Source organism: Molothrus aeneus, chromosome 8 (genome assembly GCF_037042795.1).
Source record: "Molothrus aeneus isolate 106 chromosome 8, BPBGC_Maene_1.0, whole genome shotgun sequence".
NCBI classification, from domain to species: Eukaryota; Metazoa; Chordata; class Aves; order Passeriformes; family Icteridae; genus Molothrus; species Molothrus aeneus.
This window is the reverse complement of record NC_089653.1, coordinates 7,046,469-7,190,647: the sequence shown is the minus strand read 5'-3', so window position 1 is coordinate 7,190,647 and position 144,179 is coordinate 7,046,469. Positions and strand designations below refer to the sequence as shown.

The 144,179-nt window shown below is 41.1% G+C and overlaps 2 protein-coding genes across 2 annotated transcripts; one reads left to right on the top strand and one right to left on the bottom strand.

The window, feature by feature from the left end:
* Positions 1-33,258: 33,258 nt before the first annotated feature.
* On the top strand, positions 33,259-42,677 carry CDK1 (cyclin dependent kinase 1). Its single transcript, XM_066554701.1, has 8 exons — positions 33,259-33,302; positions 34,382-34,432; positions 35,810-35,966; positions 37,022-37,145; positions 37,534-37,704; positions 38,263-38,426; positions 38,554-38,695; positions 41,801-42,677. Exons 2-8 carry the CDS (start codon positions 34,396-34,398, stop codon positions 41,912-41,914), a joined length of 909 nt encoding a protein of 302 aa, XP_066410798.1. The 5' UTR covers positions 33,259-33,302; positions 34,382-34,395; the 3' UTR covers positions 41,915-42,677.
* A 19,426-nt stretch (positions 42,678-62,103) lies between these two features.
* Positions 62,104-110,306, bottom strand: RHOBTB1 (Rho related BTB domain containing 1). Its single transcript, XM_066554564.1, has 11 exons — positions 110,203-110,306; positions 105,744-105,839; positions 81,705-81,906; positions 81,256-81,359; positions 72,996-73,181; positions 70,305-71,269; positions 69,762-69,880; positions 67,732-67,882; positions 66,091-66,179; positions 64,893-64,998; positions 62,104-64,395 (listed from the first exon to the last, which is right to left on the bottom strand). Exons 3-11 carry the CDS (start codon positions 81,894-81,896, stop codon positions 64,226-64,228), a joined length of 2,082 nt encoding a protein of 693 aa, XP_066410661.1. The 5' UTR covers positions 81,897-81,906; positions 105,744-105,839; positions 110,203-110,306; the 3' UTR covers positions 62,104-64,225.
* Between the last annotated feature and the right edge of the window lie 33,873 nt (positions 110,307-144,179).

Here is a 144,179-nt window from a genome sequence, read left to right as displayed (position 1 = left end):
CTTTTAGTGTGTTACAAGACAGCCTTGCTTGAAAACAAACTCAGCAATTTGATTATCAATTCACATTTAATTTCATGGTGTTCTCTAAGCAAGGGTACAAAAAAAAGTCTTTTTCAGCACAGACATTTGAAAAGCGAAACAGCTTACAGAAAAGACTCCAAGAAACATCTGAAATTCTAAATTCAGTTAGGAAAGAGGCCAAAGGATCTGTACAAACCCACTCTACCAATTTAAAGAAAAAAAGGAATATGACTTGATGAAGTAATTTTGAGTGTTTAAATCTTCAAAGAATTTGATTCAACTTAAGATCTTTAAGTCACCATTTTTATCTGCTAAACACAACAGATAAACCATCAGAACCATGACAGAATTAACTCTTTCTAGGGCTGCAGGAGCCTTGTGCTCTGCGGCAATAGAGAATGAAATCCTCCCAGATGTGTCACATCACCACTTTTCAGGACACTGCATTATCAGTTTTTCATAATTGATTTTTCAAATTGGACAGGTTTCTACATCCCATCCAACTATGTATTTTTCTATGACTGAAAGCAGAAACTGGATGGACATCTCCTTAACTGTCCCATCTAAAGAGGCTCCACAGGTATATTGCCCTTCCAAATGTATAGCACTCCTCATCTTTCACAGCATTTAAAAGCCCCACAGATTCTTCACCAGTTCCTTGACTGTGTACATTACATAAACCAAGAAATGTACTAATGGAGAACAAAATTTGAGACAAGTAAACAGCCTGTCATTAGCAAGGAACTGACAGATGTTAATTTGTCTGTCACTTCTCTAAACAAATTCCAACATCAGAACAGATTCTCCATCAGTGGCTAGAAAACTTCCCTGATCCAAAGCTAACCACCTGCAGTGTTGTTCCACACCAGCAGTCCCACCTTGGTCCCTAAAAAAACCACAGCAAGCTGTGTGCCAGAGGGTAATTTGCTTTCTCTTCCCAATAAGAAAAACAAAACCTGTGTTCAAAGAGCCCAATTCTCAGATGCACTGGGATGTATGTACACAGGAATGTGGTTACTGCTCAAGGTCGTTCCAGGAAGGAGCTGCAAGCTCAAACCCAGACACATGCAGGAACATGTGAAAATGTAAACATTTTGATTTTGTTTTAACCTCTTTAGAGGTCAACTTATCTCTCGGTGCTGCTTTTTGAAAACAATCCTGCTGCAGCCTGACACTGTGCTGTGCTATACAGACCCAACAGTCATAACCTAAAACAGCAAACACATCTGCAATGAGAATCACCTTGGGACAGCATGGCAGTGTTATCTAAAACATTAATGCTACCCTGAGATATCTCAGATTTACCCAAACAGATTTGCTAGCAGATCTGCTCAAGGTACCTAATGGTGGAGGTTGCCATGGGAACACAGTACAACTACACACTTTGCCATGGCAACCAGGCCTCCCTGGAATACTAATGAGTGCCCATGGCAACGGGAAGCTAAAGACAAGATGTCTGGAGACCAAATATTTCATGTATCATTTATATCAAAAGCTATAAATATATTTGTACGCTTCCTATGTGAGACTGGATGGGTTTTGCTACCCTGCAAAACACCACATATGGGGCAGTATCTCAAAGCGTAAAAATTATGTGGCTGCAGCATAAATGGAAAATCCTATTTCAAGGCAAGGCTGCAGCTGAAGTTCAATCCCACAAACAACAACAGAAATATCTGTATCAACACACCCCACGTGTGCATCACCCTGCACATAAACACTACTGCCAGCCCATAGAGGAAGAGTTACCTGCACACAATGCTTTGTCTGGGCTGGGTGCACCAAAAAGATGCTTCCTACCCAGTGCAGAAGCCTGTACTGAGCATGGATCTGCTCTCCAGATGGCAGCTACTGCAGCTCGTGTTGTGCAGGCAGCAGAAAGCATTGCCTTGGTATTTCAGAAAAGGCTCATGACAAGAGATGCTTGTTTCTTTATAGGAATGTTCCAGCAACTCAATCCATGAGCAATGTTTTTACATTTATTTGTTTACAGAAAAACAATGCACTATAGCAAGTTAAACATCAGAACAAAATGTTGGTATTAAAAGTGAAAAAATCATCAGTTAAGTGACATCTGGTGCCTTTTTTTTAAGTGCTCTCTCTACAGATGAATTTCAGAACACTTTCTAGATATTTTACACAGATTATCAAAGTCTAAGATATTTTCAGGCAGCCTGCCATAAACCTCCAATCATTTAAAAAAGAGGCAGCACCAGCTGGAAAGCCAGTGCTGCTTGTCCCAAAAACGCTCTGCGTGATAAGTCACACCCAGAGACAGCAAAATTTTAGGTCCCAGGGATCACAAGTGCCAGGATTCTGCTCACACCAGCAGTGCAGGAACCAAAGGTAATAAATCCTAAGATTTTTTTTCCTCATGTCTTATTATTTGGTTTTATTAGGCTATAAAAGTTTATTAGGCTGTAAGTCTCCTTGCATGAGCTCCTCCTCAAAAATACAAAAAAATCAGGAAAGCATTAATAAGCATAAAATTTATTTTCTTCTCTCCCTCAACATCCATGATCTATGTAATAAATACATATTTATTAGCCATCTTCCAGGTGTAAGCTGCTGCATTTCCTCCATGACAGAGCACAGAGGTCAGCACTAAGGGATAAAGAACTGTTTGGGGACACAGACTTGATGATCTTAAGAATCTTTTCCAGCTTAAATTTTTCTATGATTCTGTGACTACATCTGAGGCCAAAGTGTTACAGAACAAATATCTCAGCGGCAGTGCAACCTAGCACATGAGACTAACCTGGACCAATCACTGGCAAATCCCTCTTCTGCTTCCAAATGCTGCTGGGCATTTGTGTCCCGATCACACACATGCAAACACAATATTAAAACAACACCATCACATTCAGAGTTATCAGATCAGCAAGCACTGGCCAAGATCACATTTAGAGTTTTCAGTGAATTGCAATTCAGTGTTAATGGGCATGCTTGGAGAGACCTGAGGAAAAGGTGTGGGATAAAACAGCAACACAAAATGTAGGCTATGGCCTTGGCATGGAATTTAAGATCTAGTCTCTTTAAAGAGTATCCAAGGACAAAAAAAAAAATTCTTATCAGGATAAATTATCACTTTTGTTTCATAAACTTCAATTGATACAGATTAAGTCCTGAGCAATAAGAGAAAAAAAAGGCAAGCTGCTTTTTTAAGTGTTCTAACACATTCAACAAACAAACTCAGCCCATAGTGGACCTTCAAACAACAAAGTTTCTCAAAGAGGAGCAGAACCTGCTTTACCTTTGTGACAAAACACATCATTTATTGTTAACAATATTTGTCATCTTGAATTTAATATTTTTGCACAGGACTGATTGCAATTATTAATTTTCAACTATTTAAATTCCTTTAAATACCACAGAGCCCAACACACAGCCCAGCATTTCTTCTGCCAGCAGAGAAATCCAGTTTTAACAGGAGCTGACTACAAAGACAGGACAAGCACATTTGCATTAAATTTCAAGATTACACAACAGCCTATCTAAGCATGCATGGCAAAGACTACTTTTTTATTCTAACCCTATTTTTCCATTAGTATTTTGGGTTGTCATTTGTTAGTTTGAGGTTTTTTTCCCCAAGCTGGTATTTTTCACTCTCTCTCTTGCACTCCTCTTTCTTTGGGACTGTTTTATATTATGTCAGGGGACATGACAGGTGGTTCAACACTATCTCCTACCCAGAAAAATATAGAATTTAATTGATCTGTGGCCAGCAGGGGCAATTACTACTTAAAAAAAAAAATGCTGGGATAGGCACTGAGTGATGAACACTGGATAAGCTGTCCCAAGACAGAACCATTTCAGCATGACTGGGGCTGGAAGGCTGCTTGCATATCTGCATTTTATTTCCTCCCAATAGCAAATGCAGCAATATGCACACAAAAAAAACAGTGTTTCATATGTGCAATGCACTTGCACTGTGACAGTGATGGGATGACATCTCTGCAGCACTGTGAAAAATACAAGGACCTATCTTGTCCAGGAAGGACTGGCAGCACTGCCAATGATGGCAGCAAGGCAAGTTAAGAACAGCCACAAGATGCCATCTGCCAAATAAACTCCTCCCTACATAACTGACATTTAAAAAGGTTTCATCTCCTGGAAAATATGGGAAGTCCCATAAGTCCTATCTAAGAAATACACATTAAGATCCACCCCAGTCAGTTTGGGTTATTAGAGCCTTAAATCCTCTTAATCCTTCCCATGCTATTACTTTGTGTTTCCTTGTGAAAAAAAAAATCAACACCTTTCTGCATGGCTTTTTTCCAAATCCCTTTTCTCAGTTAATATACTTAGCTTGCAATAACCTCTCACTGTCCCCCCTCAGCCCCCCACACTACAGATATTGAATAGCTGTGTTGCTTCAGAGAACAGTCATAAACGTGAATGATGGCACTTGAACCTGCTAAACTGATTAAATGCTGAAAGGAAGGATCAATTACCAGAGAAAGGCAAGCTGGGGAGCCATACATAACACTGCAGACAGAACAAAGAGCTCCTACTGCCCTGACTTTGCACAATCTGTAGAGCAAAATGAAAGGAAAAGCATTTAGAAGTGCAGCTTAGGGTATCCACCTTCCACCAAGGCAGTCAGGCAAGAGCAAGACTCACAAATTGAAACTTCTCAGAGGAAAGAGGGAGAGAAAGGAGCTACATGTTTGGGCAGATGTGCTTTGCTGTCTCCAGTGTTTCACTCAGCATCTATCTATCTATACACCAGGACACAAAAAGTCTATTAGTTCTGCAATTCAGATAAAAAGCATTCATTTCCAGGAGTCCTTATTTAAATGCATGCAAAGGAAAGCACAGGAGATAACACAAAGGTACAACCACTCTGAGCACAGAGTTATCCCGTTCAGCAAAGCACTTCCAGATTACGCATGGGAATAGCCCTCAGGAGACAGGCTTTAAACCACAACAGCAATCTCATCACTTTTTCGAGATGATGTTCTGTAAAACAACAGCTAATATAAAAAGCATAACCTTTTTTTTTTTTTTGAGCAGGGAAAAAAAAAAACCAACAAAAAATCACACATCCACAGGGGGAAAAAGAAAGAAGGGGAAAAAAAAGAAAAAAATTAAAACGAAAAAAAAAAAGAAAAATTCAAAGGAAAAAAATTCAAAAGAAAAAAAATTCAAAAGAAAAAAAATTCAAAAGAAAAAAAATTCAAAAGAAAAAAAATTCAAAAGAAAAAAAATTCAAAAGAAAAAAAATTCAAAAGAAAAAAAATTCAAAAGAAAAAAAGAAAAGGAACAAAACCGTGCCCTCCCTGAACTCCTTGGTATAACACTTCAAACAGGCTCGTTCACCCAAGGTGCGCGTCTCAAACACGGAGTGTCCGGAATGGAAGCACTCACGGGGAGCCCGCGCTCCCGCGCCCCGAGCGCCCCGGCAGGTTCGGCACGCTCAGGTGGCCACAAGCGTGGGGGCTCGGTGCCACCTGGCGGCCACAAGCGGGGGGCTCGGTGCCACCTGGCGGCCACAAGCGGGGGGCTCGGTGCCACCTGGCGGCCACAAGCGGGGGGCTCGGTGCCACCTGGCGGTGGCCGCTCCGGCGGCACGGCTGCTGCCGGCCCTGCCGCTGTCCCAGCCCTGGGCTGCTCCCAAAGAGCTGAGAAGGCACCGGGCAGGGGCAAACACTGCCTGCTCGCACCAACGGGGACCTCCTTGCTCTGCCCAAGTGCGTGACAAATCTTACTGCTCGCTTCAGTGCCTACTGTTTGCACTTTTTCACTGAATGAATTCTTCTTTCCCCTACGCTTCTCATTCACTTCCCAGCTGTACCAGCCTCAGAGCCATTATGTAGCTAATGTTAAGAGGTGTTATCTTTTATTAAACTGACTGATTAAGGTGGGAGAAGAGAAAAGGAGAAAGTCATTTCACACAATAAAAACCTCGTGCAGTTTCCTCTCTTCCTGACAGTTTATAAAAGCCAAAGGTTATGCAAGTTTATATGAGACCTTTTCTTTTTATATCTTGAAATTACTACTGCTAAAACACTTCCACCAGAATTACTAACACCACCCACCTACAACAGCTCCAGGACTCTGGTTTCTTTTGCTTCCTCTTAGCATATGTCACCCAGCTCCAGGATGTTTGAGGTGAGCATCTAGCATTGCCATCGTACAGAGAGAAAAGTCTGCTGTGCAGCATCCCATAATATGAGTGGTATTTAACAAAGTATTACAACTGTCCCCTGAGACTCTGAGAGCAATGCCATGTCATTTGTAACACTTGGGCACGGAATCCAGGGAGTGGGTGTGGGAAGCAAGCACTGGCAACTACAATTCAGAGCCTTGCAGGGAGGCACAGAGGTGGATCTTCTTTAGCATGACTAAGAATGGAAGGAGTTTGTGGCACATGCTGCATATGCTTGATGAATAAGTTGTAAAATAGTCACAGGCAGAGGGAGAAGGATAAATTTGAATTTGGTCACTCCTGTTTCTAGTTTTTTCTTCAGATCCACCAAATACTGACAAAGATGATGAGTCATGCATGGTTTTTTGATCTCTCAGTAAACTATTCACAGAAAGATGGAGGTCTTGCAGGGAAAAAAAAAAAAGCTAAAATGCTTGAAATAAAGCAATAAGTGTAACTGATAACCGGGACACAGTGCCCAGACTGTATCCCAGTATTTGTCTGGAAACAGATATACATCTCTGTAGCCACGCTGCATGACCTGAATCAGTGAAACGTGGCACAATTATACCATGCAGTGATTGCTGGGAAGAGTGATAGAATGGGTGATTGCTTCTAGCAAATATGCAGGAAATTAAAAGTACCTTCCTTCCTCCACTCCCAAAAATGGTCAGAGTACATGGAGCAAGATTTAGAGGAAGCACTTAAGCAGCAACAATGGACACTCTGATACCCACAGCAGGTATAGAGAGAAACAGAGGGGAAAGTGTTGTGAAGGAATAAAACAAGGAACAAGCTTGATTTCTGGCAAGTAAGGGGGAGAGTTACCAATGTAATTCAAAAAAGAAAATTCAGAGCTCTACGGGAAAAAACAAAACAAAACACAACAACAACAACAAAAAAAACACCTTTATCCAAGTGTTATTATAAAATAATTAAGGGGTAAAAAAATCTGGACGACAATTGTGGTAAGCACATCTTGCTGTCCCACATGGCTGTGGCAACACAGGGCAGCACAAAGCTGTAAGAGTAGCCCAGCTAGACATGTTCTCCCTCACTGGTCTGTGCTCTGAGAAGCCTTGTGCTCTGCAGAAAGCATCAGGCCTACAGCATAAACTGAAAGCTTCCCAAATTGCGCTGAAATCTGTAGCTTTGGTTTGCACCAAGCCTTACTGCACACTGACAGAAAGGTGAAAGAACATAAGCACTCCAAATTTACTGCTGCCTAGAAGCACAGATTTAACACACAAAACATCTGTAACTACAAATATTCATGCTTCTTTATAGAAAGTAGTGCTCCACGCATTCTCCTGCCAGAGGGGAAAGCCACACACATGGCACAAGAGCCATCACATCCAGCAGCATTCCCCTGTTCTGTTCCCTGGTTTTGACATGGGTTCTGAGCCTGCTAGGCCATTTAAAGCTCTTGGTCATCATCAGAAGCTTTACAAGCCTTTCCACAGACCTTCCCATGGTTTTGAGAAAACATCTTTCAACTAAAAAATGGCACAGAAGACTAGAGTAAACATGCCTTAACTACACCATTAAAAGGCTACAAATGCAACACCCTCTCTCTGATTACCTCTGCTGTTTCCACTCCCAATAAAGGCAATGGCAAATCACCATTGGCAAATTGATTTAACAAGTAAATTCACTAACTTAGGTCACCTAGGGAGGATTGACTGACTTCTTTCCATGAAGGTTAAAAATACAGCACCCAGGGTCATTATGCAGTAAGCTTTGTTGCTGTGAGCAGGCAGCACATTCCAGACAGAGGGCTGAATGCCTAAAAGCACAAGGACAGGTGATGAATATTAATACCTTAGGAGCAATTCCACATCCCTGCCTCTGTAAAAGTGTTCTTGCTGGTTGCCATTCTCCAAGACCCTTCCCATTTCTAAGTCCCACGGTATAAGACTATGTGCTCTGCCGCATAATTATTCTCTCAAATCTGTTTTTAAACCACAAACCCCATTTAGTGTAGACCACTACAGGCTGGTGTGATGACCCTTGAAGTACTAATTTTGAAGTATTATGAAGTCTACACCCAAAATGTTCTGCCTTGATGTCTCATGGTTTCCTAAATAAACATCATGTTACTGCACTGCACACAGAGAACAATGTACTTGCTATTGGTGTTGTGCAATCACAGTTGGAAGCCTGAAAATACAAGCTTAGCAGGACAGCCACCTTTTCCTACTGCTGACATTAGTATTGACCCTATAACAAGTATTAGAGATCCCAAGTTTTTCATTAAATAATTGAGTTGTATATTTTCTTCATATTTTATCAGTGGGCAGGATCCTGGAAGACCTAATGAGAAATTTCCAGCTCTGGAAAAAGCCTCTAGTGAAGTTTCCATGCATTTAGTAATGTCCTTCTCTCTAAGAGAAAAAAGTGTCAATCACCACATGAACAAATTTCCTGCAGAGAACTGATATAATCTGTGGTGATGTTGTACAAGCAAATGCTTATGAGAATTTGGAAAATAATTTAAAAATGTACAAGTTAAATACTACTTCTAGCAAAATGAAGTTCTCTGAATAACAATATCATTGATAAAATTAATGGCCCTTACAAGAGAGGAATATGGGTTTGGGTATATGAATTGACATATATTGCACATACCAGGACTAAGCTCACTCATGACCATTATGAAAAGTGAAATGTTTTAAAATTCTAAGAGCTTTCTAATACTAAAACAACAAACTTTTGTTTTGCAATAGCATTGCAAAACAACAACAGGTAACCTCCAGGCTAATAATCAAGACACTGAAGGATCATTGACATTTGGAGTTTTGGGAAGCTGGAAGACCTTCAGCAGTTCCACAAAGAACTGCTGTCAGAATTGAGAGCACCATAGAAGCCACCACCACCACCAGATATTCATGCAGTCAACTCTCTGGACAAATCCCTTAGCATGTTTGAACAGCAAAAACCAATCACATAAAATAGTTATATTTGGGGACTAGACCAAGATCTAAATATACCCCTAAATCTTTAGGTCAGGTTTCACATACAAGTTATGAGTTAAGTACAAAGAGTAATTTATTTATTAATTTTCTGTTTATAAAAAGTAACACGCAAAGCAGAAAATGCAGGCTGCAAATCTATCAGTTCAGATCCTACCAAAAAGTGGCAACAAAAAATCATCATTCCTTACTTTCATATCATACACATTAACAACTGGAATACTTTTAAACTGTACATAACATGATACATGAACACACACATTATGAAATATGGCATATGATTAGCCTGAGTGTGTGCAACCACCATCCTTACATACTGTCTATGCAGAGACACTGTTCTGCACACCACAGTGTTCTGATCCAATACTACAGTTTTAATACATCACTTACTTAGAGCTTACTGTAAAAGGAAAGTGTTTTTCTTCCTCATTCTTTTCTGAATGCTTCACATGCCTTTTAAATATTCAAAACCATGTTTATTTTAAAGACAAATAATGCAAAACTACCCTTCTTCCCTATGCACTTGCCCAGGGAGCTCAGGTTCAGACTCAATGAAAGCAGACTCTCTGCCACACCCACTGCTTCAGCACTAGGCTATTATTCAATTTATTTTTTTTTAAGGACTGAACTCAGAAATTGTAAATAAAAGTTAAAATCTGAAGTACCCACCCTGTGTTTTTCCACTATATAGCTTTTTCCAAGTGGTTGGAAACATGACAAAGGAAATTGCAATGAAGATGGTGCCTAGAGAGTCTGTAAGGCTACAGAGGACTGAAACACAGGCTATGGGCAAAGTTAATGAACTTTTAAGATATTAGATAATTAGATGAGAATTTGAAGAATTGTTAAAATGAGTACAGAAGTGTCCATTCAACAGAAAGGCTATCAATACAATTTAAAATAATTTCTTAACCAAGTAACTAAATTTTGGCATCATCTTGATCTACCAGGTAGATCTAGCATGGACGGGCCTTATGCAAATTGGTCATTTCAGTTTGTAAAAAGTAAACAGCTGGGAGACTGAATAAGGGAATGGAACTGAAATTGCCAGAGGCAGAAACTCTTACCATAAGTTGTTTGTAAGTTACAACAAGAATGTACACCTAAAAGGCAAGAAGAAACTCTTGTCCTTTCTAAAACTGTAAGCAGAAAACAACAAATGCCTTTTTATAAAAATCTTTGGTTACAGAACATTATTCTGGTTAATTTATCCTTCTCCTTGACAAACACATATCATAATCAAAATATCACAAAGAAAAAGAGAGAGCAGGCAGAAATTGGCAGGGAAATGCAACCATCAGAAAGCCCCAAGATGCCATGATTTTGTTTGTTAAACTTTTTAGGACTGCCTGCCTATGTCATAACCCTATTTTTGTAAGGATGAGAAATGCATACCCATTGGGCACACAGTCTTACTAAGTATATGACATAAAGGGAACAGAAAACCCTCTTTGGTTTTTTAAACACATTCCACATCTTTGAACAGTCTCCAAGCTGGATCTCAGTTTCATTTTTGGTAAACTTTAACAAAGGTTGGTGGCAAAGCTGTTTAATGGGCATGTGACACAATTAAGCAAGTCATTTTGTAAGCACTGGAACTTACCCTGCCTGCTCCTCACCCCAGCTTCGATTCTTTGCTGTGTGGTAACACAGCTAAGCCCACACTACAGTGCATGAACTGGGAATGTCAATTTGTCTGTGCACCTATTTTCAAGAAGCTTGTTGAAAACTAGCTTTGAACTATTTCTGCTCTGTCAAATTTAATCAACAGCAGCCAAGAAGTTCAAAATGTCTTGAGAGTCAGTAGAGAGATACTGACAGAAAGGATTACCAGTGCAGGAAAACCCAGATGAAAAGTACATTCTCTCACCAAAAACATTCTGTCAGCTCATTGCAGAGTTATGTATTTAATAGATCATACAGTAACACACTTGGCAGATGAAAGTATATAAATTATTTGCCTGGGATCTTTGTCTTCTCAACCAGATGCCCTCAGATGATTACATTCTGTTAGCAGAGCCACCATGGGCAGTTTCAGGACTCAGACTTCTTCCCATACTTGGCTCTGCTCACAACTTCTGCCTTACTTCTTGCAGCTGTCAGCTCCTGCTGGAGCTCTTACGAGCCAGCAGAGGCTGTGAAAAGGAGAAATAGGACAGCAGGTCACAGTAACTCAGCACTGTGTGCCCTCCTCTCTCCTCCTGCTCTCAGCAGAGGCGCCTCTATCTGTGCCTGCTGCCTTCCCAACCCAGCTGATGACAGCAGCCAGATGAACTGGAGGGGGCTGTGGAAACAGCAATCAGCTGGACACAGGCAACAGGAATGGAAGCAGACGCCAGGGAGGTTCACAGTTTTCCCTTCGTGGACCTCTCTGCACAGGAACTATGTTGCCACCAAAGCTCTTCAGACCTGTACAGCTTCAGCCTCTGTGAAAGTGAAAGAGCTTTGCATATCAGATCCCATGCACTGATGCTAAACCCAGGCACAGACTGATCTAATCTTGGAGCTAAATCAATTAAATGCAAGTGAAAATGAAATAATAGCTCCCCTTTGACTAAATGCAGAAGTTTAAATAGCTACAAATCACACCCTTCCTCCAATACCTTCCCTGCTTTCCCAAAACATTCCAACAGCATAAACTGTTTATACTTCAGAGGCAAGTGCATACAATAGGCATAGAGCTTGTTTCCAACACAGTAGAGAAATAATTACACTGAACTTTTTACCTCCCACCTGCAATTCCTCCCCAAAAGAAACAATTGCAAGGCTAAACAATGATTTAGCTGAATGTTGACACTGTGGTTCAACAACCTCCATAGCACTCACATGAAACAATTTTTATGCATCCCCAATAACCAACAAAACCCACAGCAGCAAAAACAATAAAAGGAATATGTAATTTCCTAATCCTGAAGCTGTTAAACCTTTGAAAGTATGTATGCTTTGGGGGAAATAGAGGCAAGTTCTTTTCATTCATCCTCCAATGGAGAGATTCTCATAATAAAAAAGGAATTTTTCACACCTAAAATACTCAGCTGAGCCAAGCTTCCTTACAGTAACTGATTTACAGACCTATTTTTTACCAAGTGAACCCAACACAACATTTGTGTTTTAGTTTCAGCTTTAAGGCTTCAATTCAGTTTTCTCCATCTTGCACTGAGTCTTCCAGGAAAACTCTGACTCATTCACAACAGTGCTACTGATTTCTGCCTCTCGTGCAGGACCACACGCCTGTTCTGACCAATAATTCATCAGGTGCTACAGTCCAATAGAAAGCATAAATACACCCAGGAATTGTCCTGAAATACAGTCAAAAGCAAGAAAAACATTATTAGTATATATTGGGTAGAAATTCTTTTACTCTCCCTTTTTTTGTCAGGGATTAAGCAAAAATGTTGTACTGAAGGGCACTGCAGTGGAAGGGTAGAAAGTCATCCAGACTTCATTAATTTCAGTGTAAAATTAAACATCCAGTCCTGACTCTGAATAGCCATTCAGGAAACACAGTAGTAAACTTGGATCACAAAATCAGGTTAAAAAAAGCACCAGCTCCAAGGGGGTAGTTATCCTGTAATTTTTTGTGGTTTTCCCTAAAGACTGAGTCCTGCAAAATGCTTGTGGCTCTGCAGTTGATACTCCATAATTGATTTCTTATAGGCAAGAAATCACGATCATTGAATTTATATATGAAAATATAGCCCAACTCTCCAGAAGAAATTAGCCTGCAAATAAAACTGAAAATAAAAATACAGCTTACAGAATTTTCTTAGCTCAGAAGGTCTTCAGTGCCCAGGACTGTTCACACAGGTCCTGAAATAACTAATTCCATCCCCCACCCTCAGGGACCTCACAGTTCTGCAAGACACAATTTCAGTCCACAGTTTATTAACATTATGAACTGACCAGCACAGAATATGCTTTTCAAATCTGTCTGCTTGCTCACGTTCTCAAAAAAAAAAAAAAAAGAATCCCAAAATCTTCTGACTAAAAGGCATCAGATTATCCCAAATAAAATAATGGGGAGGTGGGAACTGTTGGCAAGTATAGAAATGCACATATTTTATCTTTTTCTTCCATAAAAGCTGATTCTTGGAAGTCTGACTTGACAAAGGCACACACAGTATTTATTCACTTGTATCACTTGTGATTTCTAAAATGCCCTTTTGTGCAGCTGTTGGAGGGAACTCTAAACACTATTTGTAAGTAGATTAGATGCAATGAAAAACAAACTAGATCTAATTTGGGAAGATCCACAGTCAAACATCTTAAGGCCAAACTATTAAATTTAAGATAAAGCAGCTGTTACCATCTTTGCAGTTTTTATGCCAAAACACTCCCCCATTTCTCAATTAAGGAACTTTGTCTCACTTATTTGTAAGTATTCCACTTTTCAGATTCTGTGGCCTCTGGAGCAAGCCAACTTCCAGTTTTTTTATTCTTGGAGTGGCAAAACCCCCTTTTATAGAAAAATAAACTAAAACACTACAACAGCTCTAAAGAAAAAAGGCCGCATTTATCCTCAGTTACAGAAATCAGCAGAATGCAGAAACCCATAGACTGTCCCTCAGAGCCCTTGAGAAGTGTTGCTGCCTCTATGACAGTGCAGAATAGCCATTGTTGAGTCAATTTGAAATGGATCTCTTCCTAAAAGCCATTTTTAAGACAACCCCTGAGGACAGGAATTTTCATAAACCACCTGAGCTCACTCAGCTCTCAGACCAGGCAGCATCAGAGCTCAGCACTGAGAGCAAGGCCTGCACTAACCAGAGTCATCATCAAAATCCTTCTGAGGAATAGAACAAAAATACACAACCTAAACATAAAAACCAAGCAGCCCAGTCTGCCCTGCCATCATGCCAGAGTGAACCTCAGAGGATGAACCTGAGCTGTTTGTGACCATGAACGCCATTTTCTGCTGGCTGGGGTAATTTGTGCCCTTAAACATCCTGAAGTCATTTGTTTAAAACATAACTGATGCTCATGTCCTAAGAGCAGTGGAAAATCTGTCAAAATTAGCACAGTCCTGGACAGTTTATAATTTCTACCAAAACTAGGTAGGAATTTATAATTTCTACCAAAACTAGAGATCCTGAAAGGACTGGGAAAACATGCTAAAAGCATTTGTTCACATTGATACTTGCCAGTAAGTATTGGGGTGGAAAGAGATAAACAATGAGAAGGGAAAGAATACCTAAGATATTTGAAGCTTATATAGCTAAAGGATTTCCAGACAAGAACCTGAGCAAAAGTCCCCAAACATTACGTATGTTCTGAATGTAAAGACTTATTTTCACTTGTTCACTTAAGCACAGGAGAAAAACCATCTGTATACAAATGCAAATTAAAGAACTTTCTGCCAGTCCTAACACACCATGAAATATGTTTCTTCCATTTCAAACCATTTGACAACAATTTAGGGAAGATTATTATTACAATGTTACCCTCTTTAATTTCTTTTTTTTTACTGAGTATGCAGTTTTCTACTTGGCTAATCACCTAGACATTATTATGAAACAAAAATATACACTTCACTGAGTCTGAGCAGGGAGCTCATTTATTAGAAGTTAGCCATGTCAAAGAAATGAAAGCAGATAAATGGAGTTTTACTGCTGACTAGCATCAAAACAACATCAGTTTTCACACAGGGTTTTTTTTGCCCCCCAAGCTGTGGCAGGGGATAGGGAAATGAGAAAAATTATTGCAGCACTGTATTTATTTAACAATTGTTATTTAGATTAATGGTTGTTTATGACAATCATTATTTAAAGATAAACTACAATATTTCATAATGAATGAGTTTGAATACAGATTAAAATATCCTTATACCACATTAAGATATACATTGAAAAAGATTAGGCAATTGCTACCTAATTTCTTTGCTCTTAATTGATTTAACTGGTAATAAAATGAAACAAATCTCTGGATCCATTTTCAAATTAAACTAATTTTTTACAATAAGCAGTTGCAAAAGTGCCCTTTCCATCTTTAACAAAAGCATTTGCTCATGATTAGATATTCCAGTGAGTTCTGCACACTTGGCCCCATCCACTTACTGGACCCAGAGATGTGCTGTGCATTTCTTCATCTTAAATTCTACATCCTCACATCAGGTTGGGCTGCCTGACTGGTTACACAGGGCACAGTGCTAAAAACCCAAAAATACAGTGACAGACATTTGTGCTGTCAAGTGCCAAGAGAGAAATAATCACAGTCAAAAACAGACAAGAAGAAATAAATTACAGATGAGTGATTGGCAGCATTAGTGCAAATCCCCAAGAGCAGAAAATGTTTTTTCACCACAGATTTTTAGGAAAAAATTTAGGCTTTAGGAGAAATCCAATATCAAGGCTGAGGATGATTTGCCCTGGTTTAGCAGTCAGAACAAGACTTCAGAGCACCCAGCAGTCCCAGAAAGCAGAGAGCTCACTCACAGTAGGATCCAAGAGCTCCCTGTAGCACTAATGGGGAAAATGATTGTGATCTCAGAAGAAAAATGAAACATTGATTTCCACTGGTGTTTGGGGTTTTGTCTGGGTTTTTGAGTTTGGTTTTTTTTTCCCTTGGAAGACAATTCAATGGGCTTGGAATGCAGTTTGTTCCACTAGAATAAAAGTATTATGTTTCACTAGAAACTGGAGGATTCTAAGTAAAACAAACTCTTGGATAGTCCTTCTGTAGTATTAATTATAGCCATTTATGAACAGATATTTGAACACCACAAAATCAGTTTTCAAATATGCTTTCACTCAAACAGCGAACAACAAGCACTCCAAGTTTTACTATCATCTACCTAATCACTATGAAAAAGAACAATCAATTGATGCTGAAGTAGAGAAGGTTAACTGTAATGTCAGTTGCAAAGAGAGCCACTCCTGCACCCATAATCAGCTCCAGGGTTTCCATCCACGTCAGCAGGATTTTGAGCCCCAGCTTTGCCTGGCATGGTTCATTAAATCAGAGGCTGTTTTGCAATGTCCAGTTTTCTGTTCCAGATGCATTGCCACCACACACAAACACATTCACACATACAGGGAGAACACCTGCATCACACACAGCAAGAGTGATCAATAAATCTTCCATGCAGCATTTGTAGGGGATGGACCTTGACAAAAGCAGCAACTGAGCACCTGGCCCTGACAGAAGTGCTAGCAGAGGGTGTACTCAAAACTGCTGAATATGATGACATAGTAGCACATTTTCTGTTCATCCTTTATGACAGTCATGGGAATGTCAATTACCAATTCTTAACTGTCCCACTATTGTTATTTTAATATATTTGCTACAAGAAAATGAATATAATGCATGGATATATTTCTACTTGTTTCTACATAATACTTTAAAATACACAGCTTCTATCAGTGCTTTCCAAGGTGCTTAAAGAGTTGTGCTGAACAGTTCTGTATATAATTTTAACTGATCAAAATCCTAGCAAGGGCACTTCAGCAACTACTGCAGCTGGATGTGCTACACTGACATCAGCAACAACTGATATAAACAAGAACAAAGAGGTTTTACATAATAAAACACAATGTTTGAGTGTTTATTTACACTTCTATTGAAGTGGTTTTCAGATACTAGTGTCCTTCGTGCAGAAGGCTTACCATGATTATCATGCTGAACTGCCAAAATCACCTGCAGCATTTAGAATTGGCACCAAAATAAGCAGATGACAAAATTACAGGTGTCCAAGGCCATTACTTCTCTTAATTGATTTAACTGGTAGTAAAATGAAACAAATATTCAGATCCACTTTCAAATTAATTTTTTACAACTAGCAGTTGCAAAAGTGGCCTTTCCACCTTTAAGAAAAGCATTTTCTCCTGATTAGATATTCCAGTGAGTTTTGTTCATCTGGGCCCATCCATTTACTGCACCCAGAGATGGAGAAATCTGAATGACACTGATTTTGCTGTCCAGTTACACATACCATGTGCCTGACTAAACAAAATTATCATATTTTGGCCTCTTTCAGTCCACTACACTGTGTTTAACTGTAGGGAAAACAGGGCATAAAAGAAACATTAAACATTAAATGCAGAACTTGCTCTTACTTAGGAGTATCTTTTTACACATACTCATCCTCAGTAAAGATTATCTATTGTGGTGACATAAAACTGTTTCTGTTTCTAAACTTCTTTCTCCCTAGCATTAAACTTTTGTAATAACCATATTTGGAATATCCCCTCCCAGCAGGGAATAGATCTGAGCTCAGTGTGAGGTTAATGATCTTTGTGCATTTCCTTTTCAAGCTATAGATCACTACTGAGTATTTTCCTTTGCTCCAGAGTCTGATCAAGGGAACATTGTTTGACAATGCCACATTCTTTGACAAGTTCCTTAGGAGGATGGAAACATTAAAGACAAGAGAAAGAGACTGGAAGAAAGAGACATGCACTTCATTAGAGTTATGATGGTTGGAACAAATGCAACACAAAATGAAAAGCCTTTAATGGCTTCAGAGCCATGTTGTTACCTACTTGTATCACTGTAATGAGTCATTCTAAACTCCTTATAATAACCCAGTGGAATTCATTTCCAGAACAAAGTACACATCCCTTGGAAAGCAGTTTAAATTCAGCCAAAAAATACAGTTGTTACTACCCTGTAAAACCAAAATTCACTATACCAGTATCACAGCAAATACAGCACCATTAGTAAAGTGGAGAGACAGAGCCACATACACAATAGCATTCAAAGTGCCAACAGGGACAAGACAGCTCTTAGAGGGCAGTAACAGAGAACATTACCTAGAATTATGATTTCTTGGACAAAAGCTGTTTTTTCAGCTTTTTTCTATCATAGACATTCTGATGGGCACATGAATGCAAATAAAATAAGAAAATACTAGTATGCCAGCAGTGCAATTACTAAATCAATCACAACTCATAATAATCCAAAACTGGGAGCTGGGTTATTGCCCTGATAAGAGACAGACAAATATGTGGAAGAGCACTTAGGAGCAGCACAGAATTCCCCTGTCCTCTCCCACATGAGCCCAAGGGACTGACATCCACTGAGAGCTGCTGATGGTGATGGAGAGGGGCAGGAGGAATGTTAACAATCTTCCCCTTTTGACCCACATCAGGCTGAGATCACAAAGCAGCTTTGCAGGGATGGAGCCCATGAAAAGAAACACAGGCCACCCACAGGAAGGTATGCTGAGCTGACACAGTCTGATGCATCTGCATTCTTCTCTTTTTTTTTCCTAGACCTGTTTGATTTATGATTCAATTAGAACAGCAGACTGTATATCTTATCTTTATATTGAAATATTGCTGTTACCCATGAGACTTGATAAAAATAGCCTCATTTGGGACTTACCGACCTCCTTATTGCTAGTCCCAGGCTTTTCCAACCACTTAACCAGGTGCAGGTGAACGTGTCACAATTTATCATTCCCCTCCAGAAAGATGTTGCTTCCAATGAGTTTCCCTAGAATGCAGGATGAGCTCCTACAGGAGGACTGCTGGAAAAACTGTATCACTCTTTAGACTTGTCCCATTGTTTCTCAATGTGTTTGGCTTGCTGCCTCTGACACCTGGGTTTCCAACACCACAGTGCTTATTTATGAAACATTACATCACAGCAATCAGAGGCAAGGCTCAGCCTATTTACATAACACCTTCTGCAGCAGTGAAACCAGGTGGAAAAGCACCTGCCCTGCTCCCTTACCACAACAATCCTACAGCCCCTCTATCACCAACTACAGCAACAAAACACTTCCCAGGAACGTGCTGTGAGCTCCAACATCAAAATGACTAAAGGCTGCAAAGTTCAGCCTGTATCAATTGAAGGATAAAGCAGAAACCCCAAGAGCAAAAGCACCTTACTGAATTAAAATCTTCATCAAGTGATAACAGATGGATGGAAAATTAATGGGTTTTTTTGCAGAGGATTGCTAGGATCAACAGAGTTCAGCAGGAGGTTTCATGCACCAAGGGAGGGAGGAGGAAAAACTAAAAAAAAAAAAAACAAACAAACCAACAAACTAAACATGGAAGAGAGAGTTCTCTGCTGTGTAAAGAGTATTCAGAACTAAGGCACCTGAATGGGATGTTGAAGGCACAGGTTGAGTTCCCAGCTGAGGACATAAGCACCAAGTCTAAGACCAAGCAAGCCCCAAGATCAGCCTTGTGAGCTACATATGGTCCCAACTGTAAAAGCTGAGCCCCTGCCCTGATTGCTGCTGTTTGACATGGCAAATGTTTATGAGGTGGATGCCATTTAGGAGGCTCTGCCCTTTTCCCTCTTCACTGTTACTAGCTCCCACCAAAGGCTCCTATCACAGAGCAAGGCTGTCTCATGCATTTGCAAAGTCATGACCTGTGAAATTATTTGCCTTCTCAGACAAATGCATATGTGCTCTCTCTGCAATATTCTTTGAATAGGAGCAAGCAGAATCCAGATATAGAGAGGAATATGAAAGGAAATTGGTTCTGCTATTGGAGATTTAAAGCACTGAATCACACTTATAGATCCTTCCCCTACACAATGGGGTCGTGTCTGTGGCACAACAAGTCATTACTTGCACTAATTTAAAGCCCAGTTAAATTTGAACACAATCTCTTTGTAGCTATAATGCCTAAAATCTCCAACAGCTTCAAAAGAGCAAGCAAGGTATATGTAATGTTCTCAGTTTAGTGTTCTAAGAGGCTGTTAAGAACATATTCCATCTTTGTCTTCCTTTATCTTACCACACTTTAAAGACAATTTGCTCCACAGTTCTGGGTGATACATGTACCAGTTTATGTAGCTGGGATATTGCACCATGCAGCCATATGAGTAAAGATTGGGATAACAGCACAATTACTATGCCTGAACTGTTATCTCTGCTGATCTTGACTTACAGAAGTGGCCTAGGATATCTACAAAAACCAAACCCACCAAAATACAACACAATGCAATTTATCTGTTTGAATAAAATACAAAAATACTCATACAGAGTCCCCCTCTTTTTATTTTTAGGATGGTCAATAAGCAGTTTTGCCTTTGCAGAACAGCACTGTGGTCACTGGAGGAGAAGTAATGAGTCATTTTTAAGTTTTGAGAAAGTTACCACATTTTTTCATTCCTCTAGTATTTCCTTGAAAGATTATGATAAAGTCAGTACCACTCCTTGTTTGGCCAAGTTAGTTAACCTCTCCCTTAATACCCATCACATGATAACTAGTATATGTTACTTTTTAATACAATAGCATACTTACACTATAATTAGATGTCTCTTTGCTCTCCCTGAATGCAGTATTGATTGTCAGAACAGAAGACCAGCTGACTCACCCCTTCTGCTCAGTTTCCAGTGTTCTATTCCTCCACAAAGATACAATTTAAAGAGCACCCTGGTGTCACCCAACCTTGCACACTCCCCCCTCACCACGCACACAAATCATCCTTTACCTCCTCACCCAACATCACACATCCATCCCTAAAACACCTCCATGAAAGGGTCAGTCCTGCAGAGCAGAAGGAATCAGTTTCTTAGGATTCCTCCACAACAGAAAGCCACCAAAGAGGAGGAGATTTGTAAACAAACAAGGAAGATTCTAATGACTCAAATTAATTCTCCTCAATAAGCAACACCTGCACCACCCAGGTGCACCTGACTTTTGTGCTTTTAAAAATCACCTGTGGGTTCCCATATAGATCAGATTATCTCAGTGAGAAAAGACTAACAAGTAATGATCATTTGTCAGCATTTCCCTTTGACCAGGAGTTCTTTGCTCAGCTAAGTTCAGCAGCCTCAAGATCTGTTTTCTTTGACCTAAAGCTGAACAGATGTTCTGAGGAAACTGAATCTGCACAGAAACCACTATGTTGGGCAAGGCAGCACTAAACTATTAAATGGACAGAAACAAGTCTGAAATTACAGGATGGAAGGGAGAGCTTAAATAAAATCATCCCCATGCACACCCATACCCTCCCCCTGCTCCCCCCTCCAAAAAAAAAAAAAATAGGGCAAGAAACAGAAAAGCAGATAATCTTCTAAGAGTAAGACACATGCAACAAAAATCTACAGATTAGTAAACTGGGTCAAAACCAAGTTAGAGCTGTTTGCATAACATTTCTTTGAAAATGGAGGTTTCCCACCATAGATGACTTCAGTTTTCTAAATTTTAAGTTCAGAAGAAAAACAGAGACAGCTGCTTGAACATCTTTCTAGTGCTACAGAATTGCTCACAAACCACATCATCAGCACCCTGCATACAGGAACAAGCAGGAATTCCAAACCCACAGAAATAAAAGCAGAGGAACTGCTGCTGGTTATGAGGCCAGGGTGCGGTCATTCACAATCTTCTTAATTTCTGCTTTTTAATAGAGCAAACTAATTGTCATGGAACCTAGAAACTCCATATTCTTTTCTTTAAAAAGGCACACATGCTTAAATTATGGTACTAGTAACAACAGCATGCAAAGATCATAAAACTAGCTCACACCTGTTCTGTGCATGTCATCTGAAAATTACCTTTATTAAAATTCCTTTAAAACTATTTTCCAAAACAGATGGAAAATATCATTGAGGTTTTAAAACCTAAAAAACCCAGTCTCCATGAAGTCTCTGGTAAGAAACCAGCTCTCCTACAACACTGACATGCCATCAGCTCCTCTGTCATTGCAGAATGTTACTTCAGATTCTCCTATTAAAAGGAGCTGTCATCACAGCCTGCTTTCAGTAATAACAGCAGGTCAGCGCAGAAGCTCAGCCAGGCCTTGCTTCAGCAGTGGAACATAGGACAAAAGGAAATACTCCTGCTTTTGCCATGCAAGACTCCTTTCATGAGGTCACAGCTTTTTCCAAGTCATGATCAGATAGGATCAATAAGGCCTCCTGATAAAGTCACGATGCATACTCCAGATATTATATGGAAAGTTTGAAATATTTCTCCTCTGAAGGGCACCAACCTCAGAATGCCCTCGAAGGAGAACAACTTCCTGGAATTTTAAAAAGAGATTGAAGTATGGTGCCCTTTCCTCTCCAAAGAGTCAGTGGGAACTGAAGCTTAAAATGCATTTAAGCGAAGGAATTACAATATAACCAAGTAGCTAATAGTAGATTCATTTTTGTGGGATATCCCACGGGAGTAGAGAAGAAAGAACAGCCGCTGCTCCAAGACTAACAGGGTGGGTTCTGCTCAAGAGGAGGATACTAAAGCTGGGCAAGACTCTAGGAGTGCACAACCTTCACATGAACAATGAGGCAATGACTGACACAAGCAGCACCAGGCTTCTCAGAATGTCACAACCACAGTAATAAATACTTTATTGAAGCAATTTTCTTTGCAGCCCTCTTCATCCTCCGCAGGGTTACAGAGCCTGTAAAGCATCCCCATGGCAAGGGCAACAGACACACACACAGTGCAAGCAACTATTATTTTCTATGTGTTTTATGCACACTCTGATGTAATTCAACAGCTGAGAGGGCAAAAGTGACCAGAACCAACCAGCAGGCAGCACATGCAACTCATCAAAAGAGCAGGAAAGTTCTGACACTTAGTAACTACAGAATATGAGAGCAACAGTTCCTACTACTTTTCCCCCTCCTCCCTAGACTGAAAAAAAAAAAAGAACATTTGCTTTCCCATTTTGACCAATTCCAAAAATGTTTCAGGGAAGAAAATAATGGAATCTAAACTAGTTTTATCAAATTAAAGAAAAAAATATGCTTAAAACTATTTTGAAGGATTTGTTTCAAAAAATTCAAGCTTCAAAACTCTCCTTCTTAGGCATGTCAGCATCATAAATAGCTATTTAACACTACATATGAGAAGTCAAGCACAAAACCCACATAAATAGAAAATATTACCCTCATGCCTCTAATTCCTCATCACACCATGCCTCTAGAAAAAGCTAACAAGTGCCACCAGCTGTTTAAAAAAAAAAAAAAATCTTCCTTAGGCCAAGAGCAAAACTCCCTCAAAGAGCTAATGAAACTTTGCCTGATTAAAGATTGCAGAACCATGCTTTTCTCAGAATTAATGCAACATGCCAGGTCTTATTTTGTCATACCAAGAGCCATGCCAGCAGGAGCACAACCATTGTCAACAGCTTATCACAAACCCTAATGTATATGGGAAATATTCCCACTCCAAACAACAGAGAATGGCAAAAATAACTTTTAATAAGTAATCATCGACTGGATTAGTATGTCAATAGTTTTTACATGATGTCAAGAGCACTGAATTTTGAGAAACAGAGTATGTAAGAACAGAACTCTGAGAGTTTGGAGTGGAGGAAAAAAAAAAAAGCTGATAAAATGTAGGATAAAACCAGAGTAAACTGCAAGGGCAGGAATTTGCCTGTATTGAACAACTGTCTGGAACTGAGGCTCATGTGGTCTGATCTGCATGCTACACAGGGAGGGGTTTGGGAGGATTGTTTAGTTGTTGGTTTGGTTTTTTAACTGCTAAACTGCCACTTCCCCCAGAGCTTTCAATGACTGAATAGCATTTGCATGTATTATTGCTTTTCAGAGCAGCTATGATTGGACTTGCAGTCTCATAGATCACACTTAAAACTTACTCTGTGAAATAAACTTTCCACTTTAGCAGTAAATGATTTCTTTTTATTGCTATTGTTTATGTGATAACAACATGGCTGTCATATTTGAACTGCATTTGGGTTTTTTCCTCCCCCTGCCCAGCAACTTGACCACCGTCTCCCCTCTTCCCACAACCACCCCACTTTTAAGGTAAGTGGCAAAAAGCATAAAAGTTTTTCATTGCTGAAGTTCAAAGATCTCTTTCAAGCTGTAGACAATTCCCAAATTTTCAGCACCTAAATATATCAAATAGAAGCACTTGAGAGCAAAGCACAGCACTCTAGGTGACCTACAAGCATAATTAACTTCTAGGCATTGACTTTAAGAGTGCCCACGGTGCTGAGGCCAAGAGCTCTCAAAACAAAAGAACTAAAACAAGAAACTAACAAAACTAACTCAAACAAAGTACATTCTACTCTTCCTGTCACGTTTTAGAAACACAAGCTTCTGAACAAGACATTTTAGAAAACACTGAAGTGAAATAAACACCAAAGAGCCATCCAAATAATCAACAGTAAAGTACTGCAGGACTATAGACAGCCTTGAATAACAATTTTTTTTTTTTATGCCATTAACAATTTTAGCTCTGCAAAGCCTGGAAATTATCTTAGAAAAAACTGTAACTAGCTTTTTATTTTAAAAAGGAAAATATTTAGCCACACACAATTATTGACATAATTTTCTAAACCTATAACAGACAGATCTCATTATCTCCAACAAGAACACAAGCATTAAATTAGGATCTAGAAAAGATGGAAGAGGTGACAGTTTTTCAATAATGGAAATCCCCAACCTCATCCTCTGGCAGGCATCAACAGAGCAACAGCACATGATAGTACAGTATCATTTGGAACAAAAAATCATGCAATGAGCATTAGTCAATTCCCACAGAAATGAGAGACAGATTAATGGTGGCAGAAATATTTTTGAAAGGAACTCACTAACAAGCACTGACTGTGTCAAAGCACGTCCCCATCTCTAACATGGACCACTAACAGTGTCTCAAGATCTGCGCATCTCATATACCCACCACACAAACAGACACCCTCAAAGTTTAGAGCCTGACCTAAGAGTCTTCTCAAACCAATGGGAAATTTTCTGTCCCTGATGGACTCAAGGGTCAGAGGACAAAGCTGAGTCTCTGCTGATCCTGAGGTCACTCCAAGCCCAAAATTGTAACACACACAATTTGGAGACTGAAAACAGTCATCACCTTCTTAAAGAACTCAACACTTCCAGCCCAGCCTAGGTTACAAACCTTTCAGAGAATAAGGTTTTAAGCTATCCACTTTGTGAACACACAAGGTCATATTTTCTCTCTTTATCCTTCAGACAATTGATGAAAGAGAGGCAAAAATGCCTGGAGCTCTGACAGCACAGTAACAAGCACTGTCTTCTTGTTCAGGGAACTCTCCTTCAAAACACAGGGCTCACAAAAAGAAGAGAGAGGTTCTGGGCAGGGGGAACAGCACCTTGCCCAACCAGAATTTAGAGAGCCTCACTGCCAGAGCAGTAACTTATTTCTAGCTGATCAGTCCTCCTGGGGTGTTAATTTACATTCCATTTCAAAGCATGAACACCACACAGATTTGAGGGAGAAACATGAGAAACCATAACAGTAAAACAGATAATATTCCATCTTCTGTGTCCAGTTAAGTGTTTCAAGTAGTAGCAAAAGTGGTGTTAAAAGCAGGAAAGTTTAATGATTCAAAAGATACCAACTTCAGGGAAGAAAAAAAAAAACAAACCACAAAGAATAAAGCTTATTCAGACTTGATTAATTATACCTTCAATCTTGAAATTTTTCAGTTTTAGTTTCAGGAGTTCTGGGCATGAAGCCCAAAAAAAAAAAAAAAAAAAAGGGGGGGGAGGGGGGTGGGTGAGAGATAATTCAGTTATCATACCTTCCCAATCCCTTTTTCCTAAACTTACTTCTAGTGGAAGAAGTGCCGTTTTGGCAGTAATAAGCAAAAATATACTCTTTCTTTGCCCTGAGAACACAAACCTGCACAGCTAAAATGGATTATACCATTTGTGTTCAGTAGAAAGAACGTGGGACCAGTGCACTCACTCACAACAGAAGGCAGCATTAGTGAGAGCAATAAACAGAGAGGGATCACATCGAATACCTGGGGCAGACCCACCACAGCAGCAAAGCTCCTTCACCTGACCCTGCAGCCTCGCTCTCACCACTGCGGAGGAGGGAAGGCCAGGGAGAAAAACAATTCCTGTGGCCGCTGGGGCCACGGTGAAGTGAAGCCTTCACCAGCATCTTCTCTTCACCTGCCCTGCAGCAAGATGGCTTGCGGTGGGTGTCCCTGCGCAGCCCCCGGGCGCTGCGGTGTGAGCCGGCCCTCACACCGGCACGGCAGCCGGGTGCGGGGCCAGGTAAGGATGTGGGAGCCTCCACTCTTTACCTGGGTGGGTTTTCAGCCCCCGTCCCGCAAGTACATCGCTGCCTCACAACAGAAGTGTGAAACACAAGCAAGGCAGACACGCAAAGCACACCCAACACACCTGCGCCCCAAAACGCCACATTCCCAACAGAGTGGGGCATTACCGCGGGGGGTCGCGTGTTGTTTTGGGAGGGGTTTGGCCACCGCTGGCCCCGGCAGAGGCAGAGCCGTGCGGCCCTCCCGGCGGGGCCGGGGAAGGCGCTCCCGGCTGCAGCCTCGCACCTGGGCGGGCGGGCGGGCGGGCGGCGGCACAGCCGCTCCCCTCCCGCCGGACCCGCCGCTCACCCCGCGCTGACCCGGAGCGCCCACAAGAGAAGGGAGGAGGACGAGAAGGAGAGAGAAAAGAAGGAAAAGCAGAAAGAGCCGCCGGTCCCGCGCCCGCCTCTCCCCGCCCGAGGGCTGCGCGCTCACCTGGTCCCTGCCGCCCCGTGCCGCGGAACGCGAGGGGAAGGAGGAGGAGGAGGAGGAGGCCATGTTGCAGCGCTCCTCACCTCGCCCAGCCGTCCCGGGCTCACCCCAGCGCCGGGCCGTCCTGCCCGCGCCGCCGCCCCCGCAGGTGGGGCCAGGCCCGCCGCGCTCTCCTCCCGCGGCGGGTAAGGCACGGGGGGCGGGCGCGCTGGCTCCGGGACCGGGACCGGCACCGCCGCCGCCCCGTCCCGTCCCGCCCCGTGCCTGGGCCGGCCGCGCCGGAGGTGCCACAAGGCGGGGGCAGCGCCCCGAAGTCCGCCCCGCTGGAAAACCGGGAGAGCGGCCGCTGCCGGGGGCACCGGAGGGCCGGGGAGCTCCCTCAGCCGCCCGCGGCTCACCTGGACACGACGCGCTCTGCTCTGCCCGCGGAGCGCCCACAGCGTGAGGGGTGGAGGGGAAAGCTCAGCTGAAGTTTGTTAAACAAAACTGCAGAGCCAACCAGATCCTCGCGCTGGGCGCTGATGAGCCCCGTCCCATCGGGAGTGCCACAGGTGCGATGTGTTCGCTGCAATGCAAATGCGAAACTGCCCGCACATGAGCGGCGGCGGGAGAATGGCCATGGGGAGCTGCACCTGCCGATAGTGATTAGCTGATACTCACTCCCTCACAACGCGCTGCAGCCTCGGGGAGTCAGTTCCGGTGTTCCTCCCTCGCCCAGGCCGAGATGAGGGCTGTGCAAACCTCACAGGTGAGATCCCCCGGTGATCAAACCAGCAGTTAGTTGTGCTTGTGCTTCTTCTCAGTTTAAAAAATGTTTCAATCAATCTCATTAAAACGTGTTTTATCACAGCCCAAAATTTTGAGAGTATTGTAAAAGCAATTAAGATTACTTTAGTTTTGACTTAAATTTCTTTATCTTATCGTTACTTCTCACAAGGCTGTCCTGGTGCATCAACCCCTTTTCCTGTTTTAATTAGAAACCATTTATGATGGTGAAACACAACAAGTGCTATTAAGCACAAATTTACCTAGAAATATTGGTGATAACAGCATAATCCAGTTAGTTGTCTTACCGAGGGCCTTAGTGCTGTAGGTGCAATTTACGAAACACGTACCCAGCTGCATAAACTGACTAAAGGTGTTTATACATCTTTGGATACTGTGTAACTGATTGCTTGTCACTCCCTCTCTCCTGTAAACTTTTTGCTTTGTATACAGAGCCAAATAAAAATATTTAACCAAAGACTTTGGCTGTGTCTCACATGGAGATGGTAATTCCCCAGAATGTTTTTATCCCTCTTGTTTTGGATGTGACTCATTTCCTCAGCCCACTTGGAGAACTGGGAGCCAGAGGAGATGGGGGAAAAAGGATCACAAGCTCCCTGTTAGCTAAAAGCAAGCATGAAGCAAGGCTGGTCACGTCCACTGATGGGCAGGGGCAATAAGCAGTTCTGTGCCTGGGTCACACACTGTTTTTGTGCAGCTCATGGACAAAAACACTGTTTTTGTGTAGCTCATGGACCACATCACTGCACACCATCTTCCATGGCTCCTTGGGAAGGACAGGTAGAGAGACTTAAGAGGGATTTGCAGATTGAAAAAGAAAATAACACCCTAAGGGGAAAAAAGAAAAGGTTTACTTGAAATGAAAAGTGGTTTTTAAGTTACTCTTACAATTGCTAGGAGGAGGAATATTTAAACAAAGCCAAGTGTGATGTGTACATGTAAATCCATATTGCATTTCCACAGGCTTATAAACCTCACTTGTCTCACCTACACTCCCACCTGGAAGAGTATAGCTTTCTTTTTTGGCAGCAGGAATGATACCTGGAGGGAAAGAAAAGTTGACTTCCCTTACTTCAGGAGAGGTTTCAGGTCAGGCTTCCCTGACAGAGGTTTGGAATTTAAATGTGCTGTTGCAGTGCATTTGATCTGATCAAGCACAGTAGTGGGTGGTTGTTGTAAGATGAAAAAGGATAACAGCTAAATCCCGAGGTAAGTTGGATAAAAAGAGTATTACATGTTGAAATGAAACAGCCATTACAGGAAAGAGATATTTAATGTAACCCTCTCCAAATGAGCAATGTTGCTGATTGAATTACACTGCTGCCAAAGACAGGGCCTAAGGGTTGGGCACAACCTGGGGGAATGGGGTTTGTGCCTTGTTCCCTGCAGGGATGTGCTGGTGTCCAGGGCTGGGTTTGTGCCTTGTTCCCTGCAGGGATGTGCTGCTATCCAGGGCTGGGTTTGTGCCTTGTTCCCTGCAGGGATGTGCTGCTACCCAGCCCTCCACACCCACCTCAAAACCAGCCCCCTCCAGCCAGCAGGCACTGCTTGCCTGCACATCCAGGCTGAGGGAGCTCCAAGCGTGACCTCGACTGCACCTCCCCTGCTCTCAGGCACCCAAACAGAAGTTTAAAAGCAGTTTATTGGGTTATACCATTTAAATTCTTGAATTGTAAGCTAATTGAAATGCAAAAAGTAAAATCAGGAACCAGCCACCTGACCTGGGGTCAAAAGTGAAGTTAATGGGAGTGTTACTAAAGACTTTGGTGGAGCCTGGCTTTTTGCCCAGATGCTCCAAAGAAACATAAACACTGTTTGTTTGGGGTTTTTTTCCCAGGTTTGATACATGTATGCTGATCACCTTTCTCATTTAATTACGATTATTAAAATAAAATCCAGGTTGGGCATCTGTAGGTATTTCTCTAAAGGTTTTTTATGAAACCAGCTGCGTGTCCCATGATGAAGGAAGATCCACAGTGACAGTGGACCATTCCCTGTTGTGGGAAAGGAGTTTGGCAAAGCAGAGCTGGGGGAAGATTTCAGCCCAGCAGTCACAGGTTTGCAGTCCCTGGAACCCACTCCCAATAGGCTCAGCAGGGACTCTGTGCACACCTCTGCCCCCTCCCACAAGGCCATCACACTCTCCCCTCACTCCTCTTTGTGTGCTGCAATGTTCATTGCAAAACTTTCCCTGATTTTCAGCTGAGTTTTCCTTTAAGACAGTACCAACCCATGAATAACCAGTGACCATGAATAACCAGTTCTTCTATTTACAATATCTTTTTATTTGAAACAAACAGATGGTTTATGATATTTTCATTATCGCAATCATATCAATATTTGGGATTTTCAGGTAAAGTGATTTAGTGCCTGTTACAAAAAAAACCCACCCTTTAAAATAATTTTAACCTAAATTCAAGTACTTTAAGTGCATTTAAAATATTTATATTAATGCTGTAAGGAGACACTGACAATTTAATTATTTTTTTCTAAGCAGCTTCCATCCTTTTGTTTTATTTTTAAACAGATCTCAGGAGCTTTTTGTTTTCTGGCATCCTATCAAAATGCTAATGCAGAAGGAGAGCAGCAGAGAAGTTGTCCATGTTTCATGATAGTGGAAACTGTCCTGCATAACGAGAGATTTAACAGGTTAAATGTATCATCTGAGATATGCATTAGAGATACTATCCCTCTAATATTACCTTGCATTCCTAAGTGGTAGTACGTCTCTCCTACTGTACTTTTGCATTTTTCATCTTAACAAAATAATCTTTGAGTTTAAATAAATGTTAAAAGGAGCCAATCAATGTTTGTACTTATCTGCTTTTGAGCACAGTGAACACAACCTATTTTTGACACTCTCATTAGTATTCACCAACCAGTTGACCTTTTCAGTCCCATCATTATGTAAAAGACAGAATACACTTTTTCTCTTCCTTACAGTGAAGTTATTGCTGAGGAGAATATGATTAATATATGAAAGACAAGACGATATTGACTTTTGCAGCTGCCCTGTACTCAGCAGAAAAGGAGTTGTTCAGAGCATTACACTGGGTTCTCAGCCATGAATACAGCTGTAATGCCATAATCCCAGCTCGGCATTGTCGTCTGATCCCGTGTGCCTTGCACAAACAGCACTGCAGGTCAAGCAAAGGCAAGTCTGGGATGCCAAAGAGGTTTTAATATATGTGCCCCTTGGTCATTTATATAAATAAAATGTAATTAACATTGTGTTGTTGAGATTCCTTTGCTGTTTGCCTTGGAGTTTTCCCTCAGTTCTGCATTTCACCGTGTTTTGCTGTAAAGGGGAGCAGCAGTCCTGGGGATTCCCACATGCACCCATCTGTGACTCAATTTTCAGCGGGCTCACTGCTGCTGCTCCCTCAAGCAGAACAGTAAATCCCTTCAAACTCAGAAGTCACTGCAAATGCACTTGTATCACTTGTCTCAAGAGGCATCATTAGCTCCTGCCATGTCCAAAGCAACGATCAACCAAGATAAGCACCATCCAGTCAGAAAGGAGAGGGATAATCTCTCTATATTTTAATATAACTTACAATAATTTATAGTTCTGAATGATTACAATACCACCACCAATGCCTGTAAATTACCTAGGGTTACCATATGTCTGGGACTTGCAAGAAATGTTTTCTTTTCCTCTAAAGAGAAAGTTGGACTTTGGCAACCTACCTAAGGTCCCTAGGCAGGGACTGGTCCAGCAGCAGTAGCTCCAGCCCTGGCAATAGAAAACAACATTGCTGGTAATAGAAAACAACTCCCCAGAGCTGCAGAGCCAGGCCTGAGGGATGTGTCCCACACTCTATCTGAGCTGATCCATGGGCATTGCTGTGCCCACACTGTCCTGGCTGCTTTGGACTTGTTACATACACAGGGTAGAAATTCTCTGTCACTGTGCAGGGCAGAGCACATCTGGCTCTTTTCCTATGAATTGCACAAGTCACATTCCCGTATGGAATTTCCCAGATATACAAAAGCCTTGTTCTAGGCAGGTAAATTCCCAGCAAGTGGTGATAATAGAGGATTCAAAGTAAACAGAAACCCACAAGCATGCGCACCATATGCTGCAAAAATTCCCCAGGAGGGAGGGGAAAGTGGAGGGGCTTTACCCCTGAAACACACTCAGGGGGAGGAGTTGGACGGGCTGCCTCTCGCCTTTGCCATGGAGCAGCGATGAGAAGGAAGTGTACCATAAATAGCCCTACCTCCTGGAATCACCATCCCAAAGAAATGCTTTAAGGGAGAAGCTACATATTTTTGTTTGCAGCACCCTGCCCTGCTTACATTTCAGACAAACAGCAAAGCCATCCTTCAAGAATGTTGTAAACCAGTGCAGTGAAGTAATCAAAGAAGGCAGTAACATCAGCAGTGTGAAGTGGTGCCTGTGTCTCACCCCTGCAGGGACTGTAGGTTTCCACAAGAGCTGTTGGTCCAGGACTGCCAGTGCTGATGATCAATTGGTGCAAGAGTGGGTCAGCAGCAGCACCACAGTGGAGCTGTCCTGCAAGGGAAAGACTTGGAAAACTAGAAACACATGACTTTGCTAATCTATTTAGCATTTCAGTTTCTCAGTGACAAAATTTGTTTTCAGTCATATTTTCCCAGTATTTTTTCGTTAACTCGTGCTGTAGCACCACTTTGCTGGGTACCAGTGGAGGAAGGCTGCAGCTGGCAGAGTGCTTGTTGAGCAGGGCCCACAGGTGCCTCTCTATTTACATCCCTGACCCTTCTTTCAGAAGCTGGGATAGCACAGCAACTAATCTTTCTTAATCTGGGAGGAGGCATGCAGAACTTTAATTTGCCTACAGACACACATCCCAGCTTCTGGGGAATTAAGTTACCCGATGACCTTTCATTAAGGCATATGCCTTAAAAGCAGCTCCCAAGGCAGCAGCAGCTCTGCCCAGATCAGCGCTCATGCAGCCAGAAATAATGAATTTATGCTCTGGCTGGCCATGGCATCCAAATCTAACAGACTTGGTTAAAAGGAGAAGCTGCAGCATCCAAATCTTACAGATTTGATTAAAAGGAGACACTGCAGCCAACGCCCAGCCGGGTCCAAACACGATTATACTCCCCAAATCATGCCAACAGCCCAAAGGGTTATTCCAGTGGTACCCAGGGTCGTATGAAGAGATATAAAGTTGATCAAGCACTGGAGCATCTCTCTGAGGAGGAAAGGCTGAAGGAGCTGGGACTGTTCAGCCTGGAGCAGAGACAGCTGAGAGGGAACATCATCCCTGTGGGTCCCTCAGAGGAACACCGTCCCTGACTGCAGGGAGGGCTCAGAGCAGGGACCAGGCGCTGCTTCTTGGGACCAGCAGTGGCATCACAGGAATGGGCAGGAACTAATGCCTAGGAGTTCCGCGAGGCAGAACTTTACTGTGCAGTGAGCGAGCTCTAGGACAGATTGCCCACAGAGGATGTGGATTCTTACTCGCTGGAGATATTCCAGAACCGTCTGGACGCAATCCTGTGCCATGTATTCTGGGACGGCCCTACATGAGCAGAGAGGTGGGAGTATGTGACCCACGGGCATCCCTTGCAGCCTAACCCGTTCTGGGATCATGACCAGTCCGCCCAGCGGCGCCGTCCCAGCGCCCCCCATGTCACCGGCTGAGGGCGACGCAGAACGACCCACCCGCCCCGCCAGACTACCTCCACTCGCGGTAACCGCGAACCAAGGGGACGCCCAGTACACCCTCAGCTTGCCGCGCCCGGCCGCGCAGCATTTCTCTATTTCCCACCCCCGGCGGAGCCTAAAGCCGCCCTTTGGGCCTCGCTTTGGCGCGGAGCGCGCTGATTGGCCGCTTTGAACGGGCCCGGCGCGGCGCCATTGGTGAAGCGCGGCAAGCGGCCGGTTCGAATGCGTGGCGGCCCCGCCCCTGCTCCGCGCGGTGCTGCGGACGTGCCTGTGCGGCGGCTCGTGCGGCGCGCGCGCAGCGGCGGCTCCGCAGGTGAGGGGCGCGCGGTGGGGCCATTGGCGCGTGGGGCCCGGGGGGCGGCCGGGGCGGATAGATGCGCGCTCCCGAGCCCGTGCGGGGTCCCGCTCCCCAGCCCGGGGACACAGCGCGGCCGCCCGGCCCGGCCCGGCCCAGCCCGGTGCGCGGCGGGGAACGCCCCGGAGAGACGGCCAGGGAGCGGGGGAGAGCCTCGGGCCGGCGGGAGCACGACGGGGGCTGGGCTGCACCGAGCGGCGACTGCCCGGAGCCAGCACCCGCCCGGAGCCGGAGGTGACTCGGCTCTGCCCGGTGTCCGTGACCTCCCCCGGCCCGGAGCTGGAGGTGACTCGGCTCTGCCCGGTGTCCGTGACCTCCCCCGGCCCGGAGCCGGAGTGACTGGGCTCTGCCCGGTGTCCGTGACCTCCCCCGGCCCGGAGCCGGAGTGACTCGGCTCTGCCCGGTGTCCGTGACCTCCCCCGGCCCGGAGCCGGAGTGACTGGGCTCTGCCCGGTGTCCGTGACCTCCCCCGGCCCGGAGCCGGAGGTGACTGGGCTCTGCCCGGTGTCCGTGACCCCCCGGAGCTGGAGCCGGTCCGGAGTAGCGGGGGAGGTGCGGAGTGCCCGTCCCGGCTGTTGCCTCTCGCTGTCCGGCCACTCCCGCTGTGCGGTGACACCCTGGGCCCGTGTCCCCTGGCGTGGCTCGCACCCGGTTCCCGAGTTTCACACAGGGTCATTCCTCTCCGTTTCTAGCTCATTCCTCTTGAACAAGCAGTTAGGTAAAAATGATGAGTAGGGTGCACCTTTTTCAGTTCCCTCGACGACTTTTCTTCAAAGATTTTTAATTTTTTTTTTTTTTTTTCTGCTTGGAGTCATTGCCCTCTCGTACCTTGGGGTGTGGTTATTCTAGCTGGAATTTGGAAAAAATATGTTCCGTGTTCCTGTTGATGAGAACAGTTAAGTGTTTCACATTACATCTTAATTATGTGAGGCACTACTCGCTTCTATAGACTTGGCACAGGTTCAGTGACTTGTCTGTGTTTAGGACAGCAACTGTTCACCCTCATTTTCTGTTTCTTTTTTTCCCGTCCATTTCAGGGATAACCACAGCAATGGACGATTACACGAAAATAGAGAAGATTGGGGAAGGTAAGTATGGGGAACAGTGAGCTTTTAAATGCTCCACAGTTTGAGCTATGAAGTGTTGCAGAAGATCTGTGCACGCAGCCTGTTACAGGAAACACTGAGGTTGAACCAAGTCGCTAAATAAGCCTTTAGCTTAATTGCTGTGGTAGTTATGTATATCTGTAAGAACTTTCAGCCTGCCCCTTTTTTTTGAAAGTGACATGGTCTTTTTAAAAATTACTGACCAGTGTTGAAAAGTGTCTGTCTTCATTTTGATGGCTAATGCTGTTACATTCCTCCAAAAGGGAGAAAAAATATGTTCTGAGGCCTGAAACCAGCTTACAGCTTAGGAAGCTCCCCCATTTCTCTGAATATAAACTTCCCAGTTGCCCCTGAAGCTGTGCAATGTGTTGTTTTGCTTGGAGCTGCTGGTAGGGAGTAGTGTTTTCTGGATTGTTCTGCTCTGATTATATACAGGCAGTGAGGGTGTCAAGGGAAAGTAAGATACCAAAGCTCTGTGGAGAAGTGAATTTTTAACAATTATTTCACATTGAGGCACTAAGAAGATGGCTTCAATGCAGGTCTTGGTCACAGCCCCCCTGTTTTTTGAAATCCAGCCTGTGATCACTGTAGAAGTCTGTGTTTTATAAATTGAGAGTTTGAAGTACATTTTTCTGAGATTGCCCGCTCTGAGGGTGTGCTTGGATCTTGCACCAAAGCTTTGTAACCAAAGCCTTGTGCCTGAATCTTTCTGAAATAAAACTAGTTTGGGCTTCATGTGAGACATTAATGCTTGAAGAAGGGTTAAAAGAGAAGGCTCACAATATCTTGGTTTGAGGGTTCTACTTCTGTGAGCACTGATAACTAAGATGGATTGATTTGAGATTTACTCTTGGTTCCAATTTCAGCTTCTGCTGAGACCCACAGCACTAGCCTCTCTCTTGCACTGAGCATTGTGCCAGAAGTATTTCTACAGCTCACACTCATGGATGGCTGGATCTCAGACTGCAGAAGCACTACTTTCATTTGCAGCTAAACCTTTAGCATTTTAATATGATGTATCAATGGCAAAATCATAATCCTTTGTAATGATCTTGTGTGAAAGTTAAACAACTTGAAACTGGAATAGTACCTGATTTTATAACTACATCTTCCAAATATTCACCTTTCACACTTAGGCTTCTAAGTACCTGTCCTAACAAATGCTACACTTCATGGGTGGCATTCTTTAAACAAACAGAAATATTGCTCAGTGTAACTCTACAGCTAAGTAATAGTTTGTAATCTAAACAAATACTCCATTTGTAAGGACTTTTCCTACGTTAGCAGTTCCTGTTTGCAATAACTTATTTGTACCTGAAGCTGGTACTTCTATATTTGTTTCACTGTCTTTTTGTTCAGGTACCTATGGTGTTGTGTATAAAGGTCGTCACAAAACCACAGGCCAGGTGGTTGCAATGAAGAAAATACGCCTAGAAAGTGAGGAGGAAGGTGTTCCAAGTACTGCTATCCGAGAAATTTCTTTATTAAAAGAGCTGAATCATCCCAATATAGTCTGGTATGCATATACTGGTATTTAGCTAAACTGTTGGAGGGGCACTAGCTCCCATCAGATCATAAATTATTTTCCCACTCATCTAGTGAGGTGAGAACCTCTCTGCTTAATACAGTATCTGCTTTGCAGCAAATATTTTAAACTCCATATTTATGCCAGTTTTCTATTTAAGCCTTCCTCATGCTGCCTTTTCATTTTAGGAATCTTACAAATTTTTGTTAATTTAGAAATTTCTGTAAAATCTTTTCAGAGGTTATTGTGAGAATGGTGGCAGCATACATCATGAAAACTGGCTGTAGCTGTTACTTCAGGCAGACTCAGAAGTTTATTTACCACTTTGGAATACTGTTTGACTTAAGTGTTCTGATGTTCTCCCTGCTGTTCTGTAGCAGGAATTTAGATGTGTTTTGATGCTGTCATAGCTGGCACACCTGAGCTACGAGTGAAACTTCCATCAGTGACTGCTTGACATGTAAAAATTATTGCAGCCATTGCCTTCCCACAACACATTTGCTTGCTCTTTGATGCAGCAAAATACTTAAACTTTAATGTGCCTTAAAACGGGTCAGGTTCCAGCCAGGTAGTGTCTCAATGTGTGCATGTGTGGGTTTAGGAACCCTTACACTCCAATAAGGATGAAGAAGATACTTATAATTGTGTGCAAATCCTGCTGTGTCTGTTGGATTCCTATTAAATATTCCCTTAAGTTCCCAGTAATTCAGGCTCTGCTGTGACAAGCCAGCTTCAAAGAGAAGCTAGGCACCAACACCCACAGGTGGGGTTTTTTTTAGTGGCAAAAGTATTTTTTCTTCAGACTCCTGTGTCTGATTTGAGAGAACATAAGTTTAAGAGGAAGCTTATAGGCTTTTATCTTAGTTTGACACTATTTCAGATACATTTGATTTTCCAGGTGACAGTATAACTCACTAAGTCTGTTGTTTGAAGACTTTAAAGACTTCCACAATAGCAACCTGGAAATATCAGCTTGTATCCCTGTTGAGGAAGGAAATGGGAGTTCATGTATTTTGCAGTGGAAGTAATTGTATACTCATTTTTAGTCTTCAGGATGTTCTCATGCAGGATTCAAGACTGTACCTTGTCTTTGAATTCCTTTCCATGGATCTCAAGAAATATTTGGATAGTATTCCATCTGGCCAGTATCTGGAGCGTTCACGTGTCAAGGTAATGAGGACAATTTCTTAACCTAAGAGGGAATTTAATGATGACCTACTAAACCATAAGCAGCTCTTATTTTCAGTATAATTAACTCCTTGAGCAGAAATGAAAGGTTAAATAAGCAGTGGTAGATAAAAAGATGAATGTGAGTTTTGCTTTCAAATGCCACTTGAAAATCTTGTAATTACTGAGATCAAACTGCCTTAAACTAATCTTCAGAATTAATTTGTGTAGCTTTTTGATTGATTATTAACTCAGTATCTGCAGTGCTTTGGATCTCCATTTCCTGCTGCTGTGGGGAGAGCTAATGAAGGGAACACCTTTGTGTTGCAGGACACTGACATGTACTAAAGATAACTCCTTTCTTTCTTTCCTGCCACCTCATCCTTTCTAGAGTTATCTGTACCAAATTTTGCAAGGCATTGTCTTCTGCCACTCAAGAAGAGTTCTGCACAGAGACTTGAAACCTCAGAATCTCCTGATAGATGACAAGGGAGTGATTAAACTGGCAGACTTTGGATTGGCCCGGGCCTTTGGAATCCCAGTGCGGGTCTACACACATGAAGTGAGTTGGGACATACCTCTGGTGCTTTGGATAGTGTGCACTTGCTTCCTGCTAAGAACTCATTCTGAAACAGTTAAAAAGAATCAGTGTTTTCAGGTTTCTTCAAGTCATAAGCTAACAAAACTATGAAAAAGTTATGTTTTGTTTTCCAAAACAATTTTCCAGTTCTTTGTGGTTTCACACTAAGGTTCCAAAACATTTTATGAATCCCACTCAGAGTGAGTCAGATGGACTCAAACTTGTTGCTCACTGTCTCATAAAGGCATTTTTGCTTTGCACAGCACTTGGGTTTGAGGGGTTTTGTGGCTGTGTGCCAAAGGATTCCTGCTCTTAGGGAAATTGTGCAGGCAGCTGCTTTTCTTGAAGTAGAAGCTACTGCAATGGAGTTGGTTTGTCTACAAATGAAGTTTGAAACTAGTATTACACTTCCACTAAAACTTATAGTACTGCTATTTCTAGCAAAAAACTGTGAATGCTGCTTAATAACAAACGAGCCATTTATCTTGCAGTCAATTAAAAGACCTGATTCCACAAACTTAACCTTTCCTTGTTCCACAGGTAGTGACACTGTGGTACAGGTCTCCAGAAGTGCTGCTGGGGTCTGCTCGTTACTCTACTCCTGTAGATATCTGGAGCATAGGAACCATATTTGCTGAGCTGGCAACTAAAAAGCCACTTTTCCATGGGGATTCAGAGATTGACCAGATCTTCAGAATCTTCAGGTATGTAAGGCTGAACCTTTCCTTGCTACCTCTGTGGCACCACACAGCAGTTGTGTGTAATTAAAGGTGTAATAGCACATAACAGATTTCAGACTAAATTGCTTAACATTTGCTTATGCTTGCACAGAGCTTTAGGGACCCCCAACAATGAGGTATGGCCCGACGTGGAATCCCTGCAAGACTATAAAAACACATTCCCAAAATGGAAACCTGTCAGCCTTGAAACACATGTCAAAAACTTGGATAAAGATGGACTTGATCTGCTGGCTGTAAGTAGTCTGTCCTAAGCTGCTGATTAAAATCTGAGTGGGCTGTTTGAAATACTCCAGAATACACAAAGCTGTACTCATCAGTCATAGCTAGAAGGAAAATATGGAGATCTTCAAGCTGTCAGCAGTGGTATGAGCCTTCATTCTTGTACAACTCACACCTTGTATGACATTAATTCCTTTCACAAGTAATACCAGACTATTTTTCACATGAAGCAATTATGCCTCAGCTTTTTTATAATAATAATAAGCCAGGTACAACTTGAAAGTGAGGATGAGTGTTTACAAAGAGGTTTAAGTGAAGGCTTCTGCCCATGAAGTAGCTGTCACCTTTCTGCTGCCAGCACCAGTTGTGATGTGGCTGTGTGACTGCTGAGCCAGTTGGAAATGTTTATTTTGTGGTAGCATGTGGATTAATCTTGGTGGGCTCATCTTGGTTAAATTTTCATTATGGTCTTAACTGAATAAACAAGGATAGAAACAGCTGAATGTATTGATTAGCTGAGACTAGAAACTTAAGCTCAAGTCTGTCTGTAGTGTGTCTCAATTGCCCTTAAATTTGGAGCCAAATATTTTTGGCTGTGGTGTATTAACTTTTAATTGGTATCTCTTGTGTTTAGTGTGCGTTTCCTTTAGTTCTGTGGCCAGGCTGTTAAACTACCACACCAGGCTGTTAATTGGCAAGCTCTTCATCATCAGTCTTTCCATTTCAGTGCCCTTCCAGCTCATGTGCTGCCACTGAGGGCTAATTTAGGTCACATCCTAAGTGTGCTCTTAGATGTCCTGAGGTATAATAACATACCTTAGGTGTCCTTTGGCTGTTCTAAAGCTGCATTTGTACAGTGCAGACCCACAGATGGGGCTGTGGGTTGGGTGCTCTGTGTGTCTCAAGACAAGCTGACCCTTCAGAACGCCCTTGTAGAGCAGTACCTGTGCGCCTGGCTCATGGCTGTGAGCAGTCACAGAGCAGTTCATTACCCATATTGGTAATATGCAGAATGCTCTGAACAAAGAAGTGGTACCCAAAAAACTCAAATGATCACAATTTCTCAGTTTTTCTTGGGGGACAGAGCCCCAGTTCACACTGACAGCCTGAGCATTTGTTGAACATGTAGTTGTCCTGGATAGCTCTGAACCTTGTAGCACAGCTGTCTGTAGTACAGAGATACAACCCCTGACAGCATCTTTATTAAATCAGTTTGAAATAGAATTATTGCTGACTGTATTTACAAACTAAAATGAAAGGAACAGGCAGGAGAATCTTGTTGAAACAGCTGCATGAAAAGGATCTGCCAAGGGCTCATCTGAGCTTAGGTGGGGCTTCACTGTGTGAAGCCAATAGTTGGGGCTGCTGCTAATAAAGGCAAAAAAGTACAAATTCTTTATGGTATTAATATAATTCTAGTCTCAAAGCATATTAAATTCTCTGAAGACTTGTATGGTTCTGCCTTAATCAATGTTAACATTTTAGTTTCCTATTAGTGCCTGGTGACAGTGGAATCTGTGTAGTAGACAAAGGAATTCCTAACTGGAATCCCTTTAAGTTTCCTATGGCACTTTTAAGCCTTTTAAACCCATAATATAACTTTAAAAGCAACAAAACTAAATAGTTTGTTCTAGAGCACAAGCTCAGATATGTCAGTAAAAATGTTTCAATGTTTAATTTTTTTTCTATAGACTATTGCAGATGTATGTAAAGGAGCTGTCTTTGACAATGTCTTAACACAAAAATGTGTAATTCAAATTGCATGAGTGAGGTTGTGAGTTCAAGACCTTCATAAGCTAAATGACTTCTATGGCCAGCATTTCCAAGCACTTGATGGCTGTTCTCAAAAGCTTTGAATTATCAGGACAGTAGGTACCAGGGAAAACTGGTGTTCCAGACTGCTCAGAGAGGTTTCCTTCACTTGCTCCCTCAGTTGTGGTGCTGAAATCTCAGTGTCAGTGTCCCTTTCTCAGAGAAATTCCCCTCTTTGAGTCAATTTTGAGAGAACCTTTGATACCAGAATTAACTATAGGACACTGTTCTAGGTATAGGTAATGGGAACCTGCTACAAGGTAAAATTGGACATGCAAGGTTAAATCTAGAGGCAGCATTGCATTTGGCAGAAGTTCAGAGAACATAAATGCAAATTCAGTGGTTTAAATCAACCTGGAAGACTCCCTGTAGAATGAAGTGTAAAGATAATTAAATGTCAAGATTGAATACTGGGCAGAGTAAGACTGGTTAAGTTTTGTTCTGGAAGACAGATTTGTTGTGCAAGCAGGGGAGAGGCAGCTGGTGGAATCCTGATTACTTGAATTTGAAATGGTCTGTCCTTTAGTAAGGAGAAATAAAAAGACTTTGCTTGTTTTGGGCCTAGTACAGAACTACTGAATGCTTCATTCCTGTTTTGACCCCTTGAATAAGCTACACTTTTTTTTAATGGCTAGGAAAACAAATTTCCTCATCTTTTAGAAACTTCTGAGGGTTATTTTAATGGCTGTGACACCCCTCTTTTTGCTCTCATCACCCTTGAGGTATCCAAAGTATTGAATACCTATTGAATACTATTGAACTATTTTACTGCCAAGAGACTCAAGTGTTAACTGTTATCTTGAGTTCTACCTGCTTGTCATCTACTTTCCAATTTGGATTTTGAAACTGAGTGAGCATTCTCTTATTTTAATTGTAAAGTCACCAACCTGAGCAGAAGCCATTTGACATCACTTTGCTCCATGTCAGCAACAAAAGTGTCAAACCACTTGGCCTTGTAAAAATTTAGGGCTTTACCAGCCTAAAGCTTATCAATTTCCCTCAGTAAGAAGCTGAGACAATTATTGCTGCTTGGCTGCCTGGTTCTGGATTTAGTTCAGTGGATGTGGTACCCAGACACAGGCAAGGGCTTGGTTATTGAACAGGGGATTCTTCATCTTCTGAGATACCATGCACGGCTACTGACTTGTAGGGGAAATAACCTCTCCAACAAGGAGAGCACAGAACAAAGGGGGAAAATGTCTTTGTAGTTACTTTATTAATATTAGGGTGAAATATCTATGTATTTAACATGATTTTAGCTCACATTTTATGAGGAAGTAAATGTGGTTTTGTTTTTTTTCTTCCAGAAAATGTTAATTTATGATCCTGCAAAAAGGATTTCTGGCAAAATGGCCTTGAACCATCCATATTTTGATGATTTGGACAAATCCACTCTTCCTGCTAATCTGATTAAGAAATAGGCCTTCATACTAAATCATCCAGAGTGAAATAACTGTGATTACTTTTATTCTTAAGTCTGTCATTTGTATGTCTGTCTTTCTGCTCTTAAGATTGGCTGTATTCTGTTTGTTTTGGTTTAAGTGTTATCTAAATGTAAATATTAACCTGTTAGTGCTGAGTTCAAATACAATACAAATATTGCTGCAATTAATGCAGCCAACTTTCTATAAATAAAGCTTTAACCCCAGTGAAGGACTGAACTTATTTCCAGGCCACAGCTGCTCTACAGAAGGACACTTGTTTTCTTTGGAATGCACTGGAAAGGTACCACTTGGCTAAAAAAGGTGCTAACCTAAACTTCTAAATGGTTGTTCCTGATATGATAGGAAATTCTTGAGTTTGAGTTGTTTCAGTGTCATGTCAGTTACAATTTTACTTGAGCATGGCAACTGATGTGCCAAAGGACACTGTGTGATACACTGAAGAACAGCAACTTAGAAAAGTGTGGATGGCCAAACTGATTTTGAGTTTTTGAAGGCAGCTGCAAATCATTATTTGAGATAAGTCCCTTGCTCCATGTTTTTGTTATTGTCTTGGAAGCCCAAGAATTTACCAAGATATTGGCTGTTGTGAACTCCTAGGAATTGTATCATAAACTGAGATGTCACGTGGCTCCAGACCTTTTGATAATTAAAGCAGAAGCTTTTTAACGCTCCCTGGCATTTAACTGAACAGGTGAGAATATTGTTAAAAGTTCAAATAAAGTTCAAAGGTGTGTACTAATACTGGATTGTGTGTTAGTTTCTAATTCCTACCTTCATTGTTGGTCCACAGACACATCACTAGGGATGGGGTTTATGTCTTAGGCACTGTTGAGCTCCTTTCCTTGCTGGCTGGGGCCAAGGCTTGCAGCTCAGTGGGCAATAGTATTGAAAGTATTTAGATTGCTAAATCAGGTGTCTGAAAGCTCTGATATGAACTCTATAAGCAGTGAGGTTTGTAGGAACCCTGTCCTACAGCTGCTGACTCTGGACACTAAAAGCATTGGAGGTGATGACATCCATCCAGTTCATCACATGTTTGCTGTGTCCATGAGTAGCTGAAAGTGTTAACCTAACTTTTGTTAACAAGCAGCATGGTGAGAGATAAATACCACTTGGGCTGTAACCACTCTTCTCCGCAAAGTGCTTCTTAATCTCCAGAAATATTGGAAACTTGGCTTAATGGAATCATTTGATAGCAGAGCACTGAGGAGGAGAGGATTTTTCAAGTCATACAGGTAAGTTACTTAATTGAAGGCAGTGGGGGAGAAGATTGTGATGGCTGACTCCTTTCTTTTAACACCAGTGAAAGGATGCAATTTCAAGACAAAGTGGGACCTAATTTGTCTCCATTTGCATGCAGTAACTTGATACAGGCTTTACAGGCCAAGAGGTTTGTAATTGATGCTGTAATTGGTTACCTTGGTGTAGAAAAAGGGGAACCTGCCAGTAACTGCATGAAAAATCAGGAGCTAGGGCATAGACCGGGTTCTGTGTGTGGAAAAGATTTCAGCTGGGCAAACTAAATATTTTGTTGCAGTGCTGGTAAAGCCTTACAAAAACAAAAGTAAGTAACTGGTGTCTGTCTCAGGCTAAAGCCTTCCCTGTATCACATTAAGCTATCTTAACTAACAACTTAAGTACTAAAATTTCCAAAGAGAGCTTTTCAAACAATAACTTACTCTAAGTCTGCAATCTTTCTTGTTTGGCCAGGCACTGTAACAGCTGCTGTGGCATCACTGCAGCTCTGAAGGAGCTATTATAGTGCTCCTAGAAAGGGGAGGGGCAGGGGAACACAACACTGTCTATCTGTGCCTCAGTGAGATCAGGTGCTGAGTATCACTGACACACCTGACTCACTGGCACAGCTCCACTGTCATCAATGAGGAAAACTTATCAGTGAGGCAAATCACTTCCCTTATTGAAAGTAACATCATCTGCCCTGCTGCCTGCACCCAGCATGTGGAAAGTTTGTGATCATCAAGCTTTGGCCACCTAAAACTCAGTTTTATTCCACTGAAAACTGGGCACGCTCTGCACTTTGGGGATTTAACCCCTTGTGGGTGATAATCAGCAGACCTATTTATTGATATCTATTGCAGCAGCTTTCTTCTGAATGTTGTAAGAACTGGGGATGAAATTACTTTATTTAAAAGCAATGTGCTCCTGTCTAAAATGAAGTTCTGTAATGTAATGTTGCGCCAATATTGCCTCTGGTACTATGGCTGCTCGGTATCTTGTTTTCTACTAGAGCACAAGTTAACCCTAGCTGAAAGTGATAAACTTAACTTGGTGTTTGACTTCACTTGCTTTGTTGACTTCACCTTCATTAAAAAGTAATGTAGGTGAAAAACTTGTGTATACAAGAATAGGATTTTACACAGGATCAGATTGGGGTTTTGGCAGTAGGTTGGGGTTTCTTTAAGTTGCTGAGTGCTAGTGGGCTGCTGAAGTGTGGGTAGGTTTAAGTTTTACATTGGTCCAGAGGGCATGGGCAATACACCTGCTGAGTCAGAAAAAAGACACCTTCTCAACCCAATTGCATTTACTACACTTAAAATTACCTTAAAGCAGCAATTGACTGGGAACTTAGCAGTGTACCCATGTTGGTATCTGGGGTTACTTCTGAACAGCCAGTTTTGACAGCACCGTTTCCTTCGTGGTGCCCACAGACCTGCACAAAGGCACAGCACTACCACTGCCTCTGTTTGATTTTATTTTATGTTGGGTTTGTAAAGACTGAATGAGAATAAGGAAACACTGATCTACAGGCCCTACTTTCATTAAGCCTGACTATTTCTTTTCCACCAAGCTCCTTGCCTTATTTCTGACAAGCTGCATCAATTTATGGAGCAATCTCAGAATTTCCCATTGCTTTGACCACCGGCTGCTCTGGTTTACATCTGCTGCATCAATGGCTCATTCCAGGTAATGGCTTTTGATTTTGTTCCCACTGTATTCCTCTATAAAGCATTGTCTCCTCATGTGTAAATGTCAGCAGGGTACTGGGTGTACTCCTCTGTTGTTGGGCATATTTTACTTCTGCCTGGCTATTTCAATAAATTCTTGTTGTGTTTGAATCAATAGCAGGCTATTGATGCTGCTGCTAACAGATTAATTGAGTGATCTCAAACATGTATCTCCAGTACAGGTGGCTGGCTGCCTTTAATGGAAGAATTGGAGGTGAGAGCTGGTCTCTCCAAATTGCTGAAGTGACAGGCATTATGCCCTGGGGAATAATTAGTGGCTTTATAGCAATAGTTATATTCAGTTCTTTGAATTTTATGAAAACCTTGCTGCTGACCTCTGAAGGGTTTAGATGAGACTGTTGGGAGGGGATTTAAAGAAAAATATTTTTCCCCAACTATTTTAAGTGACAACCAATTGAATTCTTAAAAAAGCCTGCATACAATTCACAAAATACCTGGCCAAATGCAAGGCCAAATGTTTGACTGAGAGCCAAAGCCAGGGATCTGGGTAATTTCCAGCATGGACCCCTGAGCCTGAGGAACTTGTGTTTGCCATGACAGCTTAGACTTGCTGAGCAAGGCCCATGGGCCCTTCTAACCCAGTGGTGCTAAAACACCTTCCCTCCTTTTCATTTGCTCTCCATCTTCTACTTTTCTTTGCACAGGACACATTAACTATCACTTCTCCTGCCACTTGTTGGTCTTTCAGAAGCGGGTGGGGTTTTTTGTGTAAAAAAGGAGAGATTTTTTTACAGTCCTCATTGCCATTTCCAGTTACCCCTCAGTGCTATTTTTCTCCTCTCTTATCTCATGTATTACCATAAGAGGCATCACAGATGAACTTTTTTTAAGGCCATTCCCCTTGACAGTGGTTAGAGGAAGAACATCACAGCCCAGCCAAGGGCTGGCTCTGCATGCCTTGCTTCCAGTGGGGAATAAAGACAATGAGGAGGGTGATATAACACCTGAGGGGGTCCCATCTTGACTCCTTCGTACAAGAGCAGGGCTCTAAGATGCTCCCAAGGGGGGATGACAGGAGAGGTCAGTCCTTTCCCCCGCAGGCTCTCTCAGTGGATGTGCTGTGAGCAGCTCCCTGCTGGGCCTGGCACACCTCAGAGCCTTCTGGGGATCAGGAAGGATTTAACTGGTTAAAGGCAGGCAGGGAAAGGACTGTGCCTCTTGGTGTCCCTCTTGGTGGGACATCTTTGGTGGCTCCCCACAGGATCTCAGACTTTCTTGTGTGATCTCAGAACTCGCTCAGAGTGAGCCAGTCTTTGACTTTCTGTGCTTCACTTCAGCCCTTTGGCACGTAAGCTGTGGGCAGGAGTGTAAATATTTCACAGCTGTTTGCTGGACTGTGTTTGATTTGAGCAAACTCTGATATGCTCTGACTATGTAACATTTTGTATTACAAATGTGCCTGACACCTATCAATTTTTCTCCACACAATCCAGATATGTTTCTGAAATATCCATTAACTCACTGGCTGCAAGAAATGAGGAGGGGCTCTCTTCTCTTAGATTTGTCTTGATCTTTTTTTATTTTAAAACTATCATCTGAGGATGAGGAATTACAACGTCTATTAATTAACTCACCCAGCTCAGAATCTCTTCTTGAGGTGTACTGGAACTACAGAATTGCTGGAAAACTACTCAGCATCCTTTGGTGACACGCAAAAGGATAAAAAGAGGAACCAAACCAGTGTAGAACACATAAAATTGGCAGATGGATAAGAAAGGTTAAATTATTTTGTGTTTCTAAAAGGAAAAAAAGTATTTCTTAAAAGTTGTCAGAAATTATCATGAATACTGTAATAATATTTAAAAGTCTTCAGAAAAGTGTAATTTTTTTTAAAATTTAAAATCTCATGGCATGAATCTGGTACTTTTCCCTAAATCAGTAATTAAACAAATTTTATTTTCTTCCTTAGTATTCGGGGCTTAATATATACATGTATGAAAATAAAAATAAGGGAACTGTACCAAAGATTATTTCTGAAGAGCTACAACGAGACATGTAAAGTCCTGATGTGTATTTGGGGTAAAAGTTACATTTTCTTATTATTCCTGACTTTTGTGTTACCTCTCCCTTGGCCACGCGGTGTCACTCTGGCACCTCGGTACCGGCAGCCAGGCAGGGGGCAGGGAAGAGCAGGAAAACTCTCTCAGACTCTCCTGGCTCCATGAAAAATTGAAGGGTATTTATTTTCTGGTAGGCAGCCAGGCTGAAAATAATATCTGAATTGAAAGCCTTTCATGAAACATCTGGGCAGTTAAATTTTGCAAACTTCAAAGATGTCCAGTACCATACTGACATACTGATTTCTCTCTTTAGTGAAGAATCACTTAGGCTAATGCACAAAAGCCTCTGTAAAAACCATTTCATGCTGAAATTAATGATCAAAAAGACAATGCTTAATAAAGCAACTACCACAGGAGTGCCAGTCAATATAGTAATACTACAACAGGCTCATAATCAGTCTCTCAAATAGCTATCAATTGTCCATAGTGGCCAGTTTTGCAGTGATTTTTTTGAGGTCTGCATGCTTAATCTCCAGATTTTCCATTTTGGATTTGATATGTGTGTGCAAAATTGCGCCTGTGTTTTCTTCTGCAGGCTGTCATTTTTTAAGTACCTTTCATAAGCTTGACTAGATTCTCTGCTGGTAAATAATAATAATAATAAAGTCACATTTATAGCAGTTGAGAAGCTGGTCCTCAACACTGACTTCAGAGATAAGGTGTTATTTTTACTTGTTGATATGTGTTCTCCTAAATGCGAAAGCTAAAAGCAGAACTATGTCAAATACTTCCTAGATGACTTGATCTGCTCTTAGAGCCATGGGATTACACAGTCACATGCCTGGTAAAATTCACCCCAGTGCTGGTACATGAAGCATTAGGATTTTCTTCTCTCCTCTCAATGCACAGAGTGATGTACAGCTAAATAACCACCATAAGTTTATACTAATAATTCTGTTCACTGAGCTGCTGGAGGCAGAAATGCAAGTGCTAATGTGTAGGAGCTGTACTTTGATAGTTATTCTTGGGAATGAAAAAACACACTAATAATTTCCCAGTTCTCATTCAAGTGCTTATGATACGGTCTAGGTAAAATGGCATTTTTACACATAGTAAAGATCATAAATAAATGTAAATACACAGCAGGTGTCCCTCTGCTATGCCATGTGAACTTGTCAGAGTACTTGTTCTGGTAAGTAGGGAAAAATACTAAAGCAGCTGCTTTATACTGCAGCATTTTCAAAGAGAAGTAAAAATCACACATAGCATACCCATTTCCATAAGTTACATTAATTTTATAGACAGAGATTGAGCACAAAGAAAAAGAAAGTCTTTAGCAGAATCTGTCATTGACTGAATTCTGAGAGTCCCCATACATCATTGTTCCACGCCTGGAAAGCCCAGCCAGGGACTGACTCTGTGGTTTAACTCTTCCTGCACATCTCCAGCACCCCAGGCTGTAAGCCAGGCTGTGCCCCTGTGCACCAGGAATGCTGAAGCTGATGTTCAGGAGGTTCAGCATGCCTTGCAGTGCAGCACACACACTGGCAGCTGCAGCAGAGGCACCAACAAGCACTGCAGTGCTTGAATCACCCTGTGCTGGGGGAGCTTGAGACAGCACTCAACTTCTTCCTGAAAGGCTACAGGAAAGAAATCTATGGAAGATGTTCTTTTTTCCTTAAAAAATTATTAAATGTATTATTAATTTTTAATTATTAATGTATTATTAATTTTTCCTTTAAAAATTAAGTGTATCCTAACTAGAGTCATCAGATGGCTACTGCCAACTAGACCAGTCCCCTTAAAGAAAAAAATTAAAGAAATAAGGTAGAGTTTAATATGCTCTCATGTCAGTAAGAATAAAAAAAAAGAAAAGCTCTAACATTATGGTTTGCTGCAATGAAAAAATTATGCATAACATTTTATTCATCTATGTAAAATAATTTTTTAATGTAATGTTTTCTTAGTTAAGAATATCCCTGACTTAGAAAAAGACAAGTTTATGGATAACAAAAAGCAGTGCTTCTCCAGGTTTTCCCTTCAAGCTTTGAACAAGTATCAACTGTTTAAATTAGCTCTCAACACCTTTATATTGTCACATGAACTGGGAGTACTCTGCATACATGTAACAGATACTTTAAACAGGGACCATTTGCAAAGCAAATTATTGTGTTTGACAATCTCTCTGCAGCCAAGCAGCATTAAAAATTGGTTTTGCTTTGGTTCCATTGCTTGTTCGATTTGATTTCTTTAATTTCTTAGGATAGGAGTAAATGGCCTTAAAATCCATTTGGTATTTTGAAATATGGAGAGTATCTCCCAGCTGATGAAGCCAACAGGGTCAGCGAACTGCCTTTGTGTCTAGGGAGGATGGACATTGCTGGGAATTTGAACTTTGGTGTTTCCAGCACCATTTCTGCAGTGAGTTTTGTGGGAATGTGGCTGTTTAACTGGAGAAGCTGAAGCAAAGTTGTAGTTTCTGGGCCTTCCATTTGTAGATCTCACATGCCAATTTTCCTCCTGAATGTGATTATTACATTTACAACACAACACTCGGCTGAAACTTCAAGAAAACTGGAAACTAGTGTTACCTCCAGCAGAGAGCAAAATAAACACATTCCTGCAGTGTGTTTTTCCATGGCCAGACTCAAATTTCACATCAAACAAATCTAGCAAGTGACAGGTCACAACACATGCCTTTAAAATACCAGAGGAAGGAAAGCTTCTTCAGCAGCAACCAGATAAACAAAACCAAACCCCCAGAATTTTGAACAGCCTCAGAGCATGTTAAAGGCACACCCCAGGCAGTTTTCACTTCAGTAGCCAGCCCACAACCAGCACTAGTTATTCTGCAGTCATTCCTTGTGTTAGGACAGGGATTGTCCTGCTGTCTGGATCTTAAGCCCTGTACTGAAAGTATTCTGTTACTTCAGGTCTCCTGGGGGAAAACACAACCAAACAAAGCAAAACTAACATGCCACTGCATTACAATTGTGGCTTGCTAAGACTGAGGAGGAGCACACACAAGGAATAAGCTCACAGGCTTCCTTGATTTACCAAAGGCATGGCCAAAATGGAAAGGTTATTCTGGGACATGACATTACCTCAAGCAGCTGGCCTATACCAGGTGATATGTGCTGTTAGCCTATGACAAATGAGAGGTAATCCAAGTTATGTCTTACAGAAAACATACTTAAAAAAACATCCAAAAACCAGTGTGGTCTAAGTAACTGAGCATTCAGAAATTTCTCTGACCAGCAGAAAAGTTTCTCAACATCTGGCCCTACAATTTCAAAGTGACAGGCTCAAAGCATTTGCCATGATTTTGACAGTGCTTGACTTTGCCATTTTAATAAACTGGCTTCCAAAGGAAAGATTTTTCTATTCAGTGAATTCTCTTATAAGGGCCCAGAAAGACTTTCACCGATTGAGGAGTTCAAGTCAGCTATTCAGATTTTACCCTTGGGACTGTGGAACAAGAGTATGGGACTCACACAGAAGAGTTTCAGGCTAGGGAGTTATATGCAAGCTGGAGGAATTGTCAGTCATAAAGATCTGTCATTAAAGTAAGTGAAGGTTTATTATTATTACTTTATTGTTATTATTTTAATAATTTCTGGCTATAAAATGATGAGCTATGTGATCTCAATTGGCCCCATAAGACTTTCTGACCAGATAAATGAGTCAAAGTGAGACATCAATACTGGAGGTTTAATGTCCTGTGGCTATGTGGGATTATCAGTGTCTGCTCTCATTTAAAAGGCTTCTTGTTTCAGAGAAGTGGTTGCAGCACCAAGCCTGACAGAGCTCAAGAATCATTTGGATAATATTCTTGGGCACTTTGTGTGGTTCTTTGGGGATGGTGCTGTGCAGGGCCAGCAGCTGGATTTGATGACCCTTGTGCATCCCTTCCAACTCAGCATATTATGTGATTCTGTGATTTTAAAATCTCTAGGCCTCTCGGAGGGACTGCAAGATAAATAGCCCCACTGTTATAGGGACTAGCTGTACTTGATTGTGGCTTGTCAGCCTGCATCTGCTGGAAGAACACAACCACTGCCTTGTGCAAAGCACCTCAAAAAATCCCACATCCCCACACCAGCCTCCTGCAAGGGCCCAGAGGGGAGGGTGTGAGGCTTGGCTCAGCTGTCCCCACCTGTGTGCAGGGACTGGTTCCCCAGAGCTCTCTGTTTATGGGGGCAGGTCCATCCCAGGGCCCACCTGGGCCTGTCCCATGTCCAACAACCACAGTGGGCTCAGGAGGTCACTGCCCCAAGGAGCAGTAACAGGTGAAGGGAACATCTGTTCTATAAAATACCCATCACTTTCCTGGCAGGAGGCATCTCCCCTACAGCAGGTAAAATTACAGCACTAGGAGAGTTTACCTGAAGAGATTGGCAGAACATCCCCAAAAGCTTCATCATGCTGAAGAAAACACACTAATACACTGAGAAAAACATACTAATAACATCTGAGAGCTCCAGAGACTCTCTGGAGGACACATCCAGAGCATGTGAGTATCCCCAGGAATTTCTTCATACATTTAGTCACATGCACCTATTCCCTGCAAACCCACAGGCTGTCACCAAATGCAGTGTGTATGACATGGGCAGATACAGCATCAAAGAAAGGCAGCTCCAAGGAAGGGGTGAATCTCTCACTTCTGTGGGAGGTTAGGGAGCAGACACAGAGGAGTGTTTGCCTTCTCTTGCGCAAAGGACAACAACGCTGAAACACTGAAATCCTTCCTCAGGCCTTGCTGCCTGATGGAACCAAGGAAGAAAGGTTACACATGAACAATTTCAGGAAAATTTCAGCTGCAGACTGAAAGTGAAGCAACAGCACGTACAAAAGGATTAAACACCACTATCTCCTTCTGTCATGATCAGCAGAATTCTCTTACCTTTCTTCCTCAGGATCCTCTGAGGAGATGCCCTCTTTGAGATCCAAGCTCCAAATTTTAGGCAGAGCTGTGGCAGATGACTCCACAACAGAAGAACATGTCAAAGCACATGAGTAGATTTACACTATGATGCAAAAATATTTTTCATTAAAACTCTTTTCCTTCCAAAACAAAAGCAAGAAGGCATTATTGCACTTAGTAGAACATAATTTCAGCAGAGAGAGATGGATATAACAATTAAAACCTATGCTGAACTTTGTAGGTTACAGCCCAGTGAAACAAAGCCTGGGGAGGAGGAAGAGGAGGGGAGGGGCTGCAAAGGCTTCTGGGGAACAGGAGGGCTATAAAAACTGAAGGTGCTGATTCAGAGTTTGTTGCTGGAGGGCAAGAGAAGAGTGCTTAGAGCTAAAGGAAGGAGAAGGTAAATGTTTCACGCTTCTTGGGCTTAAATGGATCTTTTTCTTCTATTATATATGAAGTGTAAACTGGAAAAGGAGATTTTTATATTCCAAAACCTATAGAAACCCTTTGCATAAAACCTTCCGTCCCATGGCACTTCAGTGGTTGCCTGCTCTTAGCAGTATAGGTCTGTGTTTGTTTAACCTGTATGTTTGCTTCTAGACTGAACTAAGGGCTCCTTACAGCTTCATCTGTTTAGTTCTGGCATCCAGGACCTCAGCTGGCTATGAGCCTTCTTCTGCTGGTTTCACTGGGGTTGGCCTGTGCTAGTTCATGACACTGCTGGATGCCTCTGGTAAGAAAATAGTTGTAAATTCCCATCATCTTTGGACTTCAGTCACTGCTCCCTGCTGCTACACTACACTATTGTGCTAAAGAAAGAGGTGTTTAATTAAGGAATAAGTAGTAAAACATCTAATAACTGTAGGGATGAGCTGCCATGAGGGATATCTTGACCACAAATCCCAGCTGGTCACTAATAGCAGGGCAAATGCTTTGCTCCAAACTCTAAGAGGGAATTGTTGTTGTAGCTTTATACAATGAGTATAAAGCTACAAGTAGGTGTGGGGCTCTGTGCAGCTGATGTACTTCCAATTAACTTCCACAAGTACTTCTCCATTACTTTTTCCCTATTCAGGGAGGTAATCCACCTACTTAAAAGAGGTGTTGTGGTGATAAATTACGTAATCTTAGTAATATGCTTTTATAGCACTGCCTGCTCTACTGTGGTAAAGTTAATGATCAGCTACTGCTATTGCTTGAGTTAGGCTCCCAACAGCCCATTCAGATTTTAACTTACCTTCTTTAGATGATGTAATGCATTTTGTGATTGACATGATTTCCTCTTCTCCTGGCTATCCTCAAAACCCTTACAACAAGCAGGTTAAAGATCCCAAAACAGGAAGGGAGCCTCCTATTTCTGAGGGAATATGATGCTCTTTCACAACCCTCCACACAGCTCTGTTCTAGCTAGCAGTGCAAAGGCACACTTGATGTGAGGCAGGCTCCAGCACCTACAATTCAGCAGAAAGCAGAGCCAAGAGGAAGCCATCTGTGCAGGTGGCACTCATCCAAAGGGAAGGGTGGGAAGGTTGTCCTAAGGACTCACCTGTGGCCCTGCCTAATGAGTTGCTCCAGTGCTTCCATGCAGCTGGAGGTCAGAGGGTGGTGGACAAGGGGGAGCACCTGGAGCTGAGTGTGTGCCTGAGGCTTGCAAAGATGATTCTGCATCTACTAACAAGGCCTGGTTTCTTCTCCTGTTCCCTACCATGAAACACTTCAGCCTCCTCTAAATACTCTTTTCCCTTTTCTTCCTACCAGTCCAAAAGGCAGTAAGTGTCCCAGTACTACCAAGGGCCTAGTCTGCCCAACAGGATGCCAGTGAGGCAGGGCAAGGTCAGAAGGTGCTATCCTCCCTGAACTTTAAATCCTCTGAACCTGTCTTTAGGAAAAGCTGTGGGTTTTGTTAACCAGATTAGTTTAATAACAATAGGCTCCACATATACTCCATGGACAAATATAGGTGTTCTCCCTAAGGTTTGGGTCTCTATTAAAAAATCCTGGTTCTAAGCCTCAACATGGCTCTCAGCTGAACCTGGGCACTTCCCAAAAGGCATTTATGGCAGATCAAGTGATGTGCTGTGACTGAAATCTGTTTATCAGCATATCTGGGAGGAGTGTGTTGCCTCTTCATCCTTTCACAAAAAATAGTGAGGATGGGCAGTGTCTGATGGCTCTGACTGTGCCTTGTTCTGTCCTACCTGAGGTGCTGCACCAGCTCTCAGTCACTGATGGCACCTGCACAAAAACAAGTGTAACTTTAGCTCTGATGTGAGCACACCCACAGCTAGATTTAATCACACTTGTTGCCCACACCTTACAGTTTACAAAAGGCATGAGTTCCAAGAGTGAGGAGAATGTATGGAGAAGAAAGAACCACTTCAGTTTTAAAGGCAAGAGCAGACAGAGCCTAAACTTTTGAAACTCTATGAAGAAATACATGGAAAAACATATGTAACTTAAACTAAGGGCACAAAGCCAGAAAACCCAAGGACAGCACCCCAGAGGGACAGTTGCAGTTTGCTGTTTAAAGGGTCACCAGCTACTCTGGACAAAAGTGAGAAGCTCCCAATACAGGGAAGGTGCCAGGCTCTACTGTGTCTGCTGGAGTTGAGAATTGAACTGGTGTGAAGTGGCAGAAGTCAGCAGGTCTGGAGTCTCATTTTTAGGTGAAAAATTGCACTGTGAAAGCAGAAAGCTACAGTAAAAAAAAACCCCACAGCACTGATCCACTAGCCAGGAAAGAACTCATCAGAGACATATAAATACAACTTCACACACTTCAATGTGTAAACCACTCAACAAAATAAATTATGCTATGCTGGCAAAGTAGTAAAAGGCCTTAAGAAAATTGAAAAAGCTTATAGCAATGAAGGATTATTCCCAGTGCAATAGAAGGAATGTGTATCACACTAAGTGATGGTGCTTTGTCTGTGAAAATCAGCCAAGTGAGGGAGCAGCAAGGCTGAGGGCAGGCAGAAGTGATGCTGGACACATATTTACCTTGGCTCTCTGCAGTCAGCAACAGGCTCAGGGCCATACTCAAGGCAAGACATATCTCCCTCTTTCCCTACTATCACTGCTCACAGCAGGGATTTCTTTTGTTAATATGCTACTGTGCAGCTCTAGAAATGGAAACTGATTAATTCCCAACAAGCAGAAGGGATTCCTAGAGAGCAGGGCAGTCTAGGTGACCCCAGGGATCACAAGAGCTGAATCTACAGCATCACTTAGGGTGCTTGGTTAGGGCAAAATGATTCAAGATTATTTAAAATCCTTGGCAGACACTATTTGTGCTGTGCATTCCCATAAGATTTAGCATCATCCAGAACAAAAACCAGCATTCACTGAAGCCTGAGGGCAGATTTCGTCATTAGGAATATTGGGCAGGACTAGAATGTGTCACTCCCAGGAGCTGGTGTGGCTCCTGTGCCCAAAGGGGTGTCTGCTTTGCAGTCCTTCACCCCACAGTCACTTCATGGATCTGACCTCCTCTTTGGAACACAACAGTGCAGGAACACTACAACATTCCAGGAATACATAGAAAGGATAGAAGGATAAATCCCTTTGCTTTCCCTCCTGCCCTTTCTTGGGCTGAACCTGTACTTGCCATGAGGTGAGTGATGAGCTCCTGAACTGACACCCAGTAGAAGCCCAACCTGTACAACCACAAGGGACTCTGCTGCAGCACAGGGAGGGGAACAGCAGGTTTGGGTCTTTGTAGTGAGGCAGGGGAGTCCTTAATCACAATCTCAGGAATAGCCACAAGCAGATGACCAAATATGACTGCTCTGCCCTGGTTCCTGCTTCTGACAGTGGCCAACAGCAGATTCTCCAGGAAATATGAAAAAAGGTAAGCACAAAAATATATTTGGTAGTATGTTCCCAACTTCCAATGCCTTTGGCTTAAGTTCTGAAGTAGATGATCTGTATTTGATAGGTTTCTTTTGGGAACTGTGTAAGCTTCCAGCCTGTGCTCTCTGGCAAGAAATTTTGCAGCTCAGCTAACAGTGGTGTGAAGAAGAGCTCTTGGTTGTGAATCTGCCTTGTGCTAGTTTCATTTGATGCCATCCAACTTTCATGATAATGGAATGTTTAGTTACTCCCTGAGAGCCTTTCCACCTTCCATAGGTTTGGGGTTCTCTGGTTTCCACCTTAGGCTGCAGACAGCCTGCACTACAGATGCCTGCTTTCTTGGCTGGCGGGAAGGGCTAACTCTTCCCTGGGAGCCTCCTGGCTTCCTACAGCATGCCAGTGCACAGAGACCTCAGAACTAATACAGAGATTGTGCCAGTCTGCCCTCCCTGTGCCCAGCTAAAGCCTTGTCAAGGAGTGAGGATGGCCAGGAAATGCCAAGTGTCCGTGTCAAATGGTTTTGACTTGGTTAGTGCTTCACTCAGCTGATGCTAAATCAGAGGATGATGGTGTAGCTGACTGCTGAAGGGACAAGGGGAAAATGTGGTGGCTGGGTTTTATTCGCTAGCTATTGCAATTGAGGCAAAAAGGGAATTTAAAGAGATCTGTGTTATGCTTATGTGTCCCTGAAAGAAAACAGCTGATGAAGCAGTCACAGAGAGAGAGAGCATTTGAGCCTGTAGCGTACACCTGACAGTCCATTGAGCATTGATTATGATCAGTTGTGCACCTAAAGGCCAGGGGAAGGTCTTGATCATTTGCATGACCCTGGCAAAACCATTTCTGTTTCAAGTCTGCTGAACAATAGAGATACAAATCCTGAGAGCAGTCTGGTACAAATTTTGGATAAACCTCCAGGAGGTGCAAAGTGTGCTAGAGTGGTTATGGGTGCTTGTGGATGCTGACCAGCCTGCCAAGATGTGGCTTAGTGGATGTGCAGTAATTCCATTCAGTGCAGGAGCAGGTGGTGCAGTGAAAGCACACTGGAATGCTGTGTGTTAACCTGCTGCCATCACCTGGATTTACTATTAGCAGTTACAACAATAGCATTAGAGGATCAGGAGAACTTTCAGTAGTGGAAGGTGATCAGCCAAAGGGCATGGAAAGAACCCTGCTGGATAGGGTTCTTAGGTAGGCTCCTTGAAAAGGAGCACATGGTCAGGTGGGAAAAGCCTCCCTCCTGCATTGAATTCTACATCCCAGCACTTCTGGAGCAAAGAGATGAGCACTACTGGGTCACGCCAAGGATTTGTCTGTCCCTTACACTGAGTCTGACAGTGGCCACAACCTGATGTCCAGAGAAACAAAGAACAGCATGACCAGCTAGCAACAGCTCTTCTGCAAACCCCCAGCTATTTGTTCAGCTTTGGAAATTGCTCAGTCAGGCATGTTTTTCTATGCATTTATTAACTCCCAGTAAACTTCTCATCCATGAACCTTTCCAGGTTACCTGGGATCTCAAAGCTCTTCACACCCCCAGTGTCATGTGCCAAGTTCTGCAGCTTGACTGCTCTGCATGGGAAGTCTGACAGGGACTGAAAAACACCTAAGAAGGGCTGAAAGTACAATGGGTAAGATTTCTGGATTTCTCTTCAGTGTCTGGGTACCAGATTTAATGAAACAAGCTTTTGAAGCCCAAGGGGAGAATGTGGTTCTAGGATAACATTCTCTGGCCCAAGTCTCTGTGTTAATGGGCTGGGCAGGTGTGCAATGTCAAAACAAAGCCATGGATCCAGAAGAGAGCAGCAAGGCCATTAAATCCTACCCCTACAGCTGCAGCAAGTGCCTGCCTTTTACAGATGTGTGGCACATGTGCTCCCTGTACCCCCACTCAGTGCAGGGCACAGAACAGTTCCTGGAGACCTACAGCACCTACTGTAGTGCCTTGCCAATTAAGTAGCAGAAAAAATTGAAGGTGAATAATTTCATGGATTCTAACAAACTCCCAGGCACCAGCCTCCTTGCCCCTCTGTTCAGCTACAGAGGAGCAATCTGTTCTTTTAACAGAAAAATTCTGCCCAGCAATGCCTGCACTGACCTTCAGTCACCTCCTCACCTTCAGACATACTGGAGGCCTAAGCAGAAAGCAAGTCTTTAACCTAATTACCCAATTATCTTGAGGTAATTACCTAATAATCTTTGGATACAGTAATTTTTTTATTTCTTATTCCTCCTATCTTCTTAACAAACAGCTTCCAGAAAACAAAACAAACCAACAAACAGACCCCCACAGCAGATTAAAAACCCCATTAAGGGCAGACATCCGCCTATCTCTTGTTACCTTTCCTACCCTGGAGAGCTGAGCAGGGCAGGGCTGTGCAGCTGTGGGAGCTGCAGCACCTGCCAGAGCTGCACTGTGCTCAGCAGGCCAAAAATCACCTCTGCATGCTCAGACCTTGCTGTCCTTGGCCAGCCAAAAGGAAGGGGGAGCAAAGCTGGGGAGGACCTGCCTCAAGAGAACAGCCTGAGGGAGTCCTTGGGAGATGAGCAGCAAATGTGTGAGTGGTCACACCTGGCTGAGGCGGTATCAGAGTGCTGTGGGATGGCTTACAGACTGCAGGACTGCTGACACTTGATCACATCCCCTGCAAGCTGATGCAGCTCTTCCTGTGCAGGGAGAGCTGTCCTGTTCCTGCAAGAGCAGGAGGGATTTACAGAGATTTCCCACCCCAGAGAGTCCCCAGGGACTCCTCAGAAACCCCCTGTCTTTAGAGTCCTTGTGACAAAAGGCACCATCATCTGATTTTCAACACATGATGAGATCTGCCAATTATTTAGAAACTCACCCTACACACTCCATAACTGAAAAATGTAAATGTGATACAAAGAGCACAGGGATCCACAAAATTTTACAAGTAGCTGTAATTAAGGACCCAAGAGAAATACGTAAGGAACTTTCTTTGTAATATGTAGCGCATAACTAATATTTAAAATTCTGGGTGGTGGAGGCAATCACATCTGATCATGTAGTCAGAATGACCAGCTTATATTTAATGACTAAGATGCAAATTTAATCATATACTCATAAACTGCTAATTGTAGGGGTTTTTTTATAGCCTGTGAGGATAATTTGAATACTCAGTACTAATACCTGTAATGCCATGTAATCCTTATTATAGAGCCATAAATTAAAAAAAATATTAATCCCAGTGGGGACTAAAGAATCTTTTCTTTTTTAATGTCAAAGGCAAGAAAATTTATTATGAAAATCTTCACATGAAGTGTCATCACCTAACTGCTTATCTAAAACTTCAGCTAAGTGTGAGGGTGGAGGGTGAAGCAGCCCTCCATGGCCTCAGACCCGTTCAATACAGAGGGATGGCACCCAGCTTGCCAATTCTGTCTAATGGTGAAGGCTGCTTTTCTTAAAGCTGAAAATCAGAGCTGATATCTCCAGGGCATATTCCCCTCTCAGTTTAGTATCTTCAGATGGTACCTGAAATACTCCTGTCCATGCAGGCACACAGCTTATGTCTGTATCCAGTCACTCAGTCTCTGACTTTGAGTGGTTTTGCAAATTTGTTAATTTATATTACTTTTATCTTGAAATCCCTAAACAGGCCAATACCTGGCTGCCACAGAGCTTGGTTCCAGCATCTGCTGCCACTTGGAAGGAAACTGGCTGGAGATCCTTCCTGTGTTGGGGTAAGGTCGTTGTTGCTCTGGAATATCCTTCAAGATGGCACAAAAACATATACAGACACAACATATACAAAACAGATATATGATGTCCAGGAGGTGGTACTGGACATCTCTGGAGGCCAAAGGACAGACTGTGAGGTACCAGTGTACAGGAAAGGGCTTGAGATGAGCTAGCAATGTACTGTCATGTTTTCACTGTAACCTGGGCCCCCGTGCTGTGGGGGTGGGATGCAGGACCTGCCTCCTGGGAATGTTTGTTGCTGCAGAACATCCCAGTGAGATGTTGTAGATATGTGGCCTGCTTACAAACCAGCTGGTGAGGCTGAACAGTTATAAAGGAGCCATCGCAAGTCTGTTGTCCCATGCTAGGCTCGCCCTGAATCACAGCTTTACCTTTTCAGTTTGATCTTCTCTAGAGCTGGGATACATTAGCATAACCATTCTTGCATCTTCTAATGTTCAAATTTCCATCTTAGCCTCCTGCAGCCTTGATCCAAAAGCTTTTCATATTTATACCAGAAATCAAGGTTTTTATGTAAGCAGCAGTGAGGGATTTAGTTTGCATATATAAATATACAATAGTCTCACTACTCTGGCTGCTAGTGCAAAGTGAATCCGTGACATGGGTTGTGTTCCCTTAGCTAAAGGCAAAGGCATAAGTTAACTGACAATGAATTATCCCATTGTAGAGCCTTCAGGATGGGGATTATCACTGCTAACACACTGTCTTATCCTGCATGCAGTACACAGAGCTGACTTCTTTGGGAGATTTGGAACACAGGCAAGCGATAACGTGGAAATTCATTAGGCAGCACCTCAAAGCCCCAAGTGTGTGTGTGTAGTATCTCATCCATTTCAATGGGAATCTTGCCTGCAGGAGAAGTAAACTCATGCAAATGCTGTTAGATCATTTTGATAGACCAAAAATCTAAGGGGATTCAGGAGTGGCAAGCATTCCCCTTAAAGACATCTCACTGCATAGTACTTACTTTGGAATCCAACCCAGAGTAAGTTGATGTTGGCCTATCCAGTGACAAGAGTAGCAAGACTGTGATTTAAAAAAAAGGGACAGAATAGGGACAAAACTGTAGTTTCATCTGACAAAGCAAATCTCTTCACCAGACTTTAGGATTAAAGTCTGTAAGAATTGAAATATGTCACCATCCTGGAGTTTGCGTACCAAAATTAATCCTATTTAGTACATTAGATCTTTATCTAAACCTCTTTGTCCAGATGATGAGAGACCTGACCCTGAGAGAAGGATTTCCAAATGCCTTCAGTTGCTCTATCAGTGCTTGTTATTTGAACATGGAAGAAAGAAATCCCCCAATTTTACAAATCAAACGCTTCTAGGCATAAGCTGTTCTTGAGGGCTATCTGTAGGCAAGCTGCTGAAGAATTAGGGCAATAAATCACTGTGCTGTTTTCCTTACTCCCTCTGTTAGAACCATGCTTTCAGTGCTCAGAAGGGATTTCCAGACTACTCTCTTCCACTAGGCAACCCTTCTTAACATAACAAACCCACATTTTTAAGTGTTGTCTAGCTTACCTTTGCTCACTTTGAGGCCTGATCTGACTAAAGGACTGTGAAGATCTTCAGTGAATGAAATCAGGGAGTTGTGGCTGAAGTCTGGCCACTCCCATCTTACACAACACCTGGCTATTTTCTGGCTTTGGTGGGCTACTTGCAGGTAGGAAGCCATAGAAACTTTTCTGTTGTGGTGCAGAAAAACTTGCTGGCAGAAATTCTGTCTTAAAGAACAAATAGGAAAACATTGTTTCTAAGAGGTAAGATAAATGAGACTCTCCACAAACAAAGACTTCTTAATATTGGTCTTAATATTTCAAACAGAACACCCTGGAGAGCAATGCTTCTGATTTGCTCCTTCTTCCCATGGTACTGCTTTTATCATAAAAAAGAGAAACATTTTTACACCTGACATCACCACTCTTTCTTTTGAGCCCATTACCTTTTACTAATGCTAAGTTCAAAGAAATAAAATTTTGCTTCCAAATGTAAATTAGATATGTAACATTTTCATAAATTAGCACTTGAAAAGCAAACACTGTACTGAATGTACTTACTTTCAATGTCATTGGCATTGCTTTGTGATTTTTTTCAAAGCTCTTAACATGGCATTCTTTGCATGATATCTTGCAAAAATTGTCTAGAAAAGTACCAACTTTACACATCTATCAATTAAATAAGCTGTATTCAGGAAGCTGAGCGTTTGCTAATAGGTAATGAGGAATTCTGTAAGATGGTTGACAACTAAGGCAGTGAGAAAGTGAGGAAAACAGTGTTTATACATATTTTAGAGCATACTGAAAACCTTACAGACATCCTGCTGTTTACCTACATTTTTCCTCCCTGTGTCTGTCATGACCAATTAGTTTCATGTCCCTTGGGTAATATCATGCTAATTAAATAATAGAAACCATGGGGAAAAGTGGCAAGAGGTTTGTTTTTCTTTTGCTGTGCAGTTTAACAGTAAGTGACAAGCACCAACCTTCCAATATCATATGCAAACTGTAGGATTTCCTTGTGACATTCCCAACCATAAATCCTAATGTGCTATGCAAATATGCAAAATTTCAGTAAAATTCAATGAATGACAGCACAACTGAATGCTTACAAGCAGCATCAAAAAGTGAAGGATGCAAGGCAAAATTCAACAAGTTTCTTCAAAGAGCTAGGAGACAATTTGTAACTAAACAGTTTTATTTACTTTTTTTTTCCGAAATAAAAAACACAAAATAACCACCAAGATTAAAGGCCATAGACAGCATTAACCAAATGAACCAGCCACTTGGTTATAGTAGCTGATAACTAGAATAACTGGATATTATTGCATATACCTCAGGTTCATTTATATATCCATTACAGTTTGGCAAGATTACAATCATACAGTAGCTTTGGTTGTGTAAAACCTAGGAGCAATACTTACTTAAAATGTGATTGGTTAACATTTTATGACAACAGCTATTTTTCTGTCTTGACATACCTTCTCTCATTCCATGTTCTTGTCCACTTTGCCACTGACCCAGAATTAAGGAGACATATTTGCAACCATTGTTTATAGCCCTTCTTTATCACCACGTGGTGATGGATCTCAGAGGGGTAGGAATCTCTCCCTTGCTCTCCTCGTACAGGTTTGTAGAGCAGCCTCTCCTCCATGCTGGTGGCTCCCACCACCCAGCTGTGGCAGCCTCAGCCTGGCATGAGTCCGTGCAGAATGCAAATATGTCGAGGTGTTTATGGCTTTCAGGCCAAAGCCTTTCCTGACCTACAGTGCTGGGGGGTGACTGTACTGCTTTGCCTTTGGATACAGAGAAAAAACCACAAACAAACAGCTTTTCACATTGGTGTGCTGAGCTGCCAGCACAGAACAGTATTAACAAACCTAATACACAATACTACCTTGGTTACAGAGTTGTGCCTGAGACACTGCACAGGATTGCATGTGTATGTTCTACAGTCTATGTATTTTAGTTTTGGTCTTTTAAAAAAATGCTCTCATCCTTATGTAATCTAGTGTAACACTGCAGCTTTAGAGTAATGGTTGATAAAAATTCATAAACACACAGGCTATTTGGAAACACTGGAAGCTTTTGCTTTGTCCTGCACCACTTATGCAGAATTCCTGCCTTTCTGCCATCAGTCTGCCCCCAGCATTCTGGGAACATCTACTTCCACAGGAAATATATCACCTACTTAAAAATAACCTAAAACTCTCAGTTCTACCTGGGAAAGCTATAAAATAAATTGGATCAAACTGAAGTAATCTTGTGTGTGAAAACCCTTCTTCACTTACAAAATGCTGGAACACTAGATAACTAGATCTACTTGTTTGTGCAGCCCTTTCATTTGCTTGCACTGAAGCAAAAAGGAATTCAGCATGAGGAATGGCTGCATGGTGAAGATCCTGCAGAACAAGGTAACTGCCATGCAGTAATTCAAATGCAAGCAGTGTAACTGCTTTTTGCATTCAGATCCATACTTGTATAAGGATATAAATTAATAAGCCCTTCTAAATGATTTTAGAAATATCCTCTTTGATCTAGACATAGAAAACCTCTGAATACTTAGAATCACTAGATTTCACATGGCCCACATAGTCATAATTATTTGCACTTACATGGCAAATATTAGAAATACATTTGCCTGCAGTTGAACAGGTAATTATACTGCCTATTATTCAGCTGAGCAAAGATCAAGCACTCTATATCTTGCAGTTATTGGATCTTATTCTAACCCTTTGCTTTAGAAAGGGGAAATAACCATCTAATTACATTACCAGTGCACAGTATTTAGTTTGAAAAGGACAACCTATAGTAGACAGCTAGATTTTTTTTTCCTAAGATGACTTTTTATGAGATACTCTAAAAGCAGTCTCTTATGACTGAAGATTGTCTATTTCACTGTACTCGCATAGTAAAAATAGTTAAAATCTAATTACAAAGCTGCTACATGGTTATTTTGTGGTCTGTAAAACAAAACAGTATCCAGAATTTTATCTGAACAAAATACACCAGACAGTATAAAAATATTTCCCAACTGGAGATTGAAACATTAATGCTGGATTTGTTTTTTTTGTATAAAAAGTAATGTAATAATGGTTGACATTTATCTGCTTACCAGTCAAAAATATACATATGACATCAAGGAGCTGTTCCAGGCTCATTTTCGGTGAGCTTGTGCTTTTGACCCTAGAAGTAATAAATGCACAAGTGGAACACAGTTTCCTGAAAACCTGAACTTTATGTTATTTCTAACAATAAGAGTAACTTCTGGCTATGGATTTCCACTTATTTGCTTTGTTCAGGCAACTACAGCAGAGGAATTCCAGAAGCACCACTTCCGCTTTGAATGATGTTTGTTCAGTGCAACATCTTCCTTTTCTCTCTCCTTTTTAACTCGCTGGTAGTGATCTTCTTCCTTTAAATACCATACAGGCGGCCACCGATGCCTCTCAAAATATTCTTGATTATCTGATGGAAAAAAAACCAATGAAAGAAATCCCCAAAGATGCCAGTAAGATGCACAAATCCCAGAAAAGTCTTGCAAAAAGCTATGCAGTTAATCATTGATACATTCTCTATGCTGGCTTGCTTATCAAGGACTCACCCAGTTTCCTCAAATGTGTGAAAAGACTTTGAAAGCAGTCACACACAAGAGGCATTAGTTCACCAAAACTATAAAAAAGTAAGGCCTTTACAGAGTGTATTTTTTATTGCAGAGCCTGAAAGAGCTCTGTTCCTTTTAGCATCACTGAATTAAGTAAAGAACATGATGCTTGCCCAGCAATCAGGCTAATGATTATGACCTTTCTTTGCAGATAAGAATTTATGAATGCTGTTCAAGATAGCACAGAGGTTCAGTCTCATGGCTTAGCTACGTGAGTTCATCTTTGTCTTTATGTTTAATCAACTGGGTGGGGAGAAAGAAGGGGAGACCTGATGAAAACTGGCAGGGAAGTTGCCCATACCTGAAGATTTAGCTTTGATTTCCTTGCGGAACTTGGAGCAAACGCTGTTGTAATTGGTGCAGATGTAGTGCAAGCACCAAGCTGCCAGCTGGTTAGCATTGTGAAACTGTGAAGAAAAACAAAGAGCTTATTCCATTTCCTGGGGTTATCCTTCATTCTGCAGCCCCTATTAACAGCTAAAGCTGGAATGGTCCCAGCAGATGGTACCTGGCCATACTGTCCCAGGTGATCATTCTGACTGCCAGCTCTGATCTTGGAGTATAAACATGAGCTAGGTGCTGGCCACAGAGGATATTCTAACGTACTTAAGAGATATTGCTTCTGTCTCCAACCAGGAGAAGGAAATAAAAGAAAGATTGCTTTTCCTAAGATAAAAATGAAGTTAAATGAGCTGCTTTCTCTTGGGAGGGGTTCAGTTCTGGTTTTGCAACAGGATTACAGGTATTGCAGAGAGGGTCTCAAAAACAGCTGCAGGGAATCTTGCATGGTGGCCAGTGTTTTTTAGTGCTACTTTTGTGTAGTGTTTTAGTGCTACTTCAAGCCAAGCTGCAGCTGACTCGTTAGTGTGAAATCAAGAATAAGAAAATTTAAACAATATTTTACCTTATTCCACTGTAGCTGGGGGTCTGTTGCATTTTGGGAAACAGGTGTGCAGTTTAACTTTCAGATAGGAATTCTCTCTTTTAATTATTTATGGGACTCAAGAATATTGAAATGCACTTGAACATAAAGAAGATTTGCACATACCCTGAACTATCAGGTGATTGACTTTAAGTAGCCAGTTTAAGGATTCAAGAAATTTTGTCTTTGCAGTACAGGTCTAAATATATCTCCAAGAACTGAATTGAAAGGAATGCAAGAATCAATCACCGTTACAAAGCTGACCAGCTTCATTACATTGCTTTTCATGTTAGTTAGTGCACCATGGTCATGAGAACATGGAGCTTGGAAGTTCCACAATCAAGACAAACTAAAATAGATATTTGAAAGACAACTCCTCTGAGGTTACTTAAAGGGATATTTTACCTTTGAACTAATGAAAAAAACCTCCTTTAAAATAGACAACAGAGCTAGTTTTATTGTCAATCACTCTCAGAAGTGCAGGCTTTGAGCCACTTAGAATGCTCAGAACCAGTAGGGAGCTAAAAGCAAGTCCTGCAGCTGACCAGAATCTTTTCAGAAGGCTGTGTACACTGACCTGTGCCAGTTCCAAATAGGAGAGGACTTCTCCATCTATTGCAACGCCGCTCATGGAGGCCTTTGTCAGCTCTTGAACTGCATGCTGCTCTGTTAGGGGAGAAAACTCATCACTCACAGGGCAAGCAGCCACACTGCAAGGTCATACCATGGTCACAAAGAACGCAGGCAGCGTGTTCTCCCTCCTCCTGGTGGCCACCAGCATTGTGCAGGAGTCATGTTCACACAGGTATCCTTAGCAAGCTGAGATTTGGGGGAGGTCAAATTCTGACCTTTAGAGCTGTGGCTGAAGATGTGATTCATAACCACTTATGGAAGCACAAAGTTCAGCAGTCACTGGTCTTTCTCTGGCATGGGTGCAATATTCAATTTAAATTAGAAATATGGATCAGCTCTCTCCTTTCAGTCATACAAAGTTTTTAATCAACAGTGCACTTGCCACTGAATTATTTATTAATGAGTATTCACACAGCACTGATAGAGAAAAGGTCACTTCAGGCCCTCTTTAGGTTTTCAGATTGGCTGTTCCTGGGGATTCAGATGAAGGCTCACCAGCCCACCCCCAGCAATCACCTCAGTTCAAGATTCTCCTTAACTCTTTCCTAGAATCTGAAAAGTCTGAGTGTTTTTTGGGAAACACTGGCAGTTGGTTTGATTCTACTGGGTTCAGGTGTTGGCAGTAGCCTTTGGACTCAAAATTTATTCACCAAGAATTAAATGAAATGAAATATTCTTAATACTGAATGTATGTTTACACTGAAGTTACCTTAAAAAATACCCAAAACTACAGCTAAAATGTGCAAATAAAATCTAGCAATAAAGATTTGGTCTGTAAGAACCAGTAAAGACAACAGACACAGTCCTGATGCACAGCTGAAGGAGAGCCAAGGTTTGCTACGTTAATAAATTTTGCCTAAATGTAGTCCTGTAAGTAGGTGTAGCTTTGTTTCAGCTCTCTCTGAGTTTTGGGCTTGATCATGTCTCCAGAACAATGCCAAATTACTGACATAGAAAAAAATTAAACACTACCCAAACAATCCCAGAGGTTGGGGTAGTGTATGGATTTATTTTTAAAACTTTAGTGGTATTCTAATCTGTAATTTTTCTTTAAATATGGGATTGAAAAGGTTTTCTTCCTGAAATGAGAGTTGAATCCCCATGGACATACCAAAATATCCACATCTCATCTAGTGAAAAGGGACCTACACAGCATTTCTAAAAACATGATCATCTAGGTAAGTTTTGAATTGGCTCAGTTACTCTCTTTAAACAGAAATATTAAGTGGAACACTTCATTCATTACTTAATGGAAAACCCAGCATCCTTCCTGGTTTTAGGTAAATTAACAACAACAGAATGGATATTACAATCCACAGACATTATCCTCAATATAAAGAGAAGGTTTACTCTTTCTGTTTTTAAAGCACAGAAAACTTCAGTGTTCTGAGCTGGATTAGCACAAAACTAAAAAGGCAAGAGAGAGGCAAATACATTTCTCTGTGTGAAAATATCAATTTGCATTACAATACCCCTCTCAGAAAGAAAAAAAATTTCTCTGACACTTGAGAAAATGTTATGTGTTCCAATAACCATTAAAGCAAATTTCAGCTGTTGCGGAAGATGCTGGCCAAAAAATTGTTACCTGCTAGAGCAATCAGGTGAGGAAGGCAAAACCTATTTGCCAATGCAATTAACTCAAGGGTGTCCAGTTCCTGACTGGAGGACAGTTGCTTGGTATACAAATAATCTAAAACTGCTTGCATGGAGGTCTTGTTAATGTTGGGCAGAGCTACCTGGAAAAGATATTTAAGAAGAGAATTTATAATTATTAAGGGATTTTCATATAGCAGTTATATTTCACTTCTCTCACTTTGCTTGTTTCTCTTCAAGGCATTTCAGAAATGCAGAGAAAACATTTTTCAAAGCAGAAATTTCCCATTCAAGTTCAAGACTGCCAACAGGTAAGCATTGCTCCAGAGTCAGATCCTTTGCCAGGTTATATCCAAGCTGGAATTGGATCCACATCAAACAGTGACTCTGTTCAATGCTCCCTAGCCTGCAAATTGACAGCTACACATATCAGCCACTGAGCACTTCCCATGCCAAACTCCCTTGGTGGACTCCTTGAGGAATGCAATCTCTCTGCTCCTGGCAGGGATTTTCTGTGGATTCTGAGACTAGCAGAAAACAAAGGATAACAGAAAAACCACCCCTCTGTCTTTTGGTAAAGAACCAAATTGTCCATGTAAACAAGGTTGAGAAGGAACTGAGAACTGAAGAAATGAGGAAAAAAAATGTAAGCCCTTTCTGCCCCACACATGTAGTAAGTGTAACCAGCATGGAATGAAGCTGCCAGGACTAGGATAAACACTGTCTAATTTCTCATGCTAAAGCATAAACCTTTCATGCATATCAGCCACTCTGGGAAACAGCTCAGTTCTCCAAGTGAGAGCAGCTAGCTGTGAAACTCATTTATTATTGATATATTTTTGTTAATGCAGAGAACTGTAAATTTAATGAATGAGTTTAAAAAATTTGCCCCAAATACAGAAAAGGTAGTATGTAAAAATAGATGGATTATTATTTGTAAACCATTCAATTCATATCTACCTATATTTTAAAGCTTCCAAAAGCATTACTGAATGCTTTAAACTCTACAAAATGGAAGCTAAATATTTTAAATTGGAATGATGAGCTAAGACTGTGAAGCTAATAATTAAAAATAGGCTGGTAGAAAAGAAATGCATATTCTTCATTGCCAAATGCTGCATACTAGAATCAAATTATTTATTTTTATTGAACCACTTGTTGAGTGTGCCTCTGGGAAAGGAATTATGTTTACAGCTGTATTAGAAGAAGCCAGAAAAATCTAAGTAGAAAAATATCTGTCAGGATATTAAACACAAAATACTTTAACACTTCATATGAGCATAACTGTCTGGAAAGCAACAAGAAAAACAAACAAAAACAACTGGGTATGGCATAAGAAAAAATATTAGCAGCGTGTCTGGAATTTGAAAAACAGACCATGAAGGCCCATGAAAATACAGGGCTTCTTCTGCAAAAGTTATAGTAAGTAAGCAATAAAATCTTATTCAAAGCATTGAGATCTTTTAAACAGTATTGCATACCTGCTTTACTCCAGAGGACAAGATGATGCATTGCAGAATCTAGGCTGAGTTTCTACTAAAGTTAGGAGAACTTCTCCTAAAGTTAGCTCAGTTTCTACTGTGAAAACAGCTTCCTTTTCTTGTTTAACACTCATATGATCTTTAACCCTTTTTTATCTTTAATTTCTTTATCAATGTCCCTACCCCAAGTAGTCTTTGTAGTGATTTTGATTATATAAATATATATTCACAAAATATAAAAAAAAAATTTTAAAGAAATTCACAAATTCATACTTGATTTCCTTCCCCACATTTAATATTTTACAGGACTTTGGGTTTAAACCCACAGCCCAGTGGTGGAGGAAGTCTTGTGCATTGGAAAAAGTATGTTGTCTTCCTGGGCAGCCTTATTTAATGCCTTAAGAAGAAAAGCACCCCAGGTTTGCAAGGAAGAATAAATCCCTGATTTTAGGGATTGTTGCAACCTTTCAAATAAATGATGCTTCCATCATCCAAAATCCATCAGACACTGTAAACAAAAGAGACAAAAATAGACAAATACCTCACTGTTGGAGCTTTCAATAAATGATCCTCCAAACATAGCAGACATCCACTCACAGCTGCAGATCAGCAGTGGCTTGTGGGCCTTGATGCTTCCATCATCCAATTTAAATGTCACATCTGCCATAGGAACAAAGGCACAGCAATGCTGCAAGTCTGTGCTTAGGGTGCAACCTGTTCTCAAGAATGTGTTTTACTTGCATGTTGTTAACCAAGGACTTCCTTCATTTCCCATGACCTCCACCTCAAAAATAACTCTTGCATTTTAAATAGTTAATAAAAAGCTTTAATTGTAAAGGGGGATATCTAATGTTCAGCATTTCTGAGAATTGGATTGCTTATTTAAAAGCTGTGAGTAGATTTTGAGAAATGAAACTACAGAATCCCAGGTTGGAACAGTGGCCTGAGTAACACCACAATTTTGGGGTCATCCCTCCTCTCAGAACAATGTAAGCTGTCACATTGTTTGAAGTCTATGAAGTGACAGTAACATGGATGAGAAAAAGAAACACTTCCTTTCCTGCTTAAGCGTGCATTTACTTACCAGAAAATGTCCCTTTGCAAAGGCACTCTTTTATCCGATTAGCTTTTCTGACATGAAATGCTTTAGTAATCTCTTGATTCATGAAGGCTTCTTTATTCATAATATTCTCCACCATCATTCGCAAGTCAAAGACTTCCAAGATTTCAGCAATCTGAGCCAGTCTGGTGAGGTCTTTTTCATTTTCATCCAGTTGGCCTGTGTATAAAAACTGCAAAACAGTTTTAAAAGGTGCAGCTTGCACAGAGGAATCCATTTTTACCACAGTTACAGGACACGTCCTCTTTGAGACAGGATTCACTTGCATTTCCTTGTGCACACTAACAAACCCCTTACCCCAGCAGGACAGAGATCTTGCTGCAGAGTTTGTTTCACCAGATTCAGGTTCTAGCATGTTTAAAGACTCACTACTTTCTGGTGGGGGAATTTTAACAAGAGATTTCAAGGATGCCTCATCACTGTCACTGTTTGTCTCAAGGTGACTCGTCAGAACATCCTTATTTGTATTTTCTTTATTACACTGTGTTTCATCCAAGTATGGACTTTCCTCACATTCCATTAAGAAAAGGTCGTAAAACTTTGAAGAGGAGGTAGCTAGGTAAATCTTGTGAGCAAAAATGCAGTCCTGCTCCTGAAGAACAAACATGACATCTGCACACAGTGGGCTGTCCAATAAATATCCAGCTTCATTCATGCTCGGTGTGGGACACTCAGGAATTTTGATAACTGGAGGAGGGGCTTTTGGAGGTAGGAATGGAGCCTGAAGCAAAGGTTTTTGGACCTTCTTCAAATGAGATTTCCAGAATTGTAGGTGTCTTCTGGAGATCAGGGCAGCTCTAATTGCATTGTCAAACACATCTTTAATTCCAAACTGGTCAAATACACTGGTTTCATAGTAGGGTATCCCGAGTTCCTTGGCAACCTCTCTGCCTCTCTCTGGTGGCAAAATGTCTCCCCTTTTTATTGGCCTAGGGTAAACAAAAAATGAACCTTGTCACACAAAGTTACGCTAGAAATCATGGAATTTTACCAAATATTCAGCACTAAATCTGAGATAACTATCATTCAAATGAAACAAAATATAAAACTAAGCGCACAAAGCCCTTTGGAAATCTACAGTCATGACTCTAGAGAGTTTTAGAATAGCACATGTTTTAAATTTCATTTAAGTTTGGCGGTGTCTTTGCAATGTTACTAAATATACAAAGAAATCATTTAGGCAAAATGGAGCTGCCTCTTACTTAAAGTGAAATTTACAGTAAAAAAATTTGATAGGATATTCGAGAACTTTCATTATTTAAAAAACCTCCTACCACCCCTTACTACTCAGATATTCTGTCACAACCATCATTTAAACACAAATGGAAATTCTCATGACATAAAAATGCCAGAAATACAGCTAAATATTAAATGGAAATATTCCTTAATCTCATGCTTTTTAAAGAAGATCATAGTAGCCTACAACAAAAGAGTAACAACACACACTGCAAGAGATAGGCTTGTTTTGCCTGCAGGAGCATTATGTGGGAACTCATGAATTTCCAGAGCAGCTCTAGTACATGATACAGGGTAAACAAACCAGTAAAAAGTCTGGGCTAGGATCCATTTTGCCAGCAAAAAAAAATCATCTCCCCAGAAGGCACAACCCAAGAGTGTGTTCTGTGAGCCCACCATATTGGGCAGACACGAGCTGGCACAGATGGAACACACCCCAGACAACAGCTTGCTGAGTGCCAGCTAATAAATAACCAGTTCAGGTGGCAGGAGTCTGTGCCAGACACACAGAGCTCTGACTCAAAATTACCAATGGTGAAATCAGGGAGCAGGATTAGGGCAGAAGAGGGGTTTTGAAAAATCACAATTTCCTTTTAAAGAGTCAACCAAAAAGCCCACCCCACCCTCACAACAAAGAAATGTTTAATGAACAAACAGACCTATAAAAATCACATTGCTACATCAAGAGTTTGACTGCAATGCAATGCAAAGTTTTCTAAGGGCTCACAAAATATTAATTCAATATCTTTACGGAAATTTGTTACAATACAGTCATTAATTACACAATCATGGATATTATTTCCGTGAATCTGGTCTCATTCAAATTCCCATAAAAGGAATAAATTAGAAGCAAGCCAGTTATTGTGGGACTGTTGTTGCCAAATATGTGAATGGTTGTATTTTGTATCTGGGAGAAACAAAGCTTCTCTAGAACAACCCCCAAACTCTCTTTCAATCTCAGAACTTTTAGAAGTTTAATTTGCAACCATTTAATTTTCTACTATGATCTAGGATCACATTTAGCAAAACAACCAAACCGTGAGAATTAAGAAAATTTGAGTAGAATCTGACAGTTTAAAACAGTACCTAACAATAGTGAGAGGGTAGGACATGATACATATGTTCATGGAGAAAAATACATAAGAAAACAATAATAATTACCATCTCTATCTTACTGTAGTGTTCTGCCACCCAAACACGTTTAGATATCCAATGTGCAAAACTTTTGTGGGGAACTTAATAACTGTGCGTGTTAAAGAACTAACCAACTCAGACAACAGAATTAAAAAAAGAAGAAAGCACATATATTCTCATTGCCAAAAAAAGGAAACTAGGCTCTCCAGTTTCTCTTTTGCAAGTGTTGTACCTGACTACCAAGGTGATTTTTTTTTTAAATTCTCATTTTTGTTTAAACTTTACCTTGCCAGAGGCCGTCTGGCTCTGTTAACAGCCTCGAGGTCGGCATAGCGGAGATCCAGCTGGCAGCCCACCAGGATGACAGGTGTGCGAGGACAGAAGTGCTTGATTTCTTGATACCACATTGTTTTCACATGATTCAGGGAATTAGGATTAGCAATTGAAAAGCACAGAACAACAACATCAGACCTAGAAAGGTAACAAGAAAATACCTGATGAAAACCCCACAAATGATTTTTGCTGCAGTTTCACCTATTTCCATTACTCTGCTCTGCTCTTTGCCAAACGTGCTGACACCCAGATGTCAGAATAGATGTTGTTCGTGCAGAGGTGTGAGAGAAGCTACACATTTCATCACAAAAGCATGGGAGCACAAAGCCACATACCCAGGAAGCACTGCCCCTCCATGCTGAGATGATCCCAGCACGTGGGAGCAGAGCACTAAGAAGAGAGGTAGGGCTTTCCATTCTCTACTTTTACACAACAGTTACTCACAGGCTGCCACTGCTCCAGAAACAATTCTGCTGACTGGACACCTAAATTGCAGTTCAAAGATCATTGGTGCTTAGGAATTAGAGAGGAGCTGTGCAAAACTTCAGAACAGCCACGCAGGCAGACAGATCACTTGTGAACTTGTCATGGAGAAATACCTTTACTGCACTGTTTGAAGTACTGAGGTGGTTGCCTTTGCAATGTGCTTTGCACAGCAATTCTCCAATGTCTTTAATAAATAACCTGTTAGAAGGGCAAACTGCTGCAGAATGACCACTTCTACAATATCAGCAAAAATAAACATTACAGTGAAAATAAGGTCAGTAAACTGTAGAATAGGACAGTGGCTTAAATTAGAGTAAGCATGGCAATATTTGCAGGCTTTTAAAGGTTTCTAAGAAAACAGAAACTACTCCGCTAAATGAACTTGCTATATAAATTATAAGTATGAGGATTAAGGTTGACAGTTCATCCACTGAACCACAGCCTAACTCTTGTCAGAGCTGGCACCCAAAGGCAGAGAAATGATTGAATACTTGTCTCAGGGCATACCTAACTAGGGGCAGTTTTATTATTTATAAACAAGCAGTTCTCAAGCTCTTGGGTCTCTTACGGGAAAAAAATAGAAAAGAAAATAAGAAAAAAAAGTTGAATTTGAACTCTTGAGGGAAATTGAGGAGAAGGGACATTTTGAGGAGGCAACTTATTGCTACAGAATTGTCAGCAGGATAAACTCAGCAATACCATCTCTATCTCAGTTCTAGTATTCTTTAATTTAGCACCAATGTGTTGTATCTGCAGTTTGTGTCATGTACAGAGCATCAGCAGTAGTGAATCTTAACATTCACCTTTTAAATAATGAAATACCTCCTCAGTAGTGCTGCTTTCTACATTTCACTGAGGGCACAGATATATCCAGCTATTTCTAAAGATAGCTGCACACAATATGGAGACTGCTGTGAGCATCAATTTAATGTAAGAGAAATGCTCCTGCTCCAAATTTCTGTCTTATATAAACTGCAACACATCTGTCATATCTAGGAACAAGGCTTTTTCAAACTGGAAAGTTCTCTAGTAAATAGTGAAGGGCTAAGCAGCCAACACAATGGTCTGCTGCACAGCTGAGGCAAACATGCTTTAAACTCAAACTTGCTCTATTCAAGGTCATGTGGGAGTAAAACCTGAACCCCAGGAGACATTTGCTAGATCCCAGAAAGAGAAATCAATGTACAGCTAAGGTACAAGAAACTCTATGTTACATGTATTCTAATAGGGTCAATTGTTTAATTCAAGGCCATCACAACTGCTGGAGTGGCAAGCGTTGGCTGCCTGGCTGCTCCTAACTACAGCTAAGCATCTTACAGAGACAGCCTGTCAGCATCCTTCAGAAATTAATACCTAAGCCCAGTAATTGCAGTCACGAGGACCCAACCCTCCTGACCTTACAAGCCACAAGACACACATCACATCTCCCAGAAAACCAAAAGGAGATAACTCCAGCAGGTGTTCACAGGCAGGACACACCAGTTCCCCAGGTGCCCCGTGCTGGGCACAGTTTGTGCTCCGGAGGGAGCCAGGGGTGAGTTGTGTCTCTGGACAGGGCAGGCCCAGAGCAGCCAGCAGGCTGCCCCCAGCACAGCCCTGCATGTCTTACAGCCCTTGCCAAGGGAGAATCATGTTTTTGCCACTGTGGTCCTTGAGCAGCTCCTTGCCTCTGACCTTTGCTGGACAATCATAAAATGGAGATGAGCAAAGCTGGGTTCTTCCAAAACTCACTGCACTGCACTAACAGGACATTGTCACCTTACTGCCTTCCACATGGAAAGAATAACAGAGTAAAGAGGTAAAAAGTGATTTGCAAATTATTTATCTTGTATTTATCCTATTATTTATCCTTTCCCCATAAAACAAAGATTCCTGAGAGTTCTGCACTGGACAGAGATGATTTAATGGTTCTGTGCCAGGAACAGGACGGATGGGAAAGCGCTGGGTAGTGGCAGAGTTCACACGCTGAACCAGCACCACAGCTGGCTCTGCTAGCTCACAAAATACAGCCACTCTATCATAATAAATTAAGATTTCATTCAAGTCATAAGCACAATTTGTACTCAGTACCAACTGGAGACAGAAATGGATGAGGAAGATTAACCAGCTACATAGAAGTGTGAGCATTTCAGGAAAGGTGTCCTTTGGAAACTTTAATTAAAGTACCTACAATTCCTATTAAAGTCAAAGGCACATTTACAACTTGCTAACACTGCAGTATAAAGTTTGGTTCGACATTTGTTCATAAAGAAGCAGACCCTGTCAGGTTAAAATATGCATGAATATTTCCTAAACATTAAAAATTTACCAATGTTATTTTAATATTCTCAGGGAATGTAAAAGGGTATGATTTTTTAAAATGCCTATTCTACTGTCATTTTTGTGCAGTTACTTTTTGTGTTGGTTACCTAGAGAATGAGAAAGAAGAAAAAATAAGTAAACCTGATTTGTCCTTTCTCTCTGCAGCAACATATTCACAAATACAAGTTGCATTTATTCTAAAAACAGAATTTCATAGCCATTTCCCAGTAAAATTCAGGAGTAATTCAAGAAACATTTTTATAAACCTGAACACCAAGTGCTTTATAGAATCATTGAACAGTTTGGGTTGGACTAGACCTTAAAGACCAACACTTTCTACCCCCCTGCCACGGAAAACCAGGAAACCCAGACTGAGATCCTGAGACCTTAGGAGTGGAAAACAGCACAAGAAATCCACCTAATACCTATTCACAAAGAAATAATTCACTAAGATCAGGATTTTGACAAAAAGTAGCTTCCCACACTTATAATTTCCAAAAGATTTTGATGTTGCCTTACAGCCTTTCAGTGTAGAGCCCAAATGCCCCTTTCTACCCAGCCCCTGACTTAGGAAAGCAAGGCAAAATGTGAAATTATGTAATACCACAAATAACAACTGCCACATACTTTTTTACTCCTTAAGGAAGGATTAAAGCATTGGAAATGTCCTTCTATTATAGACAAATTACATATACATCAAGCTGAGCCTCAGGCTCACTAACAGCCCCATTCGGCACACACCTTTCTAAGAAAGGAAGGAATCCTAACAGAAATTCCACAGCAACCTCTTTCTACTCACAGTATGGAACCATGGTGGGATGCACAGGAGAGAAGTAGGTCTGCATTAATTTCAGTGGCCTAAGAATATAAAGCATTTACTTCCCCATCAGCTGAATGAAATTGCTTTCACACAGGTAACAAAAGAAGAAAAAAACCAGTGCATACACACAGCCTGTCAAAGTAAAGTTACTGGTGAAAGCTGTCTATGTGACCCTCTCTGCTTATCACAGTCTTTCTTGGGCCTAAGTCAAACTCAAAAGAGAAAAATATCATAACAAATATATGTATATGTTGTAAAATTTTTTTTTTCCAGTTCCTCATGATCATATGATGAAGAATCTGAATAGTTATAAACCACTGTAAAGTAGAAGGGGAGGCTTACAAATTTGGGTGGCTGAAGGTGATTTAAAGATACTGCCTGTCACTTTTTTTTCTGGCAGAAAATGTAACAAGAGGAAGCAGCAGAGCTGAGAGACACCTGAAATAACTGGATTCCCCATCAGGTGAGCCTCTGGTAGTGAGCAAGAGACTGTCCTGTGTCTGTTCAGTACCTCTGCTCTAGAGAGACATCTCTGAGGATCACTTCCAACCCAGGCCAGCAATGGCTTGAGAGGCACAGGGAATGCGTGAGCTTTCATTCACAAGGCACTTCTGAAACCTCAGACCTTCTCTGAATAAAGGAGGGGAGCTGCTGGCCCAGCCTCAGTTCAGGCACCAGCTGCTCCATGACAGAGGGCACTGATCTAACTAAAGGCAGACCAAGTAACTCTGTGAAGCCACAAACCTCACCCTAATCTCACTGAATTTGATGAATGAAAGTACCATTTTACCTCAAAGCTACCTTGGTTTTGTTCTTACAGAAACAGCATCATCATTTGTCCCTTGAGGAAAAAAAATCAGAAGGAAGTTGGTGGAAGTCTTCAGATGTCAGTGATAAAGCCCTGTTCTCATGGACTCCTTTCAGCAGCATTCCAAAGGTATATTTTTAGGGATTCAATTACATTGGAGTAAGTGGTAAAGGGAATTGTAATCACACAGAAAGTTGAATGCATGTGTTCCTCTGCATACATACAATACCCACAAGGCTTACAAAATCCATTCACCACAGAGGAAATAGTCTAAACCTATTTTAAGAGGCTCTGTCAGCAGTCTAACAGCAAGACTCATTCACATTTGTAAGTCATGAGGAAAAAGCTGTTTTCTGTCCGTGCTGTATGAACAGATTTTGTTTGGTCTACAGCTCATATTTAAGTTGCAAGTAAATAAGTCATCCTGGCTGAATTAGCTAACAACCCCCATTCTGGGTATTGAGAATAAATATTTGATTGAATTAACTCTTTGCAGGTTTGTGCTTATATTTACACATACTAGAGCTGCATGTTAAAAACCCCAGGATACAGAGGCTATTTATCAAATTAACCAAACATGTTCACCTGGGGGAGGAAAACAAAAAAAAAAAGAAAAGGATGCAAAAAGGGAGAAAAAGAACTACAAGCCAGCTTCTAGGATTAGCTTGAACATGATGATATGTTGACACTCTCATTCAAAACCAGATTGGACAGGAGGATGGGAGATAGTGAATCCTGACAAGTTGAAATGTAAATTAAGATGTTTTGTCTTTACACTTGCCTCCCAGAGAAACTGCTACAGAATAACAACTCGGGCTTTAAATGAAGTTCACACCTCATCTGCAGGCTTAGAGAATACAATAGCACCAAGGGTAGATTGTTATTAAACAAAGAGGTGGCTGGGAGCTGGAAATCAATACACTAAATCATAACCAAGGTATTATCATTTTACAGCATTTTGGGATGATTGTGCACCAAATGAAACCCTATGGGAAATTATTCATAAATGGCTGTTTGGCATCACATACTTCTTAAACTGAACTGAACAGGATATTTCCAAAACTAAAGCACACACTTTAGTCTAAGGGGGGGAAAAATGTCATTTTGTAAACTGCAGCAAATATTTCCACAAGTCTCTGCAGCCACATCCCCCTCACTCCTTTAGCTGTCAGGAACTGTTTCCCAAAGCTCCCAGAGGAGTGTGATAATTAAACTAAACACCACAGAGCAGAATGCAAGCTGATCTCACTCTCCATACTCCCATTAAGGGATGGCAGAGAAACATTAACTATTCCATCCCCGGTGGCATTCAAATGTTTCTCTAGTCCTGTCACACAAAAATAGTGGAAACAGATTCCTTTTCCCCTCCTTTCATGTTTCTATCTGTGAAAAATAAAGTTAAGAAGGATTTATCTGTGCTACAAGCCTGATTAACTGTTCACCCAGTCATCTATAGCATAATCTATTTATGTAACATTTTCTAGAACTGTATGGAGCAAACTTTTCCAAGGAGCAGCAGGCGAGTTAATGACTTGCTGGTTCTTGTTACACCAGGTTTAGGACAATTAGAGGTCTTGGCTGAATGTTAGCTGGAGTAAGCCTTCCCCTGCATAAGGTGCAGATGTACAGAATTTTTTTAAGAGAACCAAATGATTATATTATTATATGATCCTTCAGACAATCAAAACATGGGGCACTTGCAGGCGTAACCTTGAACAGTTTGGCATGAAATAGGCCTTTCACTGTATTGCAAGATTTGACACAGCTGACTAGACTGCAGCTCAATGTACAGAGGTGATTTAAAATAAATTCCTAGAAATGTGAACATTTAGCATTGAAAAACTAGTTTTAAAATGCCAACCCAGATGAAATACTAAACAGTCTACTTTGACTGCAACATTAACATTCTTAAAACAACCAAGTACCTAAATGCTTACAATCACAACATTTTAAAACTGAAATTCTATTTATAAAGTATTTCTGTAGAGCTTCCAGTTACTTTCTTCATTAATAGACTTGCAGAAAAACCACTAACAGGAGAGCAGGCTTCCAGAACAGCCTTTTAAAGCTAATTAGGATACAGCAAACCTCATTCTACACAAGTTCGGTTCTGCAAACCTCACAAATGAATCACTGTGTTCATATGCTTAATCCTCGAGATCTCAAGTTATGCACGTCCTCCTTGGCGTTTGCAGGATTAGAATCTAAGTATGTTGTTTCCTCCCTCTCCCATCCTGTCAGTAAATGTGGGATCAGGGTTCAGAACATGCCTGATTCTGCTCTCCTAATCTCCAGTAATCTTCTCAGTGACACAGTATCTGTTGCAGAATATCGGGAGGCCACATCAAAGTGGAACAGTGAGTGGAAACATGAAGTTACATCCAAATTTATCAATGCAGGCTCCACATGCTGCCAAAAGGTAAAACAGTATCTATGGACATCTTCCAGTAGCACTAAATATTAAGGTAAATATTACCTTAAAGTCTGTAACTTCTCTCACAAAGCTTATTTACAACTGGTACAGGTTGTGCAGCCCAGATGTGTTGCCACTTTAGCTCCCAACAGAAAATTCCAGGTAATTCATGACTCTGTGAAAACTCAACTAACAGTGCTGTACACAAAGGAGTGTAGCACAAACATAGAGAGTTCTACAGCCTGAAAATTTAATGGGTGGATTCAACCAGCAGAACCCTCTACAGCATTTCTAAGGGGTAGAGAATAGAAAAGACCATCCTCCTTCAAAGTCACTTGTGTCATCAGGCAGCACAGAGAGAAGAAAAACAGCAAGACAGTACATTTTGGCCACATGCAATAGAAAGCTGGGGCTGACACTCTACAAAGGGCATTCATTCCCAGCTGGAAAAAAAATGTGTCTGTCTGTGAAGGTCTGATCAACTGCAGTGACTGAAGCAGATATGAAAAGGTTATGAAAAAGTTCAACAAGGTGAAAAAATGTGTGAGGACTGAGACCTCTCAAATATGAGTTATGAAAAGGTATGTCCAAAACCCACCTTCAGCTCAGTATTTGCCTAATACAGCTGTTCTGCTGTCTGTACTGCCACAAGGTCAGATCTAATTAAACAAACCAGAAAGACTATCACTGGCTTCAGTCCTTGCTGAAACTATGCTGAACTTTTAGAAACATGTATATACACACACATATATAACACATGCTGGAAAAATCTAGATCACATTCATTTAAATATATATTTATTATAAATGTATTTTTAGAATTTCCAGGGTTAATTGATTCACTAACAGACATTTTATATTTATAGAAGGAAAACCTCAGCTTTAATTAAGGAAATACAGAAGAGCCTCATCTTTCATGAATCTAGCTCTGCTCTCAAGAGGTTAGCTGCCCATTCAACATCACAGGTTTTAATAAAATAAATATTTAATTGAGTGAGAGTGATATTTCCCAACATCTCTCCTTGTTTGTTGCTTGTTAGGCAATTATATCAAACACTGCTTATACAGGCAGAGAATGCTCATGTTCAATTTTCTGAAGCTGCAATCTTATTTTGGAGACTGTACTTTAAAATTCAAAATAGGACAACAGTTGTTGACAGAGCTTAGCAGGCTGTTCAAGGAAATGTAGCGTAGTAAAACTATGCTGCTTTTTAAATATTTATATCTTTTTAATCCTTCCAGCAGATAATCCTCTTTGCAGTGGGCAGGAACATGAATACCCGTGATTGCTAAGTCCTTGCTTTTCAAAATTTGGATTTGCAATTTATTTCTACCCCAAAATTTGAACGCAAATATTCCTTAAAATTTTACTTGGATCAATTTACCTTCCATAAGCAAAGCGCCTGTCTTTGTGGTGGTCCCCAAAAGTATCCCACAGCCTGAGAGAAACACTCACTTCATCCACAACATCTCTTGAGCGTTCAAGGACCTAGAAGAGAACACACAGAACATTCTCTTTCCCTCCATCAGACAATTACTTTGTAATTCACCCCATCAAAAGGTCCAAAACATACTAGGTCAAGGGTCTGCCTCATGCAGTTTTTACCAAAAGATGTATCTTATAAATCAGGCAGAATATTTATATCCCTAAAAATAGGTTTGATAAAGAAATTACTTTAGAACGAGAGGTGTTATCAGAGCATGGCTGCAGTAGAGGTCACTCATAAAATACTTGTGAGCTCATTGCTGCATCCTGGCAGGGTGAGGCTTGCCAAGAAACAATAGCAGCACCTCCCAGCATGTGCTGCACACCTTGCACACCTGCAGCCCTTACCTCCTGGCAGACACGGTACTGATCAATGGCCCAGACAGTCGGGACGTGCGTTGCCAGCAGCTGATACTGAGTCAAGGTTGTGTTGCAGGCTCTGGCACAGATCAGACGAGTCTTTCCCACTGCATTATCTCCAACCACCACACACTTGATAGTTTCAACGTTGGGTCTTTCGTAGTCCATGTCAATGTCCATTTATCAAAAACTGGAACAAGACAGTTAAAGCAGTTTTCTACTTCTGTGTGAAAACAGTGCAGTTTAGAATCAGAGCCTTTTACTTCCTCTTCTTGAGAGATGCCTGGAGACAACAAACTCTTAAGGAAAAGTGTGTAGTGAACTGTCCCAAAGTAGGCCAGCCAGTCCTTTAAATACTGCTCAGTTATGCAAATACACAATTATTTGGACCACGGTGGCTTTATGCTGCTCACATGCTATTTTCACTTTGGTTTCTGTAAACACAAGCCTGTTTGCAGAAGATAGATCTTGGTGAAACAAGGACAGCTAGCATAAACTTACCTCTCGTGAATACTTTTTATGCCAGGAGGAAAAAAAGCCTGGGCATCAGTGGGTTTAACCTGAAGGATACCAGTATAAACCTGCCTTCTGCAGTCCTGCCCATTCAGGATTTGATTTAGGGCTGTCCAGACAATATTGCTAACAGCAAGTCACACAGATGGCTTTAGCACACACTAAAACTCACTTGTAGGACAACTCCAGAGACTGTTCGCTACAAAACCACAATTCCCATTACATCCTGCAAGTATCACACACTCTTCATTGTCCAAGGAGAAGTTTGTACAGATCATGGACTAAAATGAAACCAAAGAGCCAAGCAGGAACTTGCAAATATACTTATCTATACCTAGAAATTCTTTCTGATGTGAAATGGAAAGTGAGGAGAAAAAGTTTCTTGAAGATACTGTCCTCATGGAAAGATATTATTGAAACTATTTCCTTAAATATTCTATGGCAATATATTGAACAAATGCCTAGATACAAAGGCAAGCTGGAAAAAATGGATATTTGAAAGACTAAAACCAACTCATGCATGTTTACTACAGTCTGTCATTTTCATATGTGGGATCATAGTTTGATATATCTGAATTTGATTTTCTAATGTCTAGCAGTCTGCTGAGCAATCTGGACTCTGCCAGGGAATTGTAATCAAGGAGGGAGTACAAGGAAAATGCAAGTCACAAACCTTTTCAGGAAGGCTTGCCTAATAATTATTTCAGCAAGGAACCTACAGCAATTTAATTGACAAAACACAGGTCATCATCTGGAGTGATAGTGTCCTCTTTTCTGAGAAGAATGCACTACAGATAAAGAAATCCAATTACTTGTTTTAATACCTTTTTTAATATTCACATCTCATTTACACTTAGATATAGACTATATATTAGCTGTCAGGCTGTTTAAAATAACAGATTCAGGCTATTTTGGTGTCCATTTTTCACTGTCAGAGGCACTATGTTCTTATTTAAGAAAAAATCATGTTTAGTAACTACTAGTCAAACACTGATTTTAACTGTATTCTTTATTTAAACTGATGTACACCAAGAAACAAAAGTCTTTGTTAGAACTCAAGGCTACCCATTTAGATAAAATTTTGACTATGGACTGAGTGCTAATAACTATAATGGCTAAGGCACATTTGTAATCTTTATTTATGTGTGGAGGGAGGAGTTAGGGACGACACAGACAAGGTGCAAGAGTGATTTTTGCCACTACTGTGTCACACTGATGACACAGACACTGAACGCTTCTGGAAATGCTGCAGCACAGACTCTCAAAATGAGAATACATTTTGAAGTTATCCTACCCGAGACTGAAACGTGAGCCCAGACACTTAGCACCCTGGCCCAAGTGCATGGTTGCACAAGCAGAGCTCTGCAATGTGCCAGATGTAGAGCAGAGAACACTCTTTGAACACACACAAACACACATGGAGCATTGGCCACACATGAGCCCTCAGCGCCTCCTGACTCCAGCACAGAGGTTTGGGCTGGTGAGGACACAAAGCTGTTAATTGACAGCCTTCATCCCTTCACCTGCATCCTGAAAGGTTACTGCTCTGGAGGTAGAGCACTCCAGAGGCTCCCAGCTCCCTTCTGTGATCCAGCCCCAGCTGCCTGCTGGATGGAAGCTCCCATGAGGCTGGTACCTGGGATGGCCACGGGCTCTGTCCCCTTTCTGTGATTCCAAACACAGGAAGAGAGCCAAGAGCTAACTCTGTTCCTCCTCAGCATCCTTGCTCCTCCTCAGTCACAACACAAATAAAAGTACAAAAAACCCCTTTTTTTTCTCCACACTACAGAGAAAGTGGTATGTTCATACACCATGGCCTCATAGGCAGGGCCCCAAATGAGTAGCAAAACCCCGAGAGCTTTCAGCACGTGATCTTAAAAAGTTTCAAGTCTGAGAATAAACAGCAACCCCCTTGACATATTATGTGGGGGTATTAAATTACTTCATATTTTATTCATGCATGGACTAGACATCACAGATGGAATGTGGAAATGTTTACAAGGCTAGAAAACAAAATGAAGGAGCATGGCTAGCCAGTGTGTCTGGTTGGTTTTAAACTACCAAGCAGAGATGCCAAATCAATTTTTCTTCCTACCCAATATTCCATTAAAAAGCTGTTACACAGATTAGCTGTCGTATTATATAACAATTTGATTTAAAAATTCTTCCAAAGTTCTTAAATGGTAGTTCTGCATAAAATGTGCTTCAGTCAGTCACAAAAATATGTATTAAGTACAAAGTCTGGAATCTTAAAAAAATTCCAAGAGGATAACAAATCCAGGTTAAAATTAACAGGCAAATCTAAATAAAAGTAACTAGATAAATCAATGCAACTATCTGAGAATCCTAGAAAAAAATTTAAAAATTACTAGGGTTTTAATTTTCCAATATACTTAATAACTTAATTAAAGCAAAGTTATCACAGGACTCAGACACAGCATGCCTGAGTGCCCTGCTGTAGATCAATGGAATCTAATGAAGATATTTTTAGCATGACTCAATACTGCACAGGACAGAGATTAAAATAAACTGGCAATAAAAACAAAAGTAGAGCTCTGTGGCTATGTTAAGGAAAGTTCTTAAATATCCTCCAGTATCTATAATATAACTATGTGTTAAAAATCCAGACCATTTAAATATTGTTCACTAGTTTTCAGGAAGGGATTAAAGCATAAATAGCTCCTGAAGAGACTGACAGACAGAAGCCCAGACAGATATTTAGACACCTCAAGTAAAACCAGATGCTAACAACAAATTCCAGTATAAACAATTAGCAAAACAAGTTGATTAAATGCTTACAAATGTAGCCAGATGCCTTCTGGCTACTGGAATGATTAAAGCCAGGCATACATGCAAGATCTAAAAAATACAGCCACAGTTAGTTTTTTCAAGGCAGCCTCTAGGTTAAGCTGGTGCTAAACCTATTATATAATCACACTGATTAAAAATGCAGAACATGTATTTACAAAACTAGAATTAAAAAAAAAAAAAGACAACTAGATCTGAGCTCTGAAAGTCTGGAAATATCTAGGAAGACCAACTGGAACTGAAACTGAACTGGTTAGACAAGAACAAAGCAGCATATATAAAGATTTAGATAAAGGCATAGCATTCTAAGATCAACGAAAAACTTGCTAAAACCAACCTACAACCAGAAACAGCTTAGTTTACTAGCAAAACAAAGCAGGGTAAAACTATGAGGAAAGTTACTGGAAGTGTGACCAGTCCCAGAAAGGGAACTGACAAAAAAGCCAGAGAAAGACAGAAAGGCCATCAAATGAGGGGCAGCAAAGAACCTACCAGAGAAAAGGTCTGATCAGAAATCACCGTTTCCAAAAGAAAGGAGCACAAAATTCAGCTGCTTAAACCAGTTCTAAAGAAAGATGAGCAGATGGATGGAAATGGAAAAAGATACCCGTAAGAATAACACAGGATCTCAAAAATCTCTTAGGATGTTCTATTTTTACATTGTCACCTGTGATTGTTTGCAGATGAAGAGAAATCAGAGGCAGCCAAAAAAGCAGGAGATGTGAGCAGACTCAAGATCTAACATAAAGCCATTTAATTCATTCACTTGACTAGCAGTTAAGAAATATTCCAAATAAAGCTGATTTATTTCCAAAGAAATATAAGGCTACTGTTTTGAACCACAGCTTGCAGATGGTTATGGTTGCCAATTTCTTTTTCTGTTGCCTCACCTCCAATTGCTGTGGGGTGCTTGGTTTTTCATTTACTTTTCCTCATTGCTAAATGAGTTGTTATTATAATCACCATAAAACAGTTGTGGTTGCCATAGCATGCGAGTTGGTCAGCCTCAATAATGAAACACCCCCTTTCTGGAGAAATTTACCAAAAGATCTGTAGATGAAGCACATCACCTGATTATCAAGTCCACTGGTACACAGATTAAACACAACAGACACACACAGCACCTCTAACTCTCTGTATTAGTGTAGGTGTATTAATATACAATAGATAACCAGATCATAACCATGAACTTGTTTTAAGAATGCGGCTTAATATTTAAAGCATTGATTGCATTTTTTTCTGCTAGAAACAAGGTGGATGAAGATCCAAACCCAATAGTGAGTTGCCTGTGGAGGATCAGGAGTCCACCCCTGTGGATCTCTAAATGCCCACTTTGAAATGTCCAGATGTTTGATATCCTCACTTAGCATATACAAATCAGAACCAAGATTTTTTTTTTCAAAGAACAGTAGCTTATTATCAACCCTTTTCTCTTCAGCACAAACAAATCACAAAGAGTGTATACATTAGGCAATGATTATGGGGTGATCCTGGAGCCATTCACTTCTTAGATGTGTACTTACAGGACCCCTCAAAGCAAGCATTTTACTTAGCTCTTGTGCTAAGAGCAACCTTCAGATGACAGCTCAGAATGACAGCATGTAAGAACCTTGCCTGCTCAGTGGAGTTTTTCTTCAAGCTATTCCATGGAAAAAATAAAAAATTAATAATTTCAACCTGTGTCAAGTAATCTGACCAAACATGCAAACTAGGAACTCCTTCAAACAAAGCGGGTGCCAACCACAATTAAAATGTCACAATTTTACTAAAGAAATCTAATGGAAAGAGACACAAAGTCTAACATGACTTAATATGAATGGCGGGCATGGGAATTATCTGAAAAACTAAGGCTACCAGTAAGGCAATAAGATCATCAACAATTATCCCCAAAAACCACACTTCCCGGAAACTATATGAAGTGCATTTGTAGCTCCTCCATATTTCAATCTATTCTGGAGATGTATTTTTTAGTATAGCTTTGGAGTGACTCTTTCAGAGAGCCATTAGGCAATAACATGTCAAAAAGAATATAAAAAAATTTACAAGACTGTGCAACACTTTTGCCTCCATCCCCAAGTTGCAAAATTACTGCTTGCAACCATGGAAACTGGAAGAGGAGATGCAAAATGCCAAGTCCTTCAGGCACTGAAATCACTACCTTGCAGTGCAGAATCCCCAGGCACCAGCACGCTGGCAGGGACCAACGAGCACATGAGCCAGAAGAAGTGTGTGAAATGTTCGTTCTCAATATATAACCCACCATGTGGTGTTTCAGAATCTTTGGTGGATTAACACAGATATGCCATGGGACAAAGCAGGGGGAACTCAGTGTTCACCTGTGCAAGAGTGCAGAATTCACAGACAGCTCTGATTTGGGGAAAGGTTAAGGGCCAAAAGGCTATTTTGTGGTTTGGCTCAATTTAATCAATGAATTTAGGGCCACATCAAGTGTATTTGTGAAGTTAATCACAACACGGGATCAAGCAGATCAAGCAACAGATAAACTACCAGCAGCTGAAAGAGCATCACAAAACATTTTTTACAGGGGATATATTAATATTAATATTTTATTAAATCATAGGAGGCCTGTAGGGGAGACTGGTTTCAAAAGGAAAACTATTTCTGGTCAGTATCAAAGAACTACCTGGTGACAAAGGGTAGCAAGACTCAAGGTGGGATCAGACCACTAGGCCACCAGGGGACAAGGGTGGGCATGATGCGTATCAGGCTGCATTCTTGTCCAGGATGAAGTAGCATTACCCTTTTGCCATTATTTAAAGTTCTGGCAGTTTACATGGAAAGACTGAAGAGACTACCTCAGAAGGAAGACATTCAAGATTAACTCTGGAATTTATCACCTACTTGCCCTACCTGGTCCATCAGCAGAAGAAAACAACAGACATACCAATGACTGGGGAAGGAGAAAAACCCTTATATTCTAAAGCTGACCTGATTGCAAATGTGAGATGCTGGGCTCTCCCATGGGTAGGAAGAGAAGGGCAGCTGATGGAAATGTTTCACTGCACAAGGTGATAAATGAGATAACCCTGGCTGTTGCTGCCCACTAGAGTGCAGGTCAACAGAAACACCTTTATCTTCCACATTGGCAGAACCTGGTTCTACCCTTTTTCTTCTGTCCTGGGATAGCTTAGGACCAGTATCAACAAAGAAATAAATCCCTCAGAATGATGCTAAAATTTGATACAGCTGGAGAAGTTGAACACTGAGGCTGTCATCAAGAGATGACTCCATTTGACTTGCCTGAACTAGCTTCTTTCATGTCAGCTTTTGATCAATAAGCATCAGATTCATTTCTGGATGGTACCTCTTACTGTGTAAAGACAGAAGTTGTCAGAAGCTTCCATTCAGCTGCCATAATCCCCACTGTATCCCTCAGGTTTTAAAGGGAAGGGAAAATTGACCATGGATTCACATGAAAATGAAAGGAGCAGCCCCTAATGATGATGTAAATTTTAAGACAGAACTGATGTCTCTAAGTTTGCTAGAAAACTTCTCAGTCAAATGATCACCACAACCCTCATAGAAATTGCAGAGACAGGGAATAATAATTCCTGGTTTGCTGCATCAGATGCCTGTCACTCTGCTCTTTCTCTGCCTGCATGACTCCAGATTTGTTTGTTTCTGTTAATTATTAGGATCCTTTGTCGAGTCCAACTTACCTCTGTGATGACACAAAAACTTCTGATCAGTAAGAATGAGCATTTCCTCAGATGCCCAAAAATCAGAGATACTAGTAAAACACAAATTCTTCCCACATAACAATGTGTAAAAGAGACTACCCTCTGCTGAGGGCAGACAGCTCAATAGCTAAGAATGAAAACATTCAATTTTAGGTACAATAACAGATTCTCCTGAGCCTCCTCAAAAAAATGCAGCTCACAAGAACCTGGTTTTGTGTTATACACAGTCTATTAAACCAAAAAGAGACCTAAATGAGAGTTCAGCATTAGTCTTGAGCAATGTCAAGTATGTGACAAGTTCTTCAGGAAGACCTGAAGGGCAGAAATCAACAAGCTGATTACACTGAGCAGCTTACATATTATTTTGACCTGTGACATACCTTGGGATATCCTCTGAGATGAGATCATTGCCCTAGAAATTAACCCACATGGCAGGTGAAGGACATTTAACCATTTCAGAAACCTCATGTATGGGAATCTGGAATGAGATTTTTACATGGTGGGAGAGCCTGCAGCACTGCCACTCCTCCCTTCACCAATTTTCCAGAGTCTACTACACAAGGCAGTCCCTTGTGCCTCCTTTTGCCTCTTCTTTCTTGGTGTGCACAGAGATGTGGAAAACAGTGCCCATAAGTGGACCTACCCCTGGGAAGGGGGAAACATCCCTAGAGCTGGCACAGGACTGATTTAAGGCTGGCACTTCAGCTTTGCCTATGCATCTTGTGAGGATTCCAGATATACCTGGCTACAACTGACTGTTCATTCCACTCACCAGAGATAATCACAGCAGACACAAGGGACTATGCAGTGACCAAGATCTGGCATTGCTGTGGGTCGCAATCTGTCACATCATCACAAACTGAAATTAACTGTGGCTGACATGAATAAAAGTGGCTGAGAACCAAGTACCTGAAGAATGTACAATACCCATTGATGGTGATAACCATCACCAAACAGCTGGCACTTTTTAAAGCAGCCACCCATAAAATGCACAAAGTCCTCAGATCAGTCCTCCTTCTGCAACAGAAAACTAAGCTGCAAGAGCTGGACAAGGGTGCACTGCTAACAGCATGTTAATTCAGCTCAAGAATACATTTTTGAATCAAATATTCCATGGTTTGGTTCACATCAGGTGCAGCCAGAGTGCATAAACTGAATTTTGACAGGGAAGGTGTGCCACCCACCAGTGACAAGCATTCAGTCCATGGGACCAGATTACAGGCAGTCTGAAGTACTGTCCTTTGTCCCTGAGCTGTGTGCAGTATGGACCCTGGGTCCTCAGCACCAATATTTTCATTCACAGATCCCCTGCTACTGCATCACATGATGCATCAGTGTAGCTAGAGCATCAGGTGCTCTGATTCCTTCTTTGGTATTTGGATTAACATAACTGGGGTAAAGCTGCAGCTGAATCCTTAATGACTGCCATGCCCAAAAGTACCTGGGATAACACATAAAACTCAAAGCTTAAAGGAAGATGGGTCCCTGGAAAAGTCTGACTCAACAGTACCAGGTTTCATGATAATAAACTCCATGAAATGCCTGATTTTATTCTTATGTAATTAAGATGCTTGTGCAGTATTAAACTACTGATACTTTAGCAGAGGTTGTTAGTGACTGTACACACACATGTGAAAGAGGTGTTGACACTGGATGCTGTTCCCAAGCAGTGCTCCCAACAGTGCTGAAAGAATAAAAATCACCACCAAATAAGGCATTCTCACAATTTCAGTGCATTTCTGTGGGGAAAATGTTTATCGAGCTTCACTAGAGCTACAAACATAGAATATTCCAGAGACACTGGTGACCTTCTAGCACAGAGAGTTGTTGAATTCACCTTCTGTCCTTGTTCTCTTTCCAAAAGATAGAATCAGGCTCTTGCTTCTTGAACTATATGTGACATTTCTTATGCATTCTATTCTTTGTTAATCAGTGATCTTAGAAAGACATTATATGTGCTTTTATTCATTCCCAGACACTATTACCACTAGGAAACTACCAAAGGAGAGTGAGACCTCATAATGACAGCAGGAAAAACCCACCCAAGGACCTAAACACTCACTGGAACAGCAAACACTTCAGGATGGCAGACTTCAGGTAAATGCTATTTTCAGATCATGGGTCAAGTTCAGCCCTTATGTCTCAAATGCAAATCCAGCAACATTAACAGAGTAGTGCAGGAGGCACACAGATGGAGGGTTTATTTGTAATGTCTAGTGCCACACAGAGACTCATCTGCAAAGAAAAAAATAATTTAAAAAGAAGAAAGAAATTGAATCTTGTGTTTCATGTGAGACAGAAAGGAGAGGAAAACAGAAAAGTAGAATAGTGTTGGATGGGAGGAAAAGGGAATCCATATTTTTATTTCATGACCTGTCTGTAATGCCATAGAGCCCCAGCTATGAGCACACACACTGCAGGTGCACCAATTGCATCTCATGCACCACTCACTCCTTCAGTAGAAAGTTTTGAGCTCTTTTATGGAAACCCGATCAGTGATCCAAGGATACAATCACCCAGCCTCTTAGCTGCTCTGCAAGTCTGCTGTATGCAGCAAGGACACCTGAGCATTTCCTTTTCCCCTCCCCAAGCACACAGTTTGCTCTACAATGTTTGTATACTTTTCTGGCAGGAAGGAAGGGAGCAAGGGAGGAGCACGTCAAACACCTGTTGCTCCCTTGCTTCTCCTCCTTCTGTCCTTTCATCCCCTTCAGCATAGGGTAACATCTGGATAAAGGACTTAAGTATTTTTCCAGCAAATAAAATGTATTAACAAAGAATCAAACATCAGGATTTACTGTTCAAGTGATCAGCTCTTCCTCTCAGCCTAATGCTTTACAATATTTATGAAGCTTGGAGTTTTAAAAGGACAGGAGTTTTAGAAAGCTTCCCAGAGCTAAAATTGATGTTTATTTCTTCTTGGATAAAAATACTTCTGTGTATCTGAGCCTGTCCCAGATCTTATGCTCATTAAGTATTATGTCGCTTAGATAAAGAACCCTAGTAGAAATACTGAAATCACTTTTTTTTCTTTAAGAGTGTGTAGATGCACTGTATATCTGAGACATAGAATCAGGTGTGCAAATGCAACATACACAGAAAGAAAAGCATAATCTAATGGAAGAGTACCTCAGAAAAATACTGAAAATAAATGAAGCCATTCCGTTTCCATGAGGTGTGACTTTTGATCCTGAAATACAGCCTGTACTGAAATATTACTACTTACACTGAGCAGTCATGACAACTCTTCAGCATGATCCTATCAATGGTGGGTTTCTCCCCACATGCATTATTTTTGCCTAGAAAGATCAGCAGCTAAAGGACTCCCCTTAAGCACACTGGAAAAGCTAATTTCCACCTCAGCTTCTAGTAGAGCTCAAGCTATTACAGCTCAAGCTGAACATTTGGCTTCAAGTCAGCTGTGTGTCCTGAAATAGTACACAAACTGAGGATGAACAAAGTCATTGAGACTATTCTGGCATCACTTCCTTGCTCTTGCTGTGACCATATGCAGAACCTCAAGGGCCTTCTTTTATTATTATAATTTTTCAAACAAGTATATTGTTGCTTTCAGAGTAGTGTCTTGACCAATAGACAGCAATTCCTCCACCTAGTCTGCCTCGGTATGTCCAGTGACTGATTTCTCTTTCTTCTAGATGTCAGATGCCACAATACCTACTAAAGGTCGACTACACAGATTAAAGGTCTACTCCTGTTTGTCTCTACAGCCCCTCTCTATGGCCCACAGAGAAGTCCCGACATAGACACCTGATAATCTGTGCCACGAGACCCCCCAAGAGCCTCCTGCTGTTGTCACAGCAGCTCACAGTAGACTCCACAGACAAAGCAGGGAGAAAGAAAGGGGAAGGGAAAAAAGAAGGGAAAAAGATATCCTTCGGGTTTTCACTAAGTGACACTCAGAGGTACCAAGCGCCAGGAGGTTTGTGCTTCCCGTGCACATCATACCCGTCTATTTTTGCCTTGCACCTCGTGGCCTCGCTGCAAAAGGAAGCCAGGCAGATCTGCTTCACCAAGGACTCAGCCCTCTCTGTCCTCGGAGGAGGGGAGGATGCCACCACCTCCTGCTCTCTCCCGACCAGCCGGGAGAGCACCTGCGGGCAAACGGGACGCGCGGGGCGCCGCCACCCGCCCCCTGCGGACCCGCTGGCGGCCCCTGCCCCGCACACCGGCACTCGGAGCACGATCGCGCCCGGGCGACGCGGCACCTACCCGGGAGGGCGGGACGCCCGGCGGCCGGGCTGCGTGCGGCGGGGCTGGCCCCGGCCCGCAGGGGGTGGCGGCCGCCGCCGCGCCCCCTTCCCGCTGCTCCTCACGGCGGCGGGGGAGCGCCCGGAGCCGCCGCGGCTCGGTAGGGAGGCGGCATCGCCCCCGGTGCTGCTCCGCCCGCCGGGCCCCGCGCCGGGGTCCCCGCCCGGCCCGGCCCGGCCCGGCCCGGCCCGCCCTGCAGCGCTGCCTGGGGCGGCGGCGGGGCCAGCGGCAGCCGTGACGTGCCAGTCCCCGGTCTATTTTTAGCGCGGCGATTGGATTTCATTCATGAAACCGCGGCCGCTCGTAAAGGGGCGGAGGATGGAGCCGCCCCCGCATCCCGCCCGGCGGAGCGACCCATAGCCCGCAGCGGGGATCACCGGGCGCATCCCGCCCCTGCCCCACGGCCCGCAGCGGGGATCACCGGGCGCATCCCGCCCCTGCCCCACGGCCCGCAGCGGGGATCACCGGGCGCATCCCGCCCCTGCCCCACGGCCCGCAGCGGGGATCACCGGGCGCATCCCGCCCCTGCCCCACGGCCCGCAGCGGGGATCACCGGACGCATCCCGCCCCTGCCCCACGGCCCGCAGAGGGGATGGCCGGGCGCATCCGGCCCCTGCCCCACGGCCCGCAGCAGGGATCACCGGGCGCATCCGGCCCCTGCCCCACGGCCCGTAGAGGGGATGCGGGAGCATCCCGCCCCTGCCCCACGGCCCGCAGAGGGGACGGCCGGGCGCATTCCGCCCCTGCCCGCAGCACAGGCTTTCTGCCATGGCATCGCACGGTAAAAGCTCGGACACGAAACAACTTGAAATCAAAACAATACCCCCTCACAGGCATACGTCTTTATACGTATACACTGTAAATACTGTTAATACAGTCACAGTGCAAAGGTCCTGAAAGCCTCCCTGGATGATGCCCTAAGTTGGGTATGTGATTTCTTACTTTAGGTGCTGCTGATAGATTTTGAAATCACTTGTCTCTAGTCTCACCAGTTTTTGAAGGCTTCATGTAAAATACACACATCACAATTAGACCACAACCTCCCTTTCTCTTACAACGACAATCTAGACTTGGTGTTTTCAAACCAGTGAAAGCAGCTCCAGGCCCTGTGTGTTACAACCCACACCTGGCTCCCTGCCAAAATTGCAGTCTCTGGCTCTGTGTTTACCATTTGACAGCAACAAAACTGTCTAACCAGTAAGAGGCATGGGCACAATTGCACAGTTAAGGACAGTTTTTGACATAGCAGTGACTATTTATAAAGTAGTCACTATTCAAAAAATATTCTCTTACAGCAACCTGGTCTCACACATTGCACAGTCTCGTAGCATTAACACAGTAATTTGCAGGTAAACATTATAAATATGTTTAAAACCCCACTTACAAGAAAAGTTATCTGTACCAGTAAAAGGTTAACAGTATCCAAATGCATTTGGTTATAGTCAATTACTTACATTTTTCAAATACCTAGAAGCCAAACTTACATTAACCAGGTCAGACTGCAACAATTTTCAGTTGAGTACATCTATGTCAGGACAAATTACAGTTTGCAACTTCCTATAAAAGGAGGCTATTAGGGGCAGGAGAACAACAGGAATCATGGCAAATATTATTTTCCTAGCTTTGCACAGTTTGGATGGACGAAAACAAATGCATCAGAAAGCAAAAGAACTCTCACTCAGACATCTACTTACAAGCAAAAAAATATCAAGTTGATAATGCAGGCAACAAAAAGTAAAAATAAAAGTAAACAGATTTAAAATGTGTAGTATGATTACCTTCTGGTTTTTGAGTTTCAAGTTCTATGGGAATTTTTCTTCTCCACAAATGAGAGTTAAATTTTTCATTCTGTGCAAGAACAACAACCCCATATATTCACTTGTCTCTCAGATACACAGATTTTGGGAAAACAAAAAAACTTCATGTTCATCCCACTCAATTCAGGAGGCTGGGAAAAGCCGTGTTATACAAAAGGTATTCCTTTTACTAAACTGTTTCAGTATGTCAATTTTTAATTCCTTATTGGTACCTTTTTTCTACAATCTAAATGATCACTTCCTGGAGAAAAATCAGAGCTAGAACCCATGTCTCTATTAAAAATACCTAGACTATCACTGCTGCAAACAGTGAGTGCTAATGTGAGAACAGGTAAGTTAGCATCATATCAGAGAAAACTGACACAAAGCAACCAGACTTGCCATGATATTGACTCAAGAAGTGTTGGACTGCAATTAAAAAAAAATTCCAAACCAAGCCAACAAAACCCCACAAACCTTTAGATCTGATTCCCAGCTCTTTACAGAGCTTTTCTACAGAAAAAAAAAAAAAGGGGGGAAGAGGACAGGAAGAAAGTGTTATTTTTAGTGCACAATAGTAAATTTAGCAAAATACAGCAATAACAAAGATTAGTCAGGTGGTTAAAATGGGAGAAAGAGAACAAGGGCATTGCTTTTGATGGGGGTAAAGAAAATGTCTCAAGTTTCTCTCTTTTTTCCTGTTTCATCAAAGGGTAATAAAGGCTTCTGCTGCTGTGGAAATAGGTACATGCTACTATATCATTTCCATTTTAATGACCATCTACAGCAATTTTTACCATTCAGTGCTCTCCTACCACAAATGTAAAACTTCTTACATAATTCAGATTTTCCAGTATAAAGTATGAAATAAAACCCCAGGACAATCAGAAATTCTCTGTTCTCTGATACATAATACTGTATGGAAGCGTATTTACATTTTCCCAAACTTTTAAAACAAACAGTTTTGTTTTGACCATAAACTTGAGTGACACATTGAGAAGTGGTTGGAATGCATCTCTAATAGGGTGTGGAGCAACTGACAGTTTCTAGGCTTTGGTACAAGAAAGCACAGTAATAAACCACAAATATTCCCACTGACTTTGCATAAGCATTAAAAATACATGAATGGTAAAGTTTTACTCATTTGGATGGTCAAGTATTCCAGGTAGCCAGCTTGGATTTTTCATTTTCATTTGTTTGTTTTCAGGGGGGAATAACAGCTAGAGGGAGAGGGAGAAGGGAATAAGCTCTGTCTTTGCAAGCAATCCTAAAGGACATGGCATTGGACCATGGTAGCATTTAACTACAGTCTGCTTTTGCCAAGTCAATACAGCTTTCCAAAACATGTTTATGGGCTGCCAAGCGAGCTCCGTCACTGCAGCTCAGTTATGTGCTTTAAACACTATCTCACAACTGAGAGAACAACCGGATAAAAAAAGACTAAAATAATAATTTAAAAATGCATTCACTCCCATGGAGAATTCTACTTAGAATTATCTTAGTTTTGCTAAATTATAAAATGCATTTGAAAGGACAAATGTAAATCCACATCCCCATATGCTCCAATGTATTATTTTTTACTCTGGGGCTAAACTAACCTTTTGGTTTTGAGACTGTATTTCTCAGCTGATTAAAAAACATCAGGAGAGAGCATCAGTTGTGCACAGACAGTAACTGAGTTTACAAATAACCTTTCTACTCCTGGATTTTGAGAGTCAGTTTAATTCCAGAGGCTGCTCCAACATGCAGTGTTAGCAGAACTCCTTAAAGAACTTTCTACCAGCTCAGAAATGCTGAAGCTCAGTGCCCTCAGGCCCTTCCATCCCCTGCACTTCTGAGACACCAGAGAAAGGCTCAGGAGGACACAGGTTGAAAAAACACCAGTCAAGGATAACAGGAAGTGCAGGAAGAAGGGACTACAAGCATTTGGTTTAGCTTCTTTGACAAATTCTTCTGGAAGGGGAACCTATGCTTCTCACCATCCCATCATAATCTAAGTCTGCTGCATCTACAGAGGATTGATAATCTAAGCATGGTAACTCTGGGGTTTAGATTTTACATTTCTGTTTATTAGCATTCTGAGAAAGTCTACATCCCAGAACCAAGGGCTATGTAGAAGCAAGAGGCTCTTCCCTGCATTAGATGTCTAGGTACAGTCTGCTTAAAAAAAAAATTTAAAAAGTGGTGACGTGGCTCTTTGCTCCCCCTGAGGACCCACTAAAGCTTTTAATTCTGGACAATTGAGATTACTTCCCTTCTGCTTTAGGTTGCAACACCCAAGCACAAATGCAGTTTCCTATGACAAGCTACACCAACACCACTCAGCAGGGATAGTTACAGAACTGAGCTTGTTCACTAAAAAAAGGCAGGTCTGACATTGCAGAGACTGCCTGGGACTGTCCAAACCCAAAACCAAATATTATAGGACATCCTAGAGTTTTCTCTCTCTCCCTTATCCTTGAATGCAGGGCCTTTCATATTAGAAGGCTTTAGGAGCGTGTTAGGATAAAAAAATGTTAGTGGAAATAATTTAAATGCACAAGGAATTAAGAAAAACAAAGCAAGTTAAATTGTCCTGTATGGGTTCCACATAGCATATGGCAATCCCAGAGGGACAGAAGGTGCTCTCTTCAGTCCATGAAATTTGCTTTCAACAATACAAAGAGAACATGAGTGAATGTTGTACAACCAAAATAAGGAAATGTGGTACTTCAGTTATGGACTTCACCATCCACCCATTCCATGTGGTATGTGTAGTCTCAGCCAGCTGGCAGCATGTGAATTAAAACATCAGAATTACCAGCTCCTGTCATTGTAGTCTACTTTTCCCCCACAATTAGGCTTAGAGACTTCAATGACGTGGGTAGATCAAAATAATTTCTAACTACTTTTGTAATGGTTTAGAATATATTTCATTAGATTTTATCCGTAAAAAGTTTATAAAGAGAACAAATGGCTTGAATAAAACTATGTAAGAATATACTCTATAAACATGGAAATAAAATTCAACTCATTTCCTGTCAATACAATTTTTGTATTAAAAGGTTTGCATTCAGGGCTGCAATGTACTCTTGCCAAATGCTCATGCATTCCTAATTAGCCTTCTTTTCAAAACTATTGCACATTGTACCCAGTCTGTTCTTCTCTTTGGTTAGCATTTGACGTACGGTGTCTCTATTTAGTGACATCAACATCTGCTCTCAGCCAGCTATGCAAATCGATTAGGCCAGTTGTATCCCTTTTTCTACAGTCCCACATTTGTCTTAATTCTCAGAGATGGAGACATGTAACACAATGATACCGTCACTGTGTTCCCTAGACACCAACACAAACCACTATACATTTATTTGTTAGGTTTTTTTCAGTTCTTCATTGAATGCTAAATATAGTGCAAGACCATCATCACTTAAGAAGCCCGCAGTGCACCAGATTTTGTTAGAGCATTCTGTGAATGATATACAGCACCAGTGGTTTGCCTTATGAATTATATTTCCCCATTCTTTTTCACTAGAAAAGGGATACAGAAGGTTTAATATAGGCGTGTATTTTGAACAGCCAAGTAAACAGGAAAGAAACCATCTACAGAAGGAAAATGCCAATACTTATAATTTGGAATAAAAATTAAATATCTACATTTTTTTCAGAGGGTTATATTTCCACAATGCTTTAGTTTTCAATCTAATTATGTGTAGGATATTGGCTTTTGCATTTCTCTGCTTCCATATTTAATCTTGTTAATTACAAGACCCTAGTTTTCTCCACCTCACTCCAAAACAGAATATCATTTTAGGTGGGAAGAGTCCTCCAGAGGTCATCCAGTCCAAGCTCCTCCTCAATGCAGAGCTAACTTCAAAGCTAGATCTGGTTAAGGACAATCAGTCCACAATCTCCAATCCACATGTTCCATTGCTTAGCCACTCACTATGCAAATGGCTTTTTTTACAACAGTGAGAAAATTTTTTCTTTACACCTTCCTTGCTGCTACTTGTGACTGCTGCCTTTTGTCCTTTTGTTGCATGGAGAAGATCTGGTTTCCCCATAACCCCTTGTGACTACCTGAGGTAGTAATGAGATGCCCTCTTAACCTTCTCTTCTCCAGGCTAGATAAGCAGCTCGCTCAGTGTGTCTGTGCGTATCTCATGTTTCAGTTTCCCCACAGTATCAGCAGCCCTTGGTTCAGGGCACTATTATCATTAGCAGCACTGTCTTCAGTTGGTCAATCTCTCTTTAGAACAGTGAAGCCTGAGCAGAGTTTCTCAGCAGCCACCTCACAAGTGCCCAGCAGAGGGGAATAAGCCCTGCCCTCACCCTCCTCACTGCTCTCAGCCTCAGGCAGCCCTGGACATGGCTGTCCCCACTGATGGAAGGGCACTCAGCCGAGCCAGGTATGTCCCAGCCTGTTCACCTGTACTGTCACAGTCTCTCTGATGGCCCTTAAACTCTGATAAACAGCCTTTGCTGCCATCCTTCTCTTTCTACAGACTGCGGGGTCTGGTCTTAAAAGGGAGTGGATCCACTTGAACAGTTCCAATCTGCAAAGTTAGGTGTACCAGGATACAATTAAGCAAAACAAAATTTTGGCTTAATAAGAAGAACAGCAAGAGAAACAGCTGAGCAGTTATGTAAGAGTCTCCCAAGGGAAGAAGTGGCAGAGTTATGGCTCACTGCACTCCCAACCCAGAGAGGATGAGGCTGTTTTAAGAATTGGTTCTATGGCAGAGTTTTGTATCACATGTGTAATCTCTTCTAATGGGAGCAATTTTGCAACAGCTTGTATTTGCTATATTCCACACTTCTCGCTCCTCAGGACTACAACATGGATACAAAAGATTTCATCAACTTATAAAAAACACATCCAAAAAAACACCCAAACCTAAATAGAAAAAAACTGACTAGTAGGAGGATTTCTTCTTGACTGTGTCATTTTGCTGTTTGGCAAGGGAATGAATCTGGAAGTAACAGTGCTGGCATCTGCATAACTGTTCAGAGCTTCTTAAAATGTTTCTGCCATCTAATCAGATGTTAATGGAATGGAAAGAACTCCTTTGTGGAATGAAATAAGAGTCATAGCAAACAGTCAGCTGGGGAAGATTTTCTGTCTGTCTGTCTGACCTTGTGGCTAGCTGTCAGTCTCCATCTCTTCTCTATATAGATCAGTCAAAATTCACTTGTCTCTGAGAACTGAGTTTCCAAAAGACTTGAAACGTCTTTATACTACAGCTACAGAAGGTTTTCAATGACATACACAGTCTTTGCTTCTTACTCTTGATCTAAGCCATTGAGCTTTAAAAACCGTATATAAATGGATCAGCCCTTTTTATTCCAAGCATTCTAAATGCTCTCTCTGCCTTTTGAGGATTGCATTAATCACTAATAAAAGCTAGGAGATTTAAACGCAGGAGGATACAAAATGTAGACCAAATTTTAGAAGCTAAAATATTGGTCAAAGATTTCAGAAATTCCACAGGAGCAATACGCAAATAGAGATCTCTGCAACAATGTGCCAGCCCTGCTTGGAGTTGCTTCTATTGGTGGTATAAAGAGATGATGAGGACAAGTCTTGAACACAGACCTCTAGTTACAGGAACTGGAAAACGTTGGGTAGGGTGAGGGGAAGAAAAACAAAGTGGATTTTGTTGCTTTTTTCACAGTTGCCAAAGCCTAGTGTTACTGGTCTCTGAATCATTGCTTATATACAAGAGCAGCAGCCACCAGCCATACTCTGATCTTTATAGGCTGTCAAACCAACAGAGCAGGATTAAGTAGAAGAATCAAAGGCAGCTTAATCTCATCATCACTGATGTTAGAGAAACAGCCTTATTAGCTACAACTTACTCCTCTGTACCTCTGTCCCATAGTGAGCTAGACATGAAAGTAAGACCCAGTTATGGTTTTAAGAGCCTGATATAAATCCTTCTGAGAGAGTTGAGGAAAAGCTTCCAGGGACTCCTCTGGGCTTCAGTTCGGGGAGTAATTCAAGAAGAAAAAGTCCACAGAATTAGTTGCTACATGCCTGTCTTAGAAAGATGATAACTTAAAGCAGCTGAAACAAAACAGAAATGAATGATGCACCTGTAACTTCATTATTTTTTCACTAGGTTGTTCAAAGAGTGTGCTTATTTGGATTACAATCCCCCCCAAGATTACAGTACAATTCTTCATTTATTTTGAACAGTGTGATTCTGCACAGTAGTAACACTGTGGGATTTTATGAATTCAAGACTAAAATTCAAACTTTGTTACATTCTCTGTATTTTATACCTTGGAACTGCTCACTTTTTGAAAGAGAAAGCTTTTCCAGGAAGGTAAGACCTTCCTGGTAAAGGTAAGCCTCTTACCACCACCTTACCCCAGTTTACTGACATGATTTAGTCACACTAGCAAAGACTGCCTTGCAAAGCCTGTATTTTTACAACACAACAAATTCATTGGGTGAAACTGGACTAGATCAACACAAGTTTTCTACTTTCCAAACACCACTCATGTATTTTAGTGGTTTACTTCAATATGTCTAAACAAATTTAGTTCCAATTTTTTTTTGTTTCTCCAATGAGTTAAGATCATAAACCATATGCAAAAAGAATATTACCAGAGTTGGTTCTGATGGATATCTTTCACTCCCTGAAACACTTCCTATAAATTCTAGAAAAATGGTGTAGCTGAAGGATAATGGTAATTGCAGAAATTGCAGAAGAATGCACACAAGTGATCCATACAAGAAAACACACACGAGTGATTCCAAGTCTAAGCAGCAGGCAATAAAGACAGTTTGCATGTTTCACCACAGGCTGCTTGATGAGACTTCCCTAATTATGTTTATTAGGAATAGTTTCCAAGAAGGATTTTGTTCTTTTAAATGCTACCATTCAAAAGCTATCAACCATGAAATCACATACTTCTTGCATATATTTGCAGTTTTCACAGAGGGTGTAGGACTACTTCCAGGATCTGCCTGAGAAGTATCACTGTTACACGTTTGAACTACAGATTAGGCACAAATCAAAGAACTTAAAGGAGTGTGTGTATACTGTGTAATTTGCAAAGTGCTTAGTAAAAGACATCACCTTCCAATTACACTTATAACTGCAGCATTTAAATATGTCAGGAACAGACTATACCTTTGTAAAATTAAAAACAAACTAGAACCAGCCATTGCAGTGGTTTTGAAGCTAATCAGGCATCCAGGGAGCTTTAACAAAATCAAAGATATTCTAGTGCCTTGAAATTTCTCATCCACTCATTGCCTGAATGTCATATGGTCAAAGCACCACAAATTCTACTAGAAGGGATTTTTTCTCTTTCAACAAAGTAGCAAGACATGTAGCATTCTATTTTTAAACTTTTTTAAAGTCGTTTCCGAGTCAGGCAAGAGTTCTTTTCCTGGGTAACAGTAGAAGAGAAGAACTATAAAGGTATTAATCTTATTTACCCCCATACATACATCCATCTCAAGTGTAAACTGCACCTGTTGCTCAGGACAATTACTGGGACGCCTGCCCATGCTGAGCACATCTAGGAGACCATGCAGAAGCAAATTCTACCACTGAGAAAGCAGCTGAAAACAAAAAGCAGCTAAAGATCAGGTACTGGAACCATACTATGTTTTTGTTACTGCAAATCCTCATTTTGAGGGTACTAGGCCCTTGCTTCCAGAGGTGTGAGAGACAGGTAATTCCAGCTGGCAAGAATTCTGATGTAACAGCACTGATTTTATATCCCAGCTTTGATTTCTTATGTTGGGTACCTTGATTTTTAAGCTCCCTGAATTAATGGACATTTCAGAACTGCATAATTTCTTTCTTCTTTCTCACCTAACTATAACAAATTGTTCCTGATTCTACATAGGTGTTGTGAAAAACAGTCATTCATCTTTATGTAAAGCACAGCAAATCCCATGAAAAAGTCAGAAACATGGATTTCAACAGTATGATAAATACTGCTAGAGAACATAAATTTAATTACAAAGATCAAAAGCAACAAACAGCAACACTGCCCTTCCTCTCACACCTGAACCACCCACACAAGGCAGTCCTTGTTTCTAATCTCTAGTCATAAGCAGTCATAAGTCTGAGAAGAACTAGTTCAAGCAGTTTTAAAATTTAAAATTTTCTCTGACAAATTTAATTCTGTTGAAGGTTACTTTTGCACACACACCCCTCTGCTGGCTTTGCACAGTCCAGAACTTTGTGTTTACCATTCTGAATTGTCAGATATATTCAAGTGCCAGATTGCACTGTAGAGGCAGTAGCTATTTTATTCCACTGACTGTGAAGACACTAATCTCTGAGAGAGCAGTAGCTTCTTTACCCAGACAGCTAAATTTACTACTACTTGTCTCATAATACCTCAAGTGACACAGAAGCCCAAAAGCAAATAAGCTTTGACTGGGATATTAAGGAGTAAATAACACCTCTACAAAGACACACCTTCCAGAGAGGCAGCATTTTCTGACTCAAGCACATACCCATCCACAAGTTAGCTTTTTTTCAGACCTGCAGATATATTCACTTTGAGAAGTAAGACCAAATCAGAGAAACAACAGGAAAAAGTGTGGAAACAGCAAGTTTCTGAGAATATTGTTCTGTAATTTACCTACATGAGCTATACATGTTACTCGGAAATTAATTTTAAAACAGTCTGGGAAGCAAGGCTTGACACTGGGAGCAGAGGTGAAAAGAGAAATTTGGATTCTTGGGTGCGCCATTTCTCTCAATAGGTACTTTTTGATGGTGAAATCAGTCAATGCATATTAAATAACTCATAGCATCACTGTCCTGGTTTCAGCTGGACTAGAGTTAATTTTCCTCCTGGTTGCTGGTACAGAGCTGTGTTTTGGACTCACTATGAGAACGCTGATGACGCACGGGTGTTGTAGGTGTTGCTTGGTAGTGCTCACTCCAAACTGAGACATTTCAGTGCTCTGCCAGTGAGCAGGTACACCAGAAGCTGAGGGGGAGCAGGGCAGAACAGGTGACCCAAACTGCCCAAAGGGACATTCCATACCCTAAAAGGTCATGTCCAGTGTATAAATTGGGGGAATCAACTGGGAGCTGCCAATTGCTGCTGGGTCTCAGCCAGCACATGTGCACCATCTGTTTTTCTGGGGGTTTATTTCTCTCCCTTTCTTTTCTCTCCCTTTTAATTCCAATGATTATCATATTTTATTTCAATTATTAAACAGTCCTTAGCCCACAGGTTTTACCTTTTTGTACATAAGCAAGCAACTACATGGTACTTAGCTTCTGGCTGGGGTTAAACCATGACAATCACAACTTGCATATGTGTAATAGTATATACTGGCTTTCAGGAACTGCATTGCCTATAAAATGACTTCTATTTTTATTCACAAAGTATATGTTTGTCTTTGATGATGTCCTGAAAGGGGCTCATTAAATTACTAATGTAACTATTAAAGCTATTAAATTACCAATTTTGAGGGATCAATTCAAAGCACATAGAGATAAGCATAAATCCAAAGTAAACCAAGTGTCTCTTCACTTCATTGACCCTCCTATGAGGCTCTGAATGCTAAAAATGTCTTTCTCCTGACAAGATTAACCCCTTCATTGTATAATCCTCCCTGGCCAAAACAGTGGAAGTAGCTGCTCTGAGGGCTCACAGAATGTTCTGCTTGGTAGTACACAATGATAGGGGGAGGAGGGATGCTTGGTTTGTGTTTACTTTTAGAGCCCGGGGGGGAGATTGCTCCCTAAGCTTCCTGACAAGATGTTTATTTTTATTCACATTGTCAGTATGCTTTCCCATGAACAAATATTTATACTTCAGAGGAAATGTTTCAGTGACATGTTTCAGACAGGATAAGCAATGTTCACTTCCCTTCCTTTTATTATGAGAAAGCAATTTGGCTTACAAGAGGAAGTAAATAAATCAATTCCCCAGAGATGCCTGGGAAGGGGCAATTCTTGCAGGGAACCCGTCTTGAAAATACATGCAGTATGACATTAGGTCAGTATTAGCTGACCTGCAGAGGTTTCATTTGCAATTGCAAGAAATGAACACATCAGAGAATTATTGTTTCCTTTGTTTAGAGAAATAGACCATTCCTGTGCAATCCTGTCTTAATTAAAACATTCTCCCTTCTGACAAATTTTAGTAGCGTCTTATGTCTCTATCTGCACTATTATAATGTACATTTAATACATATGGAAAGCTATAAATCCATCTTTTGTTAATACTTCTAAACATCTAACAGACTAAGGCCAGTGGATGAAAATAACCTACTTTCATTGACTATTCCAAATTGTGACCAGAGGGTTTGACTCTATGATCTCCAGAGGTTCCTTACAACCTGAATTTCCCCTGATCCTAAATTAAGGACATGTATTTGGTTTAACTAACTTACATACTTACCGCAGGAACTGTGAAGATCTGGCTGTGATGCTTGACAAAAGCAATATAAATATACACCTGTAGCTCGGGCTGGCAAAAGCCCCACTTTTCCCTAGGCTGCCTAGTGCAGGAACTGAGAAAGCTGCCTGGATGCATGGAAAAGTGCAGGTTTGTGGTGCAAACTCTTCCTTCATCCCAGGATCTCGCTCATTTCCTGCACCTGCAGTTAGTCTGTGTGAGTATTCACTCTTGAAAATCAGACTTTGCAGCTTCCGTTTCTTTGATGCTTGGAAAAAGCCTGACATTGGGTCAAAAACTACTCTGTGCAGAAGCTGCTCATTACCAACCCTGCAACACCAACATTTGTTTTTATCTGCTGGAATATCAGAACAAAGCTGACTAATCCTGTAAATGAAACTATTATTTGTAGGACTTTTCAGTTAAGACTTTTGGTACAAAGTTTGCCAAGACACAGATGTTATAACTCTAAAATACTTGACCAAAAGCTGCTGGTCAGAAGAGCAGTGACAGGCAACACTAAGTGAAACAAGCCAGGTTTTTTTTTTTTATTTCTCCCTGTCAATACTTACCTCACAGGAGAAAATGTTCACATCCATTTTTAGCAGCTTGATCAAAAGCAGAATGTCATTAAAAATACTTCATGTCTTTCTCTTAACGTGGCACTCCTAAGGAGGAAAGAAGGAAAAAAAAAATGAATAAACTTTACTATTTTCAACCTAAAATTACAACACATGCAATAGCAACAACATCTTTTATGATGCATTTTATATTGAAAAACAGGCCTGCTTGGTCAACAAAACAGTCTTTTGAAGTTTCAAACAGGTAAACTGTGAATCTTCACTAAAACTCTTTGCTCCAATGCAGTGAAGAAATCATGGGTAGCTTGATGAGCTTTTGGGCATAACTGGAGATTGACACAACTCTGTCAAATGAAGCTTTTTCATGAATAATTTCCTTATGGATTTAGATTTAAAAAAAACCCCAAACCACCTTAGGTGTCAGAAGCTAACACTGCTGTATCCCAGTTAAACAGCTCCTCTCTCTTAGGCAATAGACTCTGAGGAGGGATTTTTTGGCTACCTTCAAGGTGACAAGACTCTAAAATATGAGCTGACAGCCTGATGACACATGAACTGAGAATTCTGTGTTGCTTCCCCCCTTTGGTAACAAATTAAATTAACTATAAATGTCCTTCACTGGGTTTGGTAAATGCCTACTTTATTGTGGCTTGGTTCCCATCCAGGAGCAAGGTGAAGGTTTTCCAAGAAATGAAGGTGGGAATAACATTGATTTCACCTCAGATGCTGCCCCAAAAGCAAAGCTCAGGGGCACAAGTAGGTTTCAGAGGTTCAGGCCAGCTTGAATAGCAGCAGTGAAATGCAGAGTCTTCAAATGAACAGAGTAGTGGCCCACTGGGCACTCTCCCTTCTTATCAGGATCATTTCAGAACTGAATTTAGGACTGAAGTTAATTTCTCACAGAAGTTACAACCTTCTCTAGATACCCAGCACAACACAAGAGAGAGAGCAAACAGAAAATGAAGTAACACTTTATTCCACCTTTGTGGATTAGACAAGCCACAAGAATTGACACTAGAGCTAGAGGCATGATGTTTATGTCCTCTAAGAGTCCTGCCCTTCCCTTTGCTACTTATCAATAAGCATTTTAGTGGCAAAGACATATCAGTCTTCCTGAACTGCCATGTTTCATGCAGCTAATACTGTGGAGAATCTTCTCACCATCTTTTCTATTGTGCTCACCCTTACTTCTTCCAAGGCAGGCCCACACAGCTCCCTTCGTAAGCCCCACAATAATAGCTTTAACCCACAATTAAACAGATCTCCAAATTATTAATTAGTGACATTAGCATACTCAGGGCTCTAAAACTGTTTAAATAGATACCTTATGTGATACCGTACCATTTGTAACTGTTTACTTGTTTCGTGAGTATTGATGGCAGATCAGAAGTTACTTGCAGCTTCTTTCAGAACATTTCTTTTCATAAAAACCAAACTAAAAAAAGGGCATCTGGTTTATATGATCATAAACACAGAGCTTTCTATTTTTTTACTTTACTGAGATCTCATTTGCTTCTAACAGCCTTTCTCTGCTTCACCCTCATTAAAATCTACAGATATGACCTCCAAGGATATATCAAGATCCTTCTTACTCTCAGACATGTAAAGCCCTTCCACAATCTCATTCACAATTCTTTTTCATCAATCATTAATCATTTACGTTATTGTCCTATTAAAGGCCATATTAAGACTCTCCTGCTTGCTGGGATATTTTTTACGTTGTTTTGCTGTAAAGTGAGAACAGTTGTTTGAAGAACGTAAGCAGATAGAAATGTAGCTAAACCTGATTTTCATCATTACTAAAGCATAAGCCTAAAAGTTCCACTTCATAGATAAAAGTTTATGGCCTTCATCCCCCTGCCCCTCAGTCTTCCACTTTCTGGTTTTGAAGATAGCTGAGTTCTTAATTAGCATTGTTCTACCCTATTACAACTCCAAAATACAAACATCTCTCATACCATGGTAGTGGAGGCAGATCTCTCTCTGTGATGATGATCTGCACTCAGAGGAACACAGCAGCTAAACCTTACATGCACCTTCCTTCCCAGAGTCTGGAGGAGCTCACAGCTCAGAAGAGAGCTGCCTTGCTGTGACCCTCACCCTGTGTGCCTGCAGAGAAAGCATCAGCTCTGGCAGTGGCAGTGCACTTCCTTCTCTCTCCCATCTGCTCTGCACCCAGGCAGGCAGTACCTGAGCTAATGCTCACCCACAGCAACGAGCACACTGTGTGTGCAGGACATGCAGCAAGGTCACCGTGGGCTGAGGGAAACTAAAACCTGCTGGAACACACAGTAATTCACTGAGGGATGTACTTGCATGGTGTAATTCTCCAAACAGGGGGATTTCTTTTAAATAGGCAGGTGAGGAACAGGAACACCTGCTGCAGGTTGGCAAGTGAAACATTTGCAGTGCAAACCAGGCCCAGAAGGATCACAAGGGAGGCCAGGTGGAACACTGGGCTCCCTGGATGACTCCTTGTGTCCAACAGTCACGTCTAATCTGGTTTAGAAGCCTCTTATGTGATGGACAAGACACTCCCCATACACATAGACACTACAGAAAACTAAAGAAATCTCAGCCCAGTTTTTCCCTCAAATCCACCTCAGCTTCACCTTTGTGTTGTTCAGAAGCCTTAGCTAATCCAGTCTTTGCCCCACTCCTGTTTTGTTTGGTTTGTTGGAGATTTCTATTATTATTATTAGTAGTAGTATTATTATTACCAAACTAACAATATTGCAGAATTTTATCCTCTCAAGTTTTTTTACAAGCTTCCTTTAACTGGCCCATCACCTCTGTGCATTGGTTTCAGTTTCTGTAACACCACAAATTCACGGTACATCTGCCCCAAGTCTCTTCAACAAACCGTGAGGGATTACATGGAAGAAAAGCGCTTTTAAGCCTTATGTTTCTGACTTGCTTAATATGGTCTCACTTCAAACTTTTGCCTTTAAAAGTTCAAATACTGGGAGAAATTTAAGTAGAAAAAAGACCAGAACCTTAGTTCACTGTTGTAATCTTTACTATGACACACCTCACTTGCTCTACATTACACGGTTGAACAGACAGTAGAAATGTTACTTCCCATTGATACCTAAACCAACATTTCCTCTCAACGTACATTCAAACCTTTAATGTTGCTGGATACACAGCAAATGCGAGTGTTTTGCCCTTTCTAGTTCAGTTTTGGTATGTTTTTTCTGGGATCTCTAAGAGAAACAGGAACTTTTTCCTGTATTGATTACACAGACAACAACATGATGAAGTGTGATACAAATATTTCCATTTAACTAAGTACAAATGACAACATTGGGTGTGAAGTTGACAATCAGGTTCTAAAAGAGGATGGGATATTATGACTGCCACTAGCCCTATCTTAAGAGCACCCCCAACAACTCAGTTAAACAGCTGCTAAACGAAAGTGCAAGTAACTAAAGCTCAGCTTTCCTATGCTCCCCAAATAGGGAAAAGGTTTTCCCTTTTGTCATCCCTTTTTTCCAAGAGCTGCAGAACAGTTGGGCTAGGTATGGCCTCCTGCTTCTCCCCAGAGGTTCTCAACAACTGCAAGGAAGGGAAAGAGCTCTTGAACGTCATTCTCCTGCTAGCTCCTTTAGGGAGGCACGTCCTTCTTTATAACCAGCTCCTCCTGTATCCAGCTCTCTACATGCATTTGCACTCTGTACCAATTACAAATTTCATTCTTGTTATGCAGAGGACCATTAATAATTTAAGATTAAAAAGGAACCTAAGGGCAGGAATATTCCATTTCTGCTCACGAGATAGATGGTACGCTGCTAGTATGTCAACTCAAGTTATCTTTGTGCATGCTATGTTAATTCAGCAAATTGCTTTTCAAACAAAGTGCATGCAGAAAGTGCCTGGAGATTCTACAATAGAAGAAAGTTTCATTTCTATGGCAAATGCGCCAAACCCATACCCAGAAAGTGAAATACAAAGAGAATTTAGTTTAGCCCGTTTAGTTTTCACAAACAGGAGTTAGTCAAGCTGAATTTTGTACAGAAGTCCTCTGTAAAAGTCATGCCAGATGTAGTGATAAATACCCAGCGCCCTGCGTGCACCGTGAGAAACCAGGGAATCAGCGAACACGTCTAACGGTATGGAACGGCTCAGGAGCGATGCAGCAGGACCGCCTGACACCCGAGCGAGCCGTCAGCATTTCTGACCTTACCGCCGAAGGGAACGGGACATCAGGGCGAGGCGGGCAGGTGCGGAGTCCGTCCTGGAGCGGGAGCCGGGGGCTCCTGTCAGGAGCCGGCCTGGAACGGGGAGCGCCCCCGGCCCGCCGGTCCCAGCCCCGCGGTGCCCCAGCCGCCCGCCGCTCCTTCCTCCGCCGCAGCTCCCACAGCGCCCGGCCCCGCTGGGTCACCCACAGCGACCGGCGGCGGCGTCTGCCCGTCCCGCGCCCGCCCCGGGGCCGCAGCGTCTCACTCACCTGAGGGCGGAGCGGGACCGCCTGGGGACAGGACACAAGTGACGCTCAGCGGGGTGCGGAGGGCGGTGCGGTGTCTCGGGTGCGGTGCCGTCCCGCCCTGCGGTGCCGTGCCGTTCTCTGCCGTGCCGTTCTGTTCTGTTCTGTGCCGTGCCCAGCGCGGAGCGGGCGCGCGCGTCCCAGCCAATCAGCGCCGTCACGTGAGCGCGCCCCGGCACGCGGCGCTGCTGCCGCGGCCGTTACAGCGGCGCGCGCGCGGCGGCGGCGGGAAGGGCGCGCGCCGCTCCGCTCTGCTCTGAGGGGCCGGGGGTCGCCGCGCCCCTCACGGGGCTCTGGGGCTGCCGGCGGCGGCGGCGCGCTCGCCCTTCCTGCCCTCGGGAAAGAGCGTTTCCAGGAATTGAGGGGCTGCGGAGGCAGGAAATCCTGCGGGGCCCCGTGCGGGGAGCGGCCGCAATGGCATCACCTCCGTGCGCGAGAGGGTGGGGTCCCCAGCCGCCTCCTCCCTGCTCCGTGTGAGCATCTGCACGATGAAATGTGGATCAAGGTGTGTGCGCCTCCCTGAACTGTGAATACTCCTGTGGTTAACATTGCTCACGAGTAAATCCCACTGCACTGCTCGCCTCAGATTACCCACCCACACAGAACTTTCGTGCCGAATCGTAGATAAAAAAAACCGTTAAGCTTGTTTTCCGCTCAGGATGCTTTCCCTTACACTCCCCTCAGGGTGTCTGACCTCTCTATCAATAATACGCTAAGAGAAGTCTTTAAAAAGAACAATGGCGGGACATCGTAAATAATCCAGCTCTGACAAGCATTTAAAACGGTTGGAGAACGTATTGCTGAAGTACGTAGGTAAATTTGATGAATGGCCCAGTAGCCTGGTGTTAAAGGAATTTTCTGCTTACTCAGGGTCTTGGACTCAGTTTTCCACCCTGGGTCATCCTGTGCTGTTGAGGAGGATTTGGGGGACTGCAGGGGCCAGGCACTTGGCCCTTGTGCCAGTGCTTCACATCGGTGATGTTTAGTGGTGGTCACGGGGAGTTTCTGACACCACAGCCCTTCTGGAAGGGGAAGGGCTGAGACATAGGGCCTAAGGACAGCAGGAGCCAGCAGTAATGCAGGTAGAGAGGCTGGCTGGGCTTGCAGCCAAGCTGCTCTCCTGTCTCAATGGCAGAGATCAGGCATTCTGTACAGAACTAATGAACCTAGCCCCCATATCACAAAAACCATAAGAGAAGCAGGGTTCGTTGAATCTACTCTCTTCCTTTGATGATTTTCATTTCATGTGCTTCCCTGTGGAGTCATGAAAGCTTGAAATATACCTGCTGTATACTGTATGAATAGTGAAATATACATGCATGCTGTATCAGGATGCTGAATTTTGCAGCAGGGGGAATTAGCCTGTGTAGAGCTTTGTGATGCGAAGGAAAGACTGCCTTCAGCACACAAATCAGCTTTAGACTACTATCAAACACTAGCATACCCTGTGTTTTACATTTGTAAAAGAAGTGTGGGAGAATGATCATAGGATTTCAGGAGCTGAGCCTTTAAAATAAATGGCACTGGTATTCTGAAGCCCTCATTAAGTGGACAGAAACTGTTAGCAACTTGGTTAAATGTAAAGTGCAAATAAATGACTGAAAGATAATGACCTTTGTTGCATATGTGGTACCAAGGACAAAGAAAGATTGCTAGGCCATAGTTACTTCCCAAAATTGGAAGGATTATTTTATTTGGGAAGAATTTATACAGAGTCCCGGTAACTCATATTTAGAGCCCCAACGAGGATGCCTCCACCATGTTTCCACAGTATTTGCGTGCAAAATTGTATAGTTGTGCAATTTCAGTCTGTACAAACAAACTGTCTAAATTCCTGTAATTTGTGCTGGAAACACACTATCATTTGCAAGGCAATTGGAGCAGACAGCTGAGCTCACAAGGGTTATCATCTGCATCTGTTCAGAGGACAGCCTCCAACCTTGTATTGGCTAATATTTTTAGCTTTGCTAACTAAACTGACATGAGATAAAAGTCCACCCACACAACAGGTTATATAGTTTGCTTTAAGTCAGCTGTGTTTTGTGAACACTGAATGGCTTGATTCTGTTTCATGTATTTCCTTCAGCACTTCAAAATGGATTTAGGTTGTTTGAAAGGTTCTCAACTGACAATTTTAGAAATTGAACTCTCATGTTTAATCCCAGACTGAGTCCAACACAAGACAACTTCTCAGCTGTATCAGAGAGGAAACATTGCTAGGCTGAGGATAGTCTCACTTATTTACTTTCTCATGCCAGCAAAGGCAGGATTTCCTGTTTTATCACTGATCTATAGTTACTGGTGTAGGATATTTTCATTACATTAAAATTATGCCTTCAATGCTAAGACTGTATGATTCATTCAGGGAAAAAAAAAAGCAAGTATTTAGTAAATCACCTGCTCTTTAAGGTATGATAATTCAATTTCAGCTTTAAATTAATTAGGCAGTAGTATGGAAAGCTAATGATCTTCACAGAACACTTGCTCTCTTTTTACCAACTTTCATTTATAGTCCATATTGATTTCTGAAAAATAATTTATGCTTTTAATATTGTGCTTGTTTTTGTGCAAAATTACAGGTGTTGCATCTATAAGCAGAGATGGAGTGCCATTATCCTTCAAACTGCATGGAATAGATGAGGAGAAGCTATGTAAGTTCTAGGCTTCCAGGAATGGAAGAACAACAATTTATGAAATTTGCTGTTAAGAATAATTGTTGGCTGACAGTTGTGTAACTTTTATGACAATATCTCTTGAACCCAGATATAAGACAGACTGATACCAGTCATGATGTTAAGACTGTGATTTTTCCTCATTCACAGGAGATACTGAGGTGACAAAAATGTTTATGATTGTGAGTCTTTTCATTGCTACACCTTTATCAAGCTGCAGTTACATTAGTCTGACTAGAGTAGCTCAGGTGACTCATGGCTTTCATTATATGTCTGAGTTCTTAAAGGGTAAAAGATTTGGGAGAGGTAATTCTTTTCTGCAGAAAAATGAAACAAAATCTGTTTTGTGACAGTAAGTGCATTTGTACTCTTCAGCACTCACTACATAGGATGGAGGTAGATTGTAAGCTTTGTGGAAGTCTCCTCAGCTGTTTCCAACCAGTGCCTTGGAGCAAGAAGCCACTGGCAGTGAATGGAGCACAGACCTTTGTGCCATGGGAGAGCAGGGAGTGTTCATGTGTTCAGTTCTGCCAAGTGAACTGTGGTGACACAAGAGGTCATATGGGACATTGGGATGAGCAAGTCCTGGGCTTTCCAGACAGGCTTGGAAGCCAATGGCTCATTATGCTACAATTTATTGGGATGCTTTTAATGTTTTATCCGCTATTGTCTTAGGGTTATGACTGTAGTTACTGTATCCCTTTACTGCCACCTTGGTCTGAAACAGACTTCTGAGAGTGGCATCCTCTTGCTGAGTATTCTCTTGCTCTGCCCAGAATCCCCAGTCTGGCTTCCATTCCTATTCCCTGTCATTTGGTGTTAGGACAGGTGGAGCTCCTGTTCTCCACATCTGTGTGTAGCAAAGATTGTACTGGCTTTGGAGTCTGCTTCTTTGTCCCAAGAGAGATCAGAATCACTGTCAGGAGCCTTCCTGAGGGCTTTCAGAGCCTTTCTTAGAAGGCCCTATTACAGCTTCAATACAGCAAATCAGATGAGTGAGAGGTTTTAGTTGTTCCCTATGAGGATTTGGCAAGTCCAAACCTAAAACATTGTAAATAGTTCAGTGAGAGCTGTGAGCAGAACAAGAGTCAAAACGTCAGGAGGTACGCTAGAACCTTCTGGTGGAGGTTTATCTCATCCTTATAGAGTATTATAAAAATAATCTTATAAACACTGAAGCAATCACATGAATCACATTGTGTTCATACTAGACAAACCTACGTAAGACTGGCAGAGGTTTATCTGGGTAAAGATGCTGACTTGGAAACTGTGAAAGAAAAAAGATATCACTGCCAGACTGTTGTAATAGTGAAATATTTTATCCTGAGGAGAAATAGGCTGTGGAAATGTCAAATCTGTATTATAAAAGTAATGCAGAGGGAATCCATTCCTGATTTTGGAAAACCTGAATCTCCCATTCCTTTGTGCTCATAAATATCAGGAGTGAATTGACAGCAGAGCTCCTGAGTTCTAGTGGTTCAAACAAATAAACATTTATTAACTCTGGTTTGATGCAAAGTTCCTGTTTATCCAGCATTGCTCAAAATCATGTCTTAATACAGTTCATTCTTTTTTAATAAAAACACTTATAACCAGCTTGGACAAGGTTTTGAAGAGTACACTCCAAAGAACACTGGAAAAAAACAGCAATGCCATGGAAGGAGGATAAAGACAAGCCTTTCCACTCATTTATTTTCACAGTTTTATTGAATGTAGTGAATATGTTTAGCCACACTGAACTAGTCTTTGGTAAAGCACAAAATTCATCAAGAAAAGCTTGCATGACTTCATAACTACACAAAATTGATCCAGGAAAAAGAGATCATGAACTAATGGAGAATGCTAAACTGTCTGAAGCTTATCCATCCTTATGTTCAGATGTAAAACTGAGGCAGTACAAGAACAGAGTAAAATATTCCTACCGCATCCTCTCCTCTCCTCTCCTCTCCTCTCCTCTCCTCTCCTCTCCTCTCCTCTCCTCTCCTCTCCTCTCCATCCTTTTTCTACACGTGTGACTACCAGAGCTCATGGATGAATTTGCTGTAGAGAAGAAGTGGCTCAGTCCCTCCATTTGTGTGTGCTCCTGCAAGGTAAGGGTTTGTGGCTATATAGTTCTCCTGTCTAGCCTGGGTTGCAGAATTTAATCCCCACTTGAAACCCAGATGGATTGCAACACTGCGAAGTGTGTGTGGTTGTTTGCTCTGCCAATACAGAGGATTTGCACCAATGTAGCTGCTTTCCTAACAAATCCTCTGTACAACGAGCCAAGACCTGTGATACCATGTAGGCTTAGTTCTCAACAGCCTTTGACCATAACCTTTCACTGTGCAGCAAATGTGAAATGCTACCAAACTAGAACAGCACAGTTTTGGCCTGCTTGGAAAGCATTTGTGATCAGCTGTAACTCAAGGAGAGCAGGCCCATTGTGAATTAAACACTGTTTTGCTGAAAATGTGTATTGGATGTAATCCAATTACTTATTTGCCAGCACAAATTCTTTTGGTGACCATGAATTTCCAAGAAAAAAGATACAATTGTATCTCCCTTCCTAGATTTAGCACTATTCAAATGTCAAATTGTTTTGTGTGTTTCCACTCCTTATCTTGAAGTCTGCACCAGTGTGGAAGATAGAATGAGCACACCACCTCCAAATCCCTATCATCTAGGCCCAAACCCCTCTTGTGCAGTGTGTGTGGGAGTCTCTCACAAGCATCACAGTCAAAAAACATATCTTTTTGTGATGATTTATGCATTAGTTCAAACACTGGTTGCTGTAAAAGAATTCCTTGTTTCTATCCTCACAAATACCACTTACAGTACCAAGGAACTTTGGCCAAAACTAGCCAGTCTGTATAACTATAGAAAAAACAGTGCTTTCTGATAGCTCAGATTATGATATGCCTGCAAAAAATGGATGCACACATAGATCTGAAATGTAAACATTGGCAATTTTGATAGTTCTCAAGCTGGTCCAATATGTTACAGTAATATGCTTCATTGTTGAGACTTTGAACCTCATGTGAACATGTTTTTCTAGACCTGGTAATAGGCTGCCATCCATAAAAGGATATTTAACTGTAAGTAGTATTTTTTCATGCTGTTTAATCTACTTACTCTCTGTTTTCAATTCTTTGTGAAGGGAAACACTCTGTGTCACTTTTGTCTCCCATTTATCAGCTAAAACAAAATGTAGCTGCTTATATGAAACTTTTCAACAAAAGGTTTTGCTGCTAAAAAGGCCCAAACTCAAACTTCCGGTTTATATGCTACCCTCTGCTGTGTGCTGTAAGTGCCATGGTTCCTCAGAAGCCAAAATCAACACAGCACAAAGCCCTTTCTGAGACCACAGAGGACCTGAGTGCCAAGTAGAAATTCTCCTTTGTTCCATGTGCTCTTGGAATCCTTATTTTGCTGTTAGCTTCCGAGACCCTAAGAAAAGTTAAGAATTATCACCTTGCAGTGTATCCACTAGTGGAGACCAGAGTTGTCTCACTGTAAATAAGAGAGATCTGCTACAATGGCAGTCAGTAAGTAATCCTTGTGTCTGGATTCAGATTCTTTTAGGGGAATAGAATATAAGAAAAATAAAGATAGTATAGAAAATAATCTTACCCCTAAGGAGTTGCAGCTGAGCCAATTATTAGAGATTAGAAACAGGCTGGACTTTACCAGGCCACATCTGTAGCCAATGAGAAGAAGAGTGCTATAAAAGAGTGGATTGGTTTGTTGAGGGGGAACTGGAGTCAGTTGGCTACTGTGAGAAGAAGGAAGAGTCAGTGCTTTGGGGAGCTGCCTACGAGAAGCATCAAGGAGGTATGAAACTCTTGCAATAGGGAGACAACAGTATGGAACCTTTGTAATACAATGACAACAGATTCTGACTTCTTTGTTCTAGCAAGGTGTTGGATCTGATGGTCTGGATTTTAATTGTTTGTGGAACTGGAGAGTTAAAGAAGATCAAGAAAGAGAATTATGATTTTTTTTAATTGCCTCTACATTTAAAGGTTGTGGTATACTGCATCAGAACTTTCTCTGCATTTTCCAACAGAGATATTGAAAGTATGCCAGATGCGTTTTAATGAACCTATTAAAAAGTTTGGAAAACTAGGAAATATGAGGAAAAAATCAAGGGAATACTGATTATTGCTTTCAAATCTTCAGACTTGCATATTAATGAAAATAGTTAATTAAATGATGCAAAGCTAGTGTTTAATCTGCAGATCTTCACTTGGGCTGAAGATCTATATATCTTGATAACCACAGAAAAGTTTTCTTCTGGGTATGTAACTAGCTCCCGTAGCTCAAAAAAAGAAAAATGTGAAGACAATTTTAGTACATACAGAAAATTTTGGCAATGTCCTGTGCTTTGTTACCAATTACTTAGTCTTTTCAGACTGAGTGTATATGGCACTAAACTCAAGAAGATTTTTCATTGTCTCTAACAAGATAAATCACTGTCAGTGATCCATCACTGTTTCTAGATACTGATTGCTCTTTTGGTAGAACTTTCAGAAAACACCAGAGCATTTGAAGAATCATAGTTTAAAATATTTCAGGGAAATCCAAATGTCTTGAAACCTGAGAAAGGAGTTGACCAGTTGGTGTAGGCAATGTTGTTATTTGTTACTTGAACTACTTGCTCTTCAGCAGGTTCTTTCACCAGTTTAGACATTTTTGTAGGTATTTGATAGTTTATTTAAGCCTTTGCAGGATAATACTCCTTTGTTCATGACGTGTTTAGAACTTACGTAAATAATTCAAAGAACTTTTAAGTATTGTACTAGAATTTCTATGTAGTTCAGAGACTATGAACTATTTTTTTCCATTTAGGGAAGTCTATAAATTTAGTGACAAGTGTCTAAGTATTTTTTTGCCCATTCAATTACAGTCTATTATGAAGAATGTGAGTTTTGAGAACTTCTTGACAGCTTCCATAAAGAATTCTTCATGTTCTGAAGATGCAGAACACTGTCTGTGATGTGACTCCCTCTTTGTAGCCTGGCATTTTTCACTGCTTAGGGTTAACCCAATCCACTGGCATAAAAACCATAAATGGACATTTGTGCCTCACAATAAAAGAGTGCATCATTTTATGGAGTTGGAAGTGTACACTAACCAATCCACACAAGATACAGGGGAAAAGAAAGAATAAGATCTGGGCAGAAATGCTGAAGCAGCAAAATAATAATAGAATCATAGAATAGTTTGTGTTAGAAGTTACCTTTAAAGTTGCAACCCACCTGCAGAGACATCTTTGAATGTTCAGACCTCTGTCTAGCCTGACCATGAATGTTGCCAGGGATGATGCATCCATCACCTGTGGCAGTGTTTGACCACCTTCATTGTAAAAAATATCTACCTTATATCTAGTTCCCTCTTTCAGTTTAAAAACATCACCCCTTGTCTTATCATACAAACCCTACTAAAGTGTTTCTCCCCATTTTTCTTACAAGTCCCATTTAGGTTTTCAAAAGCTACAATTGGGTCTCCTCAAAACCATTTATTCTCCAGACCAAACAACAACTCCCTCAGCTTTTCCTCATAGGAGAGGTGTTCCATCCTTCTGGTTATTTTTGTGGCCCTCTTCTGGACCCACTCTAGCATGTCCACATCTTTCTTGTGCTGAGAAACCTCAAAGAAGCACCCTACCTACCAGTTTAGATGGCAGCACCTGGAGTTGCTATGAGAAACTGTTACAAGTTATCTGCATAGATGTCAGTTATCCTAAGGTCCCTAAATAAACTGAGTCACAGCTTTTAAGGCTGCCAGTGAATCTTCAACACACAGTCAGATTCCAAGCTGCAAGGACCAGGCATCTTTGGTGCTACAATCACCAGCAGTGTCTACAGGGCATCAAGATTCAGTTCTCTGGAAAGGGATTTGAACTTGCAGTGATGTGCACTTTCCTTATCTAGTACAGACAAGCAGCACTTCTGCAGGGTCTTATGTTGAGATGCCTCATCTCATCAGCAGGTCAGAGACCCTGGTACTGGTAGCAAATCAGTTGCAAAGTCCTAGCCTGGCAAGTAAGGCAGGAATAGGAAATCAGTGTCAGTACTTCAGACGGTAGAAATTTCCTTTCTTTCTAATCCTGAATCTGTTTTGGCTTTTAAAAGTTAACATGGTAATCTATCCTGTCATCTGTTTATCCCAGCATTTGTACTGTTACATATTGTGGCTCCCAAGAACAGAATAACAAGTGGAAAAACTTGACAAAATCTATCATTAAAAACCAGGTTATTTTTAAATTCTGGATTTATTTTGTGGAAAATAGATGACTTCATCTTTTCTTAGTCCAAAGTTGATCTGTGAGGCAAAAATCCCAAACAACTGTAGCCCTAGTGATATGACTGACTTTCTGAATTACCTGGCAAGGGCATTTGTATTTTGGTATTAGTCTGGGCCATTAGTGGAGTAAGCAGCAGTTGGTGATTGCTGACTGCAAAATTTGATTCACAGAGTCCATGCATTCATCTGAAAATATTTTAGTTCTTAGGCTATATTTCTGAGCTTTCAAGCACTCAATATTTTTTCATTGATATTTGATCCTGTCAGGTTTTATTTCCTGAAAGCAAAGACACTGCTGCCCAGATAGTGAGAATAAAAGGGATTCATATCTACTTTTTAGTGGCAGAAGAAAGCAATGAAAGTGAAAAATCCCATAGCACAAATTGGTGTAAATCTGATAAGTTCTGGTGCATGGGGATTTTTTTTCTGGAATGACTTTCCTTGATAAACTCAGTGTCTTCAGAAGTTGCTGTATCTAGCAGCTGGAGAAGAGAACTGCAATTTTTGAAACTAGAAGGCTACTAAGGGAGAAAGTCAGTGAGAACTTTGGTGGATCTGCCAGGATGCCTTGTCTAGTTTATGTCTCTTGGATTACAAGTAGATCTGTGAGTAGCAGAGCTAAGGAAGATACAATTTCATGTTTGCATCTTCTGGGGATCTAGTAGTGTCTGCACCATGGCTAAACTTTAGTGAACAGTTGGCATAGGCTGAAATGGTGAGATATTTGGGTAGGACTAGGTATGTGCATATAAAGAAATTGTCATGCCATGAGAGTGATGGTTTATTAAGGAGTTATTTTCTTACTAGCCTGGTTTTCTGTGGAATATACTGTGTCTTACTTCTCTGCTGCATGATGGATTTGGGCATCTGGGATAAAGCTTTTTTTTTCCTTCTGTCCCCTCTTAGAATGCAGCAGCCTGCCAAGTAGTTTAGGTATAAATAAGGGTACTGCCATAGGCTCCATTTGCCATTAGTTCAAATGCTGTCTTGGGCCAATGGAGTTACATTGCTTTTGGTACTGGAACAGTGTAGCCTTCCTGGAAATGTGTGGTGCTGATTTCCTGTCCTGTTCTGTGGGGAAAACTGGCCTGTTCTTAAGGCTTTTTTTTTTTTCAGCTGATGCACAAATGCAGGCATTGTCTCAGTCCTAAAAGATTTAGCAGGACAACTTTCTTAAGGAAAGATTTACCAGTATGAATAAATGAAATACATTGGGTTTGTGAGAATTTATGCCCAGAGTTTAGAAATGAAGTGTGATAAAGTCACTGTGGGTTGAAGGTAAAATAAGGTGTATCATAAACAAGGACTTGACTGTTTAGCCTATGCCTGTATATATGAAACATTTCATTTCAGTTCATTTAAAGCCCTGCATTTTGCTGCCTCAGTGTTCACTTTTTCCTGACCTGTAAATCATAGGGTGAGTGTTTGAAGGAGATCATATGTCTCAGAGCATGCAGGTGAATGGAAGGTTAAACATTGTGACTTGCATTCAGGTGACTCTTGTGCAATCAATCCCAGTGATATGATACTCAGTTAAAAGAACTGACAGTCATGAGGAGAAAAAAAGGGAGGAGCAAGATGAAGAAGAGGCTCTTGAATATGTTTTCAAACATTGCATTGAAAGAAAAAAAATAGGTGGTCTTTAATTCTTGGCTGTAGCTGGGTCTCTGGCAGGTATGAGGATGTGCTGAGTGCTTACCCAAATGCTCAGGAACACAGGGCTGCAGTCCAGGATCCCCTGTTCCCATTCTTCCTGAGGTGGGGAAGGCCAAGGGGGAGGGAGCCAAGAGCATGGCTGTATCCCATCAAACAGTGGCTGTTTCTTTGCATGGTCACAGAAGAGCCAAATGTATTTTATGCATCTTGTGCTATCTGGCAAAGCAGGGCAGTATAACAAAAAAGAAAACATGGTATGTTTTTCTGATGCATCAAAGATTTTGATCTTCATAAATACATAAGGAATCCAGTGTTTAGGTAGTCCAAGGAAAGTTCTAAAGGGGATTTATAAATTTGGTTCAGCATGGATCTCAGGGTTTAATGGGCCAGCTCTAGCAATGGTATGCAAAGAGGAATCTTCTTACAGTAGCTAAAATAAATTAGTTTAGACCTTAGCCTGAGAGACAGAAAATCCCTTTACGTTCTTTTCCAGTTACTGTTTCAGTGAAGTGCTCTCAGCATATTGGTAGCTTCCTGATGGTTAGCACAGATTTCATATTCTTGCCATTATGTTCACAAATGTATACTTGATTGGGAAAGTCTTTCTGAGGGAGAAGAGGTAGTGGAGGGTGTTAGTAGAGGAGGCATGAAACTTCATATTTCCACAGGCCTTTGGAGGGATACCAAGAGGGATTTAACATCTGAGGGAAGGTAGGAGACTGAGGCAGCTATGGATGACAATGCACTCCTAAGCACTTTCACAGTTCTGTACAAGAAGTAAGAGGTACAAAAATAAAGGCATGGACCCAAAGTGATGGATCATCAAGTATATTATCCTCTTAAAAGTGGAGTATGGCCTATGCCCTCCTTTGCTTTCTATCTTGCTGCAGCAGTGAGTGCAGCTATCTGAGTACTTCTGCTGTCACACCTGTCACAGTTACTGTGAGAACAGTCAGGCTTCAAGGTCACTGCGCACCAGACGCTGAGGAAATGTAAATACAGTTTATCTTAGGAAGATGGTAGAGTGGCTTGTACCCCTCAACCTGCCCTGCCCATCCCCACCCTCCAATAATCTACTTAGCTTTTTAGCACCATCCCAGAGGAAGTCTTTGATTGCATTTATTTTATTTAGTTGAACATGATAGGTAGGCACAGCACTGCAGAAAGGACACATTAACTAGGGAATGACAGTATTCTCCTCTGTGTAGGTCTTGTGACATCTACTATAGCTGTTGCTATATTGTGATTTTAAGGCAGCTTTATGAAAAGTTCTGTCTACTTTAATGGACACAGCAAGGGAGAGTGTCCTCTAAATACAGAAGTTTCCACCTATTAATAAAGGTATTTTATGTAAAATTTACTTTAGGATTTCATAGCTGTCAGTTTCCTTGCAGCTGCCTTTTCTCATACAACCATTAAATAATATAAGCTTTGCAAATGCTGGCAGGGTTTTCAAGTGCCTATTGCAAAATGGAAAAAAGACATTTGTCCTTAAAAATTTTTTTCTTCTTGGAATAAAGCATTTATTTTCCAAGATTTACTGGCTCATTGCTTTTGGTGGCACTCAAGCTACCCTCTTTCTGAAAACAGTGGATCTCTTGTCCTTTGAAACCCCAAGCTTTTATGGTGTGTCTAATTTGATATCCCAAAATAAGGCTACTCTATGTAATCCTGGCTGTTATCTTTACTCAGCCCAGGTGACCTCGCATTGCACCATGGGGAATTTCCTTATCATGAATTTCTAGTTAAGTCTTGAATCTCTCTCAGGTAGAGCTGCTACATTATTGTTCTATTGTATATTAAAACACAAAACCACGTTAACCAAACCTAAGGCAATGCTTATGAATCCATAATGAACGTGGCAAGTTGACTCCATAAGCTTGAAATTACATATCAAATCAAATTTTTCCAAGTGGCACTCTATAAAACAGCATGTAATTTCCTCTCTTACGCATTTGATACTTCGTGAGCTTGGACAGAAATAACATTATCTGTTACAACATAAGGAACCTCGTTCAAAATAATGAGGAAGGGAACTCTTGCAGTAGTAGGTCAGAAAGCACTTGTTGGCTGTGGGGATCTCTTACCAACACTATTTCTTTCTCAGCATTATTAATATGGATGAAGCTAATTAAATATCTTTGATGCACTGGAGATATATAGAACACATACGAAACACATTTTGTACCTGTAGCAGCCTTCTCCTCACTTACTTAATTACTGATACTCAAGTATAGTTGTTCAGACTCACAAAGGCCATTTTTATGCAAAATAGCAAATTACTTTGAGCCCAGGAGCAGAACAAGTGAAATATAGTCCTATTCCAATGAAATATGGTCTTTGGGATCCACTGGAAACAGGAATGTCAGACTGAGAACATAGCTTGTACTTCCCTTGAGATGCAGGTCTTGCATCTAATTCTGTTAGAAGTTAGGATGACCATTTTCTACCTCTGCCATAGTGAACAGAGCATTTCAAAGAAATTGAATGTGGTCATATGGTGTTCCTCCACAAAGCCTGGCTGTGTGATCCCTTGATGCTGATACAATCACTAATTCCTGGCTGTGATTCCTGGAGCTTATCTTCTATGCCTGGTTCTGCCATTTGCATATGAACACATAAGTTCTATATATGCTTGTATGGAATCTCCTGCTGTACTCATTTGAGGTTCTGCTACCTACACTGTTATGTAGAAATAGATGTACTGTAAGATCACAAGTGCATTAAGCCTTTGAGAAAAATGATATGGAAAGACATAGTTCAGTGAACAGGCAGTGAAAAATTGAGCAAAATTATCAGATCAGAATGTGGGTTTTATGAAACACAGTGTGTAGCTACAGTATGTAGCAACTTCTTCCAAAAAAACTACGTTTGAAGTGATTATGTAAAAGAAAAATAGATCCATACACAGAGAATCCAGAGCTTACTGGAAAAAACACCTGCAATGCCACCTTTTTGAGTGCCAGTTTCAGTCACAGTACTCTGGCTGTGCAGGTGTGCCACAAGTCATTCCTGACAATCCCACCTGCAACAATTAATATTGACCGAGTATGAAGGCAAACTGGCTGTTTGGCAGCTTGCACAAACGTTGCAGCAGGGCAGTGCAGAGTCTGACTGCAGCTGGCAGAAAGCTCCACTCTGTGGCTGCAGAGCTCTGCCTGTCCCAGTGTCACCAGCACACGTGGTAACAGCCATGGCCCTTGGGATCTGTGCCAGCAGGGAGTGTGCACTCTCTGCTCCTGGCTGTGCCTCTTGCTAGAAAAGAGGCCCATTGGAGGAGATGGTGAAAGAAGCTACTCTGGCAGCTCCTTGCCTTCTGAGAATTCCCTCTCTAAAACTGAGACCACTCAGTCAAATCAGCAGACTTCAGGATGTTTTGAGCATCCCAGAGAACAAATTGATCAGTAACCCAGTTCTTACATGCCATTTGATTGTGTTATTGAGCTGTGATTCTTGATGCCAAAGGGATCCCTGGGGTCTGATAAATTTGGTGTGAAAAGAGATTTTTGAATTAAGCACTTCATGGATGAAGAGGGCACAACAGATCTATTTAGAAACTGCAGTAATACTTAGATTCTGCCTGCAGGTTCTAAATGGAAGGATCACCTTTCTCTGCTGTAGTGTAATGTTTAATACATTATATACAGTAGGCGTATAATGCAGTTATGATACTGTTATATGTAATTCACCTTTGTAAGCAAAGATATAGAAAGAAAGCGCCCACTTCTGCTGCATTTGTAATTCAAAGTGTATCAAAAACCTAGCAGCAAAAAAAATTTGCAGGCCTATGAAAGTGGCTGTAGGAGTGTGTCCTCCACATGTAGGAGGGAATGTGAGGTTTTTTCAGTGCTTTTAAAGGAAGTGACTGATAAAGCTTTGCACTTTTATTGGTGGTGCCCATATTTGCTGAATTGTATGTTTACTGGCATTATTTGTGATAGCAAACATTTGTGTCTTGCAATCATATTCCTCAAGTGTGGATCATTCTCCCTCAGTTCATAAACAACCCTCCATTCAAAGGCCCTCTGACAAAACTCCTGCAATGGGGAAATTTTGTTTTTCTGTTGTCTACTGCTGTTTGTACTGCTCCCATACACTACACTTCATGAAGTTTAGACTGTTGCTGGTATGCTTAGGAAGTAGCTGCAGTATTATGAATGTCACTGCAAACTACTGGTTTCAATGAAATCTTCAATCATCCAAATACGTTAGCAATGTTACATATGTGAGTAGTCCCAGTTGAGTGAGAATAAGATGAAAGTCTAATGAGATCATTCGCACAGATAAAGTGATGGTGATCATGATTATGCAGAACACCAGCTTTGTCAGAAATTCATTGTTCTGCCATCAAAATATATTAATACTTTCATAGCAATTTTCTGCAGCAAGTACTAACAAGAAAGCAGTTTGGAAAAAAATGGTCGAAAGGCCCATTTTACAACTTGGGAATGTGAGAGATTACATCTGTCTGGAGGTTTCTGATGATTACACATAGCAGTTGAAAACTCAAAATGTAAAGGTTTATACCAAGTCCCTAACAAATCACAAATGCCCATTGTTGTTAGGCTTTCCTGTGTATTGCTTACAGCTTCTTCTAATTCTTCAGGACTTGCTCATGGATGACTTATAACTCAGGTTGGAATGAATACTGTGTACAGTAAATTATGTAAGAAGATTGCACAAGGTGCCTCTCCCATGATGTAACTAACATTAAATTGTTAATCATAAACCTAGGGCTTCTCAGCTTTCAGGGAAATGCAGCTGTTATACAGCCAGGTGAAACACTCTCTGAGGAGCCTGGTGAAGTTGTTCTGTTCTTGCTGACATTTATTGAAAGCATATGGCTGCATATAAACCAACAAGACAGCACAGCCTTGCTACAAAAAATAAAACCTTTGAGTAGGGAAAGGATGCTGAATTGTGAAAAACTGCTTTATTTTAGCAAGGACGTGTTTTTATTTGGTCTTTTCCGGACACATGGCAAAACCAAACCCCTAAGGGAAATCATTTGCTACAGCTTAGTGATGTGTTGTATTATTCTCTGACAAGATTTGTTTGTCAGTTTTAAAAGCAGTTTATAAACTGGTCATGTAGATCAAATATACAAAACTGAAACATTCTTAAACATTCATTGTGCAAGGGGTTTTTTTCCCTTAAAACAAATCCTCTTTCCTTTTTGCTAGCTTGACTAACATAAACTTTTACTCTAATGATGACTAGGAAAAAAAGGTAATCTTTTAAGCTGGAGTTGGGCATGTCAGCTGGAGTGTACCATTCCTGGAGTGTTATTAATCATAAGCCAGTCTATAAAACAAGGTTTCTCTGCATGGGGTATGCTAACTAGCTTGCAATGTCACTGGGTTTAGCCTAGCTTTATTCTCTAGTGATCGAAATCTACAAGTAATGCTATTTCACCTTGAGAGGTGTTTTTCACATCCCATCTTCCATTTTATTGCATCTTGTTTTGGTGCTCTGACATTCTTGTCCTTCTGTAGATACCTGTTATATCATGTTTATGGAAGGCAAATGCAGAAGCTGGGAAAGAACCAGCATGTTGCAAATGATCAAATAATAACACAGTACCTTACACTATAGGGAATCATGAGAAATATGTAGGAGTGGTCTGGATCAGTTGCTAACAACCTGAATGTTCTGATAAGTAACTCATTAGATAGTAACTCTATTGAGTTACTATCTAATTACTAACATTAGATAGTGTCTCTATTTACTGGTACAGTCACTGGATTAAAAAAATACTGTTCCATTAAATCTGTAGACCCAAGGTTTTAGGGCTTGCCAGAGAAAATGAAATTAAGTATAAAACAGTTACTAGTTATGGTAGCAGTTTCTTGTTATGGTACTCATAACTATGAACAAGCCATTTCCATAATTCATGCACTGAATTATAGTGAATGGAGCAAGGGTCATGTATCTTAGTGATTAGCATGACACCTTAAGAAAGGAAGAGGATAATTCCATTTTGCAGTGTAATGATTACTTCTGACTACCATGTCATCTTTGAGTTACAAATAGTAAAAGAGTGAATCCACCTCTATGGAGTTTACTTTGTGTAGGGTCCAGGTTATCCAGTCCAGATGCCTCATAATGCTTCAGTGACAGAAAATTTGTTCTTTACTCCTGTGAATTTTCTAAATTTCACTTCTATTTCCACAGCAGGTCTTCCCAAGATGTGCTGTTTAGCCCACAGGACTAGAGGAAAGAGTATGAAGTAGTGCATGAACCAAATATTTCTGGCTGTATTTCATTGAAAGAGACTGACAATAGTTGATGAAGCAGTAGATTTTTCATGTCTGCTCCTATGTTTTGCAAGGCCTGGTAGAGAGTTTGGAATTCTGCTTTCAGGATGAGGATATGAGGAGTGGGATAAATCACCTCCTCCTCTGTGCTCACATAACCTGGCAGAAAGTTGAGTGCAGTTCTCTTTCTACTCTGGCAGTACCCTAACTACCTAAATTGAGAAATGTAGGTTTTTACAGAATAAGTAAAATCTCTCATGCAATATATGTGTTTTAAGAATCCATTAGCAAAGGGAAGATTTTACACAAGTTTCTATTAACAGTAAACTATGGTTGAAATTTGCTGTTTCTCCTTTCTGTGTCCTGCTGGGTGTTGAGTTTTCTTTGGTAGCACATCCTTACCTGTCAGTCACTTGCCCAGGCAGAGCTGAGTCAGACCTCAGTTCACAAGTCCACATTTAGAGTTGCCCCCAGTGTCCCAGTCCTCTTTGTCTGGCACTGGCACATTTTGCCTGAGGCTGCTGGTGGCTGACCTCTGTACTTGATGACATGGTGGAAAGAGGCTTAAAATATTGCCGTAGGTGCAAAAGGCAATGTGTCACTGTGGCTGCCTGTAATGGCCTTACGTCAGTGCAGTGTTATGACATGCCACACTGTTTTCTTCCACTGCAGGCCATATATAGCCTGTTACACTTTGATCTGCTCAGCAAAACAGAGTGGATTCCTTTTGTCTGTAAACAGCAGCTGGGTGAAAGGAAAGGGTAATGGAGCCTGAAGATATTTGATAGATTGGCATTAACTTTGAATATATTTGCTGACCAGATAACAATCCATATGTGTATTGCCAGTGTCAGTTTGTAGTTGTTACTGCTTCTAGAGCACAGTTGTGGTGTAAGACAATCTGCTCTGATTTCACCTTGGGAGGTGTGATCCTGGAGAAAAAATGTGGCCTGGCTAAACTGGTGTGCTGTGCCTTCCTGTGACCCTATTGTCACTTGAGCTATTTCAAATAAGACTCTCCTTGTTCTTGGCAAAAAGGACATATTCTTTGGTGGGTGGCTTGCATGTCCCATTACTGCTCAATATGGATTTTCACATTTTAGATGTTCCAGTTACGCAAATGCAGTGTCTGTACTGTTCATCAGATGCAAAGTTTACTTAAAATGAGCATATGGAGGCATATGAAAGGTTTGCACTGCAGTTAAATCTGTGATACGATAAAGGAGAAATAAATTTACAACAAATACTTGCATTAAAACATCTATTCTTAATCTGGGGCAAGCTTGCCTGAATCTTTACAGATAGCATCATCTTATCCTACCTCATCTCACATTTTCTGAGCAAATGTTCATGGTTCACATCTGCTTTATTTGCTGTTAGATTTAATGCATTCTTATATATTAGAAAATGAATGTATCTTCAGATAAACATGGTTTAAAAGTGGGATTGTAATCCCAGGGGCCTCAAACACTCATGTTTCGGTGAGTAAAAACAGACTTTTCTGATACAGTTGGGGCAGAAATGCTTATTATATGGCTCATACTGTGTAAAATGATATAAAGCAGTTCTCTCTTTCAGTATTAAATCACATACTTAGTAACAAGCATGGATTTTGAGTGCAGAATTTGTTAACTTTTACAGTAAAGTGTAGAATGTGAGACATATTAAAATTCTTAGCATACCAAAGGGTGTGAACCAGATTTGGAAATAGGACAGTGGTTTTTAACACCTCTTTTAAAATGAGGCAGCTGCAGAATAATCTAATCAAGATGTGTATCCAAAGTATGAAATGAAATCTTTTCTGAACCCAACTTCCTGCAGTCATGAAGTGTACATCCATGAAACTCTCAAATAAAGCTATGTGTAACCCATTCTTCCTCCTAGAGAACAGAGAAAATGTGAACTATTTATTATTCAACAGTACTCCTTTTTGTGTAGTGTGTATACAATCCTGTGATTTTTGCAAAATCCTGCTCTACAAGTAAACCTTGAAAGCAATTGCAAGTGCAGAGGCAAATGTGCCATCTCATGTGCATTCACATCAGCTCAGCTGATTACATGTGATTATAAACAGGCTGTTGATTGTGTTGGAGGGACCAGGCCTCATGATGGCTTTGCCTGGAATTGTGGATTTGCAAATGCCAAGTGTCTGAAACTACTTGCAGTGACAGCAAGGCTGCTGCAGGACACAAACACAAATTTTGTCCTACTCCTCTGAAATGACAGGCATTCCTCTGTTTGGTTTGGCCCTGGTTAAAGCAGGTTGAAACAAGGGAAGTTCTTTCCTTAGCATCCAAAGTAGGAAGTGCTGGGGTGAAAGGTGGGTTTAAGCCTAGAAGTGGTAGAGGAAAAAAGGCCTTTTGCCATAGCAGAAAGAGAAGGAGCCACCTTCATTGCTTTCTATGCTTTTCTCTGTCTCATTTTTACACCATTTACCTGAAGATCTTTTAACATTACTAAGTTCACTAATTTTTCCTGTTGCTCAAAATTTTATTTAATTTAGCTGCTTTTAGTTAGATATCTGTAGCAGTAATCAATTGCCTAAACAGAGGCATGTATTGCCATTTGAAATGCCCTAAGGTCCTGCCATAGGACTGGCAGGTGTGACACAGGATCTAAGGCAAATTGTTGCTCTTCTGGGGCAGCAGTGGTTATATTAAGGCATCTCACATGGGACCAGACCCTTGCATTTAGTCCATAACCTACACAATTTTCTTGGCTTCTTGTGTGGCCACAGAAGAGAGAGGCTCTTTCAGCAGATGATTGTGAGTACCTGCTTTTGGCATGGAGACAAGTCAGTCATCCCTGTAAATTATTTGTCTTTTACCAGGGAGTCCAGGCAGTGAGGTAACTTTGGGATTTCTAATTCATGGAAGACAGAAAGTCAGTTATGGTGAATCTTGTCCTTTGAGAAGAAAAAAATATAGAAATTATGGGCTTTTAAAATGAAGAGCTTGATTTCATAGTATTACTAAGATGTATTGCTATAGATGAACTGTGGGAGATCCCAAGGATGAAACTAGCTAAATCTCATCTTTAATTAAAGGTGCATCTGAAATCCAGATTACTATTTTTCCTAGAATTAGTTGGTATTTAAAGAATTATGGAAAGGCTTTTATTTGTTTAACCAACCAGAGGAATTTAACTCTGCAGTGTAACTGGAAGATAAAGATATCTCTTCATATTAAGCCATTGCTCTCTGTTTTAAACTGGCTTCTCAGCTGTCACCTTTCTAAAGTAGATTTTTGCAGCTGTGATGATCTGGGGATACAAATTAAGCATAGTTTGTGAGTGGTAACATCATATTATCTTTTTATTAGACTGGTACTGTAGCAGGAAAAAACAGAGGAGCATTCAGAGCACAACCCACTCCTTTAGGGTCTACAAGCTTCTCTATTTTCTTCCATTATTTCAGTACAGCTATTAAAAGATACTACTCTCCTTACAAGATGAGCCTCATTTATTCCTGTCTTAAGGAATGCAAATCTATTAATAGTGGAAATGAGGTAAGGAGGTCAGGATTGTGAATGGAAAACAAGATATAACCTTTAGAGTTCTCCCTGTCTCATTTCAATTGGACACAAAATGATAAAAAGATTCCTTTGACATTCTAAAGCAGCACAGGAAACACAGCAGTGCAGTTTAGTGAGATATGGTTTTCAGTGCCATTTGAATGCCAACTGCAGGATTCTGAGGTCCAGCCAAGTTATTCAGCACAAAGCTCCAAGAGGTAGGAGAGGACTGTTTATGCCACTGTCATATATCATGACAGGTTCACACAGGGTGGACAGACACATCCTGTACCAGAGAAAAGTCCCTTCCATGTCTTATGGTGCAAGTGAAGGCCTGTGGAGTGCAAAGCATAATGAAGTCCAAAACTGGAACTTTCCTAGTTCTATAAATATAACTCTTAGCTTTACTTCATATCACCTTGGTTTACATCATTACTTAGACAGAACCCATCACTGTAGATTTAGGGTATTCTGGCATTTTGAAACAAAACAAGAGTGGAAGCAATGTATTTCTTGGCTTTGATTTTAAAAGCTTAGGGACCCTTTTAAAAACAAATTTTATAGTGACCAGCTTTTGAGTTAGCTCTGCCAACAAAGAATTTACAACTAAGGAGACTGAAGGCATTACCTGGTGAGGGTCATCCTGCGACACTGAGAAAAGCCTGTACAAAGCCATCTGTAGGATATTAGACATTAAAATGAGATTTAATCAGCATGTAATGGCTTAATAACTGTCTTTTGGGCTTGGGAACTGAAGTGATTTTCTGCCCCTTGGCTGTTTTGACATTGGTATTTTGATGCTGGTATTTTAAATGTGTGCAGTGATAACATTTTCTTCATACTGGAAAATCTTCTGTATAATGACCACAACCTGCTGAACTATGAATATTTATTATGTTTTTTCTTCCCTGTGCTTCTTTGCTTGCTTCCTTGCACATGTGAGAATATGTATGTATAGTTTTTTTTGTATTCTTTTCATAGACTACTTTAGGGCAGCTTCTGGTATGCCAGTGATTTCTGGCCCACAGGGTGAAGATTTTGAACAGTGAATACTGTCTCATATGTGCTGAAGTATGTGGAAGTTCTGAAAAATGTAACTTTTTTTACTTAAAGTGAATTTACAAGGTTATTTGCTGCTGAAAAAATAATTTCAACTAATAATAGTATAGCAAGTTAAAAAATACCTTCCCTAAAATGTGCCACATAATAAAACATCACTTATGTTTAGCTGACTCACATATGGCTATTTATAGTTATTTATATTTATTTATATTGCTGTTTCTTCTCTAGAAGAGAGCTTGTCACCATATCTTGATATTCTTCAAGTACAACCCTTAGATGATAATGTTTGCTGTGGAAACAATTTGAGAAAAGTGACATATCTTTTAAGTGTAACCTTTTCAGCTGAGATCAGTGCTGTGCATCTGGAACATCTTAAAGATTTATTGATAACGGTAATGTAAAAAAAAAGTTTAGGTACAATAATATGTAGCATTATGAATAATATAATGCTATAAGCATTCTGCTGTTCTTTGCCTCCTTGCTTTCTCAAGCAGGAACATCTGAACAATTTGATTTCTTAAAGAATGTTGCCTTTCTGGAGAAGTCTTTCCTTGACCATTGTAGCTGTGCGGCTTCAAGATGCCATTAGAAACTGTATCAGTGCATGAGAGTTCATATACAGCCAGTCTAAAAGGCCACTTCAGAAAAATCTCTCTCACATGGGGTCAATATAGAAGAGACTTGCTGTGGCAGGAAGAGTTCAAACCACTGAGTAGTGATTGTGCTCATACATTTTCTCTTATAAAAGTCAGGAAGTTTTGATCTAAGGATGGTAGGACTATTTGCCTTTTATGTGTGTGTATATATATATAATTTTTTTGGGGTGTATATATATATTTATGTAGGTATGTAATAATCCTGGTTAATCTGCTACTTGTATTTGAATGTGCTAAATGAGCAGTTCAAGCCAACTATAAATCAGAATAACAGGTTTGTATTGCATATCTACATGAAAACCTTCAGATTTTTTGAGCTCACTCAGATGATAAAGTGAAATCTGAAGAAATAATGATGTTGGTTGTGTATTGCTTAGGTAAAGTTAATTTACTGTCTTTTGGAGAAATTGTCTAATCAATATATCTAATTAATAGACCAATAGCCAAATGATCCTAACACAATTTGCTCAAAATTCCTGAAGAGTTAAATGGGCACTTGCCTAATGCACTTACCTTCTAATCCATGATCAGTGATAAAATTGAGCAGAAAGTTTCTGTAGGGTCAGTAAACTGATATAAATATAGTGGCTATTAGTACTTTTTGTGTCAAAAAGTAAGTAAAATCTTCCTTTATTATTGCAATTTCTTGGCAGTAAATGTATTAATTAAAACTTAGGAATCTTCAACAAAAGTCAGGTCCTGGATGATGAGAACACATTTCTCTGGTCTGCTGGCAGTAGAAGTCAGCAGTGACGTTAAAGCTATCGTTATCCCACATGTTCATCCAGATCTGATGAGAAAAGATTGAACAATCAATGACTTGGTGAGCTGGAAACCAACTTTAAAAATTAAAGTGGGCCAAATAGAGTCAAATGCTGAGTAAAGTGATGGATTCTCTATATCTGGTAAATTTAATCGAGTCTGAATGCCTTCTGGGATATATTTGGGCAAACACCAGTGTTGATAGCAACCTAGAGGTAGGGGGGAACTGTATGATTATTTCAGTTTCAGTTATGTATTAACTGATCTTTGACACCACAGTCATGAACATTATGTACGTCAGAAAAAGAAAAGCTCAGCTGCTTCTGGAAATCCATCTGTAAAATCCACAGTAGTACAGCAGATAATATCTCAGTATGGGGCACCTTGTTCTCATTCACAATTGACTGTTCCCATGTATCATCCTCAAAAATCTCATGGGCATAATAGAAATAGAAGGAGTCAGAGCTTATCATAGCATAAAACCATGGTCTTGTGGTCATGACTAATAAACTACCTGTATGAGAGCATTGAGTCATATCCTCTGCAAGGCTCTGCAAGACAAGAGGTTGTTTGCATCATGGCAACTGCCATGTAGCCAGCACAAAACAGAACAGCACACTTGTCATGTTAACTGCCACCAGGATAGCTTTTTTTGATGTGCTGAAGGTGTCAGCAGAGCTGTGTTTAGGTGAAAAGTAATAGATTGTGTCATGGAAGACAAGACTGGATGTAATTACTTTATTTAAAACTTATGAAAAAATGAAAGGTAGCATCAAAGCTGTTCATTTTTTACAAAGAGAAAACACAGTCTGCTCTCATCAAAACTTTCATAGGCTTAGTGACACCTGCTTGGCTACTGGGCTGGTTCTAGCAAAAGCTTTGTCTTTTTCTTTAATGTATGATCTGTACAGATCCAGGAGTTTTTCTAGGGAATTCATGGTGGCATGGGTGGTTTAGTGGCTCTTGACCTTTGTGGCATTGCCAATGAGATAAACACTGCTTAGGCAGACTTCAGATAGAGCTTTGTATCCCATTTTTGGCTTTTTAGTCTCCATTGTTATGCATTTTTTGTTTTTCTTGCCACTGGCTAGGGAACCTGAACTCCTCCAATGACAGCTATGTCAGCTGCAGGTTGTTGGCTACACCTGCTGAGATACTTGCATAGAGGGGCAGAAACTCTGCATTGTGTCAAAATCTCATCAGTACTTTAGGAAAAGTACCTCTATCTGAAAAATCAGATATTTACCCCGATTTTATGTGCTCCAAGAGAGTCCCTGGAGAGGGAATGAAAGTCTGCAAGATTGCAGCAGTACTTGATTTGCTTTCATTATCTACAGGAGTGCAGACTTTTTCAGAACTGCCAAATGCCAGCTACATAACTGCCAATGGTGCAGGTTCTTAGGGCATGCCCTGAATTATTACTTATCCTTTAACAGTACCCAATCTCCTTCCACAGCACTGTTCTTTTGATCAAAGGAATCGCATACTAGTAGAGAAACAGTTCCAGGAGCTTACTAGAAGTGGCACATTTTTGATGGCTTTAATAGAATGTTCATGTGTTACATATCTATGCTGTGCTTTCCTCAGAGGTTTTTTTTTCTTGATGCAGCTTGCAGAAGTAGTGATTGTTTAAAACTGTGCCAAGTATGTTTGAATTAACTACTTCTCTAAGGAAGCCACTCTGTAGTTATACAAAAGAACTGAACTTTCCCATACTACCTCAATAAGAAAAAATGCTATTTCTCTACTTATTACCCAGCTGGAAGTTGCTAAAGATGTTATTTGCAAGTTTGTGTATAACTCGTGCCTTCAGGAAAATTTTCCCTTCTTTCTTCTATTACACAGCTGAGAAGCATGGAAAAAAATGAATACATTTGGTATCCATTCACTGCTACTCAGATATTCATTTTGTAACCCACTATATTACTTCTCAAAGTTTAGCATTCATTGAACTAGCAAGAGTGGTTATAAATATGCTTTACTGAGTATTTATGATCTCATGGATGGATTTCATATGCATAGATGCATATGCAATATGCCTATGTATAAATTATTACTGAAATATAGATGCTCTGGTATTTGTTCAGATACTTAAAAATCCAGGAAGATTCATATATTCCTGTTAATATTGCTTCATCTGTTTCTATACCTTACAGTAGATTGTTCTATTGATGATGCCATTGTGAAAACAGCATATATTGCTTAGGCAGCTGCTGCAGGAATTATCTAAATGTGGATGAAACAATGACTGCCCTAAGTGCTAAATAGAAAATTATTACTCACACGCAGCCTAGCGTGTGATGTTGACCCCGGCTGGATGGCAGGAGCCCACCAAGGCTGCTCTATCCTCCCCTCAGAAAATGTAATGAAACACACATGGGTCAAGATCTGGGGAGAGATCACTCACCAGTTACTGTCACAGGCAAAACAGACTTGGCTTGGGGAAATAATTTTAATTGATTACCAATCAAACCAGAGCAGGATAATGATAAATGAACCCTGAATCCTATATCACCTTTTCCCCATCCCTCCCTTTGTCCTGAGGTCAACTTCACCTTTGAGTTCTCTAACTACTGCTGCCCCAGTGGCAGAGTGGGATAGGTAATGGGGGTTGTGGTCAACTCATTACACATTGCTTCTGCTGCTTCTTCCTTCTCAGAGGGACAAGTCCTCGCACTCTTCCCCTGCTCCAGCATGGAGTCCCTCAAATTGGAGACACTCCTTCAGGGCAGCCTGCTCCAGCATGGGTCCCCTATGGGGTCACAAGCCCTAGCAGTAAACCTACTCCAGAGTCGGCTCCTTTCTCTGTGGAGCCACAGGTCCTGCCAGGAACCTCCTCCAGCAGGGGCTTCCTATGGGGTCACAGCCCCCTTTGGGCATCCCCTTGCTCTGACCTGGGGTCCTCCAAGGGCTACTTCACCATCGACCTCCATGGACTGTAGGAGGTCAGCTGTCACCACAGGCTGCAGGAGAATCTCAGCTCTGACACCTGGAGCATCTCCTCCACCTCCTTTTCCACTGGCCTTAGTGTCAGGGTTGTTTCTCTCACCTGTTCTCACTCCCCTCTCTGCCTGCAGTTGCTGCTGCAGTTTTTCTTCTCCTTAAATCTGTTATCCCAGAGGTGCTACTACCATGGGTAATGGGCTTGGCCTTGGACAGCAGTGGGTCCATCTTGAAGCTGGCTGGCATGGCAGATAAGGGAGAAGCTCCTAGCAGCTCCTCATGGAGCCACCCCTGCAGTCTCTGTCACTGGTAGCCACTGCTACCAGAACCTTGATACGCAAACCCAAGACACTGAGTTAAGCTGTATTTTGATAGAAGACAATTATAGTGTTGGCCTCTGGTCTTTAATTTATTTATTCTTGTTTTTCCAGGACTCTACACTTCAGAGAGGTTCCCTCCATGTGCCATCTGTTTCCTTGCAATTGGGAATGGTAGAATAATTTTCTGAAGAATTGCTGGCAAGATGTGGCAGGGGAACAGTAATCCATAAGAACAAGATTTCTCATTAAAGTCACTCAGCTCATCTGTGATACAGTCAGCTCTTGATTTATACTGGTCACCTCTGAAGCAGGGAGGACAGTGACTGCTAAGTTACATTTTTTATTGCACAGGCTTATGGTGAGGTTCTTGACAGTAACTGGGATTGCTGTCAGATCAGTTTTCATGGCACAGACACACTTATCTAAGTGAGATTATTCTAGTTAGACAGTTTCTCATGATAACAGATGTCATCATAAATGCCTCTTGACCTTAGTTACTTCATGATGTCTTAATGTTGGCTGGCTGTTGTCATATCATTCCTTAGACTTCTGCTAGGAAGAGCAGGTGGACTGCATGAGATCCCTCATGAATTATAGCAGACCTCTTTTTTTGGCCTCTTAAATTTCTTTTCTGTGTGTACCTCCTGATCTTCTCTCATGAACAGAATCTTAGTGTAGATCACTGCTGCTGCTCTTGCTGAACAGCCAGTTTATGACACACTGGCACACTGGATATGTCAGCCAGATTATAATAGTTGCAGGCAGACAAAGGAAATTGCTCTAGAACAATTTTAAAATTAAATATCTGCCATAGAAGCTTGGGTGGGGTGAAGAGGGTAAGGAATAAGATAGAAATGAGAGAAGGTCACAGAGCTGGTGATCAGAAGGGGTGTTGCAGGACACTGTCTGGCTTCTTGCTTAAAGCAGCACCCATGAGGCCTCAGACCACAGGGGAGCATACATGGATAGGAAGTGTACTTGGACTTAAACAGGAAACAGAGATGTCCTCTTCTAATTGCAGAACCAGGCCTTTCCACAGTACAATGAAATCTACTTTTAAGTCATGATCAGCTCTTCCTTGCCCCTGTATTTCTATAGATTATTTCATAATAAATGCCACCTGTCTTTTCAAGAGGGTCCGCAAAGCATTTGAAAGTACAGAGAAAGTTAAGCCTCTGTATAATGTGGAAAAAGAAAAATCCTATACAATGTGAAAACAAGAAAGAATAATCCATTATTACTGTGTAAACCATCAGCTCGACTAAAGAATTTAATTTTCTGATAAATGGCAGCTCCTTTGCTATTTTTTTTATTAGTGAATAAGGAGCCTTGGGGTAAAGATCTTTTCCTATCTTACACAAATCTGAGTGAAGAAGTGTAGAAGCTCATCAGCTTTCAAGCAGAATCATGTTTAGTCTTGAGCTGCCAGTTTTGTCAGGTGAATTTCAGAATGTAGGTCTGTGTGACTCCTGGCTTAGTCACGGCTAACAAGGGAAAAATGAAAAATCTAAAGTTGGACTTCTATCCCAAGCCCTGAAGAGACTAAGAGATGAACTTAGTTTCATATAGAAATGTAGTTAAATGATCTCAGGACATTATTTCAGCTGAATTCATGTGTTTGGAGTAGCTCTTCCCTAATTATCCATGCCGAGGTTTGGTAATGGGGTGCTATACGGGTTTTAAGAGTGAATGTTTAAGGTAAGGTAGTCTGTCTTACCCGGCAGATCTGAAAAATAAATTTTTTTAATGTTTCACTCCAAATTTTGCCTTTCAAGTTGGTTATATTACCCCTTCCTTCTCTCAAATGCTTCAAGGAAAAAGAGAAAGTACATCTGGAGACTATTAAGCAAATGAAGATCACAGCACAAGGTAGAATATCTAATCAGAGTAGCTGTTAGGTAGATAAAAGGCGCACACCTTAAAGCAGTGGGAGCTCCAGCTCTGTCATGAGGTGGTGGATGTACTGACCCCTATTAGGGTGTTCTGCTTTGCATCCTGGCATGCAGATTTGCTTTGGTTTTGTTGCAAACCCTCTAGTTGGAATCCTCTGGAAACAGGAGCCTAGAGGAACAGCATGATTGGCTTCAAAGATTTTGTGATTGCTAAACCAGCTGCATTTTTCCACTAGCTCACTATGTCAGATTCACATAAGTATGCTCCAGTGCCTAAACACACTTGTAAGATGCTGAGTTCAGCCAACCATCTCTTCACTCCTTGGGGGCTGAAAGAGGAGTGTGAATGGCAGACTGTGGAGGAAGAGACTAGCAGATCACACAGAGCCAGACTGTAATTCAATAAGGCAGATAATATTTTGAACTAGGTGAATAGTAATGAAAGATTCTATAGTAGACACCTCATTAGCCTTTTTTCACAAGTATAAACATTAGAGCAAACTGTGGTTTTGTAACTCCCAATGAAGCAACTTGAGAGAATGCTCCCAGAGAAAGTTCTATGGTCCACCTATGCAGAACAATCTTGCTGCTGGCTATTAACTACTTGCTGGCTCTTCCTCTAAGCAATGTACCCGTATTTGTGACCTCAGTCTGAATCTATGCTCTGTTTTCCAGTATACAGTACAATTCCTTGAATTGAGATCCATAACTCTCTCAAAATATAATAATACAAAAATCTGAGTCAGCCCAATAACTTCACTTGGATAACACCATGTAAACAGAAAAATCCTTTTTTGTTGGCTGAAATATTGCCTAGAATCATTAGAGTCAGTGCACAGACATTTGAATATGTTGTTAACATGTGGCTTTGAAAGACTAGTAATTTTTTGAACAAAAAATATGCAAAACATTTAAGATATTGTATATGAAGATGAAAGATGTGTGGTTTAACTTGAAAGCTATGGGAGTAACACTGGAATGAAGGTACTGCGTCTAAAGAATGAATTAATCAAATGATTTTTGCCAACTGTTGACTTTTTTTCAGAAATAAAAAGCAAAACTATCTACTTGCAAATAGACAATTCTAACTGATCCATAAACGCTGTCTGTGTAAATTACATATGGGTTGTTCAAAACCAAATTCTTCTTGCGTCTTTGTGCACTTGCTTTTGCAATCCTTAGTATTTCCAATGAGTCTGCTAAGGAAGCCTCCAGTCTGAAAGAATGAGTTTTAACTCATAATTGTGAAATAATAATAAATTAAAAACTATCTTCATATTTTTTTTCATCATGAATGTAATGTAAAAATTTGCTATTTCTTATTTGATCCACAGCTATGTGCATATTTGCAAGTTACATGAGGTCTCGGCAGCCTTGAAATCATCATACATGTGAAATTTTAAGAACAAAACAGTGGTCATTGACAATATATTTATCACCATGGATCTTTTTGCTATTTCTTACTTGTCTTGCGTGGGCAATGACAAGGCTGAGAAGAGCAGTTGGTGATTTCTCTTCATCCCTGTACCTGGGCCTTTCATCATGGCAGGATCCTTTTCTACACAGAAAAAGGGAAAGCTACTGCTGTTAGAAATGTGCTCATTAAATCAGTATTATGCTTTCATTCAAACAATATTTTCATTTATTTGGATGTTTTTCTTGACGTATTTTTTCTGTCTGTGTTGGTGGATGCATACACTTCAATTCATGCAAAGCTTAAATGCACTGAGTGGAAGCCCTCAAAATGCAGATCTTACACTTTTTGAAGCTAGATGTTAGTCTTATATTTGACAGTGAACATTCAGATGCATACCCAAAAGGAGCACATTCATATTGCCTTTTGTCTTACTAAACATGGTCATTCTTATCCTATGATTTGTGATGATTATAAAATCATAAGACAAATGTCTGCATTCTGAGAACATGCTGAATAGCTGATGCAACAAAAAGCAGTTTTGAAGAGATTTGCAACTGAAAGGTCACCTGGCAGTATGGCAACATGTTTAATGAACCAAGAGTGAGCTAGTTTAACATGCTTTTCAAGGGTTCAGAAAAAAGGCCTAGAGTTCCTCTGTGCCTGGTAGGTATCATGGCACTCTGTTTGGAGGCCTTATAAACAGACAAAGCCCAAGCATTATTAAAGTAAAACTGCCCCATCCTGATGTTCTTCACAAGGATTACAGCACAAATGGACATGGACTAGAACAAGCATTTAAGGTTTATGTAGAAAGCTTTACCGCATACCCAGCATGTACAATGACAAATGCATTATGGCAGCAGCAGCATATTAGCATATCTAGGAGTTTGGGCTCTGATAGCTGCTGGAAAGAAGGACTCTGACTTTTTATCACCTACACAGCAGAAGGATTTTTCAATGCTACCTTTGGCACTTGCTAAAGCATTGACTGCTTCCTGCTTTGCTAGCCCATGCAAGAGAGAAGGTGTTTGTCCCATGCTGCGGCCTCACTTAGATTCTTCCAGTCCTTCAGTTTACAGCTCAGGGGCTTAAAGGGAATCAGTGTTTCCTTTTACCAGGACATGCCTGCAAGAGATTTATAATGCTTTTCTCAGGTTGTTTGGTTTTTGTTTTTTTTCCTCAAATGTGTGGGGCAAAGAATCTCTTTCTAAATAATATAATAGGAAAAGGCTTTGTCACAAGCAGAGGCTAAGTACATCTTATTCACTTAAGTTCTTGTCCCAAGGAGAGACTTTTATCTGAAATGCACCTCCTTAGGCTGATGTTGCTAGACATCCTTAATGAGTGTTTCCTTATCAGACAGGCGCCCTGTGCTGGTCTGATTATTGGATATGGAGACTGGGATTGCTTGTACTTTGCATAATGCAACTACAGTTATTTGCTGAGATCAGTGCTATTGTCTTTACTCATTGGTTTCTTGTTGTCAGCCTTAATTAAACTCTTGCAGAAATACTCCATAGAAATTACTTCTCTTAATATTTGGCAGTAGATTAACATGGCTGAGGCAGAACATTTTAATTCATTGCAAACAAATATTTCAGAAATCAAATCTTTATACAGCCATGAAAGATGCAGAAGAAAAGATAAAGGATCATACCTCCTTAAAATCCTGCTTTAAATTGTATTTTCTATACTTAACCAAAGAAGTATTGGTAGCATCTGATGAGTTTTCAGAACAATAAATAAAAAGTTGAATTAATAACCATGGTCTAAATGATGCCATGGAAAGGATTTGCAGTTTGAGCACTGTAGAACTTTCTGAATTCAGTATTTTCTTCTTAGTTGTTCCACTGGGTGGCACAACTTCTACATTGCCTTTTTCAAAGATATCACTCAATATTTGAATATGTTAAATTATTTGACTGTATTATTTTGTGTTGACAGCTGCAGCCTTCAGTTGTGATCACATTGCCTAGCCAGAGGAAATAGGGAATTAAAGTAATTGGGAGGCAATTGCTACTGGACTGTCTTTAATCCAAGACATAAGCTACACCCCCCCCCCCCCCCCCCCCATCCTCTCTCTCTCCCCCCATCCCTCTTCCTCCCTCTTCCAAATTGTGGTTATCTGACTTGGAACAAAATCTAATGTGTTAGGAAAACACATAGATCAGACCTTAGGAGCAACTAAAGTTTTACACAAAGTGCATTGCTTTCCAGACTGAAAACAAAAAATGTTTGCCCCCTTAATGAGAACTTTTTGTCAACCTGCATTTTAAAAATTTCTCCTGAGACCCTCATGCTTCCAGGGTGGAAGGATAAGGAAATTGTCCTGCATTTTGGTTGCATCCACCCACAGTCTTTTATTTAATCCTCAGTAGCGGCAAGGAAGAATTCTAGACTTCCAAATCCTGTCTGCTCAGAGAAATGGCACTTAGAACTCATGACAGTATTTCTCACCACGTGGTTGCCTTGCTGATGCAGATTATCTGAGTTTGGCTTTCAATGTTATAAAATATTCTGACAGACTCACAAGACTCTGTTGCTTCACAGCTTCCCTGATTGTTATTTGCCCTCCAGTTCTTCATCTCCTTAAGGCTTTTCCTTAAAAATAATGTTTAAAAAATCAGTGTATTCCTCACCAATGAGTCCAGTGCAATTCCCATTTCTAACCTCATGAAGGACTTCAAACCTTAGAACTGGATGACTCCTGACATGAGTAGGCTATCCTGTTACCTCAGCTTGTCCTCAGGCAGGGGACATGCAGTGGCACCAGCAGCATGAGCAACCCCTTTGGAGTTACACGTTTGCTGCCTCTCATTATGGGTGAGTGTGATTAAGGACAGAAATCCTGCAGTGTTTAAATGAAGAATTTTCTTATAGTGACAGGGATTCTGAGATATTTCCACATTATCTTTTATATTTGTTTGTCACATGCTCAAGGAAAACCCTTCCATTGTGCAGTGATTGTCTCTCTGTCAGTTCTGCCTCCACCTATATTGGGCCCAGGGGTTAATTTCAGTGAAAACTGAAAAAGGACTAGGTAGGACACAAAGGTGTCTAAATGGATAAAAAATCTGGGAGACTTAGCCTGTGACTAGAAAAGAGCTGTCCAAAGAAAGATCACCCTGATAGAACTCGCATTATGTATAACATTTGGGTATAGTTAATAGTCAAAATGTACTTGACCATCCAATTAGCATTTGTGCACTGTCAGATTAGCTATAACTCTGCTTTCTAGCTGTCTCTTGCAGGATGCAGCTGGAAATATTGCTGTAGGAACTGGGTCATGACAGTAGGGGACAAATCTATAAGAAAACCATTTCATTAGTTATGCTACTCATGCAGCAGCTAATTTTAAATGAAGAAGATGTCTTACTAGTCAGGTTCATGTAAATCTTTTGTGCATGATGTTTATGCTTTTATCTTTAAATACACCATTTTAAAATTTTCAAATAAATATGGTTGGGCTTTGTAGATTTAATTTTCATTTGCTGAAATCCCACTACAGTAGGGTTAGCTCCTTTGTAACTATATGACAAGCAAGGCTGTAAGGATATTCTATGTGGCAGGTGACAGCTCCAGAGCGGTAAATCAGGATTATATATTGAAGCTCATTAATTTACCCATTTAAGCAAACTTCTACAATTCATTTTTGTGTCTAGAGTGCTTTAAATTTTCTGCTTTCTTTTTAAGCTACAGCTGTGCCCCCAGATCTTTATACGCATGGGATAAATTCCTCTTGACTTCAGTGGAGTCCTACCAGCCAGAAATTTTGCTTCTGGCCTTCTTTGGGATTTAAATGGTGTGTGTTTGGAAGAAAATGTCAGATTAGACTCAGGAGAAAAAGAAATATGAAGAATACCCACATGTCTAAGCTATGGACAAAAAAAGGAAAGTAGAAACTGGTGCTGAATTATTTTAACTTAGTTACATTTTATATTTGCTTGGAAATTCAAATGTGTCCTTAGCTTTCCCAGGTTAGATAACATATCTGAAGTATTGTTTAGGACACCAGATATTTATGAAAAAAGCTGATTGGAATAGAAACTTTTAGCATCTTTTGTGGTATGTGTGGTTTTTTTGTCCTAAAATAAAACATGGCACTTTTAGGAGAAATAAGGAGACTATTTAAAAAAAAAAAACAACAGTAAGAAAGTCTCTTTCTTTCTTTTCAGCAGGAAAGTCTCACAGGACAGTTTTGCTTTCCTTTTATGGAAAAAAAATTACTACAAAAGTGAATTTTCTTGGCAAAGAACTTTGTTTTCTTAATTGTATTTAATGTGTGTTCGTCCTGCAGTTCCAGTCATCCTGATGCAATGTCTGTTAATCAATGTCCTTGCTAGCTCTTACATTATTAGTTCCCAGTTCCTTATTAGTGTTATTCACAGTTCATTATTAGTGCTGCAGCTCCTGCTGAAGAGCTGGGGCTCTGGAGGGCTTGCACTTGGTTAGGTTGCCCTTGCAGATGCCAGGCAGAAATGTGAGGACTCTGATGCGGCCCTCT

Excerpts from the sequence above, each read along its gene's own strand:
- CDK1 (XM_066554701.1), top strand. The coding sequence starts at position 34,396 with ATGGACGATTACACGAAAATAGAGAAGATTGGGGAAG. Across the intron at positions 34,433-35,809 it reads AATAGAGAAGATTGGGGAAG|GTACCTATGGTGTTGTGTAT; the intron begins GTAAGTATGGGG and ends CTTTTTGTTCAG. Across the intron at positions 37,146-37,533 it reads TGGAGCGTTCACGTGTCAAG|AGTTATCTGTACCAAATTTT; the intron begins GTAATGAGGACA and ends CATCCTTTCTAG.
- RHOBTB1 (XM_066554564.1), bottom strand. The coding sequence starts at position 81,896 with ATGGACATTGACATGGACTACGAAAGACCCAACGTTGAAACTATCAAG. Across the intron at positions 71,270-72,995 it reads GCCAGACGGCCTCTGGCAAG|GCCAATAAAAAGGGGAGACA; the intron begins GTAAAGTTTAAA and ends TGTTTACCCTAG. Across the intron at positions 69,881-70,304 it reads TTGCAAAGGGACATTTTCTG|ATGTGACATTTAAATTGGAT; the intron begins GTAAGTAAATGC and ends TTCCTATGGCAG.